The sequence below is a fragment of the Poecile atricapillus genome, chromosome 5 (genome assembly GCF_030490865.1).
Source record: "Poecile atricapillus isolate bPoeAtr1 chromosome 5, bPoeAtr1.hap1, whole genome shotgun sequence".
NCBI lineage: Eukaryota > Metazoa > Chordata > Aves > Passeriformes > Paridae > Poecile > Poecile atricapillus.
The window spans coordinates 26,678,098-26,799,993 of record NC_081253.1 but is presented as its reverse complement, the minus strand read 5'-3'; the positions used below and the strand labels follow the sequence as shown (position 1 = coordinate 26,799,993).

The 121,896-nt window shown below is 42.3% G+C and overlaps 2 protein-coding genes across 4 annotated transcripts; one reads left to right on the top strand and one right to left on the bottom strand.

Annotated features, from left to right (window-relative positions):
• Positions 1-522: 522 nt before the first annotated feature.
• Positions 523-37,044, bottom strand: ALS2 (alsin Rho guanine nucleotide exchange factor ALS2). Of its 3 annotated transcripts, none has more exons than XM_058839645.1 (34): positions 36,949-37,044; positions 32,655-32,744; positions 30,539-30,693; positions 29,152-30,068; positions 26,436-26,796; positions 25,423-25,591; positions 24,862-24,958; positions 24,380-24,457; positions 23,238-23,414; positions 21,449-21,620; positions 20,880-21,060; positions 19,122-19,187; positions 16,496-16,658; positions 15,577-15,708; positions 15,214-15,342; positions 14,823-14,893; positions 14,402-14,468; positions 13,914-14,116; positions 13,704-13,769; positions 12,231-12,329; positions 11,554-11,718; positions 10,083-10,194; positions 9,728-9,805; positions 9,487-9,620; positions 7,403-7,591; positions 7,019-7,136; positions 6,329-6,486; positions 5,461-5,583; positions 4,778-4,954; positions 4,347-4,392; positions 3,779-3,840; positions 3,011-3,160; positions 2,699-2,795; positions 523-1,289 (listed from the first exon to the last, which is right to left on the bottom strand). In XM_058839645.1, exons 2-34 carry the CDS (start codon positions 32,672-32,674, stop codon positions 1,251-1,253), a joined length of 4,971 nt encoding a protein of 1,656 aa, XP_058695628.1. In that variant the 5' UTR covers positions 32,675-32,744; positions 36,949-37,044; the 3' UTR covers positions 523-1,250. The 3 variants fall into 3 exon arrangements, with proteins under 3 accessions (XP_058695628.1, XP_058695630.1, XP_058695629.1); XM_058839647.1 differs by having other exon boundaries at positions 7,403-7,570; XM_058839646.1 differs by lacking the exon at positions 36,949-37,044 and adding an exon at positions 36,679-36,796.
• Positions 37,045-39,207: 2,163 nt separating this feature from the next.
• Positions 39,208-76,211, top strand: CDK15 (cyclin dependent kinase 15). The gene is given in 15 exon segments (XM_058840513.1): positions 39,208-39,327; positions 40,149-40,224; positions 40,227-40,303; positions 40,451-40,548; positions 41,118-41,197; positions 44,661-44,755; positions 45,543-45,605; positions 47,609-47,732; positions 48,302-48,422; positions 53,330-53,423; positions 58,477-58,540; positions 65,576-65,624; positions 68,214-68,353; positions 73,644-73,781; positions 76,089-76,211. Coding segments are annotated over 14 exon segments (1,311 nt in total). The 3' UTR covers positions 73,754-73,781; positions 76,089-76,211.
• Positions 76,212-121,896: the final 45,685 nt, after the last annotated feature.

Below are 121,896 nucleotides of genomic sequence, written 5' to 3'. Positions count from 1 at the left end.
CTTCCGAGGTGAGCTGCTCCAGCAGGAGTGATCAGGATCGCGTTAAGGGACTGCAGGGAGCTTTCCCAAAGTGGGAACACCTTCAATTAGTGCCAAGAGAGACAGCCCTGTGTGTTCTGCTCTGAGTGGAAAGCACGGAAGCACTGAAGCTCGGCCTCAGAGGCAGCTCTGGCTCGTCACAGGCAGAACAAGGAGCGATGGCAGCAGTTCCAAACCCACTGGAGCAGCCACCCCAATGCAGCCTGTGGGATGAACTGCTCCAGAGCGTCCCTGCAGCAGGAAGAGCTTGGCAGTGGTGCCAGGGCTCAACCTCTGGGGCAATGGCTCTGCATGCTGAGCCCTGCTTTTCGGGAAGGGGCTGACACCACTTGCTGCTGAGGAGGGGAGTGAAAGTGGAGCCTGGTGGGCACCTGGTGTTAACCAAGGTCAACCCAGCACATATGTTCAAGAGCACCTGCACCCTTCTCACCTCCTACCACAAGGGCTGACAGACAGCATTGTCCTCGGCGTAAGCAAACTGAACACTGCACAGCATTTCATTCAGTGCCAAAATCTGAAGTGGTCAGTGCCTTTTATTTATTCCATAAACAGAAAGAACGGTAAATGCCTGTATATTTACAATTCTAGTAGACAGGAAAGTCCATGACAGTGTGATTATTTCCACAACAGCACATGAATACTGCATTCAGCAATGCTGTTCAACACAGATGCCTCAAAACCGTTATAGCCAAACACACTATTATAGGTACCCATTATAAATACTAATATATTTGTATTTTCTTAAATAAACAAACATACAGCTTAATTCAGGAAGACCAAATGGTTCTGTGGTGCAATTCATTCCCTTTAAACATTTCTGCTGACAAGCCAAGAATAATGAAAACAAACCCACTGCCTTGGAAGCCATGCGGTCCAAACTCTCACATGTGTTCCATGAAGATTCCATGCCTTTGTGCAGCATGGTTAATTTAAAAGGAGTAAATAATTTTTCTCTTAGAACAGGAAAGTAAATATTTCTTCTTGGTAGGTACTTGACAAGCCAAGTCTTTAACTTCATCCCTTCACAGAAAGCTTCTGGCTGTAGTGTTTCAATCTTAGAATGAGAGTTCAGTAGAAACAACAGTGTATTTTCATCTGTAGCAGCAGAACTACAACAAAGTATTTTCTAAGGGCCATTTCAGGGAAGAAGTGGTTATTAGTGAAGCTCCACCGAGTAGATTACCCCACAGAGGCAGGTTGTAAGTGATGGTCTAGGTAAGCTTTTCGTGTTGAATCTGGTAGTAACACGCCTGAATTAAAACAAAGTTCAGATTAGCACAAGAGCCAGTTCACAGCAAAGCATGACACACAAAAAACATAGATTTTTTTTTTTCTATGCAAGAAACAGAGGACAAGGCTCTCTACAAGCAGTGATGCTACAGTGGCACTCGACACATCAAAACCTTCTGATATGTAAGCTAGCAAAATGAGCAACAGGAGGTTAAGTTACAAATTAAATCCAACACCTAATCAAGCAAGATAGCATTATTTGGGACTCAATACTTTCACAGCCCCCAGCTATGCCAAGATGGAAGTATATTTTTGGTTACAAGTCTCCCTTTGCCTTTTGACAGGACTCAAAAGAAAGAAAATATTTTTTTGCAGGATGAGGATGTAGTGATGAAATATTTCAAAAGCACTCAGACAGAAAAGCAAAGGTTTCCATCACCCTGACCTCCTGTTGAAACTTCTTAATGCCGGTTCAAATATGCACTGGGTCAGGTCAGCCAGGATCAGAAACTTAATATAAATGTCTCAGACAACACTTGCACTCATTGCAAATTAGATTCTACTTCTGCTTCCACCATGTAGGTTCTTTAGTAAATTTGAGCCAACACAAACCTTCCTTTTTTACAACATCATGAAAATAATAGGTCTTAAAAAACCCCCAAAAATTCTCTTGACCCAACTATTTTGAGTTTGCACAGACAGAAAATACAATGATGATAACCTAACACTCCAGTTTAAGATTTTTACTTAAGTTTCAGATTTAAAGCCTCCCTCCTAAACACCACCACAAAAAGGCTCCACGTAGCTGAATTGTCCCAAGATCCACATGATAAACAGTTTTGAGGAACCAAAACAACATGTTTCCATTATGCATGCCTTAGTGTACAACAGGATATTCTTCCAAACACACTCTTCCTCTTCCCATACTTAAAAAAAGATAAGAATACTTAATAAAATGTTGAGAGTGACAGAGTATTATTTTTTTACCCTGAAACTGCATTCTTGGAAAGTCTCGATGTAATGTTAGACTTAAACTTTAATGAAATGGCTCATCTCCAAAGAAGCACTTAATTTCAATTTTTATAGGGAGAATAAGGCTTGTTAAGTTGCAGGGGAAGGACAAGTTCCAGGTGAGCATTTACAACAGTTCAACAGCAACCAATGTTACCTTTGAGTAATCCACATTTGCACATTGCACCGTTTTGATTAGTGGTACCTGCAGTTAGGAACTTATCCAAAGCACTACTTTAAATTTCCTTGCCTACCCTAGTAAAAAAATTCAGTTCAAGTTAAAGAAGTTATAGCCTGATGTTCATATAATTGTCCTAAGCTGATCTTCATTGCTAAATTTGGTTATAATTTGCTGATAGGTTATAATTATGCTGATTATTTCCAAAGAAAGCCTTTAATAACTGAATAATTTTCATACCTTCAAGGTAGTGAACATGATGCCTTGCTCCCCATGCTGGAGATACGGATCCATCAGGTCTTCGATTAAGTGCACCTCAGACCCCAAATTCCTTATCCTGCCACATGTGAGAGTGGGAAAGTGAACATGGGAACAAAAGTGGCCAGTATAATGTTTCTTAATTCTGAATTCAGGGTCTTTTCACAATAAACTGTTGAAGACTTTTTCAGGCCAAAGCAAACAGTTCCTATAACAAGCTGCAGGAGCGTTGAACACAGAAATACTTGTACTGCCTATGCTCCACTTATGCCTGATGCCACCCTTAGTACCTACCTGGCTCGTAGCACCACATAGAGAAAAACAGGGAATAAGTCATCCATGGACCACAGAAAATCTTCCTGAAGGGTCTCAAGTACACTCTGGGAGATCTCTTCAAAAGTCTGCTGGATCACCTTCAACTTGTCAGCTGGGGTAAATGTGGTACTATTTGGAGAGGAAAAGCAAACCAGGGTAACAGTGAGCAGTGAGAGATCTGCCTCTAAACCAGGAAGGGTTTGCTGGCCAGCATGGCCCTCCCTGTGCCATGGAGATCAGTCAGACATTGACACTGCAGCAGCCAGGGCTGCCAAGGCTGTACAGTACACAGGTTACAAACACCACACCAAGGCACACTACTGCAAGTGAGACTCTCTTCACACTTTAATGGTGTTTTAATATAGTGGTAAAAAGGGAAAAATTCCTTTCTAAAATATTTCTCATTTCCTAATTTCTTAAATTCTTGCATAACAGACACAGGAAAGCCTCCCATGCTCAGGTCACTTTACCACAGCTGTTTGGACATTCACATGTATTTGATAGACATCCTCACGCCTTTGATTCTAAAGGGTGCCCCACAGACACCTTTCAGTCATGTTTATGAGGCAACACTTCATCCCCCAGCAGGAGAAATTGCAATTTAACTCAGAACTGGAAAATGTCTTAGTGACTTCTCTTACAAAGGTGAACAAAAAAGGGTGACGTGTCAAGGATCCCAGTCAAGTAAACCAGACACTACTATAGCAGGAACAGTAAAACACTGAAAGACAAATTGCAGAGAATTACCTGATTTGCTGTAAACATTCAACAGCAGAGGCAAAGCAGGCGTCTTTTGTGTTTGATGATACCTGTGTAATCATGGTAAGACTTATCAGGCAGGTTCAGCATCCTCACTGTTCAGTGTTGAGCCTCTTTCAACAAGATAATGATTAAGACTGTAAACTATACATTTTTTCTAATCAGAAAGTATATAATGATATAACCCTCTTAATTAAGCAGCTTGGAAACCTCCTTGCTAGATGTTTATTCTCACACCTCCATAACTGAAGACCAAGCAAAGGTCTCTTGAATTCATTACCAAGTCAGTCAGCGAGTGACAAAGCTGGACTGATGGCCACTGTAAGAAATCACAGAATGGCTGGGGCTGGAAGGGACCTCTGGACATCACCTAGTCCAGTGCCCCTGCTAAATCATTACCGTAGCATTTAAATAGTAGGCGAACTTAAGGGAAATATGATAACATGGCATATCTTAAGCAAAAAGCCCGGCCATAAATTCTCTGACCACTTTGATGATTTCAGCTTCTTGAAAGAAGCACTGGGCATAACATGTAAATAAAGCTCAATGAACATACCTTTCTACTCTCTCCAAGGATGGATACAGTTCCTGGCCAAAATTTCCTGCAAGAAACCCAACATAATCCACTGAAAGAACATAGTCTTCAAGTATTTTTCACATTACAGGAATAAAATCATCATGTTCTGAGGCTCAACAGCCCTTCCTACATGATCAGCTACACCTTCCACAGGTACCCAGAAAACTGTCTAATTTGAAATGTCTCACTCTGCTTCTGCAGCAATCTCAATCTTTACCTCCTTCCCATCCCTTCCACCTCCCCGCTTTGGAAGAAGTTTGATTCATTCTTTCAACCCTTCTAACTAGATGTTTAAATGCATTTAAATCAGAGAAAACACTTTAGAAAACTGGGGCTTTGTTTTAGTTGCTTTATCTAATTACATGCCATAACCTGTTCCAGTTTCTGTTTTATTGTAGGGTTGTACTCACGCTTGCACTCCAAGAAAGCTGAGAAGAGCCAGATCAGTTTGTTTGTTTAGGCGTAAAACGCATTCCCAGTAAATGTCCTCTTCCCGCTCATTGTCCAAGGCATACAACATAAACAGAGGGGGATAGAGGCGAGGCAGTAAGACAGGGAGCAGCAAGCCAAAACTGGTTACCACATAGCTGCAACAAAAAAATAGAGGTGGTGGTTTGCAGAGGAAGACATAAAAAAACTAATTATCTATAAAAATTGAATGAAAATCATTGGAACAAATCTTTCACATAGCATGAGCCTATTCTATGAGGGATAAGAGTAAAAAAAAAAAAAAAGTATAAATCCATCAAATAGCAACTCTGATAAGAAAATATTATAAGTTACCTCCAGTGCTCTTATCCCAAATACTTTTCTGAAGCCCAGGCCCAAGCCTTAAATTGCTTACCCATAACAAACAAAAGTGAATTTTATTTTAAGCAAAGAACCATTGCATGGATGGGCATGAAATGCTTATTACAACCATAACATGGAAGTTTGCTTATCAGAATCTGTCATCAGAACCCAAAGGGGAAAAAACCCACTGATTAGATCCATCAGTTGAATATTGTTTATCTTTCTTCCCCCACCCAAGAAAAAAAATGCAACAAATAAAAGAAAGGCTTCATTAGTTTTTATTCGTTTTTCCTTTATGTACCCAGGTTCAGGAGATTCTGATCTGGAATCACATTTCGCACTGCAGAACGATCGCCTTCCTTTTGGCTCCGTTGCCAGAAATGGAATTGTGCTGCCCTCTTCCGGGAGATCAGGAAACAAGAACCTAAATGGCAACACGTAACAGCATTTGAGCTCAGGTCAACACGTTTCCACAGATCTCAGCATCAAGGCAAGACTGGAGAGAAAAAGGTCAGCAGAAATAATACATGGTGGGCCAGGACAGCACAGCTAACACACATACAGTACCAGCTCCCTGGAAGAAAACTTAGGAAGACCAACCCCTCCAATGCCAAGGACACCCTTCCTACATTAAAATCACTTCCCTCCAGACAAGGCTTCTAATTGTCAGTAATTTGGAGTATTTCTGCTTTCAGATTGGAAGGACACAATTAAAGCTGTAAGTATTCTCAAGAATCTAAGCCAGGAAGATTCGTAAGATTCATAGGAAGGTTGTTCATTCACATTGGTAAGAACTTTAACACCATATTGGTGAGAAATACACTGGGATTCCCTATCCTCACTAGTGTTCTATACCCTGTGAACACTGCCTTTGCACAGCACCGATATCCACAGACACTAAATTCTAAATCCATTATTCCAGGTGAGCTGCTTACAGCAACACTTTGAAGTACAATGTAGGATGCAACACACTAGGTGTAAAGAGTTTAGTTTTTCCATTTTTGATGAAATATTCAAGACTCCTGAAAAAGATTAGGAAAATACAAGCAACCCCCAAAATCAAGTAACAATGCCAGCACCTTTGAACTGTACAACACCAGACAGCTCCAGTGCACAGTACAGCTTTTATGAATTCAGCAGTAGTTTGGCTTGGAAATGAGTCTTGTTACCTGACCAGCTGGAAGATGCGTTTGAGGTAGGACTTGATCTCTCTTACAGCCTCCTGCAGCAGTCGCCGATTTGCTCCTACTCCAACATAGGTCATCCTGTAGACGGCCACCAGTGTTTCCACCAGCTTGCCCAAAGGATGGAGAGGAGTATCACAAGCCTGAGACAAAGGATATTATTGGGCCAGTCAGATAGGTCAATGGCAGACAAGTTTAAAAAAATTGAATCCAAGAGACATGGGTGAGAGCTCCAACAACAGGCTTTTAAAAAAATATTACAAATATCTCAAAAATGAGCTATATTTAATGAATTACCATTTGGATTATAAAATTTCTATGTCAGCTAAACACTATTTATAGGAGTCAAGACAGTATAAGAACTTGTGCTACTACTTGGACTAATCATCTGTCCAGTACTCTTAAAATTAACATGCAAAAATCAGCAAGTATTTCAAGATGCTTTGCTGGGATCCAACATTAAAGAATAAAAACAGTAACTGAACAGAAAGAGACTTTAAGAGAGCATTCATTAGGTATTCAACAATATATTAAGTCATGATGAGCAAGTGATGAGCAAGCATGACCTATGGATTACAAGAGTGCAAATGTGGAAGTAATTAGGAAAGCTATTACAAGTGAGTTTGATGTCATGCCTTGCCATGCCTTATTGTGTGAACATTTCAGCCACAATACCTTTATCAAATATTTTTTTATATTTTCATATTTTTCCAGGGTGAAGGCACCAATGTGTTGTGGAATGAACTCCAAACTTTCCAGTGTCTGAGTATGTGAGCGGGTCAGTAATTCCGGGCTGCAGTTTAAAAAGACAAACATTGTACAGGATGAGACACACTATGAGGGAAAAAACCCTAACATTAACAACTCAACTAGTAATAAACATCAGTATGTTCCTGAAAGGGTTTGTAGTGCCCAGCAGTAAAGGTTATGATTTTGTTTGGGATTTGCTGTTGTTTTAACTAAAATTTTGCAGTCGGAGTTTCTAGTTCAGAGCTGAGTGTAACTGCAGTTTCCTTCTCCATCATGTTTTGCTTGCTGACACATTTTCTAGGAGCCAACCTGTCTTTGTGTTGCCGTCGGTTGGTGGTCAGAGCCACTGCAATGTTGTCCCAAGCCTTCCATCTGTCCCCCTGGCCAGGGCTCTCACAACCAAGCTGGTTCCAGCATTCTTCAAATACCGCTTTCCATTTCTCATCAGGGGACACTGACAGGATCCCAAGTTTCCGCCTAACAAAATGACCAGTGGGTCTGTTAAAACCAAATAGCAACGAAACAACACATTCAGCTTGAAAACCAGCCATGGCTAATGTCAGTCTCATTTCTCACACTGTTTTACCAAAAGCTGACAGACTTAACAGTCCCTACTGTGAACCGAGTTTTATCACTAAGAATTAAGTTAGAGCCTACTACTAACACCTACAAGATAGAACAGCTATGAACTTTGTTAGTTTTACTCTTTCTTGCAGCCTTCTGGGAAGCAGTACAACAAAGGGCCAGTGCTTATCTTCACTACTGATATTCATTCAGAAGTCTCAGGACACATTCATGTAGCAAGGACACAGCACAAGTAAGTCCCATGTATCTCACTGTCCTGGAGTGTACAACTAGCACAGCTACCCACATGAATACCAAGGACGGGGACACAGCTTCTGACCCTGAAGCAGTAGCTACAGATGATGTTGCATAACATGTTAGGGATGTGCTGACAGAGAGCAAAACCAGCTCAGGCATCGTTTCACTCACTGTCAGACAATGCTCAGGGACCATCTACAGCCAAAAGAAAACCAAGAGCTCTTCTTCCCATGTATATAGATAAAGATATCTCAGACATATAATGAAATTTAGGGCTTTGAAAAGCTTTCTCAAAACAAATAATTGCTCTCAGGGTTAACAGTTCTATCTTGATTTAAATCAAGTGTCAGAAATTGTCAGAGCTTTCATTACTATTTCTTCCAGCACATTTGAGATGAGAACTACCAACACAGGTATTTCCCCATGCTGCCAGTTTCACAAAGCAGAAAAAGTAGGCTCTAAGCCTTTTCAGAAATTATACCTGAAGATTTTCAACTTGAAGACAGTCAGAAGAGGGTAGATGAAACCCTTATTTCACAAGCAATCCTCAAAAATATGTACATACATTTATTCATAGACTCCCTACTGGGGTAAAAAGCAGACAGCTGCAAAGGCTGCAAGTGTTCAGTTCAGCAGGGAGGCCCTGCTTAACTTGCATGCTGTTGTAGGTGTCAGCACTGTCAAAAGAAATTACCAGAGAAAGCTTCAGGAAGCCAACTGAGAAGTAATCTATGCAAAAATATTAGAGCCGTGTTTCCAATTTTAATCTGAAATTTCAGAGCACACTTCCAATATACTGAATCCCATACAGCAATTGCTAAACCATTACATGGTGCTACTACATACCAACATCTCACCATCAACTCTTTACTTAGGTTTCTTCCACTCAAAGATTTATCAGTTAGAACTTCAACAGGTTTTGGTCTTTTTCCCCCAGAAATAATTAAGCAAATTGCCCTAATGCATCTGCTATGCAGAGGGGTTTAAGGATACTTTTCAAAGTGATCTTTGCTGAGGTATTAAAACGCTCCTTTGCAAATCAGCAACTTTCTATTTTCTTACACACTGTTTGGAAGAGGTGGAGGATCTAGTCAATCCTATCCAAATATATATCCCCACTGGCATATTAAATGACCAACTTAATTCATTAAGTTGCTAACAAAGTAACTGGTAGAAGGCAGAGAGGTCTGTGATTAACTTAACTGCTCTTAACTGCAAATGGAACTTTGTCTTTCTCAGGAGCTCAAAAGTCAGCAGCAGCTGTGAACTCAGGTTCTATCAGTCAGTTCCAATATAAACAAAAAAATCTGAGACTGCTAGAGCTCAGTAGCAGCACATCAGCTGTCCTGTAATTTCATGCCACTATCTGCATATTCAAGTAGTAATTAAAGCAAGAATAACTATTAAAATATGTTTATCTTATTTCCTGAGCAGCAAGAAAGAGGAAAAATGTTTTCAAAACCTCTCTGTTTCTTTGGAAGTATTTTTGACTGGTCTTTGAAAAACGACAAATGTTCTGTTCCTAAATATTACTGAACCATATAAGAAATTATTTATTATTCAACACTCACAGTGCTTTAGGCTTGTCCTTCTCATTCTCATATAAACTAGGTTTGAAATAGGTTCCTGTGATTTTTATTCCAGATCCCCACTCTCCACTGAAGAGACCTTCAATGTAATCTCCATTTGGCAAGGTCAGTGTTCCCTTGAGAAAAGATAATTAAAAAACTTAACTAAAATCTATTGGGAACGAAATTACCTTTTTATTTTCTTAAATGGTAACAGTATACAAGCGACAACTGTAATACCAACCTTTCCACTCAGAGTCCAGTTATCTGAAAATTCCCCCTCATAGACTGTATCATCCTCAGAAAGCAGAATTCCAGTCCCCTACAAAAAGAATCAAAGAACACAAAGCAGTAATTATAACAGGTCACACCACAGATCTAAAGATGCACTTTAGAAAATCTGCTATTAATTCTTAGCAAATAGTAATTTTTAAGCTCTTTCTGAAGTAGTCCTAGGTAAAACAGAGCAGGGATAATAAAGTAAATTATAAAAGAATGGACAATAGATTAGGACAAAAGGTTTCCACAGCCTAACACACACTCATTTGCCTCAGAAAGCTGCAGAAGTCCCTAAGCCCAGGGTCCGGTGTCCAACTCACCATCATTTTGTTGGTGCTGAAGGCTCCTTCATAATACAGTCCAAACTGAGTAACCACAACACCATTGCCTTGGCAAAGATCATCTTGCCACATTCCCATGTACTTCTCTCCTCTGTAGAAAAATGAAGTAGGAAAAACAGAGTCTAAACAGTACATTTCTAGTCTTTCTTTGGCTTTACAGCCACATTTGACCATTACAGAAATCATCAGAAGAGGGTCATAGAGCACTTGCTTCGGGTCTGTCAGTCTTGTTTCACCAGCTCCATAGAAATACCAACTCTTTTTGGTACAAATTAATTAGAGTGAACTTTCTTTCCTCATTCACATTTCAAATTTGCTATATCCAAGCAAGCTGATGATCTAAAACAGATCTAAAACTTGTTTAAATAATTGTTTTACAACAATAACAGCAGGCAACAAAGAGTGTCTGCAGCTATTCCTTGTTTGTCCGTTTTGCAGAGTAAGTGCAGAAAACATATCCTGATGACAAGAAAGATACACAGATTACCTCCCCAAGACCAGAAACAAAACTACATCAGGGCATGCTTGAGTAGCTCTGGAGTGAAAAGCAAATGCCACACTCCTCCTTCACCATGAACTAACACTGCATTTACAAATTCTGGAGGTAAGAGAATTTGCAAGAAAAGTTGGTATCTATTTATCCTAGGTAAATAAATGACTAAAGAAAGTATGCAGATACATCTTGGCACTACAGTGCAAGAACAACCACCACGCCTGAGCAAGACTAAATGCAAAACTGGCATCAAGAAATACCTAGAGATGTTATAACAGCTCTGTTTCAGAAAAACATCCCCCCTTCACACTCTAGACTTTTGCCTGCTTGGCTTTTGAAGTGGGCACTCAGTTAAAACAATAGTTCCTTGGGCTTTCACCAGAAGCTCTTTCCTGAAAAACAACCAATAAACTGGTGACTGAAAGAGACACTAAATTGATGTGTGCTCAGGGCTCATTTACTGCACATATTTAGTCTCTGAGACCCATCATTTCAGTAATCTGCCCTTAGAGAAAGCATCTTCCCTCCATTGCATCGGCAGAATAAGCCAATGGAAAACCTGAGTGTGAGTTGAAATTCATGAGCACCATTATCTGCCACTGAACAACCCAGTCTCATAGGCCTGAGACTGAGAGAAAGAATACTCCTCACATGAATTTGTAACATTTTCAGCACATGCACAACACAACACCTCAGTAAGACACGATATTCAGAGCTAGTTTTCAGGCAGGAGTAGGACAGAAAAAACCACTGCAATCCCTCCACTATTCACTCCAGAAGCAGCACCAAAAAGCAGCTCCTACACCCATTTATTTATACCATCAACCCAGAAAGGCCAGCAATAAAGAAGAAAAAAAGAGACATGCACTGCTACTGGCACTAACAAATCAAATCCTTTCCTATCCTTTTTGCAATTGCATATCATACCTGAGTTTCAAGGATTTGTGGAAGCATTACCTTGTGATATCATCAAAAACTCCATAACCACTCTTCTTGTCCATTATCCACTGTCCAATGAACATACTGGGAGAAGAAGAGGTCAGCTTCCCACTGCGCAGCAGCCCATGCCCGTGCCGCATGTTATCCTGAAAACACCCCTCATACACCTCACCGGTAGCGTAGCTGGAACAGCAACAACAAAACAAGAACAAGTAAGAGTCCTATCATCTACTGCTCTGTTGGGGGGCTGGTTTTGGAGTTTTTGATTGATTTTGTTTTTTGGGTGTTCCCCCCAAACAGATAAACCCTCTCTTTTTCCTTCCAGGAATTTCATTCTAACCACACCAAGCAGCAACTACAATTAAAGTACATTTAGGATAAAAGTGATCCTTTAATACAAGTCTTTGGATGCTTTGTCATTTTAAAGCCACTCTCTGCCTAACAAGCAAGGTCACTGGAGGTTATATTTATCTCTCAGAATAAAGAATCCTTTCTTACTGCAAGGTGGCAGCATCATTAGAGCAGACATTAATAACAGACCACTGTACAAGTTGCATTGTGATCAAAGCAGAAAAGCCACACTAACTACAACCACTGATCTGCAATGTAGGAAAGCTACACAGAGGCTTGGTCAGAGCATCAGCCCTGCTCTACTGCAGCTGTGCAGTGACAGCAGCACAAATGCCACAAGTTACCTGTACACTCCATGCCCACACATTTTGCCTTCCTTCCAGTATCCCACGTAATGGTCCTCTTTATTCAGTGCTTTGTTAGGCACTCTGTATTCACCATACCTGCCAGTGCAGAGATGGAACACAAGCAGCTGTAACACCAACATATTTCATTATCAGAGCAGACACACACCGCAGAGCCATTCTAAAATCAGAATGCTCTCTCTCATTTTCGTGCATCTCTAACTACAGCAGTCACAAATTATATTTCTTAAACGATAAAGCAAGAATTCCAGCATCACTAGGTCAACTTAGTCCATACAAATACTGCTCTCACAGGCACACTGCAGCATTTTTCTCAGGCTATGAGTCTTTTTAAATTTTAAGACTGTTTCTACCTTTGTTATTTTCTTCAGCTCTCAATAGTTCAAGTGCACTCTATTCCAGGGAAAGATGAGGACATGTATTGCTACAGAAAAGATTTTTTCAAAAGAAGCTAGCTTCCAGTTATGCTCAGTGACAAGGAATTATTCACAATTTCAGTATGCCTGAAAAGAATGAGATACACAACTATATTTATTGATTTTAATCTCCTGAGGAGATCAAAATCCAGTTCTGAAGGTTGTCCTGAGCACATATCCACCTAACAAGACACCGCTGTTAAGTGCTGAGACTATAACATGCATGCTGAAATACAAATATACACCCTCTCTTTTGATTTGATAATTTCAGCAATTACAGCTAAATACTAATCCGTTTATTTCTGGTTGGGACTTGTTTGCAGTATTTCCATCTCCAACAACCCTAAAATCTCCAGGATTAGTTACACTTAGCTACAAATGACCCAAGCTCTAATCTTGTTTTATAGTTTGACATTATACCAATAGCCAAGAGGAATTTTTAAAAGCTGTCTGCAGTCAGACCCTGTTTCAATTTCCCCTCCAACCCAATATTTTGAAAATACATCTGGAAGCCAACTCCCTCATATATTTTTATCCTGCCCAGTAGACGTGTCTGCCCACAAGATGAGTATCAAAATGCCTTTAGAAATAAGTTAATCTCTCAGCCTCAACAGTGCTCTAAGCAGATTCTTAGCAATGACGTCCACAGATTAATTCAATGCTGTATAATACATTAAGTTATTTTCAAGTGGTTCTATTTGTTTCAGCAGATAACATGATAAGGTCCAGGCCTTCCATTCAGCCTGCTTTCCGTCTCCTCTGCACTAGTTATCTTCATCATCAAGATCACACACTCTCATTAGTTTTCACCCAAACCCTGAAGTGTCAATTCAAGGTTTTGTCTCTTTGCTAAATTACTAAACCTTTGCTCTACCAGATATATAGCAAAGAAAACACAAGAGAAGATGCATCACTATGTTGTAAGAAAGGTCAGTAAGACTCACTGCAAAACCTTTAATTGAAAAAGGTTTTATTGTTTTCTCCAACAACAAAAAGTATTTCTTGCCTGGCTCCACAAGTAGTTAGAATATCTTACCCATCCTCCAGCCCAGTCCGGAAAGTCCCAGAGTACATTCGTCCATCTGCCCATTTTAGGATCCCTCTGGAGGAAAATACAAACCCATGCAAACGTTTAAGATAATCAATTCACTTTGCACTTTCCAAATACCTTCTGTGAGTGAGGCTACTCGTTGTTATAGCAACCCTCTTTATCTTGGTTTCAACAGCTCCATTCCAATGCTTTTACCTTCCATGGGGTTTTCCCGAAAGCCACCTCCCATCATAAACAGCATCCTTGAATCGAGGGTCCTTGTAGAAGGTGTATTTGGCACTGCGAGAAATAGGAGGTTCCTGTCTTGGCACATTCCCACCAGCTCCATACAGAATCATGTCAGAAGTCCCTCTAAGGGCCTGATCCACTGCTTGGCTTATTGCCCTCAGCCACTTGGTCTGCAACAGAAAGAGGTTCATCACAAATTAGCCAACACCTGTCTTTGCACGAGCTCTCACCTTCACAGCAAGCACAATCATGCCCCTGGCACTGCTCAGCACAGGGCTGTGCACTGCAACACTGCTACACTCGGGCACTGTTACAGCCAGGCTACACACTCAGCTGCAGAAACACTTCATTCTTGGGGAATACTCAGGCAATCCTTCTCCCAGTTTGGTTTCACAGTAGGGGAAAAAGCCTAATTTGTATCACCAAAGCCGCGTCAAATTTGTAGAAATGCGCACCTTCTCCTGTGGTGTTGAAGAAACAAGAACAAATTGTTCTTCAGGTGTTGTAATCTTCAACCCATTCCTACATGGGGGAAAAGTATTTTAATCTGTGAAATTCCATCCTGAAACCCCAAGGTTTCTTAGAACAGTGATATTGTATCTTCTCTTCCCTACCCCAGCTAGCATTCCCTTTAAGTTAGCAATAAAAATAAGCTGCAGCAAAGAAGACTTGCTTCCCTCTCGACCACCTTATTCTTTCTGATGTTTACACAACTTTTTTTAAGACCTAGAAATACATTTTCTGAAACAAGAAGAAAGGGTAGACATGACTGCATTCACTGTATTCCATTCCAAGTTCACAAGAATTGGTTACAAAACGCTCATCTTCTCTCCCAAAATATCAGATTATTTCAGCATCACTAGCAAGAATACTCACACATTACCAGCTTCTTCTGAAAGAGCTTCTACCCACAGTGTGGACAAGGGAAAAATATGGTGTGTTGAGAACTGTATGAAAGGAGATGGGAAACATCATCAGTTACTAACCCATTAACCCAGCCCCATTTTTTTTCCAAATGGTTTCTTTTTTCCCTTTGTTTGAGAACTAGGAAAAACTGAGCATTAAGGATTCTCATAGAAATTTCTACCACTTTGTTCAAGAAACATCCAACAGAAACTACGCCAGCCACAGGGCAATGCAAACAAGTGTTAAAAAGACATATAATTTCAGATTTATTTTTACACTGCCAAAACTTCACTGTATGAAAAATACATAATGTTGTTTGAAGCAGAGAAGAGGTTTTATTCCTGGCTGCAAGCTGGCTCACCTGAGCATGTACCAGAGCATCGTTGAAGAGGATGAACCAGTTCACAGAGAACCTTCCCGCATGCTGCAGGGACAAGCCCCGATTGCTGCTCTCACAGATCAAACGCCGCTCTGGCTTCCGCAAGGAGTCCTACAGGTGGGGTCAAAAGCAAAACAACACAATCCCACTTCTCACTGATTGTGACTTCAGGTTAGTGCTTTGGTCTTTCACTGTAAAGGCCCAACCTTTCTAAAGTAAACAGTACTACAGCAACACCAGCTGGAAAAAATAGCAAGTGCAACTGGGACAGCAGCATCAGTAATAGACACAGGCACTAAGAGCAAGAGATTCGAGCTGCTAATGGACTGGCAATCACTACCATACCGTCATTTTCCCAGGGAAGGTCTTCCAGAAGCCAAGGGTGTATTCTGCTTCTTTCATTTTTCTGCTAAGATGGACAGCAAGGCTCTCGTAACATGAACTAGAATCCTGCAGCTTCTGGTATTCTGGAGATGCCTGTAGGGCACAGGGTAAGACAGAGCTGAGGGTGTTTCTGAACCCCTGTACCAACACCACCAACCAAGCTGCAATACAACTGCTCATTTTATTAAATCAGCACTGAGTGCATGACAGTTGGTCTGGGTAATAAACAGAGCAGACCGAATTATTTTCTTGGTCACACGTTCTGTTGGTGTGTTGATAGTTTTTAAAAATTACAATCATGTCCCTGAATGTTACAAGGAGAATGATTAATACCCAATTAGATGATCTACTTTCTTGCAGCTTAACAAGCTGTACCAGAAGTAGTGCTCATAAATGCAGGAACAATATTCTAAATTACTATATTGGGCTAAATGTACAAGTAGTTACTGTTTCTGTTTAGTCATCTTTTATTTAAAAACAAAGTAATTATCTACATCTAAATGGGTGGTAAAAGTCTACCTAACATATATATGTAGTGTTTTTAGTAAAGTATTACAGCCAGGGGTAGCTACAGCAATGATGCCAGATGAAACTGAAAAGCAACAGGCAAACATCAAAACAGTATATTTGCAATTAAGCACCAGGCACACAAACAAGCTCTGGCAGGGTAACAAGTTTCTACCTGTCACGTGTTCTGTGCTAGTGGTGTAAGATTATGCAAACAAATCTACAAGATCTTCCCTGCAGCAAATACAAGTTTGAAGTAGCTCCTCTGAGGAATAAGCTGTTTATAATTACCTGGCATTTGCTTCACAGTTACTTCCAAGCTATAAGTTTCACGTGTTTATTTATTGAACTATAGATAGAAAAGCCATCCTACCACTTCAAAACACGTGGCAAGCTTCAGCAAAGTTCTGGCATAACTATGAAGTCGTCCAAATGGCATGAAAAACAGAGCATTCAAAACTTCCACTAGCTGGAGGTTTTCCTCATTCTTCTCAGACAGTTTCTGTAACAGCTCCTGGTTTTTACTCAAGAAGTCTCTAAATGATGGGACCATTGGGGAACAGAGAGACAAGAGAAGAAAAAGACAATAAGACATCAGTGATTTTTTTATGTAAATGAGCCCAGATCACCCCTTTTTAGATTATCAAAAACCAATAAAAATTATAAGGGCAAATGCATGCTGCTTACTCATCTATTCACAATTTAGTTTGAGGAAGTACAGCAGTAAAGACATGTAGCTAAAACTGCAACACAAGACTTGTTTTTTATTTCTAATTTCATATGCTCAGCCATCAAACTGGCTGAAGGAAGTGAACTATGTTGCTCACTTGGAGTGTAACCAATCAATCAATTGCCTTTTTCCTCTTTACCATTTGATTAGTAAAGAACAAGCAGATGGAAAGACTTCCCCATTGCTTTTAGAGTGGTAAGTTTCTAACACTTGATTTATACAAGAAGGTCTGAAGGAATCTTAACTTTGTGCTAGTGCACTTCCCTAAATATACTGAAGTAATTTCTTCCCCCTGCTGTTGTTCAAGGCAAGTGAGCAGTTCTTCCCCTAACTACAAAAATTACATCCTACCTCAGAGAAAGGCAGGAAATCTGTTCAATCCTCAGTCTGATTTCCAAGAGGGAGAACTAATCTAGTTCAGAGAAGAAGAGGGAAATGATTCTGAAGACAGTATGTGAGCACACCAACCCAGGATTTCTTCATTAAAAGGAAAGCACACCTATTTTCCCTCTCCTTCGCTGTATGTGTGTGCTCACTGGTGCTGGCACATAGGACACTTGCACTGAAACACATCCAGCTGGGAAACATTTAAACCACAAGCTGCAAGAAATCAGGTGAGGCTGAGAGAGCAGGCCCCAGGGACAGCAGAACACATCAGAGTTCACAGCAGGCTCCCTAAGAATGCCACACAATTAGCGAGATGCCATCCCACACAAAATACTGTACCTTGTCCAGGTCTGCTAGCGGTATTTAAGAACTCTGTTACCAAACAAGCCTTAGGAATAAAGTCTTCTTTAGAGAAAAGACTTTTTCCAAATTTTAAATTTATGCCTCTGGACAGCTCGCTATTTATAATTTCGAGATCCTCACACGGAGGTTTCTCTGTTGAAAAGCATCAAACAATAACAGACAACACTCACTACAGCTTGTCTACTCTTTTAGAGGATAAGCTCAAAAACCTGCCAACTACGGAGACTTCCATTGAAGCTGGCACTTTTCTTCAAGTCACAACTACATGTAATGCATTCATGCTGCAGAACATCCATTAAAGATGGGCTGACCCCCTTAACCACATACTTAAGACAGTACCCCCCAGGAAAGGAGTGGGGGAAAATTCATCATTAGCAGCAAAGCTATTCTTAGCTTTCCTTTGCAAGGAGCAGGACAAAATTTGCACAGCATCTCTTCCCTGAAGTGTTTTTTACCTAATGAGACCCTGGTTGCAGTAGGAGAAGCTGTGACACCCAACAGTGACAACTGATGTGATGAATTCAGCATGGGAGATTTCAGTATGAATTATAAACAAGCTTATACCTGAACTACGATTTCCTCTAAGTCACCCTAAAAATCCTGACCAATGAAAAAAAATTCTTAGTGTCTCTCTGCAGGGGGATTCTGTATTTAGACTTTGGCACTGCTCCTCGAGAGCAGAATATTCTTTGTCCTAGGTACCTGCGTTTGCAAGAACTTCCAGTACCATAATTTACACTGCATTCAAAGAACTCCATAAATGTTAAAGGATTTACTCCCAGATTACAGAATCTGTGAAGCCACAGACAATTAAAAATTACCCTCAGTATAACTTCTTCAGAGCACTAGGGTGAGAGATCCAGTGTCATTACTTTATTTCCTAGAGAAAAATACTAGAGAAATGAGAAAAAAGCTTTATGATCTAGAAACCTCAACTGTACTGTCTCAAGCCTTAAAATACAATTCCTTCCTTACATTTACAGCATCTATGCATGAAAAAGAGCTAAGAAACCTTGAGAGGCAGAGAAGATGCACATGCAGAAATCTTGTCTTTGCATTATTTTAAAGCACTTCCATAAACTTAAAGAATTCAAATTAAAGTGAATTCACATTATCTACTGTAGATAATTCTTTCTGGTATTTTCTTGACAGCAATATTTGAAAGAATAAACAGTAACGCTGAATAATGATAAACATTTAACCTCATTTACCTAAAGCTTTCCAAAAAATCATTATCTGAACTCTATGTTTCTTCAAAGGAATTTCCAATAACAAGCTTTCTTCCTCCTTTCTTCACCTTCAAGATGAACTAACTAAACCCAGCAGCATTTTAACCTAAATTTTTATCACAGTTAGGAGGAGGTAACTTTCTCTTTACCTGAAGGGAAAGGAATTAGTGTACTCAAGTAAGCAGAGACAAAGTCTCTGTACAGTCATTACTACACACATGCACTCTCCATTCTTTACAGTTCCTTGCTAATTGATAAAGATGTCCAAAAAATGGTGAAGGTTTGCTTACATTGCTGGCTTTGCAAGGACCGTAAATCCTCCCATTACGAGGAAGTTTGTTACTGAAGTACAATACCTAATAAAGGGGAAAAAAAAAATCTTCAGTTACAAAATGAAAACATCCCTGAAAGTAGCAACTGTTGCAATGTCTAAGAGTTTATACTGAGGTCTGTAATATCTTTTACTACAGAAGTTACATAGTATTTGAGCAACACTCAGTGTTACCGAACACTTGGCATTCACCTTCCACATGAGCAGTGAACATGCATCACTACACATTTCTCTGCCATTAGCACAGTGCAGAGGGCTTACTTTAATTTTATTTTTGTTTCCCTCAGATTTGGGGACATACCACCTGTTCAAACACCTGTTTCAACCATTTAGTACTGCTAGCTTCTAATTATAGTCAAGATGGCAATTTCAAGAGAGGATTTTTCTCTTTTCCTGCTATTCAACATTCCATCTATGGCTTCTCCCCATCATCATAAAAAAATAAAACAAAAACAAACAAAACCACCTTTCTCCAAGGGAAGAGGTCTCTGCTCAGCCCATTTAACAGATTATGTTTGTCTGACTGATCCTTGAAAGATCTCATGGTGTAACGCTGAGGTTTTGATGTCATACACATAAAAACATAAGCAATAGGAAGTGAGAAGAAGACATACAGTATGAGAACAGAGATTAGATACTTCAGTCTTTGGGGAAGAAGAAATTAAAACCTTCTATTCTGAGCAATGAGAACCAATTTTAAAAATCAGGTTACAAGAAAATTTCAAGCTGAAGGCTAAGTAAGAACATGAGAAAATACATATGTAGAACTATGAACAATGTATATGATAAATAGAGATGGAAACTTCTTATAGAGTGGTACAGCAAAAGTTCGTCACTGTCCTGGCAAAAATGTTATCAGTTGTGCCTGTGTTCAAAGAAAGTGCAACCAGTTGTCCCTTCAAACTACTACTGCATAATGAAGTTGACAACTACTGCGTAACAACCAAAGTTGATAATCTCACAATTTTGTTTTCTTAGATATTTTCAGATATCTGGTAACCAAGGCTACATTCAGATACAACACTTTGAAACTTTCTTTTAAGCCATTATTTATCACAAAAACCTGTAGGTATTAAGTATGATGAGACTTCTGTCACATTTAAATAAAATTGTCCAGAAACTAGAAGTTACCAATGGGAAAGACAGAAAACAGGTTGACTGCATAGATCTTCTCTCCCAAAAGCATTAAGCCAATAAAAACAATAACCAGGAAAATGCAGACTTAATTCTGAGTATTAAAGCAGTTACAGCTTTTGGGTGACAGGTGTAACGCCAGCTGTTTAGCAGGTATGAAGAATTTTCTTCTGGAACACAATCTTTAGCTAATGACTACTGAAAAAACATTTTGTAACCTCAATAAACCCCCAAAGGTAGCTTTAATTAGCAGCCTAATGCTAAGTCTATCACATTATACTACAAGATCCTCAATAAGTGATGAATATTTAGGCTTACAGGCAGCAACCATGGAAGAGTGTGTACCCAGAGCTTTACACAAAGGAAGGTGATGCTGTTCATGTGCTCCACTGGTGAAGACTTGGAAATACATCTCACTACAAAATGAATCCATTTGTGTAAAACCCTCCATACGTTTCTAAATCACAATAACACAACAGTTACATAGCTTTCCTTATGACCTACTTTCCCTTAACTCAGGGCTTGTTGCAGTCAGTAGATTAAGCCTGCAGAGACCCAAGATGAGAGGGAATTGGATACTTGCTCAGTGTAACTATCCAAAAAGAGACTGGAATGCTTCAGGATGGCCAAGCTCCTGGCTTCTTTTACTCCATGAAGGAAGCTACTTAAAGAAGCTCCATGTTGACCAATGAGATAGCACAGCTTGCTGAACCTGCTTGCCATTTCCTGCAACAACTGGATTGTATTTGCATTGCCCAAATTATCTGTAACAGAGCAGAAAGCAATTTAGCTTACCTTATGAAAGAGCAGCACGCATTAACAGAGAGAATTTCAACACGGTGCTGTTTAGATGCTTTATCAGCACTTTCATCTCATGGCTGTATTATCCAGAATCAGAAATTCAACAGTTTTAGACTAAATACAGCTCAAATAACAAATGTATTTCAGGTGAAACCATCAGGAAAGTGCAAATATTAACAGAGTGCACGCTCTCAAAATCCAGCTGTCTTTCACCTCTTCATCCAAACAGGGGAGAAAGCAAGACCTTAATTTTGTCTCAAAAATATATTATTATTTTTAAATTTTGCATAGCAGAAATTTGTTGTGGAATGTAGGGGAAACAGTATCAAGGAAAACATTAAAAGGTCTTACCTAAACCTAAAAGAGGTCTAAGAACCTGAGATTTGATCTCGCTCAGTTTGAAATAAAACCTTCTCTCAGTAGCAGCCAACTCATGCAAACTGGCGATATATCCCATTAGATTCTTGTCTACTAAAGCCAGACAGTTGTCACCACCAGCTATCACATTGCTTATGTACCCTACCTGAAAGATGACAAAAAGAAAAGAAAAAACAGCAGCTTTAATGTTTTTCTTTTTACACTCCAATTTAAAAACAGAGTAATGCAAATAAAGCATATTTTGAAGAGCACTAAGTGACAGTAAGCATTAATGACCTTCAGTGACAAACAACCCATTCAATAGTGGCTTAACACAAGGATGACAAAAGTTGAAGATACACTTATAGCCACTGCTGTTCATTTTTGTGACTCTGACAGAGCCAAAAGACAATAAACAGACCACCTTTTAAGGTGGCTCATACAACCATTCCATGTTTAAGACATAGTGACCTTAAATTCAGTCACTTTAGAACTGCAATATGCTTACATCAACAATGTTATTAAATAGCATCATACATTTCTCCTATTAAATATGAAGACAAAAGAACAAGTTCTTTATTAGAACTATGACTGTGCTCCAGACAGGTTCTTTATAGACCTGGAATATGTCAACTTATTGATAAGAGTCCAGTTTATAGATACTCAGTATTACTAACAGTAGTACTTACTTTCCACATTAGTTCAAAGCAAAATTATTCTCCAAGGTCAGCACAAGTGCCACTGATGCACTGTGGTCCCTCACTAATTTTGGTTCACATGCAATGCCATAGAGTAATTCTGTTTGAGCTCTACTTTTATTTCCTTGATTGCTAAATAGAGGATTCCTTTGAAACACTGAGCCAAAGCTGTTCAACAGGCAACCAGTTCTCATATGCAAGAGCCTACCAGCCACCCTTGAAGAGAAGGGAATGGCTAGTAACAATCTTACAGAAGGAATACAGGTGTGTGTGTGTGTGTCTGCACGCACAGACACAGCGCCAGTGTCTCAATCTCTGTCACTCCTCAAAACTTCCAGACTGCTACTCTGCTCAGTTTAGGGAAATAGCAGTGATACCCAGAGGACCTAAGGCAGAGACACTCTCTACCCTCAAAATTTCCTTTTTGTTACCTTAAACTCATGTTGGTCTGAAACTATGCACAAACAACTTGGAAGAGGACGTGCAGTCAGATTTCACACTCCTACCTCATGCCAACCTTAAGGCATGTATAAGATTCAGCTTCATGAAAAAAATTGTGTAGGGGCACCTCCTGTCTCCCATTAACATCAAATGCACATTTTTGCTCAGATCCCCCTTTATATTCATGTGAAAGGAAGGAAGGGTAGGGAAGATGGTGCAGAACTCACAGGAACCTTCTGCCCAGTCACAAAAAGAGGCAGAACACTGGAATGGAGTAACAGAATAGAGCAGCCAATGGCCTCAGACAGTTGAGAGACAAGAAAGTGAAGAGCAATAGCAGTGAAGACTGAACACAAAGACTGGTGAAACAGAGCACAATAAGAGAGTGCATTTCTGCAGCATGCACAGACTGAAGGAAATGGATTAAACACACTAGAAACTCCTCCTTGTCCCTCAAACAGGCAGGGAAGAGAACAATACTAATTCAGCCTCCACTCTGCCCTTCATCCAATAAGCTTCTCATTTGACTACTAGGAACCAACCATGTGCCTTGACACCCTTAAAGCTCATCCAGCTACCGGCACTGTGCTGCTTCCTGAGAGCACCAGTATGATCTGTTCTGACTTAAAGGAAGTAACACTCACCTTACTACAAGCTACTAACAAAACTGGACTCTTAGTACAGCTATTTTCATTCAAATTGCTTTCTGTTGATGTCTCCTGGCCACAGTAATATAATCCAGGCTGGAAGTCTTTCTCGTCTGCTAAGAAGAGAGAATAATCTAGTCCTGCTGCTGCAGTCCAAATACCATCACCGCACACCTAAAATGCAGGAGGAAGGAAGACATTAAAAATCATCACCCAAAGCTGGAAGGAGAGAAGAGTACATATCTCTTCTAGTTGCACACATACATAATGCACCTGCCAAGATAAACTATTGCAATAACTGGCCCTTTTTCCAATTCCAGTGTCTCAAAACAAATAAACTCCTTGCACGTATCCTGAAAACACTTTCTTTCCAGTTTTCTTTCTAATGGCTGATTTGTTTGCCTTTCAGTTACAAATCAGTTTTATTTTTAAATGGGCATCAAGCAAGCTTGATTAAAGTTGGAGCACTGTTCTCCCCTCTACACTTAACTGGGAAATCTATATAAACCTGGGAAACAGTTAATCTGCTGTACATTAATTTGCATAAGGCCTAAGCAGGAAAATTGTGCAGCTAGTTTTCCATTAAGATGAGCACCAGAAAACATGCGAAATGTTGTGGTCTAACCCAAAAATTGTTATTTGCTATTCACTCCATGTGGTGAAAAGTTCAAAACAAAGAGAAAACTCACTGCCAAAACTCTGCAAAGCTCTGGAAATACAGAAACAAACAACAAATGTGGCTGTGGTCCAGCCAAGCTAAAAATGCTAGAAACAACTGTTTAGAATAAAAATAGAGTTCTGTAGTATTTACAAGTTTCAACACTGGAACATCAATATCAAAGAAACCAAACAGAAGGCAAAAGTGAAATCTGATAAAAAGATACAACCAGTCACATTTCTCAGTTCTAGAACTTCACTATGGTCAAAAGCCAATGGAAGTCTGTATAAATGATTTCTTGGGTAGATTTTCACAAGCTCATCTGAAGATTACTCCATGGCATAAGCCAAAGAAAATCAAGGGCTCTATTATTAAATAGCACACAGATCCATGAACAGATCATTCTCAGAAATTACTCTGCACTCACTTGTACAAGAAGATACCCTTACCTAAACAAACTAAAACATAGAAAACAAAGTACCTTTGCAAGACGAGGGACGGTTGTTGGGGTGTTCAAGTGACCAAGCTGGCCAGAGATATTACTGCCCCAGGAATACACCTGCAAGAAGCAGTGCTGAACATCAGAATGCATATTTGTATACACAGAAACATACTGAACTGCAATAGTACAACACATCAAGTGTGCAAAAACACAACTCAAGGCTGCAGGATTCATGTACTGAGAAGCATTTCCTTAATTTTCACTGCCCTCCTACATTCTCAGATTGTCTTCTCACATTCAGAAACAGAATGCACCAAATCAAGTCACAGCAATCTTTAAACATAATGTTGATGGTACATGCAGAACTTGGGCAGAAATAGAATTTAGATTCCAAACTACTTCCATGCTGCCTCCTGCAAATGGGAACAAAAATTTAGAAGTAGAAGAAACTAAAAACTAGAAAAAACCAAACATGATAATTATTTCAGAGATAAACAATAAATGGTAACAATCACTTGTACCTGGGATTTGGCAGTGAGTGCTAAGGAATGATGGCCACCAGCAGAGAGGTGAATCACTTCCTTACCGTCAAGGCTTTTCACACACAGTGGCTGAAGCCTGTCAATCCCCAGAACCCATAAGGTGAAGGAAGAGGGGAAGAAGGTGGGAAAAAGAAAAAATATTATCAGAGGTACTGTTAATGCAAAAACACTCAATGTTTTATTTTCTTCCCCAAAACAAATTAGTAAAACCAAAGATATATGGAACCTTCTGGCAATAAACCGGCTTAGTCAAAGTGGTTAGGAAGGGCAAAAATTGATGACAGACCTCACCCCAATTTGGACAAAATCAAAATATCACAAAAACTGTTACTGATTACAAAGGAGAAAGTCATAATTGATTGATGCTCAGTATCAATACAGCATAAAACATGTTACTTGGAGAAACTTAGGTCACAACATCTAAAAGAACAAGAACACAATGCATAGCAGATGTTTAAATTTGAGAAGCTGAGACAGTTCATTACTCAAAATTTTCTAGCAATCAAGTGAATAAAAAACCATTTCTCAAAGAAATCTCACCTTGGCAGAACATCACCATGCCCTAGCTGTCCTTCCTTGCCCTTTCCCCAGCTCCACACCTCTGTTCTTAGAGAGGGCAAAAGAGCATCAGCTTCACCACTGTAGGTTGGAGTCAGAGCCACAGTCCTCATTTTTGCCCGTCCAACCTTCCGTAAGAGCCTTGGGGAAACTGAGCAGAGGCCATGAATTAGAAAAATTTCCAATCATTTTGGTAAATGTATCACTCAGATTGTGTTACACAATATCAGCACTACTTAATAGCAAGTGATCAAAATTTCTTAAAGCAGTCTTAATTCCAGCCTGAGAACAAAGGTTAACAGGTAAGACAATAGGTCATGGATAGGAAAAAGTAACATAGGTGATAAAACCAGATAGATGTCACGTATTTTCTACCAGCTGCTAAAGGATAGCAGACATATGAGAACCATGCAGTTATAATGAAGCAAATGCAACAAAACAAACTATACATTAAAGTGTTTTTAAAGAAAATATATCCTTGCAGTGAACAGAAGACTTCAATTCTTCCTAAAACCCCCCTCAAATCTAAGATCAGTATAGAACTAAACAGAGCAATTAACAGCACTGTGAGCGAAGAAGGTCATTAACTTTCAAGTTCAGCAGTGGGAACTGGAATATTTATAGGTCCCTGGCTCAAAACCAGCTCAGTGCAGTGCAGATTACAGACCACACAGATTTTTATCTGCTACAAAACAAACATGAACGATACCTTAGCATCATTTGGCAATATGACTCCTCCAATGTACTCACTTTACCCTCATTTTACAAGAAAGACCATTTGTAAACCAAATGTTTTTGGTTTTCTTAACATGCAGTATCTGCTAGTCTTCACTCCCTCCACTGCTTTCAAGTCCCAAGATACCATTTAGAATTCATACACACCTCTGAGAGATCATTAGATTTGTGTTTAATAAATATTTGGGGTTTTTTTTCACTTATAAATCTCCACATTATTACAGGTTTTCCAGTGTTTTTTCCCCAACATGCTTGTTTACCTTGTGACAACAAGCCAGGCAGGGAAAGCCTTCGACTCCCTCCTTCAGATTCCTCTTCTCTAATATCTACTAAACTGGAACTCTTCTTCCCCTGCATGGATTCCAGTCTGACCTGCTCCTCTCGACTGTCCTTCAGAGCTTCGGGCCCTGGGGACCTGCTGCCTGACTGAGATCCTGGCTCACTCGAAGATGTGCCATAGAAGTTCATGACTTTCTTCAGAGACAAGGCTCCAGCCTCGTAGGTGGCAGCGACTCTCACCCCAACTGCTGAGGCACATGAGGCCACCAGGCTGTTCAGGGTGGATGTGCTGCTACCTGGAGGGCCAGGGATACAAGCAGCAAGTTGTTCCTCTTGAGATGGCTAAAACCAAAGGGAAATTGGAAACTATCAGAGCTGATGGCACAGATCAGTAGGATGTTGATACACATTCACTATTCAAACCATGGGCTGGACTGAACACCATATAATGCTTGTTATAAATGTTTACTGTAAATTACAGATGTATTTTAACTGTATATAACATTAATTATCTATGTTTTTTATACTTAGGTGTACATCTATTGCTCAGAATAATTCTTCTAAAGGTAGCACCAAGTACCATTTCTAAATGGACTGGGCTTTTGTTGCACCTGTCCTGTAGCTCACCCATAAGAGACTGTAAGTCTGGGGTTTTTAAATACCAACAAAAAAAGGATCTTTGCAAACATATAAAAAGGGACATAATTTTAAGCTTATTACCAACTTCTCAGACACCAATGAAAGTGCATCAGTGAGCATGCTCTATTTTCAGAGGGACAAGTTCTCTACAATATGGTAAAAAGTAAATAGCAATTCATGGATTCATTTTGCAAGGCCTATCTTAGAACCAGTCTGGGTTGTGTCTCCTTATACCATTGTTGTATCCATATAAAGCTTAGTCAATAATTATCAAGTCACACAAGAGACAAACTGACTGAAGGCAATTATTAGTCCCAACACCCCATTACCTATAATAGAAATCAGCTGACCTGCCAAATAAGAAACTGCCCAAATTGATTTCTGACAAATAGTTTGAATATTAAAACAAAGACAGCAAAGTCCCATTTTCCCATCTAATACACAGTGGAAAATGATATTATTACAAGTATTACAGCTCATTTTATGCTGTCAAAGTTAAAAACAATCTTTGACTTCTTTAAGCTTCTTTAAACCTTAGGTTAAAGGACTGAGATTGGTTCTATTTACTTCATCCCATGTTTAAAAGCCTACCTAGCCATACAGGAAAGAAAACTTAACTTGTGTAGGAAAGCAAAGAAAAAGGAAGGATTTTGCTAATGCTGAAGCATTACATTAGATCTCAGCTCTGCTCTTCACATGTATGTCAATTGCAGAAGATTCAGTGAATCAATTCCAGTCTTGATTCCTGAAACTGCCCAAGGAAAACAGTGCTCTGGAAATATGACAGGAACAAGGAATTGAGAAAAGGAGACTGAAACACGTAGTTTCATGCATTTCCCAATGCTGGAGTTCTTGCAAGAGTCTGAGGAGCCCACAGCTGCCAGAATGCATTCATAACAGCAAAAAGCAAAAGAAAAAGCAAATATATTTATACAACACAATTCATTTCTCTGAAGTTTTCCTCAGAGTAAGAAAGCATAACTGGCTGAACTACCAATTTACTGGACAAATTTTGAAACTACAGGGGTTTTGTTGCCATCAGAGGCAGTAACAAAAATCAACTCTTTCATGTGTTGTGAAATTTTTTTCCCAGAACCACTGTGGATTCAGAATGTATTACTGCAGCTATTAAAAAATCAAATACATTTATGTCTGCACAATCCTTTAAATGACAAAAAAAATCCTTTAAATGACAAAAAATGAATTCCACCGTCAGTTTCACAAATTAAGCCACAGAGCAGCAGGACAGTAGTTAGGTAAGGACTGCCAGACTAAGCTGCAAGATTCTGTCTAGTCTAAACTTTTGGGTTCTATCTTCTTGCCTTTGCCCCTAATTACATTTTTTTTCCTCCCCCCTCTCTAAAAACTACAAAACACTATTTTGTCAGGGAGTCACAAACAGCTCTTGAACCATCAGGTCACGCATTTTATGATGCTTACTGAGAGCTGAGTACTTGACTGTTCAGCTATAGCATCAAAACAGTGTTGTTGAATCATTTTCCACACCACATAGTACTCACACATCCCTCATCCCTTTTTATGAGTTTATGCCACCCCTACATTATTAACATTAGAAACCTTTTGGTCAAACCTTTTAGCAATTTGCAATCCAGAATTTTTAACTGATTGAGAAATTAGATGGAGATGGATTGTGAAGGATTTTTTCCAGGTACAGAAATTAAACCATTACCTTAAAGGTAAATCAGATGAGTACCAGTAAGATTCACTGACTCTTACTGCCTCACACAGATGGAAATCCACGCATCAGGGAACAAAGCACGGAAACTGGCTTATGTGGTTCTGGTACCACAGACCGTGATGAGGAGAGACTAAAGCACTGTCAAGGCTGCCCACAATGAAGGGTCACAATTGAACAACAATGGAGGACAAAAAAATCTTACACTTAGAAGTTGAGAATCATCAGTGAAAAAAACCACTTGGAAACTATAAAAACACCATAGGTATATTAAAGTGAGTTCTTCATTTGTAAAAAGAGTAACATTGTCACATATGCAAGAGAAGCTATAGCAAATTATGAGCTAGTCATCAGGTACCAACCTGTTCAGGCTCTGTACAAATGCTTTTATTGAGGCTCTCATTTAATGAGTTATCTGACAAACCAATTAAGTACTCTTTCACTTCTTTTTTGTCTGAGAACAGACTATTTCCCAAACTAGAAATTCCACTATCTTCCCGTCCATCGCTGCTGGAAAGGCCACTTGGTCCATCAGATTCTAAACCAACAAGCCTATGCTGTTCCACAAGTGGTTTCTGACAGTCTTCACTCTGGCCAGCCGTTACACTTTTGCCCTCGGGGGTGTCTGATGACGGACAGAAAACGTGGTTTTCCGGTTGGTTATCAGACAGTGCTACACCCAGCGGGCAGCAGTGACTATCTGAAATGATTACATGATCTTCCTTGTCCATCATGGTAATGAGAGGCTGGCTGCAGTGATTGCATCTCTCTGGGATAGGCTTCATTTCCTGCACAGGGAGACATTGTACCAGAGCCAGGCTGTGGTAGGCTCCACAGGCAATCTGGAGCACCACACGTCCTGCCAGGTGCTCTACCTTCTGTGGCTTTGTCACTGGGAAAGTTGTTGTTATGAGACCGAGCTGGCAGCCACTCCCCCAGGCCCATATCTCTCTGCTCAGCGACAGCGCCAGTGTGTGCTCCTCTCCACATGCCAGCTGCAAAATCCGTACTGATAACAGAGGGCTGGTTTCACAATCACAAATACTGACGAGCTGGGGCTCTGGCACGCACGGCTGATTAGCAACTGCGCACTGGCCAGCAGAATTGTCCCCCCACATGTACACCACACCACTCTCCGTCACGGCTCCATTATGGAAGCTGCCGGCTGCCACCGTAATAATACGATGTCCAAGCAAAGTATTTTCTAAGATAGGACTGTTAACACATTCCTCAGGTCCTGATCTCCAGGGCAGCTTTCCAAAACTGTAGACCTCTCCACCTGAGAAGGGGGAAAAAAGAAAAACAAATCCTAGTATGAGTGTAAAAGCAATTGTTAAACAAATACAAAAATACAATAAATTGCTTCAAACAAACAGATATGAATTCCTAGCTTACTCCAGGCTCTGCAAAACCACAGCTATTGATATAAGAAGGCTGCTGGTTGCTCTCTGCAATTGCTGCTGTTAAGTTCTATACCTCACATGAATGTTACCCTGTGTATGCATGTACTGTTAAAATATATAATGCTTTTCTGCTAAAAATTCTATTAAGTCAAGTGAGTTAAACGTTATTTGTCGGTCCTTTCTAATTTAAGAAGATACTAAGGACATACAAATGTGTATAAAGAGCACAAACTACAGCCCTCATCTTTCCACACAGAGATCCAGTATCACTTCTAAAAGAAAAAAATCTTGACAGTAACTGAAGATTGTTACTGCCCCAGATCATTACAACTAAGGTGGTTATTACCTTCTGTTAGAAGTAACCCATGATGGATTCCAAGGGCTGCCTGTAACACTGTCTTTCCACTGAGGCCGGGAAGCCTTTCTGGAGCTACAGAGCAGGAACCAGCCTTCCAAACATAGACCAGGCCTCTCTCTTTGGCTCCTTCTGCCTCTTCTGAGCTACAGAAATTGGATCAAATTGGAACACAGTCAGGATGAAATTTTCTGTGGTTCAGTAATGCCTATGTAGGAATGGCTCAGTAGTTCAGACATGACTTCTATTTTCAACCCAACATATTTAAATTACCATTATCAGATTTAAAGTATATGCTATTCAAATGAAAAAGTGTCCTCTGCTTGAAACCACAAGCTTTTTTCCCACTTGTACTTTCCCGTGTACCAACTGCTCCCATTAATGGTGTGTTTAAAACATTACATCTGTAAGAGCTTATCCTTTATACACTGTCATTTCTACCTCTAGAGATAAAAATGAGGGTTTGATTCTTTGGGGTTTTTTTTCCTTTTTTGTAAATTCTTAATGAGAGTCTCAGATTCAAATAAGACAGTTATTCAAATCAACTGAACCATGAAAAAAGAATATCCTGAAATAGTGAGTGCAAGTATCAGGGTTTGCAGGAGTGACTGGAACTATCCAAAACTGGTTTAACGCTTCAAAACACTGTGGTTCGAATGCTCAGTCAGCAACTTCTCCAACTCAGCACAAAGAAATTCCTCGGAATTTTGACAAGCCCACAGTTTTAACAATTTGTGGAATCCCTTGATTTAAACATAAAAAGTTATGTTAAGCATCAATATAGACTGGCTTAAATTAAGACTAGGCTTAAATTAAGAGTCATGCTTAAATTTCCTTAGAACTTTACATAGACTATACTATTATCTACTCAGAAAGAAAAAAATAGTTTTAGCTCCTTATTTGACAACAGCCATGTCATTCATTCCCTGCATAACTCAGTTCTTGCAGCTTCACATGAACTTGTGAAATTAAATATATTAAGACAGCAAGAAAAGCTTTGATAGAATTACAGTCTTTGCCTAGAAGAAAAGGCAAAAGAAATCAAATGTACCCCGAACCTGTATCAAACCAAAAAAAAAGCTATTCTGATACACCACACTGCAGGCAAACTCATGCAAGTAGCCCTATTCCTGCAGACTGGATTTGTTAAACTACGTATTTTGTAACTGCGGTGCACAGGATGAACATCTTTATAAAATCTGCCTCTCAAATATTCAGGTTATGAATAGCTAAGAAATCAAATTATCTCTCTTAGCTCCCGTGCCCATCCCAAATATCTTTATTTTTTCTACAAAACAGAAAGAAAAAAAAAAGAAAAACATTTTAAAAGATGATAGCCTAGAACTCCTCTAAAATTCAAGTAAATATTTTATTCCATAAAGCAAACACAAATTTAAAATGCAGAGTCCACCCTGCATTTCAAATACATGGGACTTGGGTTTAGAGTAGAAGTAAATTTAAAAGGAATCAATCAAGTAATATATAGACAAAGAAAAAAAAAAAAGGCTTAAAAATTTAATATCAATATAAGGATATTTCACCTAAGATAAAAATACAGATTTTACACAGACAGGAAAAGCACTCCATAGAACACAAAATGATAATATTGAGAGTTTTCACCAATATACTGTACATCAAATCAGTTCCACACCTGATATTTGCACTTTTATCCATTTTACAGGTCTTCAGAAAACAGTGTAAAAAAAATTTGGACATTAACATAACAGGATTTGTGACAAAACCATCTGACCTCTATCAAGTATTTCAGTGCAAGAAAAGTCTACTGCAGGGCTACTGATCCACAATCAAAATTCACAGGTGCAGACAGGATCTACTGTTCACTTGGGAATGTTACTTTCAAGTTTGTAGCCTGTGGCTATGGGTCCAGAAATTACAAGGATCATCTTAAAAAAGAAGTTGCTGTTGTAGCAACTTTAGTGTTCCAGACACAACTGAATCTGAAGCTAAGTTAATGATCTTCCCTTTAGTGTAAATTTTAAGACAAGTTACATAAAGGGTATGCTGATATCACTTAATTTTCCAGGATGATCATGAGCTGACCTATTTCAGGGAGCCTCTGTGGTTTCACCTAGCTGCTCATTCTCACCTTCTTTCCTGTGAGTCCATCTGTCAGTGGCAGCACTCCATCACCACCAAATTGCTCCTCTTTCAAAAGGAACAATATAATTTTCACAAACTGAAAAACAAAAACCAGCTACTTAATTGCAAATAACATAAATCAATAACAACAACAAAACACAAAAAAACCCAAAATTTTAGCACCTGCATTCAATAAATAAACATTCCCACACTGCTAGGATGGTTCAAGTATTTATATTTAGTTCACTCACACTGAGTTGGCAGACAGAAGCTAAACAGCCAGACTTGTCCTAACTACTCAGCTCACAATGGGTCTATTGTAAGCACAGAATGAACAAAACCTCATTCAAAGGCAGAAATTTACATCAATCTCTCTATACAATTCTCATTATACCACTCAAGAAACACCAAATTGATTCATTTTCAGTCATAAGACAGAATTCAATACTCAGCTAAATTTAAGGTGAACAGATTTGCATGAGCAGAAAATGATGAGGAACTGAATTTGTAACTGCATTCCTGAAGCAAAGCACACATCACCATTAGAAGGTGCAATTCTGCCTGGGCAGAAATGCAGAAAGCAGAGTTCAAAACATTTCTTCATGCACACTGGCAGCAGAGTGCCTTTGGAGATAAAAGATAACCATGGAAGGCAAGGGGAAGTGGCTGCTCTAGCTACAATTTCATACTCTCAGATTTTGAATTTTGCAAGTTCACCCTCACATCTTTCCATCCTCATGAAGATACCTTTGTATTACTTTTATTCGAATAAAACAAAGATATAATTAAGCTTTGTTTCTTATGATCTACTTGGCTTTTTTTTTAGTATTAAGAGAGATGTGATTTCTCTTGATTTACAGCCTTATTATATGAAGTATTACAAATTTTAGTTACATTAATGCATGTGTATAATCACATTTATTTAAACAAAGTTTCACATATAAACGCTTTAGAGCTGTTGCTTTATTATAGTTGATGTCTGATATCCACTGTAACAAAATCAGAAAAAAAATTAGTTAGTACAGGTCTTAAGACCCAGAATAAGCAGTCTGAAGCTTTTGCATACAGAAAACAGAAATAAATATGGCCAGTCATGAATACAAGAGATAAAATATAGTCAGATCTGTAACTCTCATACAGAAGTTTCAATGCACACTTGGAAACAGTAATCATCAAGTTGATAAATAATTAAAGTAACTAACAAAACCTCCAACACTTTCACTGGAGTGCTCTGAATAATGAATTACCAAGGAGACCTTCACATATAGAAGCAAGACAGCACAGAAACAACTCCAATCTTTCAGATACATGACCCTAAAAAGAGTGATTTGGACTTAAGAGTTGGCAAAGAAGAGACCTCAAAAAGACAAAGATTTGATAACACGGCATTGTGGTAAGTCATATGCACTTTGCTCTAAAAAAACCCCCAAAAAGGAGCATACTTTCTAGGAACACAAAGACACACTTGTCACCAGAAAGCTACTGCTTTCAAGACAGCCTCTCCTTCCTCAACTACAAAAGATAAAAACCACTTACAATTATAAAAGTTAATTTTAAAATATTAACAAAGGAAGTCTCACAAACATAAGGGAACTGTCATGCAATGCTTCAGCAGCAGAGGTGTTGATGAAACATCAAAGGAAAATGAAAGCACATTTTTGGAACCATTACTTCCTGATGTGTTCTTGCTCAGAGAAGGTACATTTAGGGTTTTCTTTAGCCTGCTCAAAACCACCTAACCCTACAATTCATTCTCTTGCAAATGCTGGCACCTTTCCTTTGTGAAAGACTCTAGCTTCAAATAAAAAGACTTAGTGCATCAAATCAGACTGAATCAACGAGATGAACACTTTGATAGAGTAACTGAAGTATCAACAAATATATAATTTACACTGCATATAGTTATTTGAGGTTAAGGAACTGAGGCTTAAAATTCTTGACTTCTGGAACTTATGGACTTTTTTTAAGTACTCAAGTAATTGTTTTCATTTTCATGAGCCTCAACTGCAAAAAAATGTATTTTAATTGTCATAAAACCTTCTAATTGTAACATAACAAAGTTAAAGACAGGTATTTGATTAGCTGTTTTGCAAGATCTCCCCTTCAAGGCCAAATTGAAAAACTATTTACATAATTATTAAGTGAGAAAGCTGCAACAGTGGTGAACTAGAAACTACGAGCATGATACGATGGCAGTGATAGATTTTCTTTTCTTTACAGAAGCTCACACTTAGGGCTGCATTACCAAGCATTTACTCATATAAGGGAAAACGGGAGTCAAACTGTTTTCTTTCCACAGATGAGACATCTTTAAGACATTTTGAAATCACTTTCAATTTCAGTTCAAGTTTTCATTCACTCCTAGGCCAGCACATTATTCCCATTTCACAGCTAATGCAAACTACAAGTTGCTTTGCCACAGCTACAATCTAAGTAAAAGAAAGTTTCTTCCTCCCAACAGAAATGTGTCATTTTCCTTGCTTATTCTCATATTACAGCTACATTATTTCCTTTCCATGGAGACTACCTGAACTGTTATTAGATTTAGTATTCATGAAGGTGAACATCCAGGCACAAAACAACACTCCTGCATGGAAGCTCAGTGTGATACCACCACCTTCACTTCTCTGCCCATACTTTTACTGTCTACATTTCTCTTTCAACACCGCAAGTGGAAAGCAGCAACGAGTGCCAATTATGAAACAGATTTGTGCTACAGACAGATGGTCACTGGCATGACACTGATGTCATACTCTCCACTTACAAAGTTAAAGGCTAATTCTCCAGAAATCAAACACTACCACAGCGTAACAACTGCCATGGTTGGGAATGACGTGGAGCAAACACTACTCTCATTATCATAGGCTGTGCTCCTCACTGAGCATTTTCAAGTGAGCACCACAGGTATGAAGGTAACCTTACATCCTGAACCTTACATGCTGAACAGAACAGCTGGTATGGCCCTGACTTTGAGAAACACTAGAACTCCCATGACCCTCATGCACTTAATTACCTGCTATGTCAACAAACCCTGCAAATATTTCTACAGCTTTCATACATGTTTACTTATGTATTTCCAAACACATTTTCAATAAATTTGTTGCATCACATTTAGCAATAACTTGAAGGACCAAGACTGCATGTTTGTTATACAGAATTACCTACTCAGGTTGAGAAGAGGTGGTCTCCAAGCTTTCTCATTCAAAACAGAATTGTCAATATCATTTACTGCTGGCAACTGTGGCTTATATAGAATGTGTGACCAGTTAAAGAAGCCCTTGTGTTTTGGTCAGCACTAACCACTGTTTTTAACATTGTGTGATTAAGATCTGCTCAGAACAAAACAAAACAACTGGCTACTGAAAGACAGCAGTGACCCCTTTGGATGAGGGCACAAAGCTTTTAATGCCAGTTCCAGCGAATGCAAGATGGTAGCAAAATACAGCAGTAAAAAAGTCGGGGGGAAAAAATCAACATAGCTGAAAATTATCTGCTACAGTATGCAATTAAAAACTTTAAATTTACCACTCATAAAGGACTCAAAAACTTCTGAATGTCGTTCTGCCTCTTTTTCTTTTGAAATTACACCTCAATTTAGCACATTCTCATGTGCTTCCGCTTCGGAAGACAGTTCACTCTGCAGAAACTCAAAGTAGTTAAGTACAGCTAGTTTACATAAGCTGCTGCCCTGCAACAGCAGTGATTAACTACAGGTCATGTACGACCACTCGGGGTGCTCCCCAGTGCCTCACCGAAGTATTTTCGTCCTGGAAGAGGTCTGTGGCGGTGACAGCACACTATGTCACCTGTACAGGATACTGCAGCCACAGGAGTACCATCACTCGATACGCCCCAAAGGCTGAACTGCATTTACCCGTGAGCAAGCAAGTCACGCAGAGGGACAGGACTCATAAACGCAAGTGGAAGGAGACGAAGGGCACGTCAATTACAGCTCGGGGGTCTCTTTCCACCAAGAGGGAGGAGACCTTTCAGACCCTACGGAAATACACGTCGGTATCTGCTGTACCAACCCATCACAGCGCGGTTAGAGTCGGACAACCAGGGTCTGTCAGAGCCATTCTTCAGCCTCTCCCCAAGTCCCCAGGCGCAGCCGGGGGCGGCGCGGGGCCTGTCCCGTGTCCCCGGTGCCGCCCGGCGCTCCGGTCCCGCAGCGCAGGTGCGGGAGGCGCGGGAAGCGCCACCGCCCTCAGGCGCGGCTCGCCCTTCCCGCGCGACCCCGCGCGCGACCCCGCGCGCGACCCCACGCGCGACCCCACGCGCAGCCCCCGCGCGCCCCGCACCTGTTGCCGCTGCGCCGCCTCCAGCCGCGCGCTGCCCGCGGCCCCTCGCGCCGCCCGGCTGACTCACGCGGGGGCGCGGGACGCGCAGGAGGCGGGGCCAACGCCGCGCGAGCGCCGACGGGTCCCTGCCCGGGACAAAACTAGGCGGAGACGGGAGCGACACGTGGGCGCGCGTCAGGCGGTGCTCGAGGCGCAGACAAGGAGCGCCGGGCTGGGCCGTGCGGGATCGGTGACAGCGGCAGCCCGGCCCTTCCTGCTCCCCAAAACCCCCCTCAGCTGCTGCTGCTGCTGCTTTAACGGGGAGCGGAGCTGCGCCACAGATTCCGCAGGGCCCGGTGTGGAGCTTCTCCCCGGGAGCAGCCTGCTCTGAATAGGTGTGATGCCACAGGTGCGGGTGTTGGTGCGAGTCACACACACGCGTCTGTGTGAGTTGTTCTACAGGCATAGATTTCACAGAATACATTTAAAATATGTGTATGTAAATACACCGTATGTACATATAAATACACAATATGTATATACACCTATGTGTGTATGTACACACACACTATATATATACATCCCTACATGGGTATATACCTGTGTTTCTATTTGAACAAGTTTTGTAAAATGTGCTTTTAATGCTACGTCACCTCATAGTCGACTATTTCTTATGTTGCCTGAAACTTGCATTTAAAAGCCATGATTCCAAAGACAGATATAGACTCTTCTTTATAAATTCTTATATTTTCTAAAGATAGCTATTAAACATTTCTGTTAGAGTGTTTCCTCCACTAACTGGAATGATTACTCCATATTTTTTTTCGATAATAACAATCACCAGCTATAAGCATGCTTTCTTCATTTATCAGCTCTGGCTACCTGGCGGAAGTTGGATTACTTCTCTTTTTGACAGTACTTCCCCCCTACTCCCTGGCACAAAAAAGTACACAAGATTAAAATTTACAATCTTTTTATGAATTTACGTGTATATTTTGTATTGTCTACTTTTTGTGCATTTATCTTTTCAGTCTTTTAAAATGCAAGTATTATTTAGTCATAACACTAAAAACTGTTTTCCACAATAAAAGACTACATAACCAGTTTGTTACTGTGTGTTGCATCTAGACAACCTTTCTCATGCCTGGACAGCACATCTAAATTACTGCTGTTTCCTGCTGGCTCAAGGAATACTTGGGAAATAAAGAGAAGACCAAAGTCCATGATGATAGCCATTTACTAAATTATGGCTAAAGGGAGTGCAAAAGAAAGTCACATGAAGGAAATCAAGCCTTCCAGGTGTGTTAGCTCCTTCTTGCCATGCAAAGGCCTGGATGGTTTTGTTGCAACAAGACACAGAAATTGTTCCTGCCTCCCCAAGACATTTTTGCTTTAAAGAAATCCTTTCGCTCAAGGAAGGAGTGTTATTCTTGGACATTAAAACAGTGAAGCAAAGGAAAGAATTCATGTGATGCATTAAAATGAAACTGAAGGACCTAGTGGGTCAGCACAAAAATACCGCAGGATGATGTCTGCTCCCTCAGCCCTTGTCATTTTGTGTGTGTGGGTTGGGTGTCAGTCCTAGGAAGCTGCACAGTGAGTCCTGCTCATGGAGGACTGAAAGAAGGGAACTTTTGTGTGTCCACATCCAGGGTAAATCCACTGTGTGTTGCCTGCTCTACAGCAGGCAGGATTAATCAGTTTGCTCTGGTTATTCTGACATATGGACGAGAGTGTTTTCTATCAGCTACAACTCATCACATCCCTTAGACACGTAACCCAGCAGGGGCAGACAGGTCCCCGTGCTGATGTAAATGCCAGAGCAAGGACAGTCAATGCTCCTGCAGAAAGCACAGCTCAGCCACAGTGCTCAGAAAGCTCACCTGAGAGCTGAAATCTGAAGCTTAGAACTGCTACAGGCAGGGAGGGAAGTAAAGACCTGTTCCTGTGTGAAACCTATCCCTTCAGTATCCAACTTACTACACTGAGAGTTGCTTGACTGAAAGAAATATGTAGAAAGCAGAAAGTTTGGATTTATTAATTCTCCATCTTCAGGTATGAAAAATGTTGGCTGTTTTTGGAGGGCGTGTATCAAAGGAACAGAAATCAATGCAGCTGCTCCAGGGGTGCACTTGGACTTTCAAAGAGAAACTGCAGAAATCACAAGACTGTTTGAGGCAGAGACCTCGTGCGAGTCATATGAGCTGTTATTACAGACACAGAGGGATGAGGAGGAGCGAGGAGAAAAAAAGAGAAACAGTTTAATATAAACAGGACAACATGGGAGACATCCTGTGTGTAAGTGCTGTCAGACCAGGATGCACCAGCTGCTGTTCAGAGAGAAGGGGCTCCCAACAAATTCAAGGCCTTCAGCACATGGAAGCAGTGACTACAGTAGAGGTATTTAATACCACATTGTGATGCTTCTGCATTGAGATAGGCTAAGCCTGGGTGCTTCCACTTGTGGGAATGCGAAGCTGTCACATTTGCATCTAACCAGACAGCATCAAACTTTGCAGCTTCAGGCTTGTGAAGTTGCTGAAAGAGTAATCTGAACCTTAGATGACAATAAATGCCTTTGATGTGATGAGCAGGGAGAAAAGATTGCATTCCAGTGAGTTCTATGCCAATGAGAGATTGTAAAACAGGGAGGCAGCCAACTACCTACAGTTTTGGAGGAGGCAGCACACCACAGATTGCAAATCCTGTGTTGTCACATTATAATCCATTTGATACAGCTGCTCAGGAGGAGCTTGAAGCCTGCTTGCCATTCATTGTTGCCTTTTTTATAGCTGTGTAGTATACAGCAGTGTTATGCTGTATGGGACAAATTAACAGGCTATGTGAGGGATTAAGGGGGAGAATACATACATGTAAACTTCCTGAAATTTCACTTCTGCATTTGGTTTTGGTCCCTGCCCAAACAGGTTATTTAAAGATAAATAATTCAAGGATAAGGGGGAATGACATACATTTAGAATGATGCTGTTAGAAGTACCCTCTGCAGTTAAGGCAGTTTTGTCTTTGTGTGTTCTGAGTACCATTTACCAACAGAGGAACACACAGACAGTTGCTCCCCTTACAGACAGTACTGGAGATCTGTGACTGGTAGAGAGAGAGAGATGAAAATGATGTATATTTCTCAAAGGAGAAAGAAAAGCAACTCCTTAGTGGAATGGTAGTTTGCCAGTGACACAGCTTGTCCCCTTTTCCTATGCTAGCTGTTAAATGTAACCAGAGCATCCCTTTCTTTACCCTCTCTGCAGCCCCTGCAGCTCCACGTCCTCCAGAGCTGGAGGTATGGGGCACAGTGACTCTTTCTACAGGACACACTGATTCTTTCCAGGAGCAGGATGTTGTGGAGAGGTTCAAATGGGTGAGGTGCAGCATCCACAGAGCCAGACAGGAGTTATTTTATTTGATGGTTATTCCAGGCATGAATCAGTACTTAATTACTGAATGACCTGCTAGTACCTTCTTGTTCTGCTCAGCAATTTAAACACATACCAATTTCTCCATGAAGCAGAGACAAGGCATCCCGTTTGGAGCTGCCACATCCTATGTACATCTAGAAAAGCTGTGTGAAGGATCCTGTGCAACTGTGTACAAGGGGATCAGCAGGTGAGCAATATTGTCTTCCCAGTGCTAGCTGGCAACACCTCCTGTGAAAGATAAAGGCAAATCAAAAGTCCAGTTTTGCCTTTAACCAGGATATTTGCAAAGCCCCATCCCAATTTTTCAGGGAACTCCTCTACTGCAGCCATGGAGGCACCACAAAGACTCTTTGATCCACAGCAGTGTGCCAGGAGATTGTCTGGCTGAAGCAGGGAGGGAGCAAAGGTTTTCCTTGAAGTGAGGGATCTCTGCATCATTGAAAAATTGGGCATGAGGTCATGCTGCCATCACACAGGGGCAGGAAAGCTGTCAGAAGGTGGAGTGGGGCGAATGCTTGAAGCTGTGCTCTAGCAATACCTGGACAGCAGCACAGTGCTTCTCTAGCCAAGCCAGCTGGCTCCCAGCTCACTGCTAATGGACACAAGGTGGAGGAGCTCTGTAACTCCCTTCTGAACTTGGCCTGAGTAGGTCAGCAAGCCTTAGAAATTTTGCTTGGGTGTTTGCCTGGGAGACTGTTTGTGTTATCATGCCAAGCACTGAGAAGCTTCATGTGACCTTCTACTGTGACCTGACAGGATCAACAGCCAGTTGGTGGCACTGAAAGTTATCAAGCTGGAGGCAGAGGAGGGAGTGCCCTTTACAGCCATTCGGGAAGGTAAGACCTAGAGGGACATCACTCTCGAACAGCATTTGTTCTAACCTGGAAAAGCTCCATGATGTCTCCCTCCATCCTTTCTTCCTTATTCAATGTGCCAGCTGCCCTTTTCCCAAAATTCTCAGTTTTTTATCGTGTCATGGAGGATGTCTTTACGCTGGGCTGGATAGGCATGCAATGGACAGAAGAGGAACCTCTAATGTATGCACTTGTGACAGATGCATCCATGCCTGTGATAAGGAAAGTGCCAGCTGCAGCCAGAGCATGTTCTTCTTAGCAGTGTCAGAGCCTTTTTGCACCTTCTGCTTGCTGCCTCCTTCTTCCCTCTAGAAACTACACAGCTTTTGCCACTGCTGCATTGGGCAGTTGTGGACTTGTTACTGTAACCATGACACTTTCCTAGCTGATACCTGGAGCATCACAGATCCCAGTCTGAAGAGAGATACTTTCAACAAAATTTATAACATTTAATGTTTAATAACATCCGTCATTTCAGTCCAGTGAGAATTTCTTACCAGTCGACTTTGTAGAGCACTGGGCAGAACGTCTGCAGATTTCTCAACTTCTTGGAGAAAGACATGCTTTTGTGCAAGTGCTTGATTTTGGCTAAAAGTATTTACATTTCCCTACAGACTTGAGTTCAAAAGCCTGGTTGATTGCTTCTATTTTCATCTGCTGTACGACCCCAAGAAGACCACAATCTGTTTTCTTCCATACACAGAAATATGCAACTGTTGTGCCAATCTGTTTTATGGTATTAGAGGAAGCTGTCAATGTAGGATGACACACATAGAGCGTTTTTTTAGTTCTAACTGCACTTGTGCAACTAGGGTTAATCCTGTCATGGGGATGGAGAGCCAGAGACCAGATGTGCCAGCTTTCACAGAGCAGCACTAGCACAGAAGGACTCTCATAGCAGTCAACTCAGAATAACAAGAGAGGTCACTGAATCCACTCCAGGTTTATAACTGTAATTAAGACAAGAAAGTTTACAAAGTCCTTAGTCCAATTCTGTGTGAAAGCGGAGACATGCCTAAATATTCCTACTTGCAAAATGGCTTGTGTTACAGTTTCCTGTACATTCATTTGCTGTGGTGCTTTTGCTCTGCATTTACGCTTGTAGCCCACCAGTTAAAATAAGCCTTAAAAGCTTTATCTGCATTGAACTAATGATGCGCTAAAGATCAGCACCCCTTTAACATGCTCTGCTGGACAGGCTGAGAGTCTTAACTTCATTCATTATGGGAGAAAACAAGGGTGCTCCTATGAAGGGTCTGCTTTTGTGTACTGCTGAGCTTTGCAGCATCTGACACCTCAAATTTACAATGTAAGTCAGTAGCAAAAACAAAGCACAAGATTTATTAACGCGGCGCATTCTCTGCTGCCCTGAGGAATGCGCTCCCCTGACAAAGAGACGCTTCACCCCAGGAAGCCCCGCAGAGACAAAATGCGTTTAAAGCTCGGTTCTGGCAGCAGCACCTGACACCCCAGCAGGGGGTTGTAGAAGCAACAAAGTGAGGAGCCTTTCCCAGAAGCCTGATTGAGGCACAGGCGCTGAATCCTCCGTTTTACTGTGGACCCTCTGTGCTGCCCCTCTGGAGCAATAGCTCCGGTCATATGGAATTTTTGAGGTATCACAGTCAGGTTATCGTGTTCTGTAGCAGAAGGGCTCTAGCCAAAGCACCTCTACTAGGTTCGTAGGCAATTAGGTGCAGTGTGGAGAAATTGAAGGTCCCTAGTGCTGGGAACATACTGGTGGTAGCTAAATGGAGTGGTATCAATGACAGAGGCAGTTTAGCTGCAGCAACACCAAGCTCTGTGCAAGAGCTGCTTTGGATTCTGCTGTTTCCAGTAGTTGTGCTGAATCAGGCATCCCTTACTGCTCAGTAGTCTCAGACCTGACACAGGCCACAGCTGTGTCATATACAGTGTAACTGGCAGTCGGGCTTTTACAACCAGGTGAAATTGTTACGGTCGCAAAAGGCAAAGTGCTAATCCAGTATAAATTTGCTTTGCCAGCATGAAACTCTTCGAATCTCTTTTTCAGACTGTTTGAAAAACAAAAAAGCTGCTTTTAATTGTGACTAAAACTCTGCCTCCCACAGCTGGCCCATGCTTTGTATTGTGTGCTTTAGCTAATTCAGCTGAAACAAGATTGTACGCCCATGCCTTATTTGAATGAAATTTGTAGCACTGCGTGGTCTGACAGTAAACTAATTTGGTTTTAATCAGCAGCAAAAAGTGGGTCTGGAACAGCTCGAAGGCTATTCTGCTGTGTCAGAAGCGGAACTAAAATCTCTAGTCAGGGACATCTGTTTTTTTAGGGCTTTGGGGCTTCTCTCTGTGTAGTCTGTGTTCCCTGTCTGTGAACGGCTGGGTCAGATTCTTCAGTTGTGCCAGTGACCTACAGGCAAAGTAATCCCAGCTTCACCTCTTCCCCCACATTCCTCCTCTGTACAGAATTACTGCTGTATTGTCTCACACCTAAGGTAGCAAATGATTAAGCTGTGCATGCTGTTCCCCCATGAAGAGTTTCTGCTGAGAAGCTCCTTTCATGAGCGTGCTGGCTGGAGCCTGCTCTAACACAGCAAAACCAATGCACAGCCAAAAGGCTCAGAAGGCTGCAGCTTTTGTCTTACCATAAGTCAGTGCTCTGTGGTCTGTGTGGGCCCAGAGACTCTTCATGTGCTGCCTCCTGCATCACCACACCCTGGATGTGCCAAGGCTTAGCAAAGGCATGTCAGGACCTAAGGACCAGGGACACACCGTTGAAATGATGCTTTTGGATAGTTAAGCTGAAAGAAAAGCTTGCTTAAGTTTTATAAATACAAACAAATCACTATTCACTCAGTAACTTCACCATCTCTGTTCGTAGAGTTTTTAACCAGATACAGTAACCAATATGCACAGAACTAAACCCAGAATTTAGCTTATATCTACAGTGATTTTTTTCTGCCAATTTTTGCACTATTGTTGTTGTTGTGAAGCTGAAAACTGGTAGAAACTCAGTTTGTCCCAGAAGTCTCTTGTAAGGGCCCTGCTGAGGGCACACACCAGGAGATGGATGGGAGATGGATGAGAAACTCAGTGACAGACTGGAGGCTGCTGCATTCTGGCTCTGGGAGCTCACAGGTCCTGCCTCTCAGCATTCACCTTGAAGAAATTACTTCTCCTCAACTTATAAGCTGACACCTGGGAACTGTGAATTGCTATTTCTGACAGAGGCAAGATCCCGCCTCTGAGAGATGGATGGTTGGGTTCCTGCCAAGCCTGGAGCACTAATTCTTGCTTCTCTGCGGAGTTGTTCTATCCTCCTTCAGGCTCAGTAGCTTCCACTTCTTACAGAACTGCCAAATCTGGACTATTATTCCCCAGCTTTTTTATTTCCGCTGCCTTGTTTTGTGCATGATCTCCTTCTACTTCCAGCAGCAGTAAAGTCGATCTTCCTTTTGTGTTTTCCCAGCTTCACTTCTCAAACGTTTGAAACATGCCAACATTGTTCTGCTTCATGACATTATCCAGACTAAGGAGACACTAACATTTGTCTTTGAGTACATGGTGAGTTGATGTTTTTCTAGCTTCCTGTGGAGCTGGTACTGAGAAGTACTGGGAAGTGGCTGCAGATTGAATTTACTGCACTGTGAGACATCTACAAAGAAACGAGTTGTAATGCTTTAGTGCAGTGATTGATTTTCCTTCTTGATCTCCTGCTTTCCAGCCACACAGCCTTACTCTTTTCTTTCTGTATATGCGACAGCTGTATGCAAAAATAATTCCATGTCTTGTGTCCACTGGGGTGGCAGACATTATTTACCTCCATTTCTGCCTTGCCAACACAATAAAAGTACTGTTTTTGAGCCACAGCAAGGATAGGAAATAATGATATGAGCTCACATCCCAGCTGGGGTCAGATTTGGCACTGACCCCAGTGGATTACCATGACCAAGCTGTGAGCTGCTCTCATGGGGAGACCAGGATACCAATAAAATTCTCCACATGAATCTTGCTAGTTCTCTTGCTTTTGCAGATAGTCAACCAAATTATAAAGAAAACACAGCAGCTATATCTTCTTGTTGCAGCTTTATGATTAGTTCTGGCACAAGTATGAATTCTGTTAAGCAGCAGCTGTAGGTCATAAATGCTGGGTGAAATAACAGGTCAGCCAGGTTCCTGATGTGACCCAGAACTTAAGCACATGCTTATGGGCTGCATCAGACCAGATCTTCACCCAGGTGAAATAGGCACCCTTGTAGCAGTTGCATATTTTTCCATTTACAGAAGAGGCATTGTTGGTAGAAGAATTTTACAGCAGGAGCTTTGCCTCAAGTTCTTCTCTTTTATTTAGTACACAGATCTAGCACAGTACATGGGCCAGCATCCTGGAGGACTCCATTCGTGCAATGTTATGGTGAGTTCTGTAGGACACTCATATCCCTTAAGGAATGAGGAAGAGTTATCTTCCACTATGTATGGTCACTGTAAATTACTTACTAATATTTATTTGTTACATACATGACAAAAATGTTGGAGAAAATCTGCCTTTGATGATGTAACAAGCTCCCTCTCAGTCTCAAACCTTTTTTCGGTTAGCCCCTCTTCCTATTTTCTGAGCCTGCAAGTGGACATTCAGCTTTTGTGAACAATGACATCTTGTGGCAAGGAAACCTATCTCTACACGAATTTTTATCCTCTTATTGTTACAACACATTATTCATCTCTCTAATTAAAAACACATCTCACTCTCTTCTCATTTGGAACTATTTTCATATTTGCAGTCATTTAAGTCCCTTTTGTTTCTCCCATAGCTTTTGGGATTGGTTGACTGCATCTGAACACAGCCAAACATGTACCCTAATTTTATAGATTGATAATGTAATAGTCTCCTGCTCTCCTTTGTATGCATCTTCACATTTAATTAACTTTCAGGACTGCTGCTGCATGCTGGCTTAAGGTTTCTGTGCAGATGTCCTCAGTTAATGTCTGTGTCCTTTTCCTGAGCAACTTCAGTTAATTTATCATACAGCTGTCAACAATAACTTTGTATCTTATCAAACCGCCTATTCATCTGGCTTTGTCAGATCTCTCTGAAGTTCCTCACTGACACTTCTTATCACAGCTAATCTAAATACTTCTGTCATCTTCAAATGTTGCCACATTGTTCACATCTTTTTCCAGATAGTTGTTAAGCAACACCAATTCTAATGAAGTTTTTTGGGGCCTCACATTTTAAACATCCTTAAAGCTCAGATACATCTGAGATGCAGTGTAGTAGTTTTGGCACAGATCTCAAGGGTTCTGCTACCAGACGTGCTTGTAAAGCACATGGAGCACATGGCTGTAATATGTACTTACTGGCATTTCTGTGAGTAAACACTAGCCAGCTGCTCTGCTTTCCTATCCAGAATCCTCACTGTCAGCAGGAACTGAACTGCAAAATTATTTACTGCTCCTTCAGGAGGGTCATCTAGCTTGCTGCACTTTTGCTGGCAAATGGTGTTTGTTTTTTCTGAGTGATTCCTATGCAATATAATATAAGTGTGCAGAATGGTACAGGGATACTTTTCTGGTACAGAAATGACCTATGGGTGTCACTGTTTTTCCTCCTCTTCAGGTTAAACCTCTGGTGAAATATATCTTTTCTCTGGTGAAGTCTTACTACTTTTGTTGTGTTTTGTTTCTATCCACTGTCCAACTTCATACCTTGTTTCAGCCCAACTTATTTTACACCAGATTTATTTAGACTACCATGATGGTGGGAGTTAGATATTTATTTCTTGGCTTCCTTTCTTGCTTGGTTTTCTTCTTGCTTGCTTGCTTTGTTCATCATATCTGATTCGCTGTGTTTTTTAAATCGGGTTTTCATGTTTTCTCCCAGCTTGAAGCCAACAGTTCCCATTGCCAGGTCAGTCAGTTCCCTGCTCCACTGGTGACATGTGCAGCGGCCATGGAACTCAGTCAGCTGCTGCCATCTGGCTCAAGGGGGCAAACCTTCAGCTCCTTAGGCTTTCATTTTTTTTGGCTGTGTGTCCTTGTGTCTTTGTCTTGAACACTGCAATCAACACAGCTGCTGTTCTGAAAGCTGGGGTCTGTGTTTTGGCAAGCTGACCTTGATCCTGCAATCAACAGTCCATTTCTAAAGAAAAACTGAAATTCCAAAATGTGCATTTACGGACCGCAGTTAAATTGCCCTCCTGGCCAAATATCCTACCCTGAAAACCTCAGAAAGCTGTAGAACAGTCATAACCCACCACAGTTTTCTCCTTCCAGCCAGCTCTACTCATTTTTGGGATTTTTACTGGTTTCTTACTTGCTTTGTCTCTGCCTTGTTCCAGGGTTCTCCTAAAGTTCAGAGCTAACTTATCAATGCAAAGTCATGCAATATCATTTCAGTTTTTTGTTGGCTTTTTCCAGCTCTTCATGTTCCAGCTTTTGCGTGGCCTGGCTTACATCCACCAACAACACATTCTTCACCGTGATCTGAAACCCCAGAACTTGCTCATCAGTTGCCTCGGTGAGCTCAAATTAGCCGACTTTGGTGAGTCACAGTTTGGATACAGCTGTATATCTGCTCAGACCAAAGCTGTAGCATGCATCTAGATCTATATCCACAGCCAATTAATGCAGAGAAGCATAACCTTTCCTTGAACTTCAGGAAACTATTTCTGTGGTCAGTCCAGCTTTTCTTGTATTTATACTGATAGGTACAGGGATTAACCTCGTTTAAGTCAGAACAATTACTACCATGTAAAACTAGTTCAAGAGAACAAAGAATCAATCCCTCTCTGTTCAGAAAATAATGTAATGTGTAGAGTCCACAGCAGTGTGTGACCCAAAAAGCTTTCTTGGCATTGGTTTGGGATAGCTGCTTCAGTCTCAAATGGTAAAGCCCTGCAAAACACAGCCTATTACTTGATTTGATCTGCCCCAGAGGTATATTCCAGAAATACTTTCTTTGCCAATTGCTTGTAAGCTGCATTGAGATTACTTGTGTTTAAAGAGAAAATAATGTCCTGTTTCCAATTATTATAATCTATGCACTGTACAGGTAGAAGGACTGTCCTAACACAGCATTTTTTTTGTTGGTTTGTTGGGGTTTTTTTGCAGGCCTTGCTTGTGCCCGGTCCATCCCCAGACAGACATATTCCTCTGAAGTTGTGACACTCTGGTACCGTCCTCCTGATGTGTTGCTTGGAGCTACAGCTTATTCTTCTGATATAGATATCTGGTACTGACCAATATCAAAGCATCTGGGGTTCCCTGGGAAAAATAATTTTTATCTGAATTAAATTAAATCAGCCAAAGTTACAGTAGATACAGTTGTAAGTAGAGGAATTAACACCTGTGAGCAGAAAATGTGTGAGCAGTGTGGAGTTTTGTAGGAGTTTCATAGAAGCTTTTGGAAATGATGTCACTACATCTCAGCTATGGATGGACACAAACCTCATCTGATAATATTTATGAGAGATATGTATCCTGTCTGGTAACATGTACGGAGCATTTTCTTGTCTTGCAACAGAACACTTTTGCTCAATGTAAGTTTATCTAAGTAGTCAGATGAATCAGTAGTAACTCTGCAGAAATGGCTTCATGTAAAAACAATGGATCCACAACTGCACCATCAATTACTTCGACAAAACCAAATTACTTTGGCCTTGGTAACAAAATGTGGCATTAAAGGGTTGCTCAATGAATCTGGAGATAGAAAGGTGTCTGAGATTTTAATAATTTCTGTGATATTTTGTCCTTCTCAAAGACCATGTCTCAGATGCAGTCTGTATTTCACTCAGGAGAAGGGTTGTGTCTGTTAAAGCCTTGTTTCCTTATAAGCTCTACCCCAAAATCTTGATGTGTTTGGGAACCCAAAGGAAACAAGCTGCATATTCATAGAAGAGAGAGGAGTGTCTGAGAGTAGCAGAAAACAGGAGAGGATGAAGGCTTTGCAGGGTCCCAGTGGCCTTTTGGGCTGGCCTGGATGTGTAGCTGGGCTAACTGTAAGGTTCATCAACCTTCTGGCTCACTTCTGCACCAGCCTGAGCCCAGCAACACAGTCCTGACATGCTCATGGACAGGATGCAGCTCATGAAGTTGCAGGAGAGCATCCTTATTCTGGGCAATTTTACATCTGTAGATGGCATTGATGCTTCACCCTTTGTTCAGACCAGTTTATCTTCTCCTTGTACCTGTCCCACCAGAACTTGTTCTTAACTACTGCAGAGTCAAAGGCTGGGAAAAGTTAGGAGTGCAGCAGGCTGAAAAATGTGTAAGAGGGCTGGCTAAGCTTACAAACAGCAGAGCTCCAGGTCTTCACAGGCTGTATCTCCCTCCAGAGGTCTGCAGCTTATCAGACACTCCAGTGACCTAAGTCTGGAGAGTAGGTCAGGGAAACGGAAGTTTTTAGATTGTTTACTTCCCTAGGACTGCTGCTAATTTAATTATTTAAAGACTTCTCTAAGGAGGAAAACCTTGCTAAATTCTAATGGCCTCCAGCTGCTAAGCCAGTCTAAATAGTCCTGTCTAATACCCCCACTACCTGTCGTTTTTCCCCCCAGACAGTCTCTCAGAAATGTCTGCTGAATTTGAAGATGCCTGCCTAGCAGATTAGAGGGTTTGTATCAGGCATAAGCCTGTTGTTTTTTTCCCTGAAAGCTGACCCCTGTCCAAAGCCAGCTATGCACAGAAAGAGTGTCATTTCTGCCTATGCAAAACCAACATCCCCACTGCGTAACTCTGCTCTGGTGTAATGAATAGCAAGATAGGAGTGGTGTACAAAGATCCCAGCTCTAACAGCATAGTGCTCTCTGTCCCACTGAACTACATCCACACTATAGGCACTTTTGTTATAACGCCTCCTTATAATAACAACATTCAAAGTGTTTGCCCTAAAGAAAGATGTCACGCTGAGAGAATAGGGAGTACTTCAGTGAGCTCTATTGAGTAACTTCCTCTAACAAGAGTCATTTATTATCTTGATGTACACTGCATTTAAGTTCAATTTTTGTCTATTAGGAAATAATGTGAATTCACACAGATGTTACTTGTCTGTTGGGAAGAAAGGGAAAAAAACCCTATGTCTTTTGGATGCTGCAATTTACATGAAGGCAGGTCAGAATGCCCTTGGTAATGTCATGAGACAGTGGGTGTCAAAGCCTCGGTTTAAAGAAACCAATTATAACAAAATAAAACATTATGGCAATTCATGCATAGTGTGCTTGAGCAGCAATACTGTCAGTGGGAGGCACATGGGAAGTGAATGAGGCCTTGAATAAATGAAGAAAGAGATATAGAAGGAGACTTGGTTGCTCTTGGACTAACTAGAAAAGCTGCTTTAATCTCTCTGTATCTCTTTCTCTCTCCTTCTCCCTCACTATCTCTTCAGGACTTTAGAAGATTCAATTAAAGGATTTCGGGGAGATTACACTGCATATCAGAAGGATTTTTTTTCCTTTTTTTTTAAAAACACCGAGTGCTTTATGCACAGCCACATTAGTGGCTGCAAACATCATGAGTGCCTTAAGATGTCTTCTTTTCAGTCAGGCTTTCATTATATAATCTTCCATTAAAAAAAAAAAGAGTAAAAAAAATCACAGTGATCTTCCCTAGTAGATTCATGTAGAATAGGAGTTCACATGCAGTCATTTAACATGGACCTGCCAGGCTCACTACAGCCTTTTCTTCAGCCTGGTTCATGGTGCCCCACTATGCCAAACTGGGAGATGCTGGCTAAGGGCTCCACTGTACAGACCAGGTTTGGTGATGAGCAAGAGGAGTGCTATATTTCTGGTTAAATATAAAATTGCCATTACCTAGTGCCAACAAAAACCCCCAGACATGAAGAGGGAACTCTGGGATGCCACAGACATATCTTAGATCTTAATCCTGATGAGAATCTTTCCACTGTGTGATGCGTCACTGCAGACTGAGGGCAAAGTGCAGTGTTCAGACTTTCCCCAGGGATTGCAGATGGATGCAACTGTACTGTCTGAATCAGCTCTGCTTATGCTCCCTGAATATCCCTGTAACTTTTCCTACTACTTTAGCTGGCACTGTTTTGATTCCTGTGCATGTTAGCACTTGCTAAAATATGTCTAGCTAGGCCTCTTCCCAAAAGACCCCTTCCCTCTGCCCTATCTCTTCCCAAGGCAGTTATATAGGACTGAGACCCTCTAAGGAACTTACAGATTGGAAGGGGTAAGAAGACTTGAGAAATTAATATTAGAGGGGAAAGAAGGAAAAGGGGAAAAGCAGAACAACCCCAGGTCTAAATATTTAGAACCATTTAAAAGTAAATGCTTTTGATTCATCCTCATTATCAGATGGATCCTCATAATGCTGTCAGAGTAACTCAGAAGGAAAGCTGCAGACTCTACTGCAAGGCTAATATGACTAGCATTAATTTCCAAAGTTCCTGCTCTTGCCAGACTTTCTAGATAGGATATCAGAATGCAAACTGGTAGATCATAAGCATCACTTGTTCCAAACACATAGAGAGCTGTTTCTCTTCCCCCTACAAATCAAAAGAAGCTAAATTGCTTTGACCATACACAGTTGAACTTGTGCAATACAATCAGCCGATTACAGCAACCCCTGTGGTTGCAAAATACAATGAGCCATTTGGACATGTACATCAGCTGTGAAAACAGTGTTGGTATGACACTGGTCTTAGTAGAATCTATCTGTGGGCTCAGAAGTAATGTCTAATCATGTGGTAGTGCTATGAAACACCAGAAAAACTCCATGTTGCAAAAGCTGTGGATTAAGTTTCGTGATGCCTGGACTCTGGAAGAGGATATTAGACAAGCAAAGAAGCTCATCTCACAAGATTTGCCAAGGCTAGGGTACAGGAAGCTAAGGGAAAGTGCAGCAGAGGTGTTTATGAAAACAGTGTTAGATATGGATCTGCAAACAGGCTTGGCACCACCTGGTGTGCAAGGATGACCAAAATAAATACCGCAGATGAGCTGCGTGCCAGGGTTTCAACTGACCACAGCCAGGTGGGAAAAACAACTACAGTATTGCAAAAACAAAGTGCAAGGGGTAACACAGGAGTACAGATAACCAGGAGAGATTACCAGTTATTGCTAAGCAAGTGAAAATAATACTTTCAGACTTTTAAGACAAAGCTGGGTTTTCAAGAGTTAAGCTTAAAGGACTCAAATTTGATATAACCAAAGATGAATGAGACTGAAACTCAAAAAGGTGCGGTGGGACTTAGTGAAAAGACAGAAAACCTAGAAAAAAAATGGAAGGAAATGATTAAAAAGTAAATACAGTAAGAGATGGGAATAGTTGCAAATAGGCAAGTCTACATTGATCACAACTATTTCATCATTACTGCCATGAGGACTAATCCACCTTAGTAAAATGAAGCAATTTGGTAGGTGTGGGGTTTCTTTTAAGCTGTCTGGTTTGTTTTGGTGCAAGTGCATAGCAGGGGATGACATAAAAATAAGAATACTTTAACTTTCTGCTATGACCAGGTTTGTTATGCTATGAAATCTTGCCTTCAGCTTTCCAAGGAAGAGCTAATAGCTTCTGAAGGAAAATGGCTATAGTAGTTAGTGTCTCTGGGTTCTTTCTGCATTTAATATATCCTTCAAGCCAATGAAGTGTGTAGTATTTCCCTGTTTATCTTTCCTACTGTAAGTACTCCAATTTTGTACCCTTTTTCTCATGGGAAGTAACCTTGCACTCCACAGGCTTCTGCCATGACCCTCTTTTGACACAGTTTGTAGCAGGATAAATGGACAGAGACTTGAAACAATTTTTTTGGTACTGGAAAAAAAATAGTGCTTAGTGGGTTTCTTTTCCAAGGATATCACCTGTCTTGTCTTGCTGATGAAAAGTGAATTGTTTTTCTTTAGTGGGTGGTGCTGATGAGAAAAAGAAGATGGGAACAGATTTGCACGGAACCTTGGCCCCATCTGTTTTTTTTCTGAAATCCTGGAGGCATGTAAATGTAACTTATCTTTGGTGTGCTCCCATCCTGTTTTATCAAGATTTCTGCATTTACAAATCAGAATCTCTAAATTTCCATTCCAACAAATATCTCTGCCTCTCTCCCTGCCCATCCTAACAATCATATTATATATATATCATTTATGTGAATGAGTTAATTCCTTGGCTTTCTTGCAGGAGTGCAGGCTGTATATTTGTGGAAATGATCCAGGGTCAGCCAATATTCGCAGCAACTTCTGGTACTTGTGAACAGCTGGAGAAGATCTGGGCGGTGAGTAAAATACACCCTAAAATGGAAGAGAAAAAGAATCCATTGCTCCAGCCTACTTAATTTTGAAGTCCTAAGCATAGGTCCTGTGAATAGCAGAAATAATTTGGTCTAATCTGCCAAGTTCGTAGCAGACTTTGTAACCCATTTTATATTTGGCAACTTTCTTACAGACACAGGAGCAAATCAAATGACTTCCCTTTGATGTTTGTCATCTCATCAAAAATTTAAAGCCAATTATAATGATATCAAATTGAAGAAGGCATAAAAGGTGTGCAGGTACTGCAAATTCTGTTGCTTCTTTTAAAATCCTTTACTTACTGTAGGATACAGCACAACACATTCTCACAAAGGAGCTCTAATACTGCTCCAGAACTACCTTGAAAATGGCAAGACCCTGAGGTTTGTCAGAAATCCTTCTTCTTTTTTACTTGGCACATTTTGTATCATCCAGTTTATAGTGCGGTTCCAGAGACTGATTTGGCATAATGGAAAGTGTGAAATTACTTAATAAAGGTAGCAATGAGTAAGAGCACCATATTTGGGAGCTTCCTAAATTGTTTTTTCTGCTGGGGAAACAGCAACACAGAGCCACATTCCTGGAGCAGTTTGGTAGAACTGAGGCAGTCAGTAGCACTGACAGGTTCTGTGCGTTCCTGACCGCTCATGCTGACCCTGTTACTGACTCAACAGCAGGGTCAGCCTATGCATTCATATCAGGTCTTGCTGTAGGTATCACTTGGTCTCTTCAGCTGGACAAGAGGAGACTGAGGGGAGACCTCATTGAGTTGTGACAGGGAAGTCACAATTTCCCTGTGAGGGGAAGAGGAGGGGCAGGCACTGATCTCTGTCGTGACCACTGACAGGACCCAAGGGAATGTGCCTGAAGTTATGTCAGGGGAGGTTTAGGTTGGATATAACAAAAAGGTTCCTCAACCAAAGGATGGCTGGACATCACCACAGGGAAGTGGCCACAACACGAAGACTGCCAGAGCTCAAGAAGTGTTTGGACAACACTGTCAGGCACATGATGGAATTCTTGAGGTGTCCTGTACAGGGGCAGGAGATGCACTCAATGATCCTTTTGGGTCTCTTCCAGCTCAGCAGATTCTGTGATTCTCTGTCTGCCCTTTCACATCTCCTCCCAAGGATTTACTCTTATGCATAGAGTGTTTCCGAAACATGGGTTTTCAAAGGAGAAAGTACAGAAAAAATGAAATTCATGAAAATCATGAACAATTACTTTATAGCTGTTAGACTGTGTAAGTCAGATTTTTCCAGCTTAACCACTTCATGCAGAAACACTCCTGTTTGGTAAGGTTTTCCTCTGTGCTTGTAAGTGGGAGTGTGATAAAAAGTCATACAAGTGCATCCAGTTCTTAGACGTGAGTTCAATCCATTTAAATGAATGCTGAATTTCTCTTTCATAGAGAGTGGGGGGAAAAAGAATTACTGGGGAAATAAAATATCCACTCTTGGCCAATTAACAAGGTTCAAAGCCAGGGCAGGTTCCAGTTTCTCAGAGTGTGAATGAAGGCTATCCTTACACTTATGTCTCTGAAATCTCTAGATGCATTTCCTGTGGTTTTGCATTAGAGGGTTATAGCACTATCATAATTTCTCTGGTATTATAACTAATACCATGATTAATAGGATTTGTGCTATAGAAGGCAAAAATCCCCTTATTTAAAAATCATGAGGAAGTTTAAAGAGCTATGAAATAATTAGTGCTTTTCACAGGAGGTTTTATGATATTATACAGTCTCTGGAATGAGGCTCTGTGTTAGACCAAGATTTCAAAGCTCCTTAGAGGCTTTCAATGTCTAACTTGAGATATTTTGCCAAGTGTGAGGTTCAGAATGGGGATTCCTACTGTTTTCTAATAGTCAGTTCCTTTCTTGTACTAGTAGTAGAGGCACCCTGCACTGGTAGAGAGACCATCTGCATTTGTGTGCATGAGTCTGTATCAGCCAGCATGCTCATCTCTATGTGGGACTGTTGGTTCACACACCATATAGATAAAATACATGGTTGGAAAAATCCCCATTCTGTGAAATGTGTTTGTCCTGTTGAATCATCAGGATTGACTGGCTGTCATTTTACCAAAAATTCTTCTAGAGGCAAGTGCCATCTAAAGCAGTCTCCACCTCCCATCTCTATTCCTAGCTGCTCACTGCTTCTCCTGTGTCACCTCTCACATGTGGTGCTTCATGAACTGGAGAACCTGCAACTTTGTTTTCTCCCTGGCTTACTCTAAATGAGAACAGCTTCTTTTCCCTTCTCATCCTCTGGCTGCACAAACAGTAGCCCTAATGAGCACTGGTATTCATGAGGTAAGGCACAGGAGCAGGGCCAAATGGGAAGGGAAGACTGGCATTGTTGGTTATGGAAGTGTGGCGTGAGTGAATGTGAGCTCCAGCATCTCCACTTTGCTCATGGCACGGAGAGCAACAAACCTGACAAAATCAAGACCCATCGTTCAATTTTTGAGAGGCCAGGCATAGGATTTTCACGCAAAAGCTCCATCTTGTTGATTGACATGACATCATGCTGAGAAGGACTTCATGTGGGCTGGATTAGGCTACAGAATGCCACCAGAGTGCTTCTGTTGCTGAGCCAAACATTGTGCCAAATGAATGACTAAAAAGCTCCTCAACACAAAACTTAAAGTAAGACTTCCCAACAAAATTAAGCAAAATCGACTAGGTTGATTTCTTCAGCTAAAACATCACAGGAGAAGCAAGCAGTTAGAGGGCAGAGAGAAAGAACAGCGATTTACACCATCTTAAAGCACTTGCTGAAATACAGACACTGTAAAAATGTTTCTGGCTTAAACTGTGTCTTCCCAAGTGGGCTGAGCTGACCTGCACCAAGACCTTTCACCATAGAGTGGAGTATAGAGAAGCTACTTTGTTTTGTTTGATGGCATGGACCAGAGAGTTAACATCTAGATTTAGGGTGGATACACAACAGGTAAAATAATTGTCAGAGTATAATTAATTTCAAATAAATAACTGTAACACATTGTCTGATTTGGCAAGGAATCTCACTGAAGGTCCAGGGTGGAGAAAGAGATCAGATCGCTTGTCCCATTACATTGGAAAAAAAAAAAGAGATGCAGATACAAGTTTACAGGTTGGAAAAGCATCTTTTGTAATGAAAAGGCTCAGAAAATGCAAATAAATTCATACAGCAGTGATTGGTGCTCTGAACGCTTTCCTTCTTCAATGCAGTAAAATGTAATATTTGCTGGAATCCTTATGTAGAAAAGTATAAGCACACACAAATAACTATTTAAATTCTTCACCAAAAGAAGCAGAATGCTGAGCTGACCCTGGAAAGTATGATTTTACTATACACAGAACTTACCCAATTTCCTCTGATGCCTGTAGAACTGATGTTTGACAGCTCACAAGAAACCTTGAAGAATGAGGGCTCACTGAGCAGGACTTTCTGGAAAGCTAACAGGATAGCAAAAAGAGAGCAAATTCTGGATTCAAGTTCAAATTCCAAGTCTCTCTTTCCTGTGCATACAGAGTTTGCTTTGGGCAGCCCTGCCCTACTCACATGATACACACACCAGTCAAGAAGGCATCCTCACCCAGGGCTGTCAAATTACCCTTGGTGCGAGCCAGCTTCCAACATCCTTAGCTGGCTGAACACTGCAAGACACCTTCTCTCTGGGGAGCTTTCAAGCTTCCAAGGCTGATTTTAGAGGTGAGCAGAGACGAGGATCCTCCCCTTAGTCTTTGCTGTGGCAGGCTGAGTCCATAAGAAGTTTGAAACCATGGCGCACTTCTCTTCAGAGGTGGTGAGATGCACACCCTGCTTGTGACTGTCTTCTCCAGGTAGCTGCAATTGTCACAGCTGTTTCCCAGCTGTGACTGAGAAAAACAATCAACTACCTGATGCTTTACCCCTGCCACAAGCTGGCTTTATATTTCTTCCTTCTTTAATGTATTTTTTCACTGATACCTGTTTTCTTGCAATCTTAATATAAATTTTTGGGAGGCCAAGTTCCCCATGTCATATATCTCAGCTCACGTTTTAAGGAACAGGAATTGTCTATCATATGCAAAGGGTAGCTAATGCTTGACAAATCTAGTGTTGGAGAAGAGAAAGTGAATAAAAACCCTGAAACTTTTCATGTTAAAATTTCACTGCTTTTTAAGGAAACCTGATAATTCTGGGAATTGTCTGGATGAAAGCTTTGAATGCTTGGAGACAGCAGTACTAATTATACTACCATTTCACATGCTGTGAACTCATTCTTAAGTATGTGGCTTTACCTCTTTAGCACAAATCATCCACATCAATAGGCACAGGGCACTTTGCATGTGTTAAGTAATAATAATAACAACACTAAACATCTGCAACTGCAGAAATCTAGATATGCTCAATCTCACACATTTCAGCAACTAAAATGAAGTTGGAGGAGGCTTTACTGGCCCAGACTTTGCTCAGCGAGCAGCTACTGCTGGAGCCCACGGTCCCCAGTAAAGGTGAAAGACACTGCTGAAGCTCTGTATCCTTCAGAGTGAGCCTCTGCACTGCTTTCTAGCTCCAGCTACTAGACCTGTCTGCCAGCTTTACTGTTTTACCACAGAAGGCAAGGGTTTCTCTCAGAGCTCACAGCCTGTGCTGCTGCTGAACATCGCAGCTGCTGCCAGTGCAAGCAGGCACAGTAAGTCCCCAGTGCAGCTCTGGTGTGGGAGGACACCTTCAGCTCTGAAAAGGGCTCACCTCTGTGACCCCTGGGCTGGCAAACAGGCAGCAGTGGCACCTGGCAGTGAGACTGCATATGCCTTCACTGATGTTCCCGTCAGCAGCAGCATTCAATCTCAGCAGGAGCCTTTCTGCTATATAATCAAGTGCTAAAATGTCAGTGTCTTTTATGCACAATGGTAGATCCAGCACCAGCCAGGGCAGTGTAATTCTGCATTGGTTTACAGGGAAGGCCAGTCACTCTCCACTGAGACTGATTCCTCCAACTCCACACCAAGGCAAAGAATGGGCAGAAAAAGGTCATTGTCCTTCTCACTCTCTTCTTTTGCAGGTATTGGGGGACCCAACTGAAGACACCTGGCCAGGACTTTCCAAGCTCCCCAATTATAACCCAGGTAGGATTTAACTCATGAGAAGGCCAGCTTTTTCTCTGAGCTACTAACCACTCCATTGTTGGGTCAGTAATTCTTATTATGGAAACTTATTCGGTGTTAGTAAATCCCTTGAGCTACTTAATGACAGTGGTGTTGCAGGACCTACAAGAACACTGGGATTGGCTTAGTTTACAAACAGAGGTACGTGTGTGGCAAAGTTGCCTCGCTGAGTGCTGGTGTATGTAAGTCTAATGGAAGATTGCATTGCTCAAAGTCTCAAAAATGTAGTCTCCACTCCTCAGTGGAGTGGAGCAAAGGACCAATGTCTCCTGGTTTAGACTGGAAAAGCTGACAGGCACCTGGAGACACAGTTTATCTGAACTTTCCTTGTTTTTATGGAGATTGGTTTGGGGACCTTTAAACCTCTGCTTTTAAAGGTCACTGTCCCTGATTTTGATGTGGGCAAGGTGAGAAATCTGTGTGATTTACAAAGCTGGATTCTTTTATTTCCACATGGGCTGGTAGAGAAGTCTGTGTCCTGAACTTCAAAGGGCCAGTTGTCTCTTATTTTGATGTGGGCAGGTTGAGAAATATGCTTTGAAAAGCTAGCTCAGTCACTCTCCCTCTCCCTCTCCCTCTCTCTCTCTCCCTTTCTCTCTTTCTCTTTTTGTTTAATGTTTTCTCCTGGGAAAATATATTCAAGTGTCAGTGAGGGGGAAATGATGAGCACTGATTCTCAGCCTCTCAGCAGGATCATTCTGTAAGAGAAATATAAAAGTGAAATATTAAAAACCCTAGAATGTGAAATTCACCCATCTACAATCTAGCCATTCTCTCTCTTATACCATAGGGAAGTGGTGGGGGGAGCCTGTCTATCTGGACTGGGAAAAAAAGAACAGGGGGGAGAGGAGGAGGGAGAAGCCTTGCTTTGAGCAGGAGGTTTACAGGTTTAGTAGAGCATAGTAACATCTTTTCAAAGAAGTGGGTGTTGCTCTGTGACCCAGTCCAAGATGCCCCTCCTTTGATTCTGGTGCATGAACACTAAACAGCCCCCATTTTCACATGGTAGCTGAGATGGGCTGAACAATAACCTGGTCTCACAGTCGAAAGGACTGGAATCTTTCACACAATTAGCTGAGACACATTAATCAAACCAGCGTGAAATGGGAATGTGTCGCTGTCCACAGCAAGTTTAATTTGGATACAAGCAAGCACAGAGCAGACAGCTGGAGGAAGCATTTTCTCCTCTAAGTTGTAGAAGGCCTGACTGGGTAGCCTACAAGTTGAGAAGAGTAGTCTGGGAGACTACAGAAATGCTCATGTGTGTGAGGAACTAATCACAAAGCATTTTTTTATGCCAGACATCTGTTAATACAAAGCCTCAAACATACAAACTCTGAGTGATGATGGTTAGGTATCCTGGTACTATGTAGAGGGACAACCTGAAAGTGCAAGCATTAAAGCTATGTTAGCAAAGAAACTTGCACAGACAACTGAGAATGTGAGTGCCTAGGGCTGCTCTGAGTAGTGATTCCCTCAGCTTTGTTTTTTCTGAGTAGCAGTGCTATTCCTCTTCTGCTGTGGAGGATGCCAGTGGCAGGGCTGGGAAGGAGAGGACAGCACCTGAACAGCAGGGCAATAGCCCCAGTGAAGTCGAGTCATCATAGAGAGTTTTCAAGTCTGACTTGTTTTCAGACTTGATAGAAAGTTTCCCTAACGGACTCCAGAGGGGCAGAATTGACCTGTGCTGTGCTGTGCTGTGCTACTGGGATGCTGGTGCCTTTTGTGGCTGGACCAGGCAGAAATGCAGGACTCAGAGGACACTGTTCTGTTGGAGCATCCCACAGAGCTAGCAAACACATGGAAGAAGGGGTACTATGTCAGTGTTTGGGGCAATAGCTGTGTTAGCTGGAGAGGCAATATCCCTCTCCCCTCTTGATAGCCTAAGGGGCTGTGAGCTGTTCCAGCCACATCCAAGAACCAAGCACTTGGCTCACACCTGGATTACACAAACCAGTCTGGACAGAAGAAGGCTAGTCTAAAGCTGGATTATTTGCCCTACTCATGAACTAAATCAATTCACTTCTTGATGGGACTGATGGTAAGAAGACAGATGAGTCTCTCTGTTTAAATGCCATTTATATGCTTCTGGGCACTTCCCCTCTCTTCCCTGAAGCACAAATGCTGTTTCCCCCCCAGGACATGCTCAGCCCAACCACAATCTGTGGAGTCTTCCTGAGAAAACCTTCTCTCCTGAGGTTATTCCCAGACCATTTGTGCAAATCTGGTTGCCTGGGTTGGTTCAGATAAGCAAACAAACTTTGGAGCTCTTCCCCAAATCTGATGGTTTGAATTCTTTTAGCTAGTCCTATTGATGTTCACACTGAGCACAGGCAGCAAACAAACAAACAGGTTCCTGCCCGCGGCAAGGAACGAACACGGGCAAAACAAAGCACTGAGGTGTGATCCTATTCTCATTGAAGTTGATGGCAAAACTCCCACTGGATTCAGCAGCATAGGCTCAGCCCCAGACTGAGATTGTTACTGGAAGGGTTCCTGGGCCAGGTGGGTTAGTAGGAATCTTTGAAATGAAAGCTGGAAACCTTTAGATGTTTTCCTGTCACTGCTGTGGGCTTGAGCACATCCTGCTGCAGTCTGAAAAGGATACAGCATGGGCTGTGGGGTCTGTGAGTCAGGCACACACAGGGCAGCTGGAGGAAAAGCAGCTCCTCTGCCTCCTCTGTGGGCAACTGGCAAGGGATGAAATGTGCAAAGGAGTTTTTTACTACCCGATGCCCCGGTGTCTTGCACAAAGAAGTTCAAGAACAGCCTCAAGCCCATTCCCTAGAGTTTACCAAAGTCTCAACCTGACTCCAGGTGAATGGGAAGGATGGGTGAGTAACCTGTTGGTGGCCAGCCCTACAGCTTGTGAGCTCACATTCTCTCTGTAGGAGAGACACTTGGGGTAGGGAATTATGTGCTCCAACCGCGAGGAGGTTGGAGAGCCATTCCCTGGAGAGCATGAAGGACTGGGAGAGCTCCTGCCCCACATCTCAGCACACTCTGACACAGCACACACTGTGTGTCTCCCTGGCTCCCCAGGCTTACCAGCCCTACCCACAGTGACAAGGCTTTGCCCTGTGTTTGTTCATTTGTTCTGTTCCCTCATTTTGCTTCCCCTGAAAGAGGCAGTTGTAGCTCTGTTAACACTATTTTTGAAAGCTCTCATGCTGTGTGAGCTCAAATCCTTGCATTAATCTACTGCTGTGTTCATTTCACTGCGCTGAAAAGCAGTGAGTTTAAATCCCCTCTAAACACCATTGGTGACACCAGAAGGCCAGTGTTTTGATCCAGCCCCATTAATGGTTACAAGTTTGAATCTAGACAGCAGGGGTCAAGGGCAGGAAAGGATTAGGAATCACAGCCCATGACATTAAGCTAGTGCTTTTGCCAAACTGGGAAAACTGGGAGCGCCCAATGCACCAAGTTAGTTTTTGTTTCCTTTTTCTGACATTTGGGTTCCAAAGAGTGGGAAGCAGTGCATGTTTATCCATAACATCATGAATGAGAGTGAGTTTTACTCCTTGATTTATTGCACAGGCTGAATGATGAACTCACCTATGCCAGGTAATATCACCTCAAAGAGCAGATGCAGGTTTCACACAAGGCCTTTTCAGATGCAGCAACGACTTTCAAATAAGGCCTGGTTTTTCAGGTATCTGCAGGCTTTGGTATGCTGAATGAGACTTAGAAGCTTTCCAGAGTCAATTTGTGCTCCCAGGTACGATTTTCAGTGTCTGTTGCGTTTCCAAAATGTCACCAGCAGATGGAGGCAAGAAGCAGCAGGCCCTGAAACACAAACTTCCGATGACATTTGTGAAAATGCAGATGATGTCTGCATTCCGAGTGCTTTTTTTTTTTTTGCTTTTTTTTTTTTTTTGTAATCTCACTTTTTATGCTGATATTTCATTTAACACATGGGCTAGTTGAAAACTGAATTCTAAAACGATACAATTTTTATTGTCATAATAAACTGCATGTGGCTTTGATCTCAAAGGCAAGAGCAGCACTGTAACTAATATGCAATGTATGCTAGCCAGGGTGTAGGGAAACTTCCCATCTGTGTGGCAATGGGCACAGCCTGCAGTTTCCAGCCTGCCACACAGACAGAGCTCTGCTCCTGTCCTGAAGCCACAGATTTCACTAATGAGAGAAATTTTCTCTGTGAGCCTGCAACCCCACTGCCTTCATTCAGCAGCACTTGGCATCCTCTTTCTGTCTCTTCATCAATTAGGAAAGTTTAACTTTTGTCCTCTGGCTTGCTTGCCTCATTATCAGTTCATTAGCCACTTCCACCTGGGTTTTCAAATAGGAAGGTATTTCCTCATTAGCACACTCTGCCTTGCATAAGGATAGAAAATAACAAACCTAAGTGCTATCTTTCAGATCAACTCATATTGTTAAAAAAGCCAATCAGCCCTACACAATCCCATCATTTTATGTCTAGATCATCATTGTGAGACGATTAAATCAGTAGTTCATCCACTTTTTGGAATTTTTTTCCCTAAATATTCTTTATCTCTTACCTTTATGGAGTAGCTGTTTACAGTGTTTTACAATTTTAGATTGGTCTTAATCTTACTGTAGGGAAAATATTTACTGCTCTGTTTTTACCCTGCTCAACACAATGGGGCCTCAGCATTCTCTAAGGATTTGTCTATATGGGGTCAGTCAGGAGATTAATCTGAACTGATTTAAAGTGCATTAGTTAACTGCATTAAATCCTTGAGCACAGACACACTGTTTTCCTACCATATCTTCCATTTATAATCAAAGCTCTGTATACTCAAAGTGGCAAATTTGGCAGTCCTCATTCAAGCTGAATTCTTCACTGAGAGATGTGTTTGGACAGGGACAGGAGTTGTTGGCTCACTGGCTTTTACACTATCCCTTGCAGATAATTATTAATCTCCAGGTTACATAAAAGATAAATTTAAGTCAAGAGGCTTGCTCAAGACAGCGAAAACTATAATTCCTCCCAATTCTCAGTAAGCAAGCTGATATTTCTATTTCTAATGTAAAGAAAATCCTATTTCCTTCTTTGGAATGTTAATCCTGAGAATGCGCTCCACAAAAACAAAGTGACATTTCACCAAGATATCATTGAAATGTTTTGCCCTGATGTTACCAACTGAACATGCATTTTTAAAATTCTGTGTTAAACTCATTAAAGATTATTAATGGTAAAAGATTTCAGTAAAGTACAGTACTTAAGTAATCTTGGCATTTTTACCAAATATTTAATGAAATTGATATATTGTTATAGAATGTTTTCATCTCACAAATCAAATTTTTCTGAAAGTTACAACATCTGAAAGTTTTTGGCCAGCTCTGTGAAGAGGCAAAAATTTCTACCTCAGAAGAATTTTTTGCCTTTCCAAACCATTTAAAAATGTTTTTTCATCTATTCTGTCTAGAACCTTTACATCTCTAGTCAATATGAGTGATTTATTTCTACATTTATATTACAGTCAAGGGGGCAGAAAGAAGGAAAGATGATCCAGTGAAAATGTTACTAGTGATCCAAGAGGAATGTTCTACCAATCTTGGTGACTTATTTGGGAAGGGAGTATTCAAGATGCTAATATATGGCTTCTGTATATTGGTGATATTCCAGTGCTCTGGCACATAAACAACCATGAATCCCATCCCAAGTTATATTCCCATTTACTGCTCTAGAAATTACCTTAGTACTTGGGTGTAGGAGAACAATTCAATTCTGAACTGTTACTTACCCTGTGATAGGTTTAACAACCTGCTTGCCTGGTTTAATAGTGCAAGATTGCTGCTGGAAAAGTCAAGGGCTGGAAGTTCGGTCATTTGCACTTTTTCAAGTTGTCTGTGCATCAAGTCAGACGCTGGGTCTGGCACTCTGGAAATGGCCTTGCAGGCAAAGGCAGAGGGGACTCCCACTTTGACTGCAGCAGGCAGCTCCCCTCCCCAATGAAGTGCCTGGTGCTTCCAGGCAGGGAGAGCAGATGCTCTTGGAGGGTGCAGCATTAACTCCAACTGAGCTCTGGGTCTGCTGGCAACAGACCAGTGGTGCTTGCCTCCTGGTGGTCTCACTGCTGTGGGGAATGCTTGTCCAGGCTGAGCTGGAAGAGAGGTCGACACCACCCTTCCTGTTCTCATTCCCATGATTAGAGTGCCACTGTTCATTCTCTGCTGTCAGAAACAGTGCTCAGGAAAATGTAGGGGGCTAGAAATTGCAGCCTTTCTGATGCAATAAAATCTCTCTGTTGATCAGTTCTGTGGGGAAATTTTCCAGGCTTAAGCCATTCATTAATATCTAAGCCTGAGAAAATTATGCTTTACAATAAAACATTTGAGGAATGCATTCTCTATATATACCACAATGTTTAGAAATATTTCCTTAAAAAATATCAACAAGAACACAGACTTCACAAAACTGCAAACTCTGCTAAGTTCCAGTCTGATAGAGATCACAATAATCAGTGGGAACAAAGCCTCTCTGAGCATGGTTAACTGGACAAACAACACTTAGTGAGAACTTTGGGCAAGAAGAGAATGGGATCAAAGTGCCTTGTCTCTGTCCCCAGTCTTACTTGCTGCATCCATGTAGAAAAGCCCCATGTACCCTTGGGGACAATATGTGAAGCTCAGCAGCCCCTTGGAAAGCCAAGACAATTGCTGGGGATTCAGGCCTGCAAACTTCTTTTTGCTTCCTTTGTGTGAAGGCTTTAGGGACTGGTACTGCTTTTATTGATGTCAAAGCTAAGACTCGCCTGTAACAGGAGGAGGTCCAAGGCCTATACTCACAGATATATGAAAGGAAAGGGTTACAGAACTGGAACAGCCTTATTAAGATCAATGCAGGCACTCAAGTCCTATAGGAATAATGTATATTTATGAATAATAAGACTATAGGTTCTATAGGGTCCTTTGAAATTCTGAGCACATTTTTTCGTAGGGCTGAAAGAATGGGTTTTGGCTTGATTTTCATTTAATCTTGTGATTGCATATTATACTTTCTAGAGCTGGTTGCTTCCAGGAGACCTCAGAGACTCCAAGTCATCTGTGACAGGTAAGCTACCTATAACAGCAATGTCAAAATCGCCTCTGGGTTTATTTGTTTCTTTATGCAATCATTTAACTTGAAATGAGCTCTTTTGGCAAGCTCAGGAAGAGCAGGGTGGCTCTGTAGTAACAAGCAGATCTAACATCAGTTAAGCAACTGATTTTGAGAGATCGCAGCAAAGGTAGACACATAGTGGGTTTATTATTCTCAGAGGAGTAGTGATTATTCCGAGATAAGCAGTGATTCAGTGACTTTGTGTGCAGCTTTTTGTGGGGCACAGTTCGATTGAGAAGGTTGTGCTTTCTCAGGCTCTTTTGCCCAGACTGAGGACAGATTTCACACTGTCCCAATTTTCATTTTTTGAAAACAGACTGTAGGAATGTTGCGCAACAGCGGTAAGGAAGACATGCTAGGACAGCATTTTCATGAGACAATGAAATAATATTGTGATTAGTTAAGAGGGGGAAAATCACATTCTTAGTGCCCAAAGCTATGAGATGAAGGCCATGGTTACACATGCAGCTTGACCAGACACACCAGCACTGCTGAATCACTCCCTAGTGTGCTGAGGGAAGGGAGTTTTTTCAGGCACACACACACATATATACAGAATGTATGTATGTATCACTGAAAGAAATTTACAGTCAGACAAAGTGTCGTAACCTAGCTGAGGGAGTCATTCCAGTCAAATCCCCCTAAACTGATTTTAATGCATGCAGCAGGTTTTATAGCTATGTAGGAAAAGACAAGACAGGATTTGTCCTCAAAATTATATACATGAAAATGTCAATAATCAAATATCCTTTGAGGACATAACCACATCTTTCATTGATGTTTGTTATCTGTTCAGCTGATTACTTGGGGTCCAGCCCTGCTAGGAGGGAAATGTGCTGCCCTTCAGTGCAGGATTTCCCAGATGCTGTTCTAAATGGCTGAACAAACATGCTAAAGTATTCAGCAAAGCACAGGTTACTGAAACGCCAGCCATTGTCATGCAATTGTCAGCTTGAGAAACACAGAAAGCTCAATATGTCCCAAACCCTTATAATGCAGGTCCTGGAACAGAACCAATCCTCTCTCAGCCTGAACAAAGAAATAAGTGTATTCCTTGCAACCATGTTATATTGCACTTCTGCTTTTTGTCCATAATCCTTTGACAGACCCTATTACAGGCCATACCAAGGGGCTGGCACCAGCGTGGCAGAGCTCTGGACTGGATGTGAGTCAGCTCCAGCTCTGCCTTAGAGTCCTGGTGCTGCCATGACCATTGGAATGCTCAGCTTGGGAGAAGGAAAGAGCTGCTTCATTCAGATTGCTCAGCCATGACTCTCCATGGACAATTAAGAAATCAAAGGGGAGCTCTCCACAGAGCTTGGCCACCACCAAGAAGCCTAAGCCATGGTGGGAAGCACTGAACTGTGTTGCTGCCCAGAGTGGGAGCCTGCAGCAGCAGGACTGAGGGGGCAGAAGGTCTCCAGTAAGACCCTGCCATGGGAGGGGCAGCCTGTCATGCAGCTCTAGCAAGAGGCATCAGACTGGGTGCTTTGGCTCCCTGATCCATCCCTGGCCCCTAGGGAAGCAGGGACTTGAACTGTTTTGTTGGAGGTGAAAATTCAGCAATTATCTACCACAGTGAGGCCATATACCTTCTACAAATTTGTTTCTCAGGGTCTCTTTCTCCCCTTTTGTCTTGGTGTTTTTTCCTTTTCTTTTATATGTTACATTTTACCTCCTCAAAACAAAAACATCAGCGTGTCAAATGTCCTGTATAGGGAGGGGGAGTGCAGGGGCAGGGGGATCCCAGCCCCTGATGTCACTTGGAGGGGAAGCACCACTGGGGGCCAAGGGAGGAAGCACAACAGGCCATACTCTGAAGCTGAAATGTGATCAGAACAAACAAACAAAGTAAAAGCTGTAAAACTAAATTACTATTTTTGTTTGTTTCCTTGTTGGTTTGTTTTCGCTCTTCCACTTCCTTGTCCCCAGCTGTGTGCTTCTCTAGAGAGCAGCCACTTGGCATTGGTATTAGCTGGGCATGGAGCATATGTGTATTACATTTATTTTAAACACTCACCCCGAGAAACAGATCCTTCTCTGTGAACCCCCAACACATTTTACAACCAGCTGCACTACTGGTACTGGGGTAGGAGAAGAGGAAATTATATTTTCTTTAGGTTTATTAGGTTTGACCTCTAGTCTTAATGGGCCAGTCATGTTATTTTCTACATTTGGATTGTCACTGTAAACTGGTACCACCAAACTCTGATATTACAGTTACAACACGTAAAATATAGTCTGCTCAGCATTATTTCCCCTTTCACTTATAATCTTCTTTTTAAAAAATAGAAATTTGTTTTCAAAATTTCTCTGTAAATATGAGTTTGAGCTGAAATCCTGGATGCATATACCCCAACGTAGTCAAACTCAGATGGAAAAGCAAGTGTCTGGAAAAGCTATAAAGCTGGAATGGGTTTATCCAGCTCCCCTGTGTCCCTCCACTATCTTTGCCTCAAGCTGAGAGGGGCTGGGTCATGTTCTGGTTCCAGTTTTCTGGCTCGTCCTCATCTCCTGTGCTGTTTTTTCTTGTTTTCCTAGGATAAGCAGGGTGCCAGCAGCAGAGAATTTGGCCTCCAGGATGCTCACAGCCTTCCCTCGAGGCCGAATCTCTGCACAAGATGCACTTCTTCATGGCTTCTTCAGCCCACTGCCTCAACAGCTCTACCAAGTTCCTGCTGGTAAGTTAACTCTCAATTTCATCTCACCAAGAAAGAGCTGCTTCATGTGCTATTTACTGGAAGTTTCCTCACTATTTTGAAAATTTCTGCCATTCATCTGGATGTCTCTCTTTTCTGCCTGCACTCCCTCCCCACTCCTATATGCTGCAAGATTTACATCCCGTGGCAAATTTGAGAACTTGCTTTTCTGTTTTCCTCTACTTGCCCCCTGTGTTAATACTAGAAGGGGACCTTGATGGGCTGCTGCCATGGTCCACCTGCAAAGCAGAGGTGTACATGCTTTGACAGGTCGTCTCCCCCCATTCTGTAACCCAAAGGGCCTGAACGTTTCCCCAGCTCACACTGTGTGTTCAGTGTAACTCACCTGCTGGTCCCTCCTGATGTCCTGAATTCCCATCTGCTCAGCATGGTGTGCTAGCCCCAGTTCCCTTGGACTGCTCCTCCTGCTCCCTTTTGATGTTGAGACAGCTGTTCCTTGTACCCTGTCACACCAGTTCTCCTTCAGTTTTACCTGCTTTATTTCCTTTTTCCCTCGCTCCCTTCTATTAAGCACACACAGTTCTGCCTCTTCTGGCCTCAGCTGAGAATAAATACAGGGTGTCTCAAGCTGCAGTTCTGCTCCTCTCTAGGAAAAGCTCCCTTCTATTGGGCTTCAGGCCAAAGGGACCTTGCACTCCCTGTTGCCTCCTGGGCACCCTGTACACTAGTTTGTTTGGTGGTAGTTTTTAAGATAGGGGCAACTGAGAAAAAGCCTTCATGGCTCATGTGTTGTCCAACTATTGGAAATCCAAATTTCTGGCTCCTGTGACACATCCCAAGTGGAGGAGCAGCCAGCCAGCATCTCTCCCAATCCCCCAAACTGCTGCCCTTCAGAAGGTGCTCTGTGTGTGTATGTGCTTGAGTGAGAGACATCTGCATTCCTTTTCTGTTCACCCAGCCACAGAGCACAAATCTACTTTGACACTTTTAGAAAAATGAAAAGATGGAATCTCGCAGGAGCCTGCCTGTGCCGGGGGGGGAGGAGGGGAGCACGCACAGCAGGAGGGAAGTTGACTTTTCTTTATACATATAGGGTTTTTTCCATGCAGAGTTTAAATTATGCCTGATAAAAGGAGTTTCGTGGATGTTTCAGTTCTTTCAAACCCTCCTGGCTTCCTCCCAATTAAATGAGGTTTGTCAAAGCCACAGGGCTCTGCTGCTGCCAGAGAGGCGGACAAGCACTTCCCGCAGTGACATCTCCAATCCCCAAGGGAGAAGATGAAAGTGTCAGTGCTGAGAGAGAGAGAGAGAGAGTGGAAAAAAAACAGGTACAGAGACAGACAGTGTGAGAGAAAGGGAGAGAGTGAAGAGAAATAGAAGGAATGAGAAAACAGATTGGCATAACATGTCAATCTCTCCCATATGCTGCCAGTGAGGGGACAGATTCATTTCACCTGGGTTTAGGCACCATCCCATATTTATTATCCCCCATATTGCAGCAAGAAGTACCTTGTGGACAGGAAACTGCATGGCATTATCATAGCAACCAATGTGTTGAGAACAGAATCAAAGTGCAGAGGGCTGAAACAAGTACAGTACGATCGTGCAAGACCATATTCATGAGTGACTCATTAAGCCTGTAACATTTAGGCAATTCTGAATAATTCCCCATGTAGCCATTCCTATAGCCATAATTGTTTAAGACATTTGCTCTCTTGTGTCACTTTGGCATAACACTGTTTTGGAATTTAACTGTAGCATTTTAAAATTCTTGTTGCTATGATAACGGTGCAGATTTTAAATATATTCTGTTCGCACTTTGTTCTAGAGGATGCTGGCTATTAGTTGCCATCCTCTGAAGGCAAAAGTTAAAGCAGAAGGGCAAAGAATGATCTGGAGATGAAAGGTGAAAGAAGAGGGGGTTGATCCCAAGGTATGTGAGACAGTAAGAAGGAAACAACATTTGAAAAAAGAAAAGGTTCTCATAAGAATTTATTCTCTGTTTTTATGAAATAATTGTATCCATAACCATTCTTTTTATAAGTTGTTATGACAAGCAGGAAGCTTGAAAAACAGAGGATGTTTTTCAAAGGTCAGTTCCTGGGAAAAAATAATTGGAGAAATCACTATTTCGAAGTTAAATACCCCTCCAAATAGCATGATTCTGATTACTAGGGGGAATGCTAATAGTTAGAGGCTGGCTGCTGCCCCTGGGATGGGAGAGAGGGAGCTCAGGGCTCTTTACTTCCTAATGGCCAGCTCCTAGAGAGTGGAACAGCTGACTGTTGCTGTGCTCATCTGAGCACAAAGTGCTGGAAAAAAAAGAGTAGCCCATGCTCTAAGGGAGGAAGGTGGTTCTCTGTCCTCTGAGTGGGGCTGGCCCACAGCTGCTCACTCCTGTGCCTCTAGCTCTAGGAGGGGATTACTGAGGCCTGGGTTCAAACCTTGTTGATTATCTTGGTTGTCTTAATCCTACATGTGCCACCAGCACCTCTGGATATAAAAACAGAGAGAGGTGCAGGAGCTTATTCAGCTTCTCTTCAGTGTGGCTGGTAGCCTAAGGGGTGGCAGTGATGACCTTTTGTAAAACCGGAGCATTTGCTGTCCTTTTTCTGGCTGAAGTCAATCCTGAGACAATTGTCTCTGTGCAGTGCAGCCCTGCACTGCAGCAGCTCTGATAAAACTTCAGTCTAACCCTTTGCCACCTGCTAAAGCAGAATGTTTTCTGTTCAATTAATCCCTCCTGGAAGAAAGATGAGATCCTTGAATCAAGAAAGCATGAGCTCTGCTCTCAACTCAGTGTCACTCCTGAAGTGCAAAGGGTCTTCTGAGGAAGTATCTCACTCTGTTGTCAGACAGGTCAGACACACTAACAATTGCAGCTTATTATTCTTAGTTGTAGATTTGGTTTATTTTCCCTCTCTTTTGCCCTCTGATGCTTTAGAGCAGGGAAGGTAAGCAGTGGGATTTGGGGTTACCAACAGAGCACTCCCAAGAAAACACACTGCAAGAAGAGCTCTATCCAAAACACACAGGCACAGGAGCCAGGGAGGCCTGAGCTGCCAGCTCAGATCCTTTCCCCACTGGACCAATGTCCAGTCTCAGTAGAGATGTTCAAACCTGGCCATACCCTCAGCACAGCAGTTAGCAGTTCCAGTATGTGCTCCATGAGGAGGATTGTGTGTTGCATGGATGGGATCCTGGCTTTGACTAGGACATGCTTGCTCTTTTTGGGTACAACTGGTCTCTAATTACCTCCCCCAGCAACACAAAACCAGTGCACCAGGTGATGAAGACACTATACAATTTCTCCTGAAACAGCCCAATATTCAGCCTTTCAGAGACAAGGAGGAGGGAGGCTTGATGTTGACAGTCATTTTAATGTCTGTTGCATCTAAGCTAAGACTAAACAAGTAAGCAAGTGTGGGCAGTGAGGAGGTTAAGGCTGCAAGCCTTAAAAATCTCATTGCTGTTGGGATTAGCCAGCACTGGTGAATGTTATCACAGGGGACATAGAAAGAAGAGCTGGCTTTCATGACCCCTTGTTTGGCTTGGCTGGTTTCCCTAGGTTCTCCTACATATCTAAAAGCTTTATACAGTCACTTGTGGTTTTTTTTTTTGTTTGGTTTTTTTTACCACTCTGCTTTGTGACCTTTGTACACAGCAAATAGATATCCTTCACTGCTAGTCAGATACAGACACCTAGAAAGTTCCTACCGTTCAGGTGTATGAATCTGGTTTATAATGTGTCTTAATACAGGAATAAGCCAAAACTCGTGATGAGCAGGAGCTGCCCCTCCTAAGCCAGAAGCATTCTTATCTGTGAGGTGATAAAACAAATCTTCACTCAACTCTGGAAAACCATCCCTCACTTCACCTGGTGTGATCCGCACAGTGGTGGAAGATCTTGCCTTCATACTGGCATTAAAGTTTTGGATTCTGTCATTAAGATACTACCCTAGGAAAGAGCTGTTGCAACATCACAGCAGATGCTTGCCAAGTGCACAGGACTCTCTGGACATGTTGCCCTGTTTAAGCTCTTCCTCGCATGCTGTCCTGGAGCAGGCATTGTGCTGGGCACTGTTTAGGGGCACAGGGCAAAGGGGAAGATGGGAAAAGAGGGAAAATTTCCTTTGCTCACTCCCCAGCTCCTGCTCTTGCAAAAGCAACTGGCGCAAAGTTTGGCCCACATGACTTGTGGAAACAAAGTCCTACAGACATGGATCAAATGCTCTGACTCCCATTGATCTCAGGCCAGAGAATCTCTATAAAGGTCTTATTGTTCAGGGAGACAAACCACTCTTGGGGGGAGTGCTGTTAATACCATTCGTGGAGGCAGACACTATTGCATCAGAGGTTAGCAGATGTTTTTCTGTAGTTTGTCTAATTGCAAGTTATAGCTGAGGTTTCTTCCATTTTCCCTTTTACACTCTTAAATGCAAATCTGAAAAGATTTAGTTGTCTTGTTTGCTGTGAAAGACATCCAGACTGGAAGTCTCACATAATCGTTTCTCATCCTCAGGCACCGTTCTGACTTCACCCAGTTATCAGCAGAAAAGAGTAAATGGGGAGGTAGTGATCAGGTTTGTGCTTTTCTAAGGCACAAAAGTTAAAGATAAGTTTGAGATTGTGACAGCAAGCAACCATGAGCATAGGAACTCAATTAGCCTGAAAGACAACTATCTCATTATCTTTCTGAAAATGATATAAATACATAAGAATATAAAAATTTAAAATAAACTCTCTATTGACTGTCTAGATGACTGAATTTCACTGCTCAATTTCTTTAAACACCCACTTTAGTATTTATTTATTCTAAGCGTGAAGCAGCTACGATAATTAGACTGTCAGATTTGGTAAGTTAATGAGGAGTCACTGGAGTGGAAGGTTTTGCATTTGTGAGATTGCTGAAGGAGAGAAGCCCCGTGCCTTCGCTCTATCTCTTTTTTCTTTTTCTTTTTTTCCCCTCTGCTGGGTGGGAAGGAGAGAGCTTGGCAGTGCACAGATCCATTTGAATCCTTTTGATTAGCAGGTTGCATTCCTACCACTGTTCTACCAAATAGTATTTTGCTGGTTGCTCCAATAAAAAGAAGAAGAAAAAAGAAAAGAAACTGCAGATGAGATTTCTAGAGAAGAGTGTCTAGATTAAAGAAATAATTTTCCAAAAACAATCAGAAAAATGCAGCTGTGAGAAAAAGGATCCTGAATTAGTTTATATTGTGGCTAATGTCACAGGAGAGCATTAAGAAAGCAGCACAATGAAGGAAAAAGACCCTTTTGGAGCTTTCTCTTTAACCTGATTTTTCTGCAGGACAGTCAGTGCTCACAGTTCCAGGGGTGAGACTGCAACCTGAAATCTGTGACCTGTTTGCTTCTTACCGAAAAGGCCATGTCCCAGGAGGTTCGAGCAAGTTTTGGTAGAAATAATGGATGATTGAATAATTCTTGGGTAAGCATGTAGTTGCCATTGTCAAAGCTGCTGCCATCACCCTTAGCACATTAATTTCTTCATGTACTGAAGGTGGAAAATAGGTCTGATACTCAGGGCTGGATGATCACATTCCAGGGTGAGAACAAAGTGGGAAATCTGACATTCAGAGAGAAGAGATCAGCAAGCCAATGGCCCTCAATGAGCAATGTTCAGTGGTATCATGGGAGGTTTGGATTTGTTTTGTCATATTGCCAAGTATCAGACCAGTACCCTTTCCTCCAATGCCTACCCAGTCAAAGTATTGCTTCATTTCCCCATTGCTTAAACTGACCAAATTGCTTTCTTCTCCTTTGTCCTTTCCTACCGAGTTCACATTTCATAGCTTACTTGTTTTGATTTCACACACATTGGAACCCGAGCAGAGCTAGGCAAAATCTCCATATCTTGTAAAATCCTTTGTTTTAATTAATCACTATTTTAATGTCATGCTTCAAAATGATGCTTCAGCATCAGTACTGTTCATCTTTTTGTTACAGAGGACCAAAAGATCACTTAAAATCATTGTTATTGAAAGAAATTACCAGAAAATATCCTTTTATTATATCCTGTCTCTTTGTTTACTTTGTGCATTTGTTAGCAGCATGTGTCCTGTCAGTGTCACTGCTGAGTCTGTGCTTGCAGGGCAGACCTGGAAACTGATTTTGAGGCCAAATTAGTTTGACTGTCTTATTGTCTGCCAAGCTAAGAGGCAACCTTAGGTAACAGGACACACCTCAGCTACCCATCTGTGCTTTCAAATACTTGTACCTGCTATGGGATCAGGTCCCAGCACTCAGTGCCTGGTCTCGCAGCCTCTCTACCCCTTCTGCCCTCATCACGTAGACAACAGCAGGCAGAGAGGCCAGCCTGGAATACTTTTAAGAAAGACCTGACATTGCCAGTGCTGTGACCAGATTGGGTTTTGGAAGCAGCCTGAATGCCCTCCCTGCTCACCTGCTCAGCTGAGTGCAGACAGGATGGCTGTTCCCTCTCTGTGATCAGAGAGGAACTAATCCTGCCAGAAAAGCTGGCTGTCAGTTCCACTAAGGCTTCTGGGAACAACTCACTCGAGGAGGGTACCCATGCATCAGTGTTCAATGAACTTGGATTTGGCCCATTTTAAATGATTTAGAGAGCATTTCATAAATATATCATTTAAAATTGTGAAAACTTTCAACTAGTAGGAGAAACTCTTAGACATTTTTTTTATATATTAACCTCACCTCAAAATTATTGTGTCCCGTTTTTTCAGCTGCTTACAAAACATACTAAACAAGCTTTAAGTTTTCTTCTGGTCATTGCAGAAAAACATTCTGTATGTGATGGTGTTCATATTATTAATTATCTTTTTAAAAAAGGCATCTGGATTCAGACATGCAAGCAAGGTTATAAATGAAACTGTAATTTTTTTGTCATTTTAATAGGCTACCAATGGAAAGCAGGGGGTTCTGTATGCTTTTTCAAATCTAATGAGAGGTAGATAGGCATCTAAAGCACAACAGCCTCACGCTGGCACATGAGAGAATGGAATTTCCTGGGAACATAATGAAACCTTCCTTCATTTGCCAACCTGAGTTAAGTTACAAAAATAGACAAAACCAAGAAACTAAACATACCAGGCTCCATCTTGAATCCATGGGCCCTGAGCAACACAGCAAGGGACAAAACATCATCACAGACTCCTCCTTGTTTTCCTTCTGGTTTCAGGAAGAGATGAGATACTGTCAGTAGTCTATCCCAGGGTGATATATACTTCATGCCAACACTCCACCCATTTTCTACCCTATTCCACCCACCACTTTCCCTCTACCTGCTGAGGAGGAACATATGGGTCATTGGAATCTGCTACTGTTCTCATTCTGCCTCTCAAAATAAATACTCAGATAACTAATGCTGTGCCTACTACATGTATGTGATACTGTACCAGCTAAGGGTAGTTGAATCTACAGGAGGAGAAGAGCCTGTTTTAAACCAGCTTTTAACAAGCAGAGTGACTGAAGGCATTAGCCCTGCAGAATATTTGTAATTGGGATTTATTTTTCTTTTTGATTCAGGACTTAGGCCATGGATTTTTACCCTAATAGAAATCCTCTGCAATAGAGGCAGATTGTACCCTCTCTTACACCAAGGACCTTTGAAATAACTCCTTATGTTGACAAAATGAAGAAAAATCTTTGAGATTATAAACCAAGAGCACAGTTTGAGGGGTGGGGTGTGTGTTTTTAAAAGTCACCTTTCAGCAGAAGAGATTGAAATTGTGCAGATGTCCTGCCTTTTGTTTTTCAGAAAGCAATGTCAGAAGGATTGACTTGGCAACGAAGATGTAACAGCACAGTCTGGACACTGGACTTGCAGAATATACTCAGCCATGTGTCACTTAATAGAGAGTCCCTGGACCAGAAGATCGATGTACAAACAGGACAGATGGGGAGTGACAATTGAAAGAATGTAGAGGCTCATCCAAGGCTTACAGAGACCTGTCATTCCTGGGGTATGCCTACAATCTCCTTCAACAAAAGAGCTCCTGAGGGAAGGAGGGGATTAATCAAAAGTTGAGTGAAGTCTCCAGGGAAGATGGTTTCTTGGATAGAGTTGTCAACAAAAGGAATTGTTTAAGACTATTTGTTATAATTTCCTAGAGGGAGCTTCTGCCATTACTAACAGGATTACCAGCATACTGGTTCCACACCAGCAGAGCATTAGACATGTGAATTGCAGACTGGTTGCTTAGAGCTGAATTCAGGGGTCTTATACAGCATCCCAAACGTGTGCAGGTGTTGATGAGCAGAGGGGAGATGGCAGAGAATTAAGATACAGCCAAATGCAGTCCATTTTTGGTACAACTGTTGCAGAGAGTCCTGGTTTATTCATGACTTTCCAGTGTTTTAATCTCCTTGATCTCAAGGCGGCTGACATACTATGAGAAGGAAAGTTAATCTGAGGTGAGTGCTGATGGGGATACATGGGGAAATCAGAGACCTCTTTCCCAAGTGCAGTTACTGTGAAATTTCTCATAGAATTCTTCCTCGAAGGATTGGGAAAGCAAGTCATTTACTGTGTTCAAGTACTAGTCTGATTGGTTTCAGTTATCTTGGATACTTTTTCTTGGCTCTGCGACATAGAAGCCAGTAGCCTTGGTGTAACCCTACAGCACATCTGGGAAGAAAAGACAAAGATAAATCACTGAGGTGCAGACATACAAGCCTTCTTGAATATTTTTATTTATCTGAGTAGTGTCACTGGCATGACTGGGAGAACTTCTCTGAGCAAGAATTATGCAGAGCATTGAGGCACTGGGACAAAACCAGTCCAGAAGCTATGGGTAGCAGCCATAGAAACAACTGAAGGATGAGCTTTTAGTGTGAGAGCTGCATCTCCAGCCTCACTCCAGTCCATCGCTTACCAAACACACACTGCAGATCTGGGCAGGAAGCAGCACAACTGTTTATGTTCCCCTTTGCCCTTGCTACAGACATAATTTCAGGAATGCATAGATTAGCTACATTAAAGGGGACATAGACTATCTGTAGGCACTGCTCAGTTGAGAGGACAAGATTTTCCTTAGGTTATGTTCCTTAAAATTCTCTGCCTTCATGAAAAGGCAAGCTATGTCCCAGAAGTCTTTCTGCCTCTAGATTGTGTGGACTTGGATCTCCCAAAGCCACTCTCATTGACCTGACCTCCCTTTGCAATACTGAACAGAGCAGCTGTACATGATGCCCAAGTTGGGATAGGGGTTGTTTTGCATTCCTTCTGCATTCTTGGAGATGTCTGGACTTAGAGAAGTGAAGAAGGAGGATCTCCAGGGCCTGCAGTGGGATGGCTGTGGCTGAATGTTTGCTCATAATTGAGAGCAACTAAATGCTCAAGATACATTAAATGAAAGGATTTGTTATGCATGGGCAGTGAGGGATCTAATGATGAGAACTGAGTCACTTTTCCTCATGGTCTATCCAGAGCATCAATTGTAAATTTCTTCTGCCCTGGAGCAGTGGGACAGAATGGCTTTGCTGTTTTACATAGCTACCACCCTATAATGGCCATTGCTAAATTTAGCCACATGCTAAATTGCCAAAGAGTCAAATGGTACCTTTAAATTCTGTATCTAGAGGGGTAGAAAGCCAGGAAGACCCTGGATATGCTGCAATCCAGCAGTCTTCTGTTCATTAACTCGACGTTGTAGGCCCAATGCCTAAAACATGCCAGATCAAAGAGAAACTAACTCCAAACCACTCCTCTCCTCAGCTAATGGGATGGGAATACTATTTACATCAGGAGTACTGGTCTCAGTAGATTTTTCCATCCCCTGGCCTGCACAATCTCCGGGGCAACATCTTTTGAGGAAAATGGATGTAGTGTTGTAATGAGTCAGAAAGAATAGGTAACAAGAAACATGTCTGAATACATGTACCAAGTTAATGCCACCCAAAAAGGCAGTTCTGCTTCCCCCATTTCCCTCCCTGCTTCAAGCTTTACAGTCTTTCTCTTTTTATTTCTGGCACCCTTCTAATCCTTGAAGAACTGATTTAATTCACTATGAAACACAGATGGAAGACTATGAACTCTTTTGTGAGTTTTTCATTGTCGTAGTTAGCTGAATCAGATTATGGAGGGAGAAAAGTACCAGACTTCATTCATGGATGAGTGTGAGGAGGAGGTGGAAAAATCCATGAAGTTCATATTCTCTTATCTCCAGCCTGCTCACATCTAGTTCCTGTGGGGTGATCATCCTCTGTCACATTTGAATGTCTGATGTTGTTTTGAGATAATAACTGAATGGGTTGTAGCAAGTAAGTGCTCAGTACTGCTGTAATTTATGTGGGCCCATCATAAAACCCAAATATTTGCTGTCAAACACCTCACAAAAAGTCCCAGACGTTGGCAGAGAGGTGCAGGACTGATTTTTTTTTTTTTTTTCCCCAGAAAATACTTTCTTTTGGCAGGGGCAGGATGCTTTGGTAAAGCAGGTGAGAGTTTATAAAGTACATGTAAATGGAGATCATTGTGCTTATGGGTCATCAAACTGTTTCTTCTGACCACCTAATAAAAAACCAAAAACAAATCTGAGGTTTTTGAGAAATCCTTTAACATCCTCCTTTATGTGAAGAGAATTTAACATCAGACTTAAATATTTGCTTTAAAAACATCTGGAAGTAAATGAAATAACTCCTTTCCCAGGCCAGGATTCTGTTTTGTTTCAGCCTCGAGCAAGTTTGTTGGCCAAATTATATATGCCCAAGAAAAGATCCAAGGGCTTTAAAACTAGCAAACCCCTGTCTGTAATGGTGCAAGTGGGCAATGCTCTTTAAAGCATCTGTGGGGGAGGGAAATGCCAGGAAAATCCCTCTCACAAGCCAGAACTGCATTTGGGGAGCCCAGATGAAAGCTCTGATGCGGGTCATGTGACAGGTGTCACTTCAGTAATGATATTGGGGCAGAGATAAAAGTCCTCGCCGGCTGGTCATGTGACATCTCTTCATTACTGGCACAGCAGGTGGTCGGAGAGACTCAATGCCTTTATTTTTTATTATTTTTTAATTTTTTTTTTATTCTGTGATAATGAGAAAATGTTTAAACTTCCATCCCTGTGTTTAAACACTTCTTCATGCTGACAGCAGCAGGAGATCCCTTGATCAGCTGTCAGATGGGAAAGTGCAATTTTTCTGGAAAGTAAACAGCATGTTTGCCAGTTGGAAATCATTTTCTGTTTGTTGGGACTGCTAGTCGTGGTGTGATGGAGCCATGTCACAGCATCTGACAACTCGGGAGTGGGGAATAAAAACAGGCTGAGAAACGGGGCTTAGACTTTGCCTCTGATAACAGCAGCTTGAGATTTTTGACACTTCGTTATTGTTATTTTGTGGAAAAAAACACAACTTACCGGTTGCTATGAAACTTTTAAAGCAGCAGCTCAGTGCCAGTGTGAATGTGTGGGACCTCCTAAAAAAGCTCCTGCATTTTAATAGAACCTTTCCTAGGAGAAAAGCAAAAGGGACTCAAAGGAACTGAGTAGATGTGGAGATGTGTGGGGGCAAATATGGTCAGATCTCATTCCTGGCTTGCAAGAAGAAACAAAAAAAAAGCCTTATTAGAGAACTTTACATGGTTCTGGTGTCATGTAGGCTTGGGTAACCCACTGGGAATTTCAGGTAAGAAAAGGAAGGCAAATATGATCACAGGGTCATGCAAAAGAGCTCAACCCCACCCTGAGCCTAGCTGAAACCAGAGGTATTACAGTCTCCTTCGGAAGTACTGTGGAACCCAACTAAGTTAACTTTAAATGCTGATCACATTTTTAAAAATTTTCCTCTTAGGCAAATACCTTCTCAAAGTCAATTCCTGTTGAGAAAAAGGAGATACAGATGTTATACACATAATTCCAATTAAAATTAGGGTTTGAATGTGCCTATGCAGCGCCATACACAACATTTTTCCTAGGCAGACACACAAAATCTTATGTGCAGGATCAACAAATCAACCTGATTTCAACACCGGGAAAGTTAATTACTCAGAGCACGGCTCAAATCACGTAAAAAATATCTGCAGCAATTATGTTACATGAAATCCTTGGTAGCTTCCCAACAAATGCTTTTCTCTGCTGGCTGCACTGCAGCATTCTGCCTCTTCCTAAAGATCCCAAATAAAAGCTTCCTGCCTGTTACACCAGCCGGTAGCTCACCCGCACCCCAAAAGCCCTGGAGCCGGTGCTTTGGCTTCAGCACCCGGCTGCAATCAGGGGCTGGGCCCGACCAGCAGCAAAAACCATCCCAAGCAAAAAGATCAGATCAGAATCTGGCCCGTTGTTAGCAGTCATTAAAAAACATTGCACTTTTAATAGGAGCTTATTCAATTAGCAGACTAACAGGCTCCATCAGATAAGCTGGGGATTTCCCTGGGAATCTGAGTCACATAAGCTGTAGCTGCTCTGCACTGTATGGTTAACCCTTTCCATGCAGAACCAGCATGAAGAGGCCAAATCCCAGGAAAGGGCTTATTTTGGGGTTTTTAAGAGAAGAAGAAGGAGCCCTCCGCTGCGCCTCGAAGCCCCCAGAGATGCCAGTGCCGAGTGAGTCACACCCGCTGGAAGGACCCAGGAGGATCACGGCACCAAACTCACTGCTGCAGACAGGAGACTCGCCTGATCTCCGATAAACACGCTGACATTTGGCAGCCTGACAGCTTCACGGTCCCATAAGAGGCTTCCTAATTAGAGCCTGGGTGAGAAATAATCCACAACTTGAAGTTTGTCTCTAGCTTCCTTGCTGTACTTTTTTTTCTCCTCCCTTTCTGTGCTTTTTTTCCCTTTCCAGTGTTTTCTCTCACACATTCTCAATACATCCCCTCCCCAAAGGCGGAAGCTGTTTGAAACACCAAGCAGGATAAAGGGTCACTTTTGCCTGTCCTCTCTGCTCAGAACAGCTCCCAGCAAAAGCACCCCTCTAACATTCCAGCATTGCCCTTGAAGGAGACGAGGAGATAAGGCAGGGGAAAAGACAGTACATGGTGAAGTATATAATGAGGCAAAGTAAAACCAGTCTGGAAGAAAACCAAGCCAGTCCCATTCATTCCTAGTCAAACAAGTAGGGCAAAACGAGTGCTCCTGGCAGCAGGAAAATAGGGACTTTGGGGCTCTGGGTCTGGATCCAGCTCTGAACTTTGCTTTCCTCTCCAGCAAGTGCCCCAAGCAGCAAGTCATGGCATCCTGAGCCTTTCAGCTGGAGCCAGGATTTGAATTTAGCATTGCCTTCAAACTGTATGGTACCACCATGCTGCTGTATCATACTAAGACATTCAGCCAGCTGGTAATATGATGAAATATATTTTTTAGCAATATGTACTGGTACACAGAGTGACCTTTTAAAGATAAATCATATTCTACTCATTTACCCCATCATAAGCATGTTCTCTGAATAGTTCCAGAATAGTTCTTCAAATGCAATAATCTATGGAATTGAGATTATTATCAATATTGGCTAAGACAAATAAGACTCTTTTACAGTATTAATCTCCTAGGATTTTTTGCTCGAGGATTTTTTGCTGATATGGGATTGACTGTTCTCTTTTTAATACTCCAAAGTATTTTCCAGGATAGTGAGACAAGGTAGCAAGGCTCTTAAAATACAAGTCATTGTATACACTGCAACAGCTTGGATACAGATACAAACATCGGGATTTATTTTTTATTAGAGGGTTGTTCTCCCACACTGTCCTCCTCAGTGAATACCATATGCCCTGGATAGCCACCAGAAACAGGCAGAAACTTGGTATTCTCCATTCTTGGCCATACATTACATCAGACAGCTCTGTATGTATGTATGTATGTATGTATGTATGTATGACTCTTACCAGTCAGCAGGATTCCAGATGATGACATGAGAAAAATACCTACAGGTAGTTGACCATTAGCTCTCTCCAGAGCAAACAAACTTCATTCAAAATATATAGTTGAAGCTATTTCCAGGACAAACATATTTAATGCTGAGATAACTGGAAGATCTTCATCTAACATCACTGGAGTTCAAAATGTGTCTTACCCAGAGGGCTGTGGGTCCTTGGGGAGTTTCCTTTCCTTGAAGTTTCACTTTGGAGGCTTGCTGATTGCTGATGGCCAAGTGCTTCATGTGTTGCAGATGTCTGTGTATGGTGCAGCTGTGAGAAAAGAACTGCAGTCCTGCACCTTTGTGCTGGGGAGAACAACCCTGCACAAAGACCAAAAAGGACCCTATCATCATCCTCACCTGTAACATCTATACTGCTACAGTGCTGAGGCTGAGAAAATGGCTTATCAGAATGGTATTTCCAACAAACAGATGTTTGTGAAGTAAGCAGAGATATCTCCTGAGGATTTAATATTAATATATTCACTGAATAGATTGTAGCTGTGTGTTTTCTGCCATCCCTCCCTATAAACTGAAGTATAGATTAGTATGCACTATTTATAGATCCCAGCCCACCCACTTGCTTGGAACACCCACCCCCGAAGCTGTGGGAGATGTAGCTGCATTCATACGCAAATGTCATCTCCAGGGCCCACATACTCTGTCGAAATTCTGCCTTTCAGCATGGTAAGAACCATGGAAAACATTAGATGTTGTACTGGACCTAAAATACTTGGCTCCATTCCTGCCCTGATATTTTTTGAATGACAAGTGAGTATAGACACAAAGAAGGAAGAGAGCACAGAAAAGGGGAAAGCTCTCCCGGAGGACTGAGTGGGGAGATGGGGCAGAGCTGCCCCATAGTGACTTGTTCCTTGGGTACCTGTATTTCCTTGTGGCTGCAAAGCAGGCACAGGGGTCAAAAGAACAGCATTATACACACGCATTCCTGTTTGAGATGAACCATTTTAAAATTCAGGAGAATCAGATATTCTGAAATTCAGGAGATCAGATGCCAAGAGCAGGTGTAGTGGCACAGGAGAAAAGAAAAACTGTGATTCTTTCTAATTAAACTTCATATTTCCTGGGTTTAGAATTTAAGTCATTTAAGTCTATTTTAGACTAAGTCTTAGAAATAGAAGTTGGGAGCCTGGAGGAATTAATTTTTTTATTATTTTATTTTAAGATATTAACTCAAGTTGATAGATTTAGAACATTTTTTAAGTTTGTTGGTTTCAGATGTTTAAAAAGAAATTTAAAATAAACAAACAAATTCCAGTAGAAAATTTGGCAAGGGCTGAATCCTTTGGGCAAAATTTTCCCAGGAGAAACATAGATCTCTGATAAGCAACAGAGGAGATGCTGTATTTCACAGCTGCAATGCAGATCTGAGGCCTCTCCAGAGACTCCCACATGCTAAACAGGGATTTCTTTAGTTTAAATGCCAGATCCACTTTGGTCCCAGTGAAACTCCAGAGGGGCATTATCTAGGAAAACGGGGCATGTTTAATCCACTTTATCATTAATGCAAAGAATAGTCTCAATATTTGTGAAAATCAAAACCATGTGTTATGGAAGGTCCTTCGTATCTTGAGTGGATTAAGCTCTACTTGCCAGCCTTGGCCGGGCAGCTGGGCCATAGTTTGTCAGTTGGCAATGTCTCGTGACAAGGGTCTGTGATGAAGCAAGCATGAGCCAGACTGCTGGCCTGCCTGGGCACTTCCCTGATGGATGTGCTGGAAAATTTACTTCAGTGACTAAAGCTGGAAATGCCACAGGTGCCAGAGGAAAATAACAGCTCTTAGCAATGCAGTCTCACTTTGACTTCACCCTTCTCATCAGTAATGGTTGTTGCATTCTCTTTGCAGAATTTTCTCTGCTAATTAAATCTAGACCATTTCACATTTTGACTGGGTTTAAAATAGAAAGGCTGAAAAAATTATGTCTCTGAACAGAGTTCTTGGGTTTATCACCATGTGACAGTACTGCCAAGGTCAACTATCCCCATGATGAAGTCTGGGAACAATTCTTATGAGCTAAACACAAAGCTGTTGCACTGATCACCATGCTGATGCTGACGAGCTGAGGGCTGAGCTGCAGGACCTGCATGCTGCAGTTGGTGAAAAGCCCTAAGATAAACCACACCATGCTTCAATGGGTAAATGCTAAAGGTTTCTCACTTGATTAGATGTCTGTTTTATACAAAACCCTCTCAGAGCCATTCAGTTGGACACAGACCTGAAGATTTAATGATGTTGAAAGAAGCCCATCTGCAAGGATGCAAAGTTTGCAGGGATGCTGACCATCCACTGCAGATCCTGTGCAAAAAGAGATGAAAGACAATTGGAGATAGCTGTGAACCCCAAGCTTGGGGGTTTGAGGCTCCTGAAAGCAGAATGAGGCTGTCTTGGGGGCTGAGTGAGGAGGCAGTCTGAGAATGTCTTTGCAGGTGGCAGAGAGAAACCCAGGAAAGCAGCCACCCCACTGACAGAGGAGGAACCTTTATCATTTGGAGATGACCACTGCAGGCAGACAGATTGCTAGCCATCACCATGTCTTCAGGTATGAAGATGTGTATGTGCCCAGGCTGCATCAGTCTCTGCCAGGGCAGGCTTGCTCGACCTAATACACGTGAGGAAAAAATTGGCAGGCCTGGAGTGAAGCAGTCTGTGAGCAGTGAGGGTGGGACCCTTCACATCCCGCAGTTCCTGAGACAACTGCAGAGAAGATGACCCTGTAGGGGCTGCCCTGGGACTGTGGCCTAGGGGGAAATTGAATTTGACCCCATCCTTTTCTACCCTTTCATAGCAGGCACAGCTATCCCAAGTTCCCTTCAGTGTGCACAAGTGAGGGAGAGAGAACATAGCCTCATCTTACAGATTTCCACCCACCTGCTCTGTAGCTCCAGATAAAGTTTTGGAGGGAAGTGGAGCAGAGAAACAGCCCCAGTCATGAGTTTCTCTGGACAATGCTTACTTTTGCAAGGGGTGCAGAACTTCTGCAAAGATGCACATCTTTCAGAAAGAAAAGCCATATCATCCCCTTTAGCTGAACATTCTGCTTCCTTCAGACAGATCATCCAGTTGACACTGAAAGGCAGCCTTGGGCAGTTTTTTGAACCCACCCAGCATGATCACCACTTTTACCAGACCTCCAAAGCACTTTCAAAGTCTGAAGATATCTTCCATTGCTAGTATGATTACAGCTCTAATGAGATTAGGAGCAAGCTGTTTCTTCTAAACAATGGTGCTATCTCATTCTAACCCATTTAGATTATAATCTGCTCTTCCAGATATTAATATTTTCATATTAATGTAGATCCTTTTATCCCTGTAGCTTAGCACTGGGTTCTGATTTATTAAATAGCTGGCTCCCTCTGGACTAGAGGAGCAGGATGCTGCGTTGTGATGAGCTTAATAACTCGCTGCTCCCTATTAGTAAATCACAGACTAGCACTTCAAATTTGCAGGGAGAATTGGGTTGACTTTCCCTTCAGTCCTCGAAGCATCTTAGTCCTGTTGTGCAAAACTACCTACTAACAATCTTTCTTAAATGAGCCAAGTGCTCTAATATGGATTCAGCCCACTGGACTGAACTTTTAACAGCAACTTGGGGAGTGAGGGCAAGAGCAGAGTTAACAGATTTCCCTGGCTTTTCCCATCAAATGGTGCCAGAGCACTTCTCTGGAGGCAGCAGCAATATAACAGCCAGCAGAATTAGTGTATTTATTATTTTAGAAGAGCTCATGTTTTTTTAATATCTCCAGGTTTGAAGCAAAGGTTGAAAGTAAGGGCAGCCTATTTGCATTGTGAATAAAGTTATCTGCCTCCTCCACCCCTACCCCTGCATCCCCGACTGGAATATGCAGAAATAAATGCCTTCTAATGATCCCTGCAGGGCTGAAGCTTTGATATGGATCTTGCCCGGGGTATAGTGGTTGGGAAAAGTTCTGCCAGACTGAAACCCACATGGCATGGGGGAGTAGGCAGTCTTCCTCTGAGTGGGAAAGAAGGGAAATTGGATTATCTTGCTGGCAGTTGGTGTTTTTCTGTCTGCAAGAATTTACAGATGAGAGGCCCCAGCTGGGAAGTTAAACTCAGCCCTCTGCAGACAGCAATGTGTGTTTTCCTCATCTAAATGAAAGAGATGATCCCATCCAAGTTCTGGAAAGTTTTTTTTTTCCTGCTTTGGCTGTGTCCAGCGCAGGTGGGTAGAGACGCAAAATTGCAGGATTTGAATTTCAGTTTGGTGGCTGCTGAAAATGTTGAGTATGTGTGGCCATGTGTTTGTAAACACAGATTACTCTTTGGATGTGACATCTGGCTTTCAAGGAGCTCCCACAGTAGGCAGAATCACAGGAGTACACACTTCAGTTCCCTCAGACAAATCTATTGTAGGACACTATTTTGCAGTTTACAGCACACTGAATAAGCTCAAAAAAACCCAAATGCAGCTGAAACCCCTTAATAGAGAAAACCTGTTTAAATGGGCTGCTTTCTGGGAACAAATTGTTGAATAAAAAGAACACCCTGGCAATGGGAAAGTTTTCTGCGTTGCCAAGAGGTTCCATAAAAAGACTGTTTTATAGCGTTAACCCGTTCCCTGTAGAAGCCAGAGCATACCGCAGAGGATCACATGCTGCCTGGGAAGCGGCAGCAGAGAGATGAAAAACAGCAGCCAGAAAGGGCTCAAAGCCCTGTGCTTCCTCCCTGGGTAGCGGCTGAGGTAGGGTGGTGCTGTGGGGATTCCAGCTACGATGCCAGACCAAGCAGCTTTTCCCCTGGGGTGTAGACACAACACCTTCCTAACAGAGGGCGATACCAGGAATGTTGAGCAGGCTCCCAGGCACACAGGATGTGCCAGGGAAGGAGCAAAGGGAAATACCAGATGTTTTTACTTCACAGAGAAGAACAGAAGAAGAAAGCTCTCTCTGGAAGAGAGCTGTTACAGACAGAAAGGAACCAAGGCATAAAGTGCTGCTGTTGTTTTTCAGTATCAGGATGCCACAGGGTAAGCTTCCTCAGGCTCCAGCATCCTTATGCATCAACTGCAAAAACCCAGTAGCAGCATTTTGGGATCATTTGCACTGATTACTTGAGAATACCTGAAGGGTTTTTTGAGAGAGGCATTTATTCCCCTCGCTCCTTCTGTGCAAACTGTAGGTCAGCCCTGGCACACAGGAGAGCACTTTGGGCAGGCTGTGGTTGTGTTTTTGGAATCGGGGCTACTTACATCACTTTAAGCAGTCCTGCTCCCCTTCCACTCCCCGTTGCTTCCTTGCCCATACCCTGCACCACCAGCTATGCCAGCATGCTGCCTGTGTAGCACATGGTGAATGAGACCAGAGAACTCATCCAGATAAAAAACAACCCTAGGGAAAAAAATGTTTATTTTTCAGTTGGATTGGTTCCTGTCCTGGGTCACTGCACAGCAGGGAGACTCAGGGATGAGAGCAAGTGCTGAGAACGGGATCTGTAAACTGTCAGTCAGTAAAGGTCCCCACCATCACCCCCACTTTCTACCCTTCTGTGTGGTGGATTAGACTTCATTTTATGTAGGGTCTTTTCTTTCACCCCAAGTTTAGTTTTCTAAGAGTTGCAGAGATGTGATTCAACTTTCAACAAGAGCTTGAGAGCCTTCTCATCTCACATGATAACCTTGGACTGTCAAGCTACATCACACTGTGTGGCTTGCTGCAAGGATCCCCAGGATCCCAAAAACTTAAAAAATTTGGGGGGGCATTTGGATTATATGGCCTTTAAAGGTCCCTTCCAACCCAAATTATTGTGTGGTTCTACCTCCTGCAAATAGACTTGTCCATTTATGTGCCACCATCCAGCAGCACTGTGTGTAAATCCAGTTGCAGGAACAATAGAGCTCTCTTATTAGCATGCTGTACAATCCATACATAACTCTTTCCTTTTCAACTTGGTCATGGGGATGTAGCAACTCTGCTCCCAGCTCTGGGATTAGTGACTTTTGGGCAGTGAGTTTAAGGGTGTGCCCCATTCTCTGCTGCAGGCAGAAAAACACTGGTCAAACCTCATGAGGCACCTTCTCAACAGACTGCATGAGACTTGTCTGCCTTGTATTGCAAGTGGGCTACTTTTAGCACCAAGTGCCTCAGTACCAAAAGGTGTCATGGAATTTTAATGGCCACAGATGGCCACAGCTTCTGTTTTATGTCTTATCTGAGCCTCCCACCACAGCAGCACCATGCTCCTCTTGGGACAGGCTGGGGAGAAAGTGGACTCAGGTGGGTGAGAGCTGCCAGTTCAACACCTCTGCTGCCTGTGGCTCAGAACCTAATACAGAACCTAATACAGAACCTGTTGGCTGTATGGATGTATATGATGGAGTCAGGCAAGAGAAAACTGTAAGTGAATATCAAATAAAATAGTTTTGATCCATCTCCTTGAAAACATTCCAAATCCATGTCCTCAGGGTCTTTGAGGGACATATTAGCTGGAACACCTTCTTTTTGTACTGGATGATTCGATTCCCACATTTTTCCATAGGCAAAGGAAGCATGCCCAGATACAGTTCATAGCAACTGTGCAAATTCATTTCAAGTCGAGGCCAGATGTTGGCAAGAAGAGACTGAAGAAAAGCTCATGCTATTTTCTCATTTAAGTATATAGGAAAATGGATCCTCCTATCCAGCTGTGAGCTTTTCCAGAATACACCCCAGAGTGCAGCTGATGGATGTGCCTCCCACAGCCCATAGAGTTTGATGCTGTTCCAGACATGCTTCATGGGGAGTATTCCATTCAAAATAATTATCAACTTGAATAGAGTAAGTACCAATCTATGCAAAACTCACTTTGTCTGCTGCCTGGGAAGAGATTAAAAAGCACATTTGGCTATTGTGTGCATGCTTGTAAATTTAAAGTCCTGGGTGAGATCTCAGTATCTGGAGAGCATCAGAGGATCTTGGGAGCACTAAGGAAATGTGGAACCCAAATTTTTCTACTTCTTCCTCCCAAAGAAGGCCCACACTGTGTTCAGTAAAAGTCAACACAGCTTCAGTAACTTGTAATAAATCTTACACTAGCTTTAGATTTGGAGAACCCACACAGGAAAAACCTGCTCCCAAATTCTCATCTCCCATCTTGGTTACATTAATTTCTCCTGACATGCATAACGCTCCACCTCCACCCCAGACAGATCTGACACACAGCATTGCCACCACGATGCTCCCAGTCCCTCCACTGTGGCACACTTTTCATCACACCACATAGCAGGGCCTTCAGGCTCCTCACTAACCCTGCTCTCTTTTGTTCTCCCAAGAGATCTGTTCCACTGCCAGTGGGATGCAGCTACCCACTTTCCTCCTCCAGTGCTAGTTGCTTATTTTCCTCATTGGCCGTGGACTTCTAGCCACTATGTTCTTGTTTCCATCTGCAACTCCTCCCCTCAGCACAGGCCTGCCTTGGAAGGTCTGCACAACACCAGCTCAGTTACACCCTTCCTGGGTACCAGTATCCTTTGGAGTGACCACAACAATCTGCCTAAATTAGTCCCAGGCTTCTGTACTTAACTTTGCCAGAGGTTTTCCTTAAAGGAACTTGAACATTGACTTTTGAGGTGCATCTCAGTTTTAAAGACCCTGAAGGCAAATGAGACAACAACCTATGTGTAGTTTAAGCCCACAACAGAATCCTTGAAGACACAGTAGGTTGGAAAAGCCCCCACTGTCCTCTGAACATGTTGCCAGCTGAGGTGCAAGTACAGATTCCCCACATGTGGTTGAGGTCTGCAGTCTGGGCCACAAAGTTTCGAGACTTAGGCTGTGGTTTGATTATAAAATAAATCTGACTCTGTGGTTCCCAGTATTGATCAAAAATGCCACAGCCATATGACATGAAACATGGATCTAGCACTCCACTAAATTAAACACATTTAGAAAATTTAGACAGGTCAGTTTTTTCATGGTAAGGTGTTGGAGTAGACCAGTTCCTACACCACACTACTGTCCTGCCAAATCAGCTATAAACTGTCTACCACAAGTAGCCCAAAGCTGACATAACAGCATAAAGTTCCATAAATTCTGTGTTGTGTGCTTAGACTGGTTTGACAGAAATTCACTTGTGTGTATGGGGTTGACCCATAACTGGGGTCACATTAACTGTGGAGGGCTGGGTGATCTGTCAGAGCCCAGATCCACAGCGCTGGTAAAACTTTACCCTTCAAAGCATTGTAGGGTTATTTCTTGCAGGACAAGGCATGATTTTCAGTGTTTGCAGCTGCGTAGTTAATCCTGCTGCAAAAGCTGATGCAAAGAGTTTTGTATGGGCTGTAGTCGACTTTGAAACTCCAATAAGGATGCTGGGAATGGCAGCTGTTAACACTGAGAAACCTCTTTTTGAAATGAAAACGCTTTGCAGGCAGACTGGCTGCTCTAAAGCATATCACATACTGTGAGCGAAACGGTGCTGTATGCAACAAGAATATTGTTATGCAACAAGAATATACAGTCACAAACACAAGCAAAAGTGAGACTAAATAAGCCCTGTGCCAGGAAACTAACACAGCAGCAGAAGGGGATTTTAACACGGAAGGTGAGTGGGAGGAAGTGCCCGAAGCAAGGGATGTTGGGGTGGGATGGGGTAGCCAGAGGAAACGGGGCAGCAAGGAAGAATGGGCACTCAGCTAGGATGCCATACCCAGGAATACGGGGCTCCAGGGTCGGATCGAGCACTCAGGAAGAACGAGGCTGCCCAGAGGGGATGGGGTGCCCCTTCTCCATTTCCCTGCAGCCTGGGAGAAGGCTGCAGAGCCGCAGAGACAGCACTAACATCTGCAGGGAAAGGAAGGGGTTAACTGGATTCGGATACCCCCCTCTCTGTTGAACTCATTGATTCATTTTCTCTGTTCCTATTTCTTTCTCTCACTTTCTTCTTCTCTCTCTTGCAGACTGATTAAAAACTCTTTGAGTTTGAAGGTTTTTGTGTCAAAACAGCTCAGATGCCAGCTGGGTGCCAAGCAGTGAATATTCATGGTATTTAAATGTGACAGTGCGGTGGGGGCTTAAGGACGGGCTAGTTAGCTCTTTTTAGATGGAGATTAGCTGCCTCTTTGCTCCTAATCACCACTGTTGTTGAAATATTACAGCTTCTGTTACAACTATTAATGTCCTAAATGAAGAACAGGCTCCTCTGAATAACATCAAACGCACAATGGTCACTTCCAATTTTAGCCTGTTTCTCTCCTCTTTGCTAATGTGTGTTTTCATTTCTGTCTGGGGACCTGTCTTGGTACCATACGGTTCAGCTTCAAACACTGCAGGAGAGGAGCTAGCCTGGACCGAGGGAGCTGCTAAAAACCAAAGGAGCATTCAAGTCTCAAGAGAGGTCAGCTGTTATTTAGCTCATGATGATGGTGGCTGCTTGGAGTTGGGAATGGGTACTCAACTGCAGGTCAATCCTACATGGGTAGGCATTCAGCATCTGTTTCTCCAGGTGAAGCCCCTGTCCCCGGCACAGTACAGAGGAAAGTTATTTTCCTGCACCAAACAAGAGTCCAGGAAGTGTGAGCAGAGGCACACCAATGGAGTGGTGTGCAGGAGGGCACAGTGCTGTATTGCTCTCAGGGCCGGTGTTTGCCAGGGTCAAAATGAAACCCACAGCCCTAGGTTCCACCAGGAACATTGTAAATGGTGAGGTAAGCCAACAGGCTCCTATTTGAGCTTTACTCAGATAAAACTCCCACTAAAGTCAGAGGCTGGATAAAGTCTGTGACAGGGTGGTGTGAGTTGGTCCTTTCATGGCGATATCTGGAGGGAAGCCTGATGGAAAATACTTTGCATCAAAACCTGCCCAGATGTCCAGTGCGTGTTTGGCCATTTGGAACCTCTCCGCATTCATCCCAAGAACTGCCTGCCGTTGTCCGAGAGCATGCCTGGCAGTATGACGAAGAGGAGGGAAAACCCATGTGTGGTCCTTAGGCTCTGGCAAGAAATAGCAGAGCAGAACACCAGGCTATTGATTTCATGTTTGCTTTAAAAACAACCTAAGTGCATTCCTGGAGCAAGGCTGGTCTGGAAGCCTAAATAAAATAATATTCTTCAGCCTTGAAAACTGACACTAGACTTCAATGGGTGCTTTAAAGTCCTGCCCCCAGACTAAGACCTGCACATTTCCTAAGCTCTTGTCTACACACAAAAATGGTGCTACTTTAACTAGATCAGTGTAGCTAAAGCAACACATCTCTCTTCCATCTCTTTCTCTTCCATGCATGAAAAAGCATCCTTATTTGACAAAACCCTCCTTATTAGAGGAAAAAATATTTTTACTAATATTTTACTAATACCAGACTTACTAGTGTCAGCACATCTAAGTAGGACTGTTTTGGCAGCAAAAAATCACATCCATAAACAGCATGCTTAGTCTGTCTCAGAAAGGGTGCACGGAGCAAGCCTATGGAAAAAAAGGCAAGCAGAATAGGTCCAATGCCTCTTCCTGATGGCAAGGCTTATGTCTTGCACTCCACAACGTGCAAATGATCCCATCTGAGATAGTCAGGCTGCTCTGACTCTCATGAGGCTGTACAGTAGTAGGATACTGGATAAAGGTATGCACAGTATTTATAATGTACAGGCAATATACACCACAGAAATCAGACCTTCCACAGCATAAGCAGATCAACAGAAACTGCATGTTAACAAAGCTCACTAGAAAATAAACAAGAAATCCCCTAATGACCAAATAGAGGCAACATTGCATTCACAGACACAAAAAATAGATTTGCATGCTGGTCTGTCAGAAATGCTGATTTCCATAGATGGTATCAGAAATATGTGAACCTGGCCCTTTGAAATTCTTTCCTCATAGGAAAATTGCTTTGGCTATCACTGGGCTCCTGAAGAAAAAGGAAAAAACATATAGGATATAATATATTCCCTTCTAGCAGAACATCAGGACTATGGATTTCAACAAACTTGCATTTGATATTCAAGATACTTTTGAGCAATACAGTTGTGCAGGAAAACCAACATGATTTCTCATTGGTACCTTTATAAAGGCAGATTGGTAATAAGAGTCATCATCATCATCAAATTTCTAACTTCTGTCTTGATGCTCTCATGATTTTCTTGCATCAACCCTATTCCCACTCCAGCTGAACAACTTCCCAAGTTTCTAAATGCTGTACTTTGAGCTTCACCACTTCTTATATCCTCAGTAATAATATCAAAACTTCAGGTGCCTTATCCACTGAAGTTAGGAGGACCTGAATAGCATTAGATTTTCCTTACAACAGTGGCTGTTTCATACTTTGTAAGTAAATCAGATGGTACCTAGTACATACTCCTGGTGGAAGAAAAAACTAAAGACAGACGGATGTGGCTCCCAACCAGTAGCAGTTTGAAGACAGTTTGAAGCACCAAATACATCAATAGTCCCAGTCTGTTCTTTGACATATTGGAGTGCTTTTTGCCTTCCTCAGATAATTTTCTTCAAAAGTGCTCAGCCCTGACAAATTCTGAGCTCCAAAGTGTTGGAAATGGAAATATACACAATGCAGCCATAACTGAGGCTGTGAAGTGGCATAGTAGTACAGTCAGAAATGCAAAAAATTCCCTAAATGCACTAATGTTGGTGAAAATAAATGTGCAGGCACTCTTTGTCAGGAAAAGTGAAGGTACTGGCAACCTGGCAAAGTTCTTCTGGAACAGCTCCTCCTTCCTGCAGGGTTGGAAGTCCCAGAAGGTGGGCAGCATGGCAGAGCTGTGTATGTTCAAAGCTCCCTGTTCCCAAGAGGAGCAGGTGTGCTGAGATCTGGTTACCTAAACTGCGGCAGGACAGGAAAATGGGGGAGCAGTTCCTTAAGCCAGAAGCAGACTTGTCAAATATATCTGTCACATTCCAGTATTCCCACTTGTTAGTCAGGAGCCTGAAACAAAATGGGAACCTACACAGTCAGGGCATGCACTGTCAAACTCCTAACAACCTTCCTTTCTGATACCAGTGATCATAGAGAAAACACCATCTGACTCTGATCAACTGCCTGACCCACAGCAGCCCCACAGGAAAAAAGGACACAGAGCAGTAGGCACTTCTCCTGGTTGCAGGTGTCTGAAGGCATCCTCTTTCCTTGTAATTCTGTTCTCTTAATCGAGGGCTGCTTATGCTGTTAATGAGTATTGATTTCTCAGCTACTGATTGTGGGCAAAACAAACTGAGTATGCATATCCACATCTTTCTTTCACCACAGCATTTAATCTCCTCTCTCCCCACTTTCTACTTCACCCGAACCACACAGTTGCCTTCTTTGCTTCTTTACAAGTCTCATCTTCCCTCTCTCCATCTGTCCTTCTTCAAGACTTCAACTGCTGACCCCATGCCCTGTTCAGTGCCTTCCCCTTCCTGCTCCCTGGCTCCCTTTGTGTCCTTTCAGCAATTCTGTCTTTATCATGCTGATCTGCCCTCCTCAGCACAGTGCTACAAAGCCTTCCCCAGCTCCTCCAGGGGCACCACTCTTTAAAGCAATCCCTTCAGCCAGGATCTCTCTTTATCACATGCCCCTTTCGTGTTTGTTTCCCCTGCCTGAATTGATAGGTGCAATGTCCAAATTTGGTTTATGAAAATATTAATAATGAGGATTTTTATTTTTATAATGTGCATGGCTGTACATTACAACACACATTCACAATTATGAATTTGTCTCAGGCTGTCCAGGTAGGCCAGCTAACACAGCCTTTCCTGTCCTGTTTGGCTAGGAGGTAGATATCTTTTCTTTCTGCTCCAAAGCTGGCTTCAGACTGGGTATTTGCACACTCGAAGCCCACCAGGCTGTTGGCTGAAGCAAAACCCAGTTTAGCTGGGAGAACTCAGGCAGAGATCCCTGAGCTCATGGTGCTCCTCACTGAGCAAACTGCCAATGAACTCTGAGGAATACCTCAAGATTCATTGCAGTAAGTCCTCTCTCTGAGATCATCTCCTTTCTTTTCCAACTTCCAGAAGTAAAAAAAAGCACTTGGCTGACTGTTAGCAACTGCTGGACTACTTTAACATTGGACTTACACAAGTTAAAGCAAGGGCTGAGGGCACATGACACAGGAAAGTTTCCCATTAAAAAAGATGGAGGCAATCAATCTCCTCCTAAGTGAAAGCTGACTGAGAATAGTTGGTAAAAATACTAGCACCTCTCTACTTTACCCACAGCTCAAAGCATCCAATTGCCTGCATTCCTGCTAATCCTGGCATCATGCCTTCTTCATGTGCATCTCAATGTCTCTGCTTCCAAGAATGTTGTTCCAAAGTGACCTACGGTCCATGCAATCATTTTTAGAAGTATTTTCATGAGAAATCAGAGAATAGAGGCTACACAAATTAATATTTCCAATCATTCACCCCCACCATATTTTAATTTTCTTGCCTTAATCATTCCTTTTGGCTGTCTGGCACATGTCTTGGCACAACACAGACTGGGAAAGGCTGAGGTGAATCCCCCCTCACTTACAGCTTACCTGAGAAGCTGAAAGGACTTTTCTGTATCAGAGCACATAAGATCAGCACTTCTGTCTAGTCCATTCACCAGAACAAACAAAGGTATGCCTCACACCCAAAAGCCCATTTGGGTGTCTGTGGCAGAAGGCACAACAGTGACAGAGGTGACAGACCTCCCTGGTAGCTGCTTGTTTGCTGACTCTGCTAGTGTCTGCCTGCTCTTCCCTGTACATGGACCCTCAAGCCTGGCCCTTCCCACCAATTCAATGTCCGGCTCTATCTTCATTTTTCAGTCTCCATATTCCTCTTGCTATTATTTTCATTCTGTCAATCAGGACACAGTTTGGTTACTTTATAAACTTACTATTTCAACTTTTCAGCAGAGGTTATATCCTGTTATGGATTTGTTTAATAAAATTAACTGCATTTGCAGGAGGTCCAGTTAACTTCTCAAGGCACTGCATCACTACAGATCTGTCACACAATATCAAGCAAAAGCAGGAAACTGAATATAGGGTCTGGATTATTTTCACAAAACCAAGGGCTGGCTTTTTTCCAGGGAAGGCAATGCCTCCGCATGTCCCTTCTGCCACTTGGACCTACAGTCAGGCTCTGCAGGGAGGAGCTCTGAGTGAAGAAGCCCTGCTAGCAGAGGGTTAGTAATGGCACAGCCCCTTAAAGCAGACCCAGATTCAGGATCTAAACCCTGGACAGGATTAATTACCCAGCAAGCAGCTTGTTAGAAGCTGTGTTGGCACACAGATAAGGGGAACTGTAATGGAATCTGCCAATTAACCAGCCCATGGTGCTGAACTAAATGTGACCCCATCGTTAATTGTGGTTGTTTCTCAGCAGTTTTCTCATCACATTGGGTGCTCAGGAGAGGGGAGAGAAAGAGGGCTTATCCAGGTGCTTAATTTATTTCTGCTCACAAACAGGAATCATGGGATATAAACTTCATGACAATTACATGGCAGAGCTTTAAATCTCATTACATCTACTCTTCCTGAAAGAGAGGGGAGATGAAAGTCTTGGAAAAGCAGAAAAGAAGGACTCCTCATACTTTTCACCAGAGTAAACAGCTGTCCAATATAATGAAGCCTTCTTAAAGTAGTTTACCTGAAGGTAAATTTTCTGTGTGAGTGGTGCGTGAGAGGAATTCCTCTCACTCTATCTTCCACATGGCCTGTGGCCCATCTGCACCGTGTGGAACAGAGCCGGTGCTCTCAAAGAAAGCTGACATGAAAAGCTCACGATGGCCTCGAGCTACAGCTGTGGATCTGGCTCCAGACTTCCCCTCAGTTCAGAGGTGTTTGAATCTCAGCCCCTTGCAGAGCTTTTGAGCAGATGGAAGATCCAGGAATGAGTTTCCTTAAAAGTTCAAGAGGGTTCAAGAGGTTTTGCTTTAAATCCATCTCTAGGGATGACCTAAAGCAGTCAGTGATGCAGAACAAAGGTCTATCTTCTTGTGGCTGCTTCCCTAAAGGAAATGCTTGGACAATTCTTTGTTAGGAATTAATCTCACATGCTCCTGAGCAGCTAACTCTTCCCTGGACTAGGACAGTATTGAAGGAGTGTCAGTCACAAGAACTAGGACATTAATTGCTAAGTGTGGCTTTGCTTCATGGAGGACGTGGAGTCTGCACTGATCTAGCCACATCTAGACACCTAACACAGCCTCTGCCACATCTGCCTTGGACTTTAAGTCCGTCTTCTTTCTGCATCCAGTCTGGCAGTAGCCAATGTAGTACCTTAGGACAAAACTCAGGAGAGGAACAGGATGGAAATTCCCTCAATTTCTTGCAATAGAGAGCAAATAAACTCCTTGAGTTGGAGGTTGCATCTGCATCCCAGTTTAGCATCCCGATACAAACTACTTTCACAATTTTTCCAAGCCCTTTGAACACATTTATAAACATGTCACTGACTTGTGTCCTGTGGTAACCAGTTCCAGGTTTGGCCATACATTGATAAAAAAGCTTTTATTTTCTCTTTCCTTTAAACTTTTTCATAAGAACTTTGTTCCTTGTCCCCTAGCTCCCATGCTGTGATAAACAGTGAATGATCATTCCTTATTCACATCTCTGCACACATCACGACTTGACCGATCTCCAGTATAGCCCCCTCAGCTGTCACTTTTTCCAGCTGAAGAGCTTGGTTACTGTCCCTTCAATAAGGGAGTAATTTCATACCTGTTGCCTCAATGTTTATCCCTCCTAACCAACAGCTCTTCAAAATTTCACCCTGTGGCTTCTCCCAGCTCTGTCCCAGCCTCTCACTCCCAGCCAAAGCCCCCTGTCACCCTTCAGGACTCCTGCCAGCACTGCCACACTTTTTCTCATTTCACTACATCCCCTCTCAGGGAGCAACTGCAGGCAGCATTCAAGACACATATGTGCCATGGATTTATACAGCAGTATAATGATGTTTTCTGTTTTGCTGCCAGTTCCTTTCCCGTCTGTTCCCTCCTCCCACCTCCAGTTTGACTGATGCTGCACAGTTTTCCTCCCCAGGATGGCTCCAAATCTCCCTTCTGGGTGGTAATAGCTAATACGTACTCATACACTTATCACTTTTTTTCCCTATATTACTTCTACATACATCAACATGGAATTTCATCTGCCATCCTATCACCCACTCACTCTGTATCCTGCAGCTCTTTGTTCATTACAGCTTATTACAGCAATCTCATGGAAAAACAAGCTCATTACGGTCGAGAAACTCACGCCTTATTCCACTGACTGAGGGGCTGCCTGTGTTGGAGGTGGTGCTGACTGCTTGAATTTCTTCCCAGCTATTAACAGAGGGCCCAGTGTGCACTCCCATCCCCTACCCAGAGGGGTAGGACTGATTGAGGCTCCTTCATCAGCCAAAAGGGCAAAGGATCACATGCACAACACACCATTATTTCCCTACTGCTGGCAACTTTCTCCCTACAGACTGCTAATGGCAGTCACCTACCCACATTCCCCTCCAATGCTACCCTTTCCCAGCACCACAGTTTCTCAACAGAGGGAGAGAGATCAGCTGAAGCAAGACCCTTCTCAGCACAGCCCAAACCTGTACATTAAGGATCCACATGGAGCAAGGAGAAGGGAGGTGCTCTGAGCAAGGCTATCAATATCTATCATAACAGAGAGGTAAACAACAGCAGGAAAACCCAAATCCTTACTACAGCAGCACTTGGTCCCATTAAAATGGAAAAAATCAGGGCCAAGGATGTTTTCTCCAGCTGTGCATGCCATGCAAAAGCACTTCCTCACCTTTTTCCTTGAGACTTGTCTGTGGGGTAACCTGGGGAGAAGTGACCTCATATTAACTGTCAATTATGTTTTATAAGTTTATGCCACTATTTCTGGTTATAGCCTGTTATAACCACCTGCCTTGTGGAACTCACACCTGGCAAGCACATGGACATAAATAATCTAATTTTTTCAGGTTCCTTGTTATCTATGTTGCCTTTTTTGTCATTTTCCTCACCAATCAGCCTCTCCAGTCCTACTGTACTACATCTCAGTGTCTCTCCCTGTACCCTCATGGATTTATCTATACCTTTCTACTGTGATACAGCCCAGGACTGAAAGCGGTATATTTTGTTTGGGATGTCATCAGGCATTGAGAGGAGTCAGTGCCTCCCTCAGCTGTGGTTTGATCCCTTTCCACACATAGATAAGAATGTTGTTAGCTACTTTTTTCCCTACCATAACACACTGTAGACTCACTTGATTCAATTTGCTGTCTACTATCACAGTCACATCTCTTTTAGCAAAACAGCTTTTCAAGCCCCTCTTCCACTGAGCCAGCTGACCTAAATGGTGAATTGCATCAGTTAAAGATTTGGCCTTTTGTTTGGCATAAGTCCTTTTGAGGCTAACCAACCTTCTTCATTCCAGGTCAAATCTCACTCCACTTTGTGCTCCAATTGCTAATCTTTGCAGTTCCTGGGGCTTTTTTCTCAAGGGCACAGCTGTAACTTCCTACTCTGATATCACTTGTGCATTTCCACCCACAGAGCCCACGAGATGACTGAGTACCAAGCACCTCTCGAAACTTTTTCCCCTTGAATATTGCATTTCATTTCCATCTGTTTATACACTGTCTGTACATGGTGTACTGCCACTCAGCAGTCCAGATATGAGAATTGCTTTCCAGAATGACTGGAAATGTGTAGTTCAAACAAAGCTGTACCTGACTTTCCACTTCTCCAGTTCTGGTTTCAGTGGTGGCCACACCAGTGTGGAGACAGATTCCACAAGTGTCATAGCAAAGTCTGTAAGAGCTTCCCCACTGCCCATATGTACCTTCCTCACAAGCTTTCCATGTTTCAGGTTTCATCCTACAAAACAAGGCTAGTCCTACAAAGCCCTTCCAGAACTAGCTCTGCAGTGCATGTGCCTTTCTGCCAGATGCCCAAAATACTGCATAAGAGTTGCCAGGATTTAGACCGAGATAACAAGATGATCTCAGCCTACATCTCCTTACCAGCAGTGGGAGACTTCAGGGAAGTGGGAGACTTGTCTCATTGTGGCTCTTTGTTGCCATAAAACCCTGAGATTAGCTCAGTCCATTAGAGCATAGTGCTAATAACATCATGGTCAGCTTTGAATCCCCACATGGGCCATTCATTTAAGAGCTGGACTTGATGATCCTTGTGGGTCTCTTCCAGAATATTCTGTGATTCTGTGAAAGGATGGGATGTTATAAGGATCTTTTACTTGCTCTTTGGAGGACTGGCATTCACAGATTCAGTGAAGAGTTTGGTAGAGCCTCCTAGCCACACAATACAATAATCAGATGGAGAGCTGGCTGCAGTGTGAAAGAATAATGGGGGAATGACAGAGGGGACATGTATCTAATCACCTTACCATGCTTGCCCTGAGAGACAAAGAGAATCCTTCCCAGCCCTTACACTAGCCAAAGGTATGTTATCCCCTCTATATCAAAGAAACAGCATCCTGTTCACACAAGCTCCAAAATTTTGTGTTTGTATTGCACAACAGCTGCTGCAGATTTAATAAAGCATATTGGTTCTGGGACAGGCAGAGGAGTCAGAAGAATCAGCAACCCTGTGGTGCTGGCAGGGCAGGGCTGAGAGACCTGACAGGGTTCCAACAGACTCCTCCTCCTGAAAATGAAGGTTGAACATACCCGTGGTCGTGGCTTGTGTGGCTCTTGGAGAGAATGTCACCTGGCTTTGCAATAAAAGACCTAAGGCAGGCAAAATTTATTTCTCCAAATCTACTCTTTGTATTTTCGGAGTGACTATGTTTAAAAGCAAGTAAAGAAATTGATACACGTGCGTTTGAAATGCTACGCCTGATTCTGCGAACAAATTAATCCAAAATAAGGCAGCACAAGTGGGGGAAAAGGTGCCTTTACAGAGTCATACATCTCCCAAACAGTTCTTAAGCTGTCAGGAGCTTTCTTGGTCTTTGCTGAGCGTTAGGGCCAACAGGAATCTATCACGTTCATTCTTGTGAGCTCTTGTAAACTAAGTAGCACCTTAGCTGTACCTGCTGGTAACTTCCAGAGCAAGTCAGCCGTATGGGTTTACCAAGGAATTCCAGAGATTCCTGTCTATATTCCTGTTTATCATTTAAATCACCTTAACAACAATTAGCACAGATAAGACAGGTAGTGTGGGACAATAGATTTCCTCCACCGATTTCCTTTATCTTCTGCAAAAGATCTGCGAGACTTGAGACTTTCACACCTCAGTCTACCTCTTTAGTCTGTTCTCAATATCCATACAAAGACAGTGCACAGTGTTATTGCTCTTTACAGCAGCTGGGGGAAGGCCCTGCAGTCTGTGCCACGAAGTTGTTTCAGGATCCAGACTCCCACTTGGACTATGGCTCTACAGGAAAGCAGACCCGGTGCCAGTTCAGTGTGAAGCACTATATACCAGAAACACCTGGGATGTCACTTGCCAGCTGAATTTACTCAAAAAAAGAAAAAAGAAAAAAAAAATTTGTCCCTGTAGACTTGATGCTGGGATCAGGTACTACACTATTTCCCAAACATCCTCCTCCCTCCCAGCAGCTAACAGAGGCCGGTACCATGTGCTATGCAATTTAACTACCTAGGCAGAAAATCATTTGGGCTCCCTCCTGATGCAGACAAAAGTCGTGCAGCCTCGGGAGGCATTAGCAAAGGTACAGCCATGCTCTTAAACTAAGCACCTGCATGCTGTGCAGCTGCGCTGGGCGGCTCCTTCCCCATGCTCCCTAATGTCCCCAACATGTGTGATTGCTTGGTAGCAATGAAGGGCTTCATCCCCTTCAAGATCTGGCTCCTGCCCCCAGGGGCTTAGCAGAACATATTTTAAAAACCCTCCTGGGAGTTCACTCAAGCTCTCTGTTTACACAGCAGATTGGTGGCTTCTCTTTTGAAGTCAGGATTTAAGCTGTTCTTTCTAATTACAGAGAGATTCTGAAACCTGAGAGATCTCTGCTGGTGAAGACTAAGCACAGAGGGGAAAAAAAACCCAGTTGCATAGGCAGAACAATGCTACATCCAAACCCTAGAGTTTGCTATAAACAGAAGGCCCCTGCAGCAAAATAGGACATATGCTGTTATTTGTCCCCTATAGTCTCTTTTCATCATGCTGTTTTCTGCTCATCACCTCTGTTCCTTGCAAGTATCACCAGCACTCAAGGACATTTGTTCCACTTTGTCTGCTACAGAGGATGAGGGGTAGTAAAAATATCTGAATCCCAGTGAACTTCCCTAGACAGATGAATGAAAGCCAGTGTATTTCCATCTTCTCCAAACTGACGGCTGCCAGGGGATATAACTACATTAACAGATTATACACTGAAATTCATTTGAACTGATCAGTCACTAATGTTTCCATTAGGAGAATAAAAGGGAATATATTACCACCTCATTGAAGAAAGGTAGGTAGTTTTTAAAGGATTATTTTGTGACTCTTGTGTTTCTAAGTGGCAGAAAGTGATGCCCAGTGCCCTCGTTCCTGTGTGGGTGTTCCTTCACTCATCCTTGCAAGGACGGGATAGAAGACAAGATCTGGGGCAAGGTGGGACAACAATGTTCACTCCCTCCCTCAAGAGCTCCCTCTGAACAGTGTGAGGCTTCAGCCCTTCATCTGACAGCATCCTGAACCTGCCTGAAGCTTCCAGGCACTGCTATCAGCTGTGCTGAGATGGGACACTACCTCAATTCCTTTGCTGTCACTAGCAAGTGTGATGTTTTGGCAGCTGACAGAGGAGGCAGAAGGTGGAAGCAAGGTGAGAAAAGACTTTGGGATCTTTCCCAGCATGTCAGAAATAGTCCTCCAGCAGCACAAATCCACAGCTGATTGGTTCCCAGTTCACCTTGGGAGTGTGAGCCAAGTGGGGAATACCTTAAATAGAAGGTAGAAAGTAACACGTTTGAAACAAGCAGAAACACACGGGTCTAATCACGTTCTGAAAGCAAGTCCAGTCCTTTCCTCACCTGAGTCTCCTTAGCAGAAGAGAATTGCTCTCTGTTGCCTGAGGGCACTGCTTGTCCCCTTGGCTCACTCTGCACTGAAAGGCCAGCATTTCAGTAATCAGATTAAGAGCCTCAAACAACAGCTGTGTTTGTTCTCTGACTCAAAGGCAAAATAATTATAAATTATTGTTTTCCTGTAAATTAAAAGACTGTTTCCTCTCATCCTGATTTCCAATTTGTTCCCTGAGTAAATACATCACAGCATTAACTGCTTGGATCATACTGATCTCTGCAGGCTTCATAACTCTTACAATCTCTTATCTGAAATGATTAAGGGAAGGGGGCCATAAATCCCATTGAAAGTGAATTCCTTCCAGTGTTATCCACTATTCAAATGGATATAGGCTGAATGATTGGACCTGATTAATTAAAAGCTGCAGGGTACCAGTGGGAGAGACTAATGTGGGTCTTCACTGAACACCCTCCCCCTAGATTTCTGCATTATTTTAAAAGACACAAGCCCCACTGCTCTGGCTTCATTTGCTCCAGACCAAGTGACACCGGAGTGGGATATCTGTGTCCTGTGCTGTGCATGACGTGTTCCTTTTGCTGGTTCTGCTGTTTGCAGAACAAACACAGCAATGGCCACGCCACCATGCCAGCACCACATTGTGGCATGGGCTCTTCTACTCAAAGGGACTCCTTGCACATATAGCAAGTGATACATCTTCAGTGCTTCTTGTCCTTGGAGCATCTAACCAAAAATCATTACATGAGCAACCAAAAGAATGATGACAGGAACATATGTTCAATGTCCCATCCAGATCACATGGTGGACACAGCTGCAATAGCATCTTCCTGCCCACTGGTATGGCCTGAGACACGTCCCTGCTGCAGAGAAAATACCATGAAAGTAAAATGGCATTTATGTGCTTGAACCAAGGTATGATGGTGAGAATTTGATGCAAATGTTCTGCCCCATGTTTCCAGTTTTAATGTCATTTGGATAACGAATATATCAGTGAAACAAGACTGTGCAAGAGACAACCTATACAGGCAAGATAAGTATGATTTGATAGGAAGCAAATAAAAATAAAAATTACCCCAGTTCTCGCACTCAGGGTCTTATTTACTTCTATAATCACACTTCCCTCTTTCCCTTTCACAATTGGTCCAAATCTCAGCCAAATCTCCCATAGGTGTTTGATGACTTGACAGCAACCGAGCTGAAGCCAAGCCCTTTAGGAGTTGATATTAGGAGCAGAAATCACCACTGTGAAATCTGGGACAATTTTCACACTTACAGTGGGAACAGAAAAGCACAGGCAGAGAGGAGCTTTACCAAATCTGCAGTGTAAGTCATTCTTCTCCGGTTTCTGAGTTAAGATCACCAGCTTTCCAGCCTGAATATTAAGCACGGAGCAGCAGAGCAGCAGTGAGACTGCTGTGGTGACGAATTTTTATTTCTTTGTTAACGGGGGATACAGACTCTGAAGGGAAAATAGTGAATAAGAGAGACAGGGGAGAGAGAGAGAAAGGGGAGAAAAAGCTAGTAGATGTTTCTGGTGCTGGGGAAGCTGTTCATGAAGTTAATAGTGCAAATTTTATTTTAGAGGAGAAAAAGGGAAATTTAAAAAAAACACCCACCCTAACGCATACACCCTTCACCACAGCCACTCTCTCTCTTGCACTGAATCTGCCACGTGGAAGGAGACCTAGGGACAATACCCGAGGTAGGGGACCCTGCTGTGGAGAGCAATAGCACTGGCAGTGCTGAGGCTGGGCACTTCTCCATGGGCTCCTGTGTCTCACACCATAGTGCAGTAAGCTCTGCTGCAGTAAAAGGCTTATTTCCTTGCTAGGGGCTTCTCTGCTCCCTTGTATATGTGTGTATATATTGTCTTAGCTCTTCAGCTTCTAGAGAGTTTTACTCTAAGATGCCCTGCAGAAGCAAGAGCCAGTTATTCTGATGCACTCAAGCAGACAACAGCACTCAAAATGACCCTCAGCTCTCTGGGTTTCATTGAGGTTTTTAACTTTGTAACCACCTCTCACAGAAAATTATTATTAAGGGAAAAGTCCCCTTTAATAAAGTTAAAGCAAGGTGAGTGTCAACACTTCTGTTAGAGTAGCACCTGTGTCCCATACCTGGCTAGCTTGACTTTAGATCACTGATTGCTCCTGAGAGCAAGATCTGTGTGTTTTCTTCATCTGCATGTATTTCTATTGTTCAACAGAATAAATCTTCTGCAGTGACACTATGCTGAAATCCCCAAAGCTAACAATCTTCATGTTTCTGTGAATTAATCATTGAAATCTACATTTTAGTCATGTCCTCTGCAACTCTTTCTTCTTTAAAAGCACCTAAAACCATTTTCTGTTTATTTCTGCTGTCACAGAGTGATCAGACACATTTGAAGAGGTCATCAAAGTAGAGAATTTAGGTTCTTAATCCAATGTGATATACTGGTTAACAAATTAGGTAAATTAAGAAGTTGCTGGTCCTCTACCTCTTCCTGTTTCTTCCCAGGCTATGTTGCAGCTCCCTGCCTCCACAGTTGTGACAGAATAAAATAGTTCATAGGCCGTAATGTAAATTGAGCAGAGAATGACCTAGGCAAAAAATAACCTTTTTTTAAATCCGCTTGAGTTTTTCACAATAAAGTGTATACTAGAAGATGAAAGTGTCTTTCTCCTTTGGAAAAATGCATTTTCCCTACATAACTCTTAGCTTGCCACAGTACCAAACTATAAAAAATTCCACGGATTTATTTGGAACTGTTCTTATATCTAGAGAGTAGGAGGGACAGGTAGGCCATTAGAAAATGAGAAAATGCCAGCCACAGAGTCAGTGAGAGCCTTCTTTGGGTAAGGACTCCAGAGCTAGATTCTCAGTGGCTGACTCCAACATCTGGTTCCACTCAAACCTGCTACAAATTGAACAGTATTCCCTTAAAATGATAAAAAAATTGTAAAGCTTTGGCTCCTTGGAACCCCAGTGCTGATGGCTGTCATGGTACAAACTTAAAACCAGAGAATGACTTGTCTGACTCCAGTCTGTTGTCCTGAAATTTTGTACCAGGTAAGTTCCTATAATCAACTGTGGTCTCCCACAGATGGACATTTCACTAACAGCCCCTGTACTGTGACCAGGGCCAGTTTCCCCCTTCCAGGCAGTTCAGAAGGGAGCCGTGGGCTGTATGGGCAGACAGGGCTGCTCTTCCCTAAAGGTTTGAGGTGAGATGAATAAAACACAATCCCCTAGAGCATGAAGGGGGAGGAAGGTGGCTCTAGATAAATGCTAAAACAAGGTCTCCTGCAGTTCGGGGAAAGGTGAAGCCACATCAGAGCTGAAGGACAGAGAACTGTTGGTAAGATGTGAACCAAACACAAGCAGAGAAAGAGAGCTCCACTTCCCCTTGAGAAAGCCAAAAGCAAGGCAGTCTGTTGAGAACTGGGCTGGTTTCTAGAAGCATGCAGAACAGCATTAGAACAAGCTCTCTTTGCCTAGCAGTGTTCAGGATGCAAAAAATACAATAAAATGTCTTCATTTTATCTGAACTGGTAAAGTTCATGGTCTGTAAAGAGTGGGCAATCTGTTTCGACCATCCCCTACATGTCCTAGGAAATACAGCTCTTTAGCAGAAAAGTGTGAGACCACTGACAGGAAAATAAAGAGAAGTGCTGCTTTCTGAAAGTGATAATAAAAATTCAAGAGTTTTACAGGCACTGAATTCTGTCACAGTAAAAGCCAAGAAGCCTTGTATAATGAAAATGAGTCGTATAGCTCTGCACTGTGTGGCACTTGCTGAAATAAGGACTCCAGTTATTTGTGTGGGGGAAGGGAAGCCACAGTTACTCTATTTCCCTGCTGTGTTTGCTTAAAAAGTTGAAGGCATATGATGAGTTGATCCTTTCCTATTTAATGACTCCAAATTTCCCTCTTCTCTAACACTGTAACCAGCCTTCTATCAGGAGCAGTCCTTTTCCAGCTCAGGTATTTGCCAGTTAGTTCTCCTGAGGCAAGCAGTGAAGGGCCCCTGATCTTCTGGAGGAATACAGAGCTGTACAGAAGTTTTTGCAACAGAGACAACAGGGCCATGCCACTGGGCTTTCTGGCCCGTCGGCTTCAGCTAGGTCTGTCGCTCTCTACTGCCCAAAGACAGAGCATTGGGAGGGGAATGCATGGACACTGAGCCTTTTCTTGTGAAGCAAGAGAGCACATGGAACACTAATACAAGGAAGCGGAAGGGGATGAGTAACACTGAGGGAAATGGAGGGAGTTGGGAAAATAGTGTGCAAAGAGCTGTAAAGTGCTAAAAGCCTCAGCAAGAAGTTCCAAAGCATATCAAACTGTTTTACTCCAGAGTGACCCAAAGACAAGCTGGGTTGACACCAGGATACAAACATCTGTGTGTGGAACCAGAAAGGGCAGACGAGCCCTTTCTGGCAGGTGTGTGATGCAGTTGACAAGGATGATGTGCTGCCATAGAGACAGAGGTATCACAGGCATCAGGGCACGTGGTGCTTTCATTCCCAAGTACACCTCTTCAATTCTGTTGTAGACCTATACAAACATTTTAAATGTAGCCAGGAAAGCTGCACCCATTTTAGAAAGATCTCTGATTCTCTTCTCTGAAGAATACACACCACTGAGGTCTCAGTAACCTGGCTTTAGTTTGGGACCATTAGGTTCACCTCACAAATGCCAGAGGGGCTTTTCAGCATAGTGCAAGAAACCTGAGTTCTTAAATTACCAAATGGAAAAACATTAGGAGCTTTGTAATGAGTTCCCATACAACAGCAGAGAAATATCATATTCTTCTGGTTCACTTGCAGACATCTGCAACTCTTTTGCTGTGACCTTGTGCAGGTACAAACAACTTGCAAGGAAGCAAGAAGTGCCCAAGTACAGAAACTGTGCCACAACAAAGCCCCTGACTCCAGAACTGACCCTCCAGGGCTCACTGTGACTCGGGCCAGGCAGAGAGCCGCTGGGGTACAGGGACAGCACAGCAACTGGGCAAGGCTGGAGGGCCCCAGTGAACAGGGAGGCTTTTCAGAGCTTTCAGGAGAGACAGGCTGAGGGAGGCAAGACAAAACATGAATTAAGGTAATACGTCTTGAAGGCAGTCTCCCAAAGCAGTAATCAATAAAGCTACTGAGGATAAAAGGGATTTGAGTGTAATCTGCAACACTGAGGCAAGGCTAAGCTACCATCCTGGTTCTGCACACCAGGGCCATGTGGAGACTGATGGGATCAGCCCATGCAGAAACAACTGCTTTCTAATTCTTCTCTTTTTAGGAGTGAGTTTTTCTGCTCTCTGAAACTGCAGATAAATTCTCATCGGCAACAATATCTACAACTAACACTGTAACATATTCATATCCCTGGATCTTATTGTGCTAAACATGACTCTGCCTCTTCAGCATGTTGGTGGTTCAGTAGATTTGGCATAAACAATTGGCATTGGTGGGCTGTCACAGCAGGGCATCTTGTTACTGCTCATCAAATATCAGCAGCTTCCACTGGGTGCCACAGGAACGGCAGGAAAGTGTCTTATCTCATCCAATTCTTGTGTGTGATTGTATCAGCATTTTTCTGAGATGCAGTTAGTTGGGTTCTAGTAAAAAACTGTCACTCTACCTTTGAATAGATGATAGTAGCATTTCACCTACCCCCAAAGAAAGAGACACTTGCTAGAGATTAAATCATAAACCCTGACACCGTCAGTTTTAGAGTGCATGAAGTAATAAACCCTGCATCTCTCTGGCAGTAAACAACATGGCAACTAATGCAGAAAACTCTCCCTGAAATAATTCTTGTAAATTAAATGCCTGGGACCTTGCCTCTGTCTAAACAGCATGACAGAAATAGACAAGAAGGACCGAAGGCTTTCCGGTGACTCTTTCCCAACCTCTCCACACAGCCTTTTTCCTACAGACACGGGAGCAGGAAGAAGAGCACTGAGTCCCTACCATGGAAACCTTTTGCAGTGCTCTGTGCCCCAAGCAGAGGAGAAGAAGCCTCCTGCAAGCTACCAAGGGACCAAGACGGCTTTGATTTTGCTGAGGCAAATGTACTACCTCAACAGCTCCCACACATGCTACAAGGGCTGCACTGATTTTCCATGAATCAGATAAATCAACATCACCAAGAGGCTTAGCCCATTGCTTCCCTGTGCCCCTGGTTCTGACAGCCCAGCACAGGCACAGCTCATTTTGTTTCCCCTCACAGAGCATACGGGGTGCTGGATGGTATCTAGATCCTATTTCCTCTGGTTTTCTTCTTTTCAGTGAGTGATCTTTTTTTGGCTTTTATTTTAATCAGCCTGAACCCATGATAGGCTTCTTGCTTAATGCTGAATGATCCCTGGGGGTTTTTCCATGTTGCCTTGACAGGAGCTACTGCATTTTGGTGGATGACTTCTTCTACCTTTATTATTTCCAAATCTCAGTACATTTGTCAGCTGCTGAACATACTCCACATGCTTAACGGCTTCAGAGTGAGACAGATGAGAAGTTTCTAAATACAGGTTTAGAAGCCAACCAGAAAAAATTAGTAGCTATTTTACAAAACAGTTTGAGTGTCTGTTAGTCCACAGACTTCCTTCACACTCAAAAATATACAAAGAAATAAAAAACAATAGCAGTTGTGATGGCACTTATGAAGCAAATTCCAGAAGCTGGAAACAGGCGTGCTGTGCTGAAATAGAACATGCACCCTTTGAGAGCTCTATATGTGATTTATAACATTTGTCTTTAACACTGCAACAAATTTCAGCTCCTTAAATATGTAGTTCCTGAGAACACCAAGTCTAGCAGCAAACAACTGTGCAGAAATAGAAGAAAAACCTTCCTACAGTGTATGTCATGCAAATGAAGCAATTGAGAACTTTGCAAACCAACAGCAACATGGGGTGTCCTGCCAATGCCACTGTCACATGGCATCTTAAACCCTTTGCCTTCAGACACAGTACCTGAGGCCCAGCACTGGGGTGCTGAGAGAGCTGAGAAAATAATCAGCAGGGCAAGGCTGGCCCCCAAACCTATGTCTGAGCAACTCTCAAGAAGGTAAGGATCAATCAGATGGATGGTGGGTGCTGTAGAGATCTGCTGCAGAGAGCAAGAGAGAAGGCTACAAGATGTAGTCTCAGTAGTAAAGTGCTCATCAGTTAGAAAGGTTTCCCCTTTCTTCTCATCTGCTACTCCCTACTTTTATTTCTGCTCCTATTGCCCAACTCATCCTTTCACAACTAGCCATAGCCCTTAGGCTACCTGCCAGCAGGCTATTCTCATTCACAAGGAGGTAAAGAGAAGGCACAAAGCCAGCCAGTCAGAGGCATATTAACCAAGCCTCACAGGCAGCAAGTCCCTTTTTGCCCCCTCTGAGTCCATTCAGGACATGGATTCTTGCTATGCAGAGAAAGACCTTGGGTATTTCAAAGCAGAAAAGGCATCTGTGCTTTCTTTTGTCTGAGGATTTAAGCGCCAGTTGCATGTTTGTCCCAAAAAATTTAGCCAACAAGAGCTTTAGTGAACAAAGAAAAGCAAGCCAACCTGGACTGGAATGAGGCTGGAAGGAAAGCAGATCAGGTTTCCAAGGCAGTTATGTAGGAAGCCATCATGCTGCAAAATGTTCTCAGAGTTTCATGTTGGAGCTGAGCTCAATATAATCAATTCCAGCTGTTCCATCGGTTCAATAAGATGCTTGTCAGGCCCTTTGAGAGCAAACCATAAATTGGCACCAGTTTTCCCTTCCTGAAAGCAGCTGATGCTCTTTTTCCCTTCTAATGACACAAGTTATCATTTTCTGATGGATGTTGGGCTGATATCAATGTCCTGATGGTGACTAGTCTGTTGGAAAACCTAACAAGAGACAAAACAGAAAAACCTGGCTTTCCACACTGATTACTCCCAAGTGAGTTGCTGAGACTCAGAGCTTCCAGCAGCTTACCTGGTGCTCAGCTTTCAAGAAGATTCAGTGAGTGCAATTCACTCTGTCATGCTATAGCACTTACAGCAACATCACCAGTAGTGAAGACAAGAGGGGTGGTATCAGCAAAGTAACCAACCAAAACCTGTTGGTTTTGAGCATCCTTTCCAGGACATTTAGGCTACCCTGCTTTTGTTACACATCATGGAGCGGTCCTGGTTCTTGCTCAGTAAAGCAGGCTGCCTGGATGGTGCAGAGCTTCCAAGCCCTACATTCTGTTTAGTTTCTCTGCCAAGAGAAATACCTGGTAGCAGAATCTGGGTTCAGACTGATGTGTATCCAGTGTGACTGGGACTGAGAGGCTGGAGCAGAACAGTATGGGTGCAGCAAGTCACCCAGAACACAGACAAGTAAAAGCAACAATTTTTGCTTGAACTGCAGGAGCACAGCAAAAGATGCTCAGTCACACTCCAGCTCCCCTGTGGCACACAGAGTTGGAAATGTAGCCAGATCTCCACTCCACTAAAGAGAAGAAATCTTTAAGATTTAAGAAATCTTTAGGAGCAGCAGTGGCTCTAATACAGTGTTTGATGCAGGCAAGATGTGCTGTGGGACTGAGGAGAAAGGACACCTGTGGTAGAAGAAATCACCTGAATCACCTCTGTAAAATCCAACCACTCTGGACTTTGCAGAACAGGTTTTTGGATGTGGCTGTGATAAAGAGTGGTTTATAGAGTCATCCTGAGACTGTTAAATGACAATAGGATTTAGAAAAATGCTACAAACAGAAGCTCTGCCTGTGAAATCTCTGTTTCCAATTAGGACAAATGTTGAGGTCCTTCCCCAGGGCATTCTCCCTGTGATTCTCTTAACAACTTTTGTGAGTGCCTTTTCACAAAGACTCAGGGATTCAGGCACCTGCTCTATTATAGATGCCTTAATTCCTATGACTTTGGAAAATCTTGACCACCACTGCAGTTCATACAGCACTGAAAAGCACAAATTATACAGACAACTTAGTTACAGATACAAATGATATTTGAGGCAGGCTGGGGAGGTTAGGTTAGAAAGGCCCCTGAAGACCCTCACACCTATTTACATCCATCCTGTACAGTTGAAAAGGCCTTTGAATTTTATGAAGAAAATATTTCCTCTCAGAAGGCTCTGAGTCTCACAGTTCACTATGTTGTTTACCCAACACTGCTCACTGGTTTGGTCAGAAGGATGCCTGAAATAGATCAGTCTTCAAGCCAAGGCATTCAATAAGGTCAGAGTAGTCACGGGGATTTAATAATATAATTAAAAGATGGTTTGCTTTTCAAAGTAGTTTTACCACTATTATTCCAAGTTTAGATGCTACTAACTCTTGTTTCCTAATCTCTTAACATAAATAGGCCTTAAAATCCTTTTCCTACAAAGCTTTGTGCTGGTCCTGGGCTTGTTGCTTCCGCAGGGTGTATGTCTGCTGAACCTTGTGCCAGGACGGGAAAACTAAGAAGAGCAGGCTTAGCAGAGTGCCAAGTGTCACAGCCAGAGAAGAAGCTGGTCACTGATAGGGATGAAGCAAGTCAGATGGGAGCTGGCAGGGCCCAGCTGCTGTGCCAGCTGCTGAACAAACCCTCTTCACTTCCCTTTGCTGGGCTGACTCCCACGCTGTGCTGACAAGGGCTGCATTGCCACATCCAACACTTCATTCTGTGCTTTGAAAGTCCAGAGTAATTGAGTGACAAAGTCATTCTGCCTTGCATCTCAGCAATGAGTTTTACTCTAAAGACCCTTTCATCTTCTGACCTTCTCCTCTCTGCCCTTCCTGAAGCTTGGCTAGCCTGAGGCCCAAAAGAGCACATGAAGGAGCAACTGAACCTTTCCAAGAGTACATGCTGTGCTCTCCTAGCCTGAGCTCTGCCAGTGCAGTTGGTACTTGGGGGAAGCATATCGCTAGGAACCACCAGCATATCCAGGCTTCCTGAGAAGAGGCCACCCCCTCCACAAATACAATGCCATGCAAGAGCCATCCTGTTCACAGCACTCCCCATCAAAGCACAAACTACTCATGCTCCACAAGCACGTCTTGATTACAACCACTTCAGTCAATGCTGTTCCCAAAGGCTGAAAATTTAGGATCTTACAAAAACACTGCAAACACATGACCTGACAATGTCCCTACCCTTCCCTACTTCCAGATTGGACACAACACTAGACAAGCATAGAACAAAAAGTGGAAATGGGAAGGATAATGAATCCAGGAAACACATAACTCAGGCTACCCATACTGATGAGCGTTACATGAGTCACTTGTCCAATTTCTTAGTTCTGATGAGACAATTTCTTAGAAGCATGCAGAGTAATAAAAGTTATAAAATAATTAAAAATACAGAACCATCATGAAAAATTAGGGGAATCTAGTGTGGTCCTTAGGTATACAGCTCCCTGAATTCAGTATTAATGCCAGTCTTGCTAGAACAGTAGAACAATCCCTCTTGTACTGCTTTGATTTCACAAACTTTATCATTCACATCACCTCCACAGAACTCTCCCTGCAGTCTTGCCATCTCTTTTTGACATATGCTCACATGGAAGGCAGATGAAAAGTAGGAGAATTTTGCAACCATCATGATTCACAGAGATGGATGCCTAAGTGTTTTTTCCTTACAAGGCATGTGTTTTCCTTCCTAATCTGCACAGGTATCCTCTGCTTTCTCTCATGATCCAGCATTCTCAGCAGTTTGGCAGACAACAGTCCTGTGGTTGAACAGACCAAAAGCAGAAACAAGCTGTTTCTGAGATGTGTCCAAGTTGAGCTACTACTGATTCACTTTGTGGTGTTTCCCTCCACAACACACAGATAACCTCAGGAAGTGTTTTTTTGTTTGTTTGGGGTTTTATTTTAAGAACTAAAACTGCCCTGTTAAAACTCTCATGCCAATATGTGAGATTCCTCTCTGCCTCCCTGAAATCCCCTGTCTCTTAAACTGATGCTTTCTTTCTTCACTTTTACTCTAACCAGCCCAATGCACCCATAGATCATCTGTCTTTCAAGGCAGTTCGATCTGTTCTGCTGCCTTTCCAGAGGAGGAGGAGAGACATGCTGCCTGGGCAGAGCAGAGAAACATTGCAGGAGTAAAGGACAAGTCTTCCCTGTGCCTGTGAAGAGCTTACAGCTCTTTCACAAGGGAGGAAGAAGTGGCTGAGGCCATGTTTCTTCCTATGCTCAATACAGAAAGCAAGTGCTCTTTTATTGTTGCAAATAAAAGTGGGTCCCAAAAGGGAAGGCTGGACTAGCCCAGCCTCACCTATTAGACATGATTATGACACCAACACAATTCCAGAAGTGGCTTCATTTCATGGAAGACATTATAGATTTTACCTTTGCAAATCTCTATGAAGAAAAACATGGGATAAACATAAGTATAAATTGAAATATACTTTTATATTTATGTCTTATGCAGCACTATATTAATTGCCTAATAGGTATATATGCATAATACATACTGAATATCATACAATCATAAATATTAGGGACAGAGCCAACTAATGTATAGAAATTACTTTTCTCTTGCAATGAAGCTAATTATTATCAGGTGAAATGCAAGGGTTCTTTTTGCTAGCTTATACCCTTCTGGAATGTGGATTTTAGTCTAAGAAGTGATGGCAGGATCTGTTCTGAGGGTATAAGGCTACTTTGCTCCTCATACTTTATTCTGTGTAAGCATCCGAAAGGAAACCATCTGGTCTGAAAGATGGCTATGCTATCAATTATCTGTAAAGATGTATTTTCAAGGGAAATTATATCCTTTCAAGGTTTGGCTAGTTTGTTTAGAAAACTTTACCAGTGGTGTATTTGCTTTTAGTTGCCTTAGGTGTGTAAAATTTCAAGTCTGAATATTTGTGAAATAACAAAGTTTAAAAGGTCAAACAGGGAACTGAAAGGCAAGCTGACTGTAGTCTGCACTATCAATGGTGTACATTGTTCTGCCAGAAATCACTAACTGGGAGGTATTCAAAGCCCTAGATAAGTCTAGAGAGAATGCCACAGAGAAAGACATGTCCCCTGTAAAGTTCCTGAAGTGCAGAAGCCACCAGGGCAGACGGGGAGAGACTAACAAAGGAAAAGTAGAAATAAGGATTCTGCTCCCATGTGCACTGCTGGGAACTGCTCAAGGAGTTCAAGTGCTAGTACAGCCTCGGGGTGCAGTAGGCCAGAGACAGCTCTCCCCAAAACATGGCCAACCTTGGCTCCTTGGCTCCAGCATCTACAGTCACAGTTGAATGATGTCAGGGAAAAGAACATTGCATCTTCAATATTGACTGCTGATCATTTGTCATCTTTCCTGTCCTCTCTTGAAGGACTGAGAGCCTCAACACAAGCACAGCTGGTTCAGCTGGGCCAGGTAACAGAAAAACTGAGAGTTTGAGATCAAGAGTCAACTTTGCATGTTCTCCAGGGTGCCATACCTGCCTGCTGGAAATTCCCCATTAATCTCAGTATACCACAGGTGAATATAGTAGTGGTTATCTGCATCTCTTAGTATAATAAATAATGCCTCTTGGCCTAAAGGTAGAAGGATTCCTGAGAAGTGTTCAGCTGAAATAAAATAACCAGTTCTTGAGAAGTGCTTCTGATCTCACAACTTCTGCCAGGGTCAAGTCCATTTCTCAGTTTGCACTTGAATCTCCCATTTAATATTTAACTGTTTGATTTTATAGCTCTATAAAACAATGTTGTTAAAGTAAGTAGATGCCTGAATAGACACTTGTGGCATTCTTTTCAAATACATAGAATAAATTTTTTCAAACTTTTAGCAATTCTGATCTCTTTTTTGGTTGTTTGGTTTGTCAGTTTTTTTGTCATCATGCAGCACAGTCTTCAAAACACTGACAGCCAAATCCTTCAGTAGAAATAAACAACCTGATTTTTAGCAAATACCTGCATTCTCACACTCTACACATCTATGGCACTCCATGAAAACTGACACTACTGCCATCTTATTTACTACCAGCTGGATTAGTCAGCTGTAGCTCTGCTCCTGCAAAAAAGAGTGAAAACAAAGAGTAAATATCAGTTTGGAACACTTAATAGAGCCAGGAGATTATTAACTACCTCTAATTAGTGATACATGTTTATACCTGGAGCTACTAGCTACAGCTGCTCCTCATTCTTGTGTCCTGGAAGAACTGTACTGCTGCCATCACCTTGGAGCAGTCCTGAGCAGGAGAACTGCAGCTTGATAAACCCTCTTAAACCGCCTGTTATCTACTGGGAGTTTTGATGGAGACCTTGCTGCAGCCAATGCACATCTCTGTGTACTAACATCAACCGTTCATTCCACCCAGATCTTGCAAGCACAAAGTTCAGATTCTGCCTGAAGATCTCTTCCTCTGAACACAGTCACTTACCTGTCTCAGAATCATTCCCAGAATATGGAAGTACATGTGGTTTTAGGGCTCCGGACCAAAACCACTGTAGCCACCTAACTTAAGATGCCGATCTAATATGAATTTATTCTTCAACCTTAAATTTTTCAAAGATTTGTGGAGGCTTATCTTTGTGTGAGCAAGCTTTATGTTGGATCAGGTACTTTTGGTTCATGCCGCTCTTCCTTTACATGAATAAGACATCACATTTCCAGAATAAATCAAGGAAAGATATATCACCAGTTCAGTTGGGTGGCATGGTTTATTTGGATCAAACATGTACTCTAACCTAAGGAGTGACCAAACCACCAGCAGTAAAACCCACCATACTCCCACCTTCTGCCCTAGCAATGTTCTCAGATATTGTTTCCAAAGACTGAGATGCTTATTTCCTATGCTCACCCAGAGCCTGTCCTGTGAGCTTTACTGCCATTCCACCACAGGTTTTATGCCATTAGTTATTGCCACCAGCAGCCATCAAACACAAGTCTGTTTGGGCTGACCAGCTTGAATATGTTGCATCCACTGCCTCAATTCTCCATTCACTAATGGTGTGCAGCATCTCTCAAAGTCTTCAACCAGTACACCAGATCTGGTGTGTACAGCACCCAGCACTGACCTTCACAACCTGATGAGATGCAGCATCCACAGCAGGCAGGAACTACAGTACTTTAGTCCTGGTCTGACACCAGTTCATGAGATGACCTTGGGAAAGCCATGTCACCCCTCTTTGCCTGAGTATTCCCAGCTATTAGATAGGGATAATAATATTCTCTGAAGTCATGCCAATTCCTTTGATAAAGGACAAAGATTTAAAAATTTTATTCTTGACTGCACAGTCTTCAGGACATGAATTGCATCCTTGGCATGGGAAATCCTCTAACACACCACAAGTGCTAACACTGCCCCAAGGAGAAAACAACAAAGTCTGCACTGGCTTATCACTACAGGCACTGGAAAAATACACGTTGGTTGCTGATACACTCTTGGATTTTGCCAAGTCTATGTGTTATTTCTGAACACAATCGCAAATTGCTTTGAGTTCAAAGAATTGTTCAGCACTGCTCAGGGTTATCTAGGAGGCAAGTCAACCTCCGGCTGTATCACCCTGTGTCCTTGGGAATATTCCTCTGGTTTGATCTGAAGCTGAGTGGATTGTGAAGACACACAGCTGGGTTTCTGGGCATCCTCTTGTACTATACATGTTCCAGTCAATGTATTTTACTTGCCAAGAGAGTTTTAATTTTCTTATTTAGAAGAATGAATTGTGGTAATGGGTGTCTATATTGGCAATGTGCAATCTTTTTGTTTGTTTGTTTTCTTCCCTTTGCTTAAAGGTCATATAATATTTGTACTAAGCAGTAATGACCAAAGGAGCATACACAGCTCTAACTCAGAACAGGGAGGGTCTTTCTTATGTCACTGCTGTCAACTTAGGACAAAAACTGCGATGAATAGGAAAAAATAAATAAATCTTTTGTTTTCAAAGCTAAATAGCCAAAAATGCAGCTAGAAAAGTTCCATAAAGGTTTAGCTTTCAGCAACACATAGCGGAAACAAAGCTCATTCCTCCTCTTGCTGTGCCCCCTGACCTCAGAGTTTTATATGTCACTGCCTAGAAGGCCTCTAGTCACGGCAGCCTCTGTGCATGGCTTTCCCAGGACTTTCAGAGTTTTCCTTGGGGGATGCTTGAGTTGGGGAAAAAAGGGTTTTAGCACCAGCCTTCGATTTAAAATAGCAGGGGGAGTTTACTGATTAATATTCATGAGAAGGGAACAGTCTGCTTTTTGTTACCGCAGTCGTTTCCCATGCAAGGTGGGTTGAGAGGGAGGAATACATTAAGGAACATATCCTACTGTCACAAGTACCACCACCTTTAGAGATACAGAAAATCAGGAGTCTGAGCAGAGCTCAGATGGTAAATATTTAACAGGGAAAGGACTTGCCTCCTCTTTCTGCCTGTATATATTAAACTCATTCTTTCATTTTAACAAGGGAACTGTGTTTTCCTGCTCTCTCAACCCCCACCCCTGCCCCTCTCTTAAATTCTGGAGCTAAGTGGATAGTTCACAACATGCTATAAATCCCCTCCACCAGTAACCCAAGTGAATGTATTTCCTTGTTTGGTTGTTTTCTAAAGTCATTGCTAGTCTTTCTCCAGTGGGAGATGTTCATTATATTCACTGAGGCACAAGGAAGAGCAGGACTGGTTCCCTTGCACTTATATCAGAAAATTTCTGGGATAACGCAGCTGAAATCAATGATTTTCACACACATCTAAAACTGGCATATGAAAAAAGCACAAATGAAACAAAGTTCTTCAAATACAGGTGCTGATTTGTGGTGCCTCTGGGCTGTGGGCATTCAGCTCAAAATGCTGCCTTTCATGTGCCAAAGCACAGAGCATAGTTCTCACCCTGGCATCCTCAGTTCTTCTGCTGTCAACTCCATCAGCATTTAGGGATCCCAGAACCAAGAATGATTTCTGAAAAGTACAGTGAGGGGTTCTAAGGCTCTTCTGTGAGGATAAGCAAGGACTTCATAATTTCTGTGCAATCACAGGGCAAATACCAGCTCATTTGACAAAATCAGCTACTGTTTAATAACTCCTTAGAGATAGGAGATTGTGGTACACCTCCAGTTCTAATATCAAAAGTGGATTTGTGCAGGAGCTGACAGACCTCTTTGACAAGAAATTTGTATCTGTGTTCATGGCCCAGTAATAGCAAGGTAGTATCAAAGCAGCTGAGCATTACCATTTGACATTTTCTCTTGCACTGAGTGAAACAAACTGTCCCGGCACAGCCACACTTCAGCTGATGCAACCAGCACCAGACTGAGCACCAGAGCAGCGCACATGGGAACTCCTGGGACCTTGCAGACCAGAATGGGCCCTGTAAGCTCATACACTTGAAAATGTTGATACTGAGCTACAACAGACTCCGGCAGTGCACAACTAAAATCATGTCTGGATAATGAGACAGCATCATCACCCTGACTGTAACCTCTTCTCACCTCCACAGAGCAAACGAGCATTAGTGGATCAAAATGGCAATGCACGTGCCCTGTTAAGGGGTCCAGCTCTCACAGAGGGCGGCAAGGCTAGTTCTGCACTAACTAGCTGCTGGCAGGACCTGGGGTCGGGCTGGATTTGGGTGAACTGTGATCCCAAATCAACCTCACCTCTTTGACAGATGTCTTTAGACTAAGTACAGTTAAATGGATCAGTACAGCTGATTTCACCTGAGGGAGGGATGAGGTAATGAAGAAGAGCAGAGAGAAATTACCAGTTTCACCACAACAGCTGTCCTTGTCCCAAAGGCCCTGTCCCAGTGCTATATCCCTCTATTTCTTCAGCATCCAGCTAGAAATTTTGCCAGTGGAAACATGCTGGCCTTGCACTTCTGTGAAGATTAAACCATGAGATAGCTGTACCAACAGTAGTAGTTTTGCCTGTATAGCATCTCTTCCCTGAGAACTGAAACATTTCACATTGGCAAAGGACATCTACTGTCAGAAGCTTCATTTCCATTGCTTGGGTAGCAAAACTTCAGTAATGCAGATAAAGCAGATAATGAGGCCCAGAGTTTCTCACTGAAGCCAGAGAAGTGAGGTTAGGATTTGGTTTAAGGATGGCATGAGGCATGAGAAGACATTGCATGGAGATGGGGATTTGATAACAGCTAAGAGGAGCTGTTATCACCATGCCAGTCAAGGCTAAGAAGAAAGGAACTTTCTGAACACAGCTGGGGAAAGGAGGGTCTCCCTGACCTTGGCTGCAGCACACTCGCAGCCCAAGCAGTGAACGCCTCGCTGGAGCTCTTGCTTTGAAGAACTGCGCCTGACTTCAAGGTGATTGTGAATGCAGAGCATGACCCATTTTAAACAGGTAGGCCAAGAAAACCTCCATCTCTCTGCCTTTAGGGACCTGCTTCAGAATACAGAAGACTTACCTTGAAAATGTTTTCCATAATGTTTGATGTTGTGGAACAGTCAGTGGGAATACTGACAGCATTAGATGCCTGGGTGGCTTATTGATTTGTTCTAGTTTTATTAAATTGGCTAAAGTTCATTCAGAAGTCTCCATTCCCCACACACAAATACTTATTCTGAATGCTGCCTTGAGAGGAGTAAATGGAGGGGGGGGGGGAAAGAAGGGAACTCTGAAGTTGAAAAATTTATCTAAAGAAATCTGTGATGTGAAAATGGACTTCATAAAACATATATATTATTTATATGACTAGCATAGTCTTCTGGGTTCAATACCTCTAGCTACTTAAATTCTACAAAAAGTTGAGCTGGTGTGTGCATGATATTTCTAATGACACATGCACCCAAATGTGTGTGTCTATGTTCAGAGGGAGAGACTCCTGAAGAGAATAAGAATGATTCTACCACAGAATGAAACTTTTCTTTTGTCAACCAAGTAACTAAAGAAAAGCTTAGACCATTGCCCTATTTTTGTAGGAAAATTGAGAACTGTGTTCTTGGTAACATATACCGGTGAAGTAATGACAGACAAATTAAATGGCTGAGGTCACACAAGACCAGTCCAGACCTTTCCCCTTCCCCCAACAGTAAGATCAGAGCCTCAAGCAATTTCCAATAAACTTTACAAATTGAAGTAAGAGCTGTGAAAATGGCCAGTGCTCAGCAGCTGAGAGAAGGACCCCAGGATTTCACACATGGACAGGGTGTGAATGGCTCAGGTCTGGCTGTAGGAGCATGGTGGAAGAAGAGGGACAGTGCTGGTGTTGTCAGAGCCCAAGTGCTCCTCCAGTGCAGTGCAGGTGGGACAAAGGTATCCTAAGTATCTCCTTGGATCGAATCCCAGATTTATCTATTCTGATGTGATCCAGAGAAAACTGTTAAAGGAATGACATCTGTCAGAACAGGTGGAAGACCTGAATTTGATCCATCTCTTGCTTCTGTACTGAAACAGAAATTAATTTCAATGTTACTAACCCAAATGAGACTTTACTGTTGTTATGGTCTCACTGAGACATGAGGAGAGATTTCATGACTCTTCTTTCCTCAAAAATCCCCTTCTACACCACCTCTGGTTTTTAAGAAAAACACCACAGATTTAATCTTCCAGAACATTGCTATTCTTCTCTCAAAAAGTAGTGATGTTAAAACAGCTTATTTCCCTTCAGCAGATAATTTAAAGGTACAAATAAGTTAAAATTGATAACTCAATTCTTCCTGCTGTCTAATTCTGGATATATTTTAAGATGCATTTGTGCTTGAACAAGATCTTTTAAAAAGATCATTAATTGAAGCTGTCTGGCTCTGTCATCCTGCCCTCCCATTCTCCACCCAATGAATCAGTAAATTGTAACAAGAGAATCTGGCTAAACAAGTTCCTAATTCAAACGCCATCTTATGGACAAAGAAGTCTTTGAAAATAGTATCCGTCATCTGGCTCCTTGCGATGGAGCGGAAAGTTGTTTTTTTACTGTTCACGGAATTCATCTCTC

Bases quoted from the DNA above. Each gene is read 5' to 3' on its own strand.
- ALS2 (XM_058839645.1), bottom strand. From the start codon at position 32,674: ATGGACTCACAGGAAAGAAG. The intron at 25,592-26,435 runs GTAAACAAGCAT...GCCTCTGCTCAG, and splicing joins GCCTGGCTTGTTGTCACAAG to TTTCCCCAAGGCTCTTACGG. The intron at 13,770-13,913 runs GTAAAAGCATTG...ATTTTCCTCCAG, and splicing joins TCGGGAAAACCCCATGGAAG to AGGGATCCTAAAATGGGCAG.